Source organism: Eulemur rufifrons, chromosome 21 (assembly GCF_041146395.1).
Source record: "Eulemur rufifrons isolate Redbay chromosome 21, OSU_ERuf_1, whole genome shotgun sequence".
Lineage (NCBI taxonomy): Eukaryota > Metazoa > Chordata > Mammalia > Primates > Lemuridae > Eulemur > Eulemur rufifrons.
In genome coordinates, this window is record NC_091003.1 from 25,230,792 (window position 1) to 25,363,389 (window position 132,598).

Genomic DNA, 132,598 nt, shown 5'->3' on the forward strand with positions numbered 1-132,598 from the left:
TGGAGAGTAAGAGAGACCCTGAAGAGCTTGCATGCAGGGGTGGGCGCTCGGGGTTGGAGCTGACCACAAGGACCGGTTGCTGCAGCTGCGTGCAGACTGTAGGGGACAGACTGAGGACATCAGAGTGGCCTGGACTGTGACATGGAAGTAGGTGGCCCTGAGACAGTGAGGAGGGCGGTGGGGTCCGTGACCACGCCAGGGCTTGCCCTGACTGTGGAGGGAACCGCAGTAGAGGATGTGAGCTCAGCGCCCAACTCGGGTCTAGGGATGTTTGGCCTTTGGCAGCTGTTGCTCCACGTCCTGTCACTTCTGCGAAGCTGGCCCAAGCCCTTCCTGGGGACCCCTGGGACCTAGCCGCCCGCCTGAGCCCGGGCCCTGCAGGGGTTCCCCGGCCCAGCTCCCCAGATCCCCTGAGGCCTGGGTAGTTCCCACAGCCGTCCCCGGGGGCTCTCGCCGCCGCGCGTCGCCGGGCCCTCGCGGTTGCTAGGCTGTGGAGTGGGGCTCCCGGCCCGGCCGCGCGGGTGGTGGCGGCGGAGGCGGCAGCGCGGATGGCGGCGGAGCCCGGGCGCCCGTGGGTCCAGGCGCGCAGCGCGTACGGCGCGAGCGAGGCGCTGCGGCGCGGCGCGGGGCGCCGGCGGGACCCCGGGCCGCAGCCCAACGGGCCGGGCCCGGAAGACGGCCGCGCCCCGGGCCGCTTGGCTCGCCTGCGGGGCCAGCTCCGGGCCGCGGCGGCGGCGCGCGCGGAAGCGCCGCGGCTGCTGGGGCTGGTGGAGCGCGCGGGGGCCGCGGCGGCGGGGCCCGGGGCGGCCGGGGCCGGCGAGAGGACGGACGCGCACAGCCGCGGCTCCGTGTGCTCCGTGTGCGGGGAGCCGCGCGGCGGGGCCACCTACCCGGCGGGCGTCCTGGAGGTGAGCGAGCGGCGGCTGCAGGAGGGCCTGGCGGCCGTGCGCGCCGAGCTGGGCGCCGGGCTGGACGCGCTGCGCGCCGAGCTGCGGGCCGAGCTGGACGCCCTGCGCGCGCTACTGTCGCCGCCGCCGCCGCCGCCGCCGCCGCCCGCCCGCCGCGAGCCCCGCGCCGCGCCGCGCCAGGCCCTGCTGCGGACGCTCGGCGCCGTGAACGCCCTGGCCTCGGCCTCCAGGCCCGCCGCAGACGCCCTCGACGGCCCCGCCGAAGGCGGTGCTCCCCGGGCCCCGGCCCGCAAGAATCACAAGAAGACGCCGGTGCCGCCCGGGGCCCCGCAAGCTGGCGGGGACTGAGCTGGGCGCACCCAGGGCGGCCCGGGCAAAGTGCGGGGAGCGTCGCCGCTGACCAGAGGGGAAAATGGATGGATCCGCCCCCCTCGTGGAGCGTGGCTCGAAGGGAGAAGGGTCCCCGGGCGCCGCCAGCTACTGCGTGGATATTTGGGGAGCCGGCGGTGGCACGGACAGAGGCCGGAGACTGCCCAGGATGGCGTCTGGGGCTTGCAGGTGGCAGCCGGTGGCCACTGCTGGAGAAGGGGGTGGAGCCCCTTTTGGCTTCAGAGCTAGGGAAGGGTCTGGGCCGGGAGTGTGTCAGCTCCTGGAGGCAGCCGGAAGAGCCCAAGGGTCTGCAAGGGACCCCTCTGCCCCAGGGCAGGTGATTGCAGGGTCTTTAAAAGTCTGTAGAGGGTCTGTAAAGGTCTTAGGCAGGAGACAGGGCCACCATGCACTAGAGTGTCACCGACCTCAGGGACTTGTGGGCGTCTGAGACAGCGTCAGCTGGACACAGTGTCACTCAGGACAGTGTCACCCCAATGTATAGCCACATTCGGCATGGTGTCAACCGGACAGCAACCGACTATGGTCAGCCGCAGGCTACTGACAGTCGGGCCCACTCTCAGTGGACAGAGTCACCTGGATACAGGACCTAGTCAGTGTCCCCTGGACTCAGCTTCACTTTGGACAGTGACAGCAAGGACACCTACTCCTTTACTGAGCCACACCACAGGCAGGCACCTGGACACCGGGGTCTCTCCAGAAAGAGTTACCTGCACTCAGACTCCCCAGCCTCCAGGGAGTGGCCTGGACATGGTTTCACGACAGCCTGATGGCCCTTCAGTAGCCGCTGTCTGCTGTCCCCGGGGTCCCCCAACACCGGGAGCCTGCAGAAGAGCCTGGAACCAGCAGTCTCTCACCTCCTGGCCTCAGGAAATGTAGCTGGAGCCATCATTTCACAGGGGACAGTGTCCCTAGGACAGCCACCAGCTTATGTTTTCTTTTATCTTATTTATTTTTTTATTTTTTTGAGACAGAGTCTGGCTCTGTTGCCCGAGCTAGAGTGCCGTGGCGTCAGCCTAGCTCACAACAACCTCAAACTCCTGGGCTCAAGTGATCCTACTGCCTCAGCCTCCCGAGTAGCTGGGACTACAGGCATTCGCCACCATGCCCAGCTAATTTTTTCCTATTTTTAGTTGTTTGGCTAATTGCTTTATTTTTTTTTAGTAGAGATGGGGGGCGGGGGGGTCTCACTGTTGCTCAGGCCGGTCTCGAACTCCTGACCTCGAGCGATCCTCCCGCCTCGGCCTCCCAGAGTGCTAGGATTATAGGCGTGAGCCACCGCGCCTGGCCACCAGCTTATATTTTAAATAAAATATGTAACTCTTGGGCTAATGGTGGCGTTTTTAAGACCTGTCAGCTTTTGTCTGTTCATCTGACCAGGGGATGCCAACGTGATGTAGGATGGGGGTGGGGGCCCTTCTCCCTCCGAGTGGAATCTGGGGACGTCTGGGGTTCTGGATTGGTGAGGGAGCCTGGGACTGGCTGTGGTGGGGGAGGGGCCTCTCAGGCCTCCCAGTCATACCGACAGCCCCGCTGAGGCATCACCGGGGTTGGGGCGCAATCCCCCCACTTGGCAGAGGAGGCAGGCTGCCCCTAGGACCCCCTCCCAGCCACATAGGCCAGGGTCATTCTGGGCATCATTTATGTCCAGAGTGGGGTTGTGGCTGGATCACAGGGGCCCCGCCAGAGCCCCAGGCTGAGCCCCAGGCCCAGCAGAGCCCTGCGCACCCTGCCTGGGGCGGGGGCGGGGGCTGCCGCAGATGGAGGCTCCGGGATAGGCGAGACCCTCTGTCCCCCAAGAGGCTGCTGCAGATGGAGGTTACCCGTGAGCCGCCCGGGTGCAAGCTGGGGTTCAGCCTGGGGCATGGTCTGGAACTGGGCCACCGAGGGTGCAGGGCAGAGATGGGTCAAGACGGGGGTGCACAGAGGCGGGGGGCAAGGGCTGCAGCTGCAGAGGGGAGGGCAGTGCAGCCCAGGGTAGGGGCAGTGGCCCCAACTGCGCACCGGATGGGTACAGCATTCTCAAGGATGGTCCAGAGCACCGTGGGTGCACAGCTGGGCGTACTCGGCGACCCCGAATGGCGACAGTAGTGCAAGAGCTACGAGGTGCCTGGCAGCAGTGACACCAGCAGAAAGTGGACGTCAGGCTCACTGAGAGCCCTGGACGGGGGAGGGCACGGGGGATTGGAACCGCCTCCCCGTGTCCTGCTGCCCCAGGCCCCCGGCAGCCCCGGCCAGGATGCACCCGGTGGCTCTCACGCGTGCAGACGCTTTCAGGCCCCAGCCAGTGACCAGAAGTTGGCGTTGTCACGGTCCTGCTCCTGGGGGGTGTCTCCAAAGGGAGCAACTCTGGGGGTGGGACTCTAAGTGGGAGGTTCCCAGGGGTGGGAGACCTGCTGGAAGGAGGGTCACCGCCACTGACCCTGCATATCCACGACCTCCCACTGGCCCCATCCTCCGTCAGAACCCTTTAAATCCTATAAACCCCATTGACCCCTCCAACGGCCCCTCGTAGTGAGACCCCTCTGCAGACCCACATGGACCCCCTTTCTGGAAAAGCAGGTGGAGTCACAGCTCCCCCCTCACCAACAGCACGGCCGGCACTGCGAGTCTGCCGGGGTGGCATCACGCATCACGCACCTCCACAGGGTGGCGCTACCCATCCGGGCTGCCCGAGCCCGCTCCCCCTGGGCCTCCCAGTGGAACTGCAGCGGCAACGTGAGGTAGGCAGGTGACAGCAGCCCGGCCCCCCAACCTCCAGGCGGCTCTGAGGACCAGTGTCCACGCAGAGTAGCACTGAAGGTGAGGGAGCCCGTGACACCCTCAGCCCTGCCTCCTGCCCACCTCGTGGCAGCAGGGCACAGGGTGCGAGCAAAGGTGCCCCCCACCCCTGGGGCCAGGAGCTCCCCAGCTGGGCTCCACCGTCCCCTGGAACTGGATGCAGGTGTCCCCGCTCCCTGCTGGCCGGCAGGGCGGGCTCCCCAGGCTGCAGTGCAGAGCCCCACCCAGCAAGGCAGGGGAGAGGCGCAGGGGGAGGCCCTCGTGGGGTGGGCGTCCTGGCCCCAGCTAGGTGTGCGTGGGGTGTTGACCTCTCTCCAAGCATCTGGCCCTGTGGGGGATTGTGGCTCCTGGGTGTGTCCTGACTCCTTGTCCTCAGGGGCTATGGCTGGTGGCTATTTGTGGGCAGAGTCCTGACACCTCCGGGGGAGGGTGTGTCGCGCCTGCTGCCTGGGGAGGTTCCTTCCTAGTGGAGATTTTGATCCGGTGGGCGGTTCCCATTCTTGTGTAGAAGCTCTTAGCATATTTGTGGGGGTTGATGACTTTTATTTGTGGAGGCTTCTGACCCTTATGGGGGGGGTTCTGGACCCCTGCGTGATGGCTCAGCTTCTTTGGGGGATCCTGACCCCTGTGTACATGTGGGCGTTCCCGTCCCGCGTGGGCTTCCTGCCGCTGCTGCTGACCCGTATGGCCATCACTCTCCAGGGTCCACAGGCCTGGTGGGGCCCAGTCGTAGCCATGGAAGATGAAGGGCCCGAGGGGGTGTCCCACTGGACCAGGTGAAGGGTGACGTGGATGGGGGGCTGGGCCGGGCCCCCACAGGCAGGGGCTCCTTCCAGTGGGTGGGCCCCGAGGGAACAAGGTCTGGGCCCCAGGGAGGGGAGTCAGGAAGCAGCCTGGGGCGCACAGAGGAGGGCGGCCCCTGCACACCCAGAGAGTAGCTCAGCCTCAGAAAATTGCTCCCCGCTCCCCCTAAACACCTGGACAGGTCACAACGTCCCCCTTCCCTCCAGCCCTGCACCTGACCCAGCCACCTAGTCTGCAGACACACTGTCCCCAGCGAGATGGGGGTAGGAGGGTCTCCTAGCACATGGTCGAACATCCACACGGGGACCTCCACCATGTCATGCACGTGCTCACAGACGCTGGACACACAGACCCCAGCAGGCCCAGACACGCACACAGGGACAGTCACATGCATGCCGCCTGGTGCCCGGTCACTGGACTGCAGACGGGAACCTGCAGAAACCACAGAGCCTGGTGTGCAGGCTGCCTCTTGGCCACTATCACACCACCGGCACATGCTCTGGTGGCCCCGGACAGCCTGTACGACCCTCTGTCCTCACCACACTTTGGATCCTGGGACTCGTAGTGCCAGGCACCTGCAGACAGCCGGCAGGGGACGGAGCTGAGAGACCGGGCAGCTGGGCCCTCTCCAAGCCCCATCCCAGCCCGGGGCCAAGAATGGGGAGGAAGGCTTAGGTCAGGGGAGGCCAGCGCGGAGCCCGCTCTCCTGTCAACCCACCCCCAGGGTCTCCCTCCCTGGGGGCAGGAGCTAAGGGGTGGCACCAAGAGGCAAGAGAGGGTAGATTCAAGACCAGATGGGCAGAGACCCAGCGTTCACCCTCAGAGTCCCCGAGCACCAGCTGCTGCACCGTGAGGACAGGGAGCACGATGCCAGGGGCCCACCTGGCGCAGCAGCGGCCGCGGCTGGGAATGACTAGGAAGTGGCCCAAGGCCACAGAGCAGGCTGCCGGCCAGGCTGCTCCACATCCCCCGTAGGGTGGGCGGGGGCGTGGCTAAGTCCTGTGGGCTCTCCGGGGTCCAGGGGGCAGCGCCAGGCAGGGCCCCTAGGGAACGCCCGCTCTGAGCCAGGGCTGCGCTGCGCTGCCTGCGACAACCTCTGGCGTCAGTCCTGAGGAGAGGTTGTCCTGTTATCACTCCCACTTACAGTTGAGGAAACAGGCCGGGGACCAGGAGTGACATGCCAAAGCCACCAGCAAGGAAGCAAGTTCAAAGGGTGAGGGCACCTTGGATCCCAGCGCCCTTGACTTGGGTGGCGGAGATGGAGGGGGTGTAGGAGGGCGTCCCTCGCCTGCTGTGGGCCCAGGACCCCCACTCCCACCCAGGACCACAGCCTCCCTCCTACGGCGCCCCCTGCGCATCCAGGGCCCAGGAGGGTCCCTGCGGGAGGGGAGAGGAGGGGACACTTCTGCACCCTACGCCTCTTTCCAATCGCCAGAGGGTCAGGCTCTTCCCACTTTGGGGAAAGGGGGCGGCCGCTACCCAGAGGAAAGCGGTGAGAGGTGCTGTCCGCGGTGCTGCCGGTGACCCAGCGTCCAGAACTGCCCGCCCACCCCCGCCCCTGCTCCAGCAGACATGTTGGGGATGAGGGGCTGCCTCCTCGAAGCTCCCGTCCCTATCAAGGGACTTACCGGTTCCTTTCTTAACCCCCCCCCCCGCCCCCCACCCCCCGTCTCACCTGGAGCGTGGCGGCAGGGCGAGACCATACTTCCCCCGCCAGGAGGGAAAGGCTGGCTTAGGAGGGCAGCAGAGGACCCCCTTCCCACGGGGTTGGGTCGCCTGGGTGCCCTCTGGTCTGTTTTATGATGGGACATTTACTGAAAGGACCACTGTCAGGGAACAGAAGGGTGTAGGAGCCCCTGTGCTGGCCCCTGGCTTCCAGGGATGGCCCAACTCCCCCACCCACTCATCACCCACCACCCTGGCCTGCCGCAGCCCCAACTCCACTGAGCCTTCCCAACAGCTCAGGCCTTGCCCAGACCCTCAGGACGCACTGGGAATCGAGGTGTTGTCCCGCCCCGTCCTGCAGAAGGGGCCTGAGCCCCCTCCCCATCTCACACCCCCAGGAGGGCCAGGCTGTGCTGGGACACCAGGTGGCTGGGACTGCAAGGAGGAGCTGCTTACAGCCACCTGGGTGGGGGGGGCTTAGAGGAGGGGATGGGGGGGCCAAGTTCTAACTCTCCCCTCCCCCCCGCTGGCTCCCGGATGGTCAGGGCGGTGGCCTGGCAAAGCAGAGCACTGTGTGACCCCGTGCGGTCACAAAGCTGGCTGAGGCAGCGCCGGGCCTGCTGCTCTCCCCGCCGGGCGCTCGACCACGGGGGCTCAGGGGCCTGGGGTTGCCTGCAGGGCTGCAAACCCCAGGGGTCCTGCTGAGAGGCGGGTGCCCCGGCCACTCGCCCCTCCCCTGTGGCAGCTCTGGGGGGTGGGTCACACCAAAGACTGATCACATCTCTTCCAGAACACAAGTTTATTTGGCATTTGGATGAAATGGTTCTCACAGCATCTTAAGAAAAGAATTAGTGCCAACCCAACCAAAAATAAACCCAAACTAAAAACCCTTAGTGAAAGGAAAACATAAAAAACAGGCATTGAGACAATGTACAGTATCAAATTCCACCTCTCAGGGCAGGTCAGGGGGCACCTGGTCTCAGAACAGTGGCAAGGCAGCGCCAGGGTAGGTGGCCCTCCCAGGAGCGTGGCCTGTCCCTCCCCTGTCCCTCTGGGGCCCGGAGGGTAGGGCAACTCTCCCAGGAGCTCCAGCATTGACAAAGGCCACCTCAGGACTCTTCCCAGCCTGGCCTGGACTGGCAGGTCTTGCAAAGGGTGGCACTCTGGGTGACAGCATGTGACAGACGGGCAGACCCCAGCTCTGCACTCAGGCCTTCTGCCCAGCCCCAGGCCGCCACTGGGCTGAGCTCGTGGGGAGGCCCGACGAGGGGAGAGGCCCCCTGGTGACCTGAGCGACCCTTGGCCCAGCCCGACAGTCTGGAGCAAGCCCACGGTCGGCAGCCTCCGTGGTCCACTCCGGGCCCCGTCCTCACTGCCTGCTGGATGCCCGACTGGCCCCAACAGTCCTTGGGTCCCCAAAGGTCGCTTCCCAGCCCCACACATCTCGTGCCAGCCGCCCTCACTGCACACAGGTCCTGACGCCTCTCAGGACCCCTGACGGTCGCCCCGCACCAGCATCAGGGCGACTGCTGCTCTGGGACCTGGCACAGCGGGGGGCCCGGGGCCAGGACTCAACTCTCAAGGAAGCAGCAGCCCTTCGGCCAGGGCGGCAGGCCTCACCGCACGCGGCCTCCAGGGACAGGCAGTTCGGTGACGAAACTCACAGCTCCGGCACAAGGTCAAGTCTGTGGGCAGCGCTGGAGTCTCGTTCCTCGTGGGACGGACAAAGCGGGCCTGAGAACGGGCCTGGACTGTGCAGAGCCCGTCGCCACACAGCCGCGCCACGCCCGCCCGGCCTCTCCACGCTGTCCTCGCGGGCGGGAAAGACCGAGCGACACACGGAGCAGGGCAGGGCAGGGCGGACATGCGGCCCAGGAGAGCCGGGTTCCCGCACACCCCCATCGCCTGCACACACGCACGCACACGCACACGCACACACACACACGCACGGATCCAGACATTCGACGTAGAAAAGATATGGATGTGCTAAAAATCGCACAGAACCCGCTTCATCTCCAAACCTCAGAAATGCTGAAGGCCCCGTGTCAGGACACAAGACACGGCCCAGGAGCAGGCAACGGGGTCCCTCGGGCAAAAGGTCCCCAGGCAGGGCCCCCAGCACCCAGCGCTGCTGAGGGGGGCGGGGGCGCATGCGGCCACGGGGCGCAGCGGTGGCAATGGCGCAGGCAGGGGACTTGCGGGAGATGGACACAGCCCGGGATGTCGGTTCGCCAACCGGCCCCCCAGAAACAACCCTTTATGGCACCGATGGGGTGGGCAGGGGCAGGCCAGGCCCCGGGGCCATTCAACAGGGGCGGGGCCCAGAGCTCCAGAGTGTGGACAGGAGCTGGCTCGGTCCCCAGCACCCCCGGTGTCCAGGGCCTCAGCCGGACGCCAGGGGAGCCATGCACAGCAGTGCGGGGGACACTGGTGGGGGGCGTCGGGCCTCCTGCCACACAGCTGAGCTTCGCGGGGCCCAGCTGCAAATACAGAGCCAAGAGGTCAACCTCCTTCCACGCTCCCTTCTCAGGGCCTCTGGAGCCAGCCCCAGCCCAGGACAGGGTCACCTTGGTGCTCACAGCCGGGCCTGCGGGGGCGTCTCCCCTGAAGCAGACCCGCTGCCACCACACGGACAGTCGCGGTGCCGTCTGGTGGGGCCACGGAGGCAGCCCCGGCAGCCCCTGCCCCGCTCGCCCCGGGGCTCGGTGCGGCCGGCGGACTTCTCCGGACGCACACTGCACGAGCAAGCCCACCGAGGCCGTCCGGCCAGGCCCACCGTGCCTTCCTCCCTGCCTCTAGAGCACGTGGTCTGAACAAACCGAATCACTCTTCGGCCACTTGAAAAGGAAGAGGAGGCCCACAGCTCTGCGTGTCTCTGGAGCCCTCGGGGACTCGGTGCAGCGCCGCACCGCCCCAGGTCTGTGCGCGAGTGCGCCTGCTGCGAGCTGCCGGCGGGGTGCGCTGGGTGGGCTCCAGGCTGAGGCCGGGTCCTTCAAGTTTCCCACAGGGCTGGTGCTTTGACAGCAGACGGGTGCTCACGGCCCGCGGCACACGGCCGGGCCGTCTAGACCATGGTGTTGAGGGAGCTGCGGCTGTGGCGGCCGGCCCCTGGCGGGGCCTCTGCGGCCGGGGCACCCCCACTCTGGCCAGGGTCGGGGGGCACGAGCAGGGCGCTGCTGCTGTCGGCGGAGTCTTCCAGGTCTGCCAGAGAGGCCCCCGAAGTGGGCAGAGGCTGTTCCAGGTACCGGGGCAACGAAGCTTCGCTGCCACCGTCCCCCGGGGTCGGCAGGCTGGTCTCCGGGGGCTCGAAAGCATCGTCGTCTGCAGGGGGAGACAGAGGGGCGTCAGAGGCAGGTGCAGCCCGGCATTGGGGGGCAGGGCAGAACTGGAGGAAACCCTCCTGCTTGGACACCCCAAGGTGGCTCCCCCGGACCTCAGACGCTGAAGGGAGCCCCCGCGGCCCGGCACCTGGTGCGTGCGAGGCGCAGGGCGCAGCCTGCACGGCAGACACGCGTGAGGTGGGGGCGGTGCGCCGACAGACCCCCAGAACTGAAGGCGCCAGAGGGAAACCGCGGCAGACTCAGCGGGGTTGACCTGGGCGGCAGGTGGGGCATTTGGTGTCAGGGAGCTACCGGGTCGAAGCGGGGGAGGGACACTCGGTGCCGCAGCGGGAACTCGGCAGCCCGGCGGGGGCGGCAGTCAGAGCAGGAGCCCCGCGACCCACACGGCGTCTGCGGGAAGCTCTGGTCCGAGGCAGGCTCCGCCCGGCCCGCTCCTCGTCACCACGGGCTGCCCCACGCCCCACGCCCACAGTCCCCGGCCCTGACTTGCCAGCGTCTGGGCCTGGCTGCCACCCAGCAGCAGCCCTTGCAGGGAGCTTGCCCTGGCCTGGCCCCTTGAGGGACGACTGTGACAATCAGTGTCACAGGGCAGGGGTCACATCCACGTCTTTCCTGCACACGCAGACCACACGGGAGCTGCGTCACGGACCAGACGGACAAATGAGACTAAGACCTTTCAGCGCAGCAGCCCTGGCCTCCCAACGTCCGTCCTGCTGAGGCAGGTGACAAGTGAGCGGCCAGCGCCTCGGGGACACAGCCTCAACCGCACCACGGCTGCGCCAACGGGCGCGGCCCACAGGGAGACGGGATGGGACGCCCAAGTCCTTGCTCAGGGACAGGCCAGGCGATGGAGCGAGGGGCACCTGACCCTCCTTAGCTACGCAGCCCCGTGGGGACTGATTCCCGGTGCCAGATGGGTGACACGGACCCGGTGCTTTCTTCCCACCTCACAGAGCTGCCCCCAGACATGGCGGGGGACCGTCACCATGGTGTCTCTGTAGCACACGTGTCTACATAGCCAAGTGCTCGGCCCTGCAGCTCCCCTCGGACTGGCCGGAGGGCTGCCGGCCAGCAGGTGCTCACGGAGGGAGAGGAGGAAAGGGGGTCCCAGACCCTCCGCACAGCCAGCCCCGGGAAAAGCCTTATAGGGACAACCAAAGGCGTCCCCTCCCGGGGCAGGCACCTGCAGGGTCATAGAACACGCTGTCCGGGTCGACGGAGGCCTCGTAGGGCGGCGGGGGGTCATCGGGCTGGTCGATGTCTGGGTACTTGTACGCTGTGTAGGGGGGCGGAGGGTCGTGGAAGTGGAAGGTCCCGCCTTCTCCGTCGTCAGAAAGGTGCAGCGGGGTGAGGCCCGTGCCGAACCCGTCCGGGCCGTAATCAAAGCCGGGGATCCTGCGGCCGAGGTTGAAGTGGTGCACTGGGCCGCCAAAGGGGGGACACAACAGTGCCGTGTCACTGGGAGGCGGCCAGCTGGCTCCCGAGCCCCCCATTCTGAGGCCAGGCCTCTGTCCCTGAGGGCCACATGCTGTGCCCTGCGGCCCACCTCTCAGCCCGCAAGAGCCCCGACATGGCGGGAACCTTCCGCCCTCACCCACATGCAACCTGTTCCTCTGTCCTGACGCTTCCACCGCGGGGCCAGCCTCAGGGCGGCCCACACCCCCGGCTGCCAGAGGCCCGAGCTCTGCCCGCCCTACCGCTGGCTGAGAATAGGAGGTTCTCGGCAAGAACATTCCTGGCCCACGGGCGAGGAACCAGAGCCCCAGGGACATGTGGCCGCCAAACCTGGGAGGCACTGGGGGCCCCTACAGCCGCCGGCGGGCTTCCCCCACCCGTCTCCACTGCTCCTGCCCCGCCCGTGCTGGGGGGCCATGGGGGTGCGGGTCGTTGCGGAGGGACCTTCGGCCGGGCTTGGCGCACTCAGGAGGAACTCGGGTTGAGGAGGGCGGGCCCCATGCTCTGAGCTGCCTAGTGTCACTGCTCCTCCCCAGCAGGCGGCCCACAACCAGGGCCCAGGCCACCGCAGGTGACGTCCCATCTAAATGCTCCGTGCTGACCTGCCTGCTGCCAGGCACAGAGGGCGCGGGGGTGGGAGGGACGCCCCGGGCGCCTGCCGCTGCGGGGAGAGGGCCCCCCACTCCTAACCGGGCCAGCTCTACCGTGAGGGGCCACGGCTTAGGGCAGGGGAGACCTCGACCTGGGTGGGGCCGGGGCTGGTGCTGCGGCCCGCGGAGGGCACTCACAGTTGGCTCCGATCAGGGACTCGATGCGCTCGCGGCGCCTCTGGCGCAGCCGGTGGACCATGAAGAGCAGCAGCGACAGGATGAGGAAGGAGGAGATGCAGCTGACCACCAGTCGCATGCCGCTGGCCATGGAGTCGAACAGGCTGTTGCCATCTGTCGGGGGAGGAAGGAAACTGCTGCTCTGAAAAGGGGGCCGTGGCCCTTCTGCCCGGGCCCACCGTGGGGACGAGGCGCATTTGTTCCCGACTTCCCGCACCTGACAACCTCTTAGAATAGATGGTGAAACAAAGCCACCCCAAATCAAGAATGCTGTGAAAACACCAAAAGCAGAAGAGTGAATCCCAGGTCTCCAGGTGACAGCCCGTGGCTTGTGCTCTGCCCTCTGAGGAGCTCCAGGCCTCAGACCCGCCAACGCCTAGCAAGGAAGTGGTGTCTTCTGTCCTGGGACCGGCACTTCTAGGCCGTGCCCAAGCAGCTGTGTGCCCAGGTGCGGCCGGGCAGCGACCCTCCTGCGGAAGCCACACGGCCTGCTCCGGGGAGGACAGGCCACAGGGAAGGAGCGTGGGGCGTCAGGAAGCCAGCGAGGAGGCGCATGTGGCGTCAGAGGATGAAGTGGACGGGGCGGTGACGGACGGATGGGGAGAAGAGACAGCACAGGGTGTCTGTGGGCCGTGCATGCGCCACGACTCACTGAGGGACTGAGAGGGGGACAGCGAGGCCCTGCTGGTGGCTGCACAGGCGCTGGGAGCAGGCGCAGTGTCCAACACCCGCTGGGGACAAGGCTTGCAAAGGCCGGTCAACCCAGGGATCGTTTCACAAATCAGCGTCCACCTCAGCCAGGAGTGACACCATCACCTCGACCCTCAACAAGCTGCCCCAGAGAAAACGCCCCCGATCACACGCAGCCCCAGCACGCACGGCGACCAGCGCTCCGACACCCAAGGACAGCCGTCAACGCACAGGCACGCGGCGCTGGGCCCCAGGCCCCCTGCCACGCCGCAGCAGGCACACCGTGCACTGCACAGGAGGCTGGGCAGACTGGCGCCACCGCCTTGCGGGGGGAGCGCAGGGAGGCACCACGAGGCTGAGGTCCCGCTGGCTGGAGGCCAAAAAGCTGGAGGTCCCAGCTGTGGCACCTTCCTCAGCCCTCCTGAGACCCCCCGTCTTTCCACCCTTTTAGTGGTCACCACTGGGAGGGTAGGTGCTACTGGCGTTTAGCAGGCCGAGGCCAGGGGTGTGGCTCAACATCCTACTGCGCACGTGACAGCCGCCACACAAGGCATTGGGTCCAAGACGCCATCAGGGCCGAGGCGGAGACGCCCACCCTGGCGCGGCAGGCGCTGAGGCTGCCGGGTGCTCACAGTGATTGGCGGGCGGGGGCGGAGATGGCGCACGGTGCCACGGGGCCACGGGGCCACGGTGGAGGGAGCGCGCTGGCCCGGCCGAGCACCTGTAACGCAGCCGGCATTTCCACGTGCTCGTGACCTCGATGACACAGGCAACTCGCACAGAGTCACAGCGCGATGGAACCAGGAAGTGGTCCCAGGAGCGCCTGCCTCCACACACCAAGGTGGAGGCCAGGGAGGCTTCGGGGGATGGTGACCTGTCAGCTTCTAGAAGCGAGAGGACCCCACAAGGGCAGGGACCCTGCTGAGCTTCAGGAAGAGCCAGGACTGGCCACTCCCACCTCCACAACATCCTCCGCAGCCAGGACCCCGTGTGAGTGGCCAGACTTCTGGAGTCCTCACACCACTCCTGCTGGCTCGGGCCACCCCGTCCCCGCAGACGGCGGAGCTCACGCCTGCCCTCCTCCCACGAGGCCGGAAAGCAGCTGCCAAAGCTCCATTTGCTGCTGACGACACTTGGGCAGTTAACGTGTGAGAAGGACACATCCTCTCGCCAACCAGTCGCTTTCTTGATGTCTCCTTCAGCCCCAAGGGAACACTTCATCCCTGCCGGTGGGACCAAGTCCATTGCCCCCAGCTCTGGCCAGGTGTCTGTTAATTGCAGGCGAGCTCAGAGATCCCAGGAGAAGGAGCCCCTTTGCAACGACTAACCCTTAATCAGTTCTGAAATAAACCCAAGGATATGGTCACGGTTCCCAGCCATTCCTCCACGATAGGGACAAGAAGAAGCATCTCTCAGGACCAAGTCACCTGTTGTCAGGCACAAAGAAGAGAGCCTGTCCCAGGAGCCAGGGGCCCAGAGGTCCCAGGGGACTCACAACATGGCAGGGCCCTCCATGGGGCCCTGGGGATTGCAGATGGGGCCATCTTCTGTCTCCCAGCTACTGCTGGGTTCCCAGAAAGGGGGCACATCCTGCTGGGGTACACACTGCTGGAGCTGAAGGTGCCCTGAAGTCCACCTGGCCTGACCCTTGATCTGACGCCTGGACCACTCCACCTCCCAGGTAGCTGCCCAGCCTGTGCATGAAGAGCTCCAGTGACAAGGAACTCACCGTCTCACTGAGCATGGTTACACGGCAACAGTTTCAAAATCTCTATCAGAGATGGCAGGTGGAGCAGAAAGGGACCACGTCCTTGGGTTCGCAAGACCTTTGCCTGATTTGTGTTTTGCAGATACTCTTTTTGCTTCTGTCAGCGGCTTGCCTTTTCATTTCCTTAACAGTGTCTTCCAATTTTAATGAAGTCTAATTTATCAATTTTTTATTTTAAGGATCCATGCTAAAAATGTTGCCTATCCCATGGTCACAAAGATTTCTCTCCTATGTTTTCTTCTAGAAGTTTTACAGTTTAAGCTTCTACACTTAGGTCTATGACATTTAGAGTACATTTTAAATACAGTAGGAGGTGTAAGGTTATTACTCTTTGCATATGGACGTCGAACTGTCCCAGCACCATTTGTTGAAAGACGATCCTTTTCCTAGAACTGCCTCTGCACCTTTGTCAAAGATCATTTGACCATATGGTGCAGGGCTGTTTCCGGACTAGTCTGTTCCAGCGATCTATGCGTCTATTCTTCCATCAACACCAAACTGTTCTGGTTAACTATGGCTGTCCAGTAAGTCATAAGTCGGGTGGCATCAATCTTCCAACTTCTTTCTTTATAAAAACTGTTTTGGCTATTCTAACTCCTTTGCCTTTCCATATAATTTTATACTCAGCTTGTCAGCGCCTACAAAAAAGTCTGCTGAAATTTTGGTTGAGATTATACTGAATCTACAATTTGGGAAGAATTAACCTCCTAATGATACTGAGCCCCCTAATCCATGAACATGGTATATCTTTCCTTTTATTTTGACTTTTGACTTTTTTCACCACTTTTTTAGTTTGCAGCAAACAGAAAAAATGTACACATATTTTATAAGATTTATAACTAAATATTTCATGTTTTTGGTGCTATTATAAATGGTACTTTCTTGAAATTTCAATTTCTAACTATGACAGGTAGATTATATAAATACAGTAGATTTTTGTATACTGATCTTATATCTGGAGACACTACTAATCACATTTATTAATTCTACTAACTTTCCTGTAGATTCTTTGGGATATTCTATGCAATCATGTCATTTGCAAAGAGAGATGACTTCATTTCTTCCCCTCTGGTCTGGATGCCTTTTCATTTCTCCTTGCCTTCTGCCACTGGCTTTGACCTCGAGTATAACAATGAAGAGCATGGAAGAGTAGATACTCTTGCCTTGTTGGAAGGGATACTCTGAAGCTTAACACCTGAGATCCTGTTCCCAAAGTCTCAATGGCAGTATCTCCGTTCTTGATGCAAAACGGGTACTTCCCAGGAGAAGGGTTCTGGGAGACAGTCGGGAGCCTGCAGGACTATGGCCACAGTGTGGGGACAGTGCGCCAGGCTAAGCTACTCTGGCTGCGCAGGAGAGCGGACTGCAGCAGCTCTGGACCTGCCCAGACACGCTGAGGGCCCCGCTCTGCCGAGCAGTCCTCAGGGATGGGCAGGCTCCCTAGGCCACACGTGCCCACAGACAGGTCATCCTTGTATATGTCTGGTCATTCTTACAAAGCTTGGACAGAGTGGCAAGGCAGCACTGGTAGACTCCTGAGAAATGGAACCAGGAATCCAGGGGACAGGGCTTGTGAACAGTTTGGCTCCACAGACGGAAAATGAGCTGGAGGTTTGGGGTAATGCGGCTGGGGCATGGGAAATTCGGTGAGCAGCCCCTCAGTGCTCCCCACAGCCGCACACACACACCCTGCACACGCAGAACACTGTCTGCCTGTGGGGTGGGGTCCGAGTGCCACCTCTCCCACCTCTAGCTCTGTGTCCTCTGCTGGGCCAGGCTGCAAACGTGGCCTCTCTGCTCACTGCAGTTAATGGCACACGTCTGATGGTACATGTGCCTAAGTGCCTACTGCTGCCCAGCCTCAGACACAGCCTCAGGAGGATGACTCTGTTCTCCTACCCAGCAGCCTATCTGGTGCGGAGGGACGTGGACAACACTGCCTGAGGGGACAGCTCTTGTTGAATCCCTCACACCCCAGCTGCAATCCGGGCAGTCTCTCTTTCACAGGGCCCCGGGGCAAGAAGACGCCACCACACCCTGCCCAAGCTGCTCTTCTGCAGGGCCCAAGCGCCAAGGGGCTTCCACAAGTCCTTGCTGCGCTATTCTCACACTGTGGCACCCAAGAAAGAAACAATTCACACTTCTGATTTACATTTCTCTTGAGATCTGAGTTCACCAGAGCTGGCAGCTGCACTGGTGTGCAGGATGAAGCATGCCACATGGAGTTCGGTGGGCTGCTAACGGGCCCAGATAGCAAGATCCCACCAGGTCCTCTTTTATTGCATGTGGAAGGGAGAGGGCTAGTCCAAGACTAGATTCCTTGCAGTGTTCATCTTAAAGCACCACCTACTGAGACGTCTTACCTTGAAACTGAGGGTAATAGTTAATCGTTTTCTTGAAGAATCTAATAGTAAAAAAATCGATGACTATACGCAATGCCAATTGTCACTACCCTCCATATTATCATACTAAAAAACAGGAAGAGCTCAAACATGAACATAAATTCCAGCTCTGAGTCTTAAAGAGAGGCAACAACAGCTTTGAAACCATCAGTTCCAGCTGACTTGTGGACAGCCGGCCACACTCAAGTTCACGTTCCCTTGCGAACGTGTTACCTGAGAATGGGGTGAGGCACCTTGAAAGTGACAGGAGACACACCCATTCGAGCAGCAGCGTCAGAGCCCCCGAGACGGCGCTGTGAGCAAATGATGCCACTGCTGCTGCTCGGCATGCCACGAGCTCTCGAGAGTCCCACCACCAACGAAGTGAAGGACATCTAGCATCCAGTCCTCAGAGGGGAGCCTCCTTGTCACCCCCCAGCAAGAGTCTCACCTGGGTCCAGACACATGAACTTGCAGCACTCTTTGGGGTCCTTGCGGTACTGCTGGCAGCCCTGGGGCCGCTCGCAGAGGGCGGCCACGCACATCTCAGGCTCCCCGCCGTGGCAGGTGCAGCTCAGGCACGGGTCGTCCCCCTTGGGGGTGAAGTAGAACCCTTCATCCACCACATTGTCCTTGATGTCGACACATGTTTGACCTGTAACGAGCACACACGTGTACAGCTGTATGTGTAACCAGACCCTCCCTACTTGGGCCTGGAGGGCAAACAGGGAAACTGAGGAGTTGGCCAGATCGTGTCTGACAGTCCACCCACTGCTGGAACGATGCGAATCTGCCCCGAGACACAGAGAACGGTGGTCTGAGGGTGGTCACGACAACACAGTGTTACGACAAAGAACACCTGGCCAGGGCAGGTGTAGGCCCCAGAGCCCCAGAGAGCCAGGATGGAAGAGAATGCCAGACTCCTGGGTGAACGTCCCTGAAGAAGTGTTTGCTTTGAAGTTGCCTAAATAATTTACTTACGGGACTTCCTCAATTCTAAGATGCAGCTGCTGTGAATATTAACTGTTTTAAAATCGAAATGCGTCTCAAGTAAGTCTCCAAGGAAGCTGCCAGCTCTGCCTGGGACGAAGGTCCACTGTACCTGAACCACACACAGGAGACTCTGTACAGATCTGACCTAGGACCAGAGTAAGAGGAATGGCGCAGCCAGAGCCCTCAGCAGTCGGCAGGCGTGACAGATGCCTGGGGGTGGGGGTGAGGATGAGGGGGGCCTCAAAGGGACACAGGCTCAGTGACAGGCAAAGGGACATGAGAAGGAAGCTTGTTCCAGTCTCCAATAAATGGGGTGGAGATGTCTAGAATAAGAGTCTTCAGAAATTTTACAACCACGAGTCTGTGCCTCCCTTAAGATTGGGGTCAAATCTATGTTATTCATGTGGTCCAGAAGCCTCCAGGGCAAGAAAATTCACAAAAAAGTATTCCATGCTAAAACAGAAAAAACAGTGAAGAAAACGAACAGAGCTCTCAGGGAAATACGGGACACTAAAGCACATCAACACCTGTGAAATGGGAGCACCAGGAGAGCAGAGACAGAAAGGATCAGAAAAAATAGTGGAGGAAATAATAGCTGAAAACCACCCAAATTCATTGAAAAACAAAAAACTACACATCCAGAAGCTCAACAAACTTCCAGTAAGATAAATTAAAGGATCCACAAACTGGTGCATCATAGTAAAAATGCTGAAAGTCAAAGACAAGGAGGAAAACCTTAAAAACAGGAAAGAGAAGTTGACTTATTACTTGTAAGGGAACCCCAATAAGATTAACAATGGACTTCTCAGCAGAAAGAACAGAGGCCAGACACAGTGGAATGATATATTCAAAGTGCTCAGAGAAAACTGCAACCAAGAACCCACATCTTGGCCAGGCGCAGTGGCTCACGTCTATAATCCTAGCACTCTGGGAGGCCGAGGCAGGCGGATCGTTTGAGCTCAGGAGTTCGAGACCAGCCTGAGCAAGAGTGAGATCCCGTCTCTACTAAAAATAGAAAGAAATTATATGGACAGCTAAAAATATATATATGGAAAAAATTAACCTGGCATGGTGGCACATGCCTGTAGTCCCAGCTACTTGGGAGGCTGAGGCAGGAGGATTGCTTGAGCCCAGGAGTGTGAGGTTGCTGTGAGCTAGGCTGACGCCACGGCACTCACTCTAGCCTGGGCAACCAACAGAGTGAGACTCTGTCTCAAAAAAAAAAAAGAATCCACATCCAGCGAAGCTATCTTTCAAAAAGGAAAACAAAATACTTTCCCAGACAAGCAAAAACTAAGAATTTCTTGCTTGCAAGACACTTGCCTTACAAAAGATACCAAAGGAACTTTTTCAGGCTAAAAGCAAGTGACTCCCAGATAATTATTCAAATATATACAAAAAAACAAAAAGCACCAGTAAAGGTAATTATGTAATTATAAATCAAAGCGTATATGCCTATTTTTTCTCCTTTATTCTCTTAACTGATTTAAAAAACAACTGTATAAAATAATATACATATAATGTAGTGTTGGGTCTATGACATACAGAAATGGAACATATGTGTAATATGTTTGCTAATAAAAGCACAAAGTTGGCTGTGGGAGCAAAGCTATATCAGACTAAAGAACTCTGACCTAAATCTCATATCTTATTTTAAAAAAATTAATTCAAAATACATCATAGAATTAAAAATAAAATATAAAACTATAAAACTTTTAGGAAGAAAACCTAGGAGAAACTTTCTTCAGAACATAAGGCCAGGCAGAATACTTGGACTTGACACCAAAAGAACGACCCTAAAAGGAAAAACTGATAACTAAGACTTTATCGAAACTAAAAACTTTTGTTTGGTGAAAGCTCATGTGAAGAGGATGAAGACGAGCCACACACTAGGGAAAATACAGCAAACCGCATATACGACAAAGGACCGGTATCTAGAATTCATAAAGGACTCTCAAAACACAACAGTAAGGAAAATGATGCAAAGAAAAAATGGACAAATGACACGAACAGATATTTCTCCAAAGAGAATATACAGGTGGCAGATAAGCACATGAAAAGGTTTTAACAGCAACAGCCTCAGGGAAATGCAAATTAAAATCTCAAGGAGCTACTACTACATACCCAACAGAAGGACTCAATGGAAAACAGTGAAAACAGCAAGTGCTGGGAGGACGTGGGGACACTAGATCACTCATGCGTGGCTGGCGGGAGCGTGAAACAGCACAGCCACTCCGAACAGTCTGCTTGTGTACTGACAAACCCAGCAACTGCAATCCTGGGCATTTATCCCAGAAAAACGAAAACTTATGTTTGCACAAAAACCTGTAATGCAAATGTTCCCAGTAGCTTTCACTGTAATGGCCAAAAACTGGAATCAGCCCAGATGTCCTCCAAGAGGTGAATGGTTAAACTGTGAACAAAAACATGAAATGCTACTCAGCAACAAAAAGGAACAAATTATTGATGTAAGTGGTAATTTGGATGACTATGCAGGGAATTGAGTGGAAAAGGCAAACCTCCAAAGGTAACATGCCATGTGGTTCCATGTACAGAGCTTTTCTGCTTCATAATGACCCACGGCTGCAGCGACCAACCCAGCGCAGTCAGGATCTGGTCAGTGACCACCGGCTTCCCTATTTTGTGTTCATACTTTCAGCTAAAACCCACCAGAGAAAGCCAAATATGCTCCCCAAACCATTCCCCAAAACTGTCCTGTTTTGGCAACCCGCCTCCAATCAGAGCACAAGGAACCTTTAGGGCCCTGGTGAAAAACCCTTGTTCTGGACCCAACTCCACCTGGAGGAGGGGGAGACCCAGGGCAGTGGGCCTGCCTAAGGCTGGGGTGTCATCGGAACACCAGCCCCACCACCAGCAGGTTAACAACCCTCAAGTCACACGGTCGACTGCTGCTAGAAGGCTTACAAGCGACAAACTCTTGAGAGGTGGCCCAAAGGGATGACCTAAAGTAAAGGGTGGAGCAGACATTAAGGAAAACCCTCTGGCAAACCAGCCTCGCTCCAAATGCAAGGCATCTACTGAAGGTGAAGCCTGGGGTGCACTCAGGGCAACCACACGCCAACAGCCCCAAGCACAGCCCAACCCTCGCCCAGATTAACACCCTCTTACCGCGCTAAAGACCACCCCACACTAAAGGCCTAGTGGAAGGAAAGGTGTTGCAATTTGCAAGCACCAAAACTACTGAGCCCCGTCTTTATCATTCCACACAGGATGTCCAATTTTCAACGAAAAGATCAGAAAAAAAGTACCATGCTCTAGAGACAAAACCATCAACAAAACTAGACTCAGACATGACACAGATGAAGGAACTAACTACAAAGTATTTAAAATAACTATGATTAATATGTTAAAGGCTCCAATGGAAACAGTAGACAATACATAATATCAGATGGGAAATTCAGCAGAGAGATGGAAACTACAACAAAGAATCAAACAGAAATCCCAGAAATTGAAACACACAGGCAAAATGAACAAGACAGATGAAGAGTGTCTTCAAGGGGCTCATAAGTAGATGTGACACAGCCGAGGAAAGAATTAATAAATCTAAGGCCAGGTAAACAGAAATTACTCAAACTGACAGACAAAAATGAGGCTTGAGACATGACAACTAGATGCAATGCATGATTCTGGACTGGATCCTGGACCAGGAAAAAAACAGCTATAAAGAATATTATTGGGGCCGGGCACAGTGGCTCATACCTGTAATCCTAGCACTTTGGGAGGCCAAGGCAGAAGGATTGCTAGAGGCCAGAAGTTCGAGACCTGAGCAAGAGCAAGACCCCGTCTCTACTGAAAACAGAAAAAATCAGTTGGGCATGGTGACATGCACCTGTAGTCCCAGCTACTCAGAGGCTGAGGCAGGAGGATCACTTTAGGCCAGGAGTTTGAGGTTGCAGTGAGTTATGATGACACCACCGCACTCTAGCCAGGGTGACAGAGAGACACTGTCTCTAATATATATGTGTGTGTGTGTTATTGGAACAACTGACAAAACCGGAGGGAGAATGATGGATTGTGGGTGATTGGATGGTATTGTATCCAGTGAAGTGTTCGCATTTTGATCCAACTAACTGTGGGTACATAAGGGAGTGTCCTTATTCTTAGGAAATATACACTGAAGTATATAAGGCTCAAGGTCCACAATGTCTGCAGTTTACACTCAGATGATTCAAAACAAATATGCAGACAGAGTAAATGATAAAGCAAATGTGTCAAAACAGAAACAGGATAACTGGTGAGTCTGTATAAAGGGCATCTGAGAGGAAGTTCCTTGTACTATTCTTGTAAATTTTCCTTAAGTTCGGCATTGTAACTAAAATAACAATTTATGGGAGCCTCTGCCCCCCAGGCCCAAATGGTCTGATAAGGTGGGGTCTAGCAAACACTGCAGGATAAGATTATCTCCAACTTATATAAATGGATTTGGAGAACAGTAAAAGAGAATGTTTCCCAACTCACTTCATAAAACTAATATAAATGTGATACAAAAGAAGAGTCACTGTAGCCCCAGCTGTCGGGAGGCTGAGGCAGGACCGCCTGGGCCCTGGTGCTCCGGGCTGTGGTGCGCCATGGCGGAGCCTGTGAGCGGCCACTGCACTTGGCAGCGCAGTGAGACCCTGTCCCTAACAAACACGAGTCAAGGAGAGTACAGAAAAGGAAAGTAACAGGCCAAGCTCACTTGATAAAAGGGTTTCAAAAATTCTAACTAGAATATCAGCAAACCAAATCCAGCAATATGAGATGTATATATTAATATAAAACCCATGGAGATGGTTTAACATCATAAAATCTATTAATGTAAAATAAATGAACAGATTAAAGAAAAACCGTATCAACCCAATAAATGCCAAAAAGCATTTAATAAAAATCAATACATTTTTGTAACATAAATATTCCCAGCAAAGTAGGAACAGAAGGGTACTTCCTTAACCTCACAAAGGCGTGTTCTAAAACCCTGTAGAACGCATTAGGACACACAGAACACACTAAAAGCATTCTCATTAAGTTGAGAAGACAAGAATGCTCACTACCACCATTTCTAATCGACACTGGAGAACTTAGTGAGAAAAGTTAATACTGGGGAAAAAAAGGCAAAGAAGTAACAGTCAAAGACTTGAAAGAAGAAACAACCCCTTATAAACAGAAAATCTACCAAAAATCCACAAACTGAAACAATAAGGGAATTCAGAAAATTCATCCTAAAATTCATATAGACGAGAAAAGGGCCAAGAACAGGCAACAAGATAGTCATAGCCAAGGTGGGGGCGTGAGCACAGCTGGTGCCAGGGCCGCCGGAGCCCAGGGCCCGAACGGAGTCCGGCAGGCAACTGAGACGCACAGCAACAAGTGGTGCTGAGCCCAGGCTCCCGTGCCAGCACAGGTGGCCCTGCCCCAGTCCCCCAGCGCAGAGGACGGGGAGGTGGGGGGGGAACGCGCTCGGGCACAGCCACACCGTGAGCCCCAGAAGCTGAATAAGACTTTTTTTTTTTTTTTGAGACAGAGTCTCACTCTGTTGCCCAGGCTAGAGTGAGTGCCGTGGCGTCAGCCTAGCTCACAGCAACCTCAAACTCCTGGGCTCAAGCGATCCTCCTGTCTCAGCCTCCCGAGTAGCTGGGACTACAGGCATGCGCCACCATGCCCGGCTAAGTTTTTCTATATATATTTTTAGCTGTCCATATAATTTCTTTCTATTTTTAGTAGAGACGGGGTCTTGCTCTTGCTCAGGCTGGTCTCGAACTCCTGAGCTCAAACGATCCGCCCACCTCGGCCTCCCAGAGTGCTAGGATTACAGGCGTGAGCCACCGCGCCCGGCCTGAATAAGACCTTGACATGGAATCTGAGTGGGTTGGCAGAGGGACAGGGACAGAGCTGGGAAAGGAGGAGCAGACCAGACAAGGCAGACAGAGACGCGGAGAGAAGGGTCGCAGAAGGATCCGCAGAGAGTGGGCAGAGGTGACCAACGGACTCAGATGCTCCACAGATGCCATGGGATTGGCAGGTCCCTTGGTCACTGCTCCCATATGATCGCCTAATGGCACTGAAACAAGGAAGGTAGGACTTAGGGTCTCCATTCCGGGAAAGATCCGTGGGCTCTGAGATGCCGACCAGCCTCCCGGGCCACAGAGCTGCAGACAGCCCAGCTGGGCCTACGCCCTAGATCAAGGTGAGGGGCGTCTGCTGCAACACCACAAAAGCCACTCTGCCTCAGAGCTGCTCACGGCCAGAGTCCACGCGAGGTGACCCAGGGCCCAGCGCCTTCCAGGGGGCTTACTTCTTTTACACAGGAACGAAGACTTCTCGTAGCAGCTCTCGGCGTGCCAGCTGTGGAGGTCGTGGTGCCGCAGGGTGGGGAAGTGGAAGCACTGGAGCTGGGCACAGAACACGTTGTCGTTCTCAGACATGGCCGAGGCGAAGATGGGGTCTGGGGGCAGGAACACCTCCGAGGAGCCTGGGGTGGGGGGAGGCCAGACACACAGAACGTCAGCAGACGAGTCACATGCATTCCGCGTCACGTGCATTCCGCGAGGGGGCCGGGACGTCAGACGTGACCATCAACCAAAGAGCTTGCAGACCGCAAGACCCCAGCCTGGAGGCAGCCTGTCCCAGGCCCGCGGACACGGCACCATGATAGGAGCAGGAGGGGCTGCTCTCACAAAGCACCGAGGCCTGCAAGGCCTGTCCCTGGCTGGCAGCAGCCACCACGGCAGCTGTGCCCCCTCCCCCAGGGACACCCAGGCCCCAGCGTCCCGCCTGCCTCGACTGTGCGTCAGATGGCGGGAGGCGGGCAGGGAAGAGGCCGGCTCTCTGGAGACGTCTCATCTCCACCGCTGAGAGTGCTGCTGCCACCAGCACGCCGTGCACCGCCACCCGCCTTTCCCGCGGGCTCCCCGCTTCCCAGCCCGGCCCTGCACCCTCGGACACCCTCACTTCCCCAGGCGACCCTTCGCCTGGGTGGCCGCCCTCCCCTTTTAAAAACTATTTCACTACTTGGCTTCTTGTCTCACGGGCTGAGAAATGAACAGGTTCCTCCCAAACTTCAAAAACAGATAAATCCTCAGCGCTGAGGCTATCTGCCAGGCCAGACCTCACAAGCACAACCACAGCGCATGAGCGTGACGGCAAAGCTCAACCAAGGCCACAAGTGACCTCTCAGGGCACAGTTCTGGGACCCAGTGTCCACTCCCAAAAGCTGCCCAGACCGGGGAAGAGCCACATCAGAGGGTGGCTCAGACAACTGGTCAAATGAGGTTCACGCAGGACTGTGCCGTGGTCCCGCTGAGCCACGCGCAGTTGAGGAACTAATTAGTTGGAGGATTAGCTGGAGCTACCTGATCAACACCCGTGTGCACGTGAGGCAGTAAAACTCCACGGAAACCAAGCAGGTGGGAGGGGGTCGGGCAAATTCACACCTCAGGGGTACAATGCTCGCTACCTTGGTGATGGGCACACTTGGAACTTTGACTCAAACTGCACAAAAGCAAATCACGTAACCAAAACGTTTGTACCCCTGTAATATACTGGGGAGAAAAAAAAGACACTCTCCCATCCCGGCAGCCGGCTGCCTCAACAGACTGCAGGGCATCTGCCCGGAAGCTGCTGGACTCGCAGAGCGGGCAGAAAGGGCGGCAGCTGCAGGGCTGGTGACGAGACTGGGCGGGGGGGTGCGGGCAGTGAGGGAGCTGCTGGCCTCGGTGGGACTGTGGCCACCATGAGAAACGAGAGCTGGGAACTGCGGGAGCAGGGGAGGAAGGGACCCTCTGGCGATCGTGTGGGGAGACGGGACTGGAGCCAGGCAGGCAATCGGGTGAGTGACAATCAGGGCGTCAGGTTCCAGGTGGGGGCTGTGAGGTTGGTGACAAGGGACAAGATCCTGGACGAATCTGAAATGGTGTCAGGGGTAAGAGGAGCCAGGAGGCTGACTGTCCTTCACTGGCGATGACCCCTGAAGATTCTTCTCCTGGGCCCGCCAATGCCTCCTGGACAACCCCAGGGCCCCGCCCCAACATCCTGCTCTTCCTGGAGGACCCCGTCCTGGAGGAAGGCGTTGCAGGCTCCCCGGCTGGCCACCAGGAGCCACTGCATGCGTCGTTCCACCTCCTGTCTGCAGTGCCCTTCTCCACAACCCCGCAACTGCCACCACGGCAGTCAGTCCTCGGCTTGACAGGGTGGCAGCAAGTTTCCCGGCACCCCTGCCATCCGTCGACACAGGAGCTGCGTGGCACGGTGCCGCAGGGTGCCTCGGGCTGGGCTGTCGCCATCCGCAGGCCCCCAAGCCTGACACGCGAGGGCATCTGGATGCCGCCAACCGCCTCTGCCACAAGGTCTGCTCAGGCCTCAGCAGCCACCCGTGCCAGCCCCCTGCTCCCTCCGCGTGGGAGAAGCCTCCCCAGGCCAGACGTGTTCCTGTGGCAGGAACCCCCACTCACTGTTCTGAACCACAAAGACCTCCCTTCCTGTCCTGCCGCTTCAGCACCCACAGATGAAGCCTGCACGGGGCCCACCAGGGCTGTCCGCATCCTCCGACGGCCCGCGATGGGGGCAGCCGCCCCACTCTGGGGCTGTCTTCCCTCTGGGAACTGCGGCCTGGCCCCGCTAACCCCATTCCAACCTGAGGGTCGCCTCGGCCAGCGGGCAGCGTCCCTGCACTGTGCCTTCCAGCAGCTGCTGGGCCAGCCCGGCCCCTCCCTGCCTGCTGACCCAAAGGCCCCAGGGTCTGCAGCCCTGTCTGCCGACCTCACAGGCCAGGGCCCTACGACACGGTCACGTCCCCACTCGGGTCTGGCACCAGGGCAGGGAAGATGGAGACCACAGAGGACTGGCCACATCTGAAAAGAAGCCCAGGAGAAAAGAAGGCTCCCTCTAAGTCACGCACCTGCTGATCTCAGACAACCAGTGGCACGAGTGGGCCCAGCGGTGTGTGTGCAGAGACACGCGGACAAATGGGGCAAAGGCATCGAGTGAATCTTCAATGAGCAAGTTATGCAACACGCAGACACACTAAAACACACCGTGTGTTTCCACTTTTGTGTTTTAAAATAAATATCAAGTATAAATAACCAAAAATCAGAGTGATACTGTTGGCAGAAAGGATGGGAGGCCCGGGGATGGGTGGGGGGGGGGGTGGCATGTGGCAAATGTCAGTGATTCTCTCTAGACAATAAGGATCTGTAATTTTTTTTCAAATTTTCTGCACAAATGTTATAAAAACACTGGCCTTATATCCTTTGGCGGCAGCTCTGTCTCCAAGGCACACACCAGGGCCCGCAGGGTCTCAGCCCCCCAGGGTGGAGCTCACAGGCTTGTTATGGACCCAGGGGAAAGGCCAGAGAGCTCGACCCCCAAGCCTCACAGGACCCCTGTGGGGAATGAACTCCAAATTTAAAATGTGTATATGCATAATAAATATGTACACAATGTTATTCATGCACCATTGTGCCGACCCCATAACGCAATACGTTAAGAAAAAAAAGGCCAGCTGCAGTGGCTCACGCCTGTAATACCAGCACTCTGGGAGGCTGAGGCGGGAGGATCGCTGGAGCCCAGGAGGTTGAGGTTGCAGTGAGCTGGGATGACCCACGGCCCTCGAGCCCAGACAACAAAGTGACACTCTGTCTCAAAAAAATAAATAAACAGAAGAAAAAGTTGGACAAGATGCAGATGAAATAAACATTTTTAAACGTCTATTATCATTAGCTACTATTCTTAGGCACGGTATCTTCTTAGGGAAGCGTTCACCATTAGTCGCAGAAGATTTAAATCTGCTCCCTTCGCTTTTTGGTACCTTTGCCCCCGGCGACGTCTCAGGCCCGCTGCGCTCTGCTTGGCACCGCGCCCACAGCAGGGGGCCGGCTCGGCCGCTCTCTCCTTCACTTGCCTGCATTTTCACTATTTTCTTTACTCCGCAGTTTCTTAGCAGAAATCTTCTTAAATGCTTTTAGTATGGAAATTTTTAAAATACACCACAACAGAGAGGAGTACAGCGCACCCTCAACACTGACCTACACCCGGCTGTGAGGCTCCTCCGGCCCCTCCCACGGGGGACGCGGGGCACTCGCTCCTGCACACAGGCGTGAGTCTCCCAAAATCACACCACCACCATCGCTACACCTAAGAAAATGAATTACTAGAAGGCCACGTTCAGACCGCCTCCCCGTTCCCGGAAGGTTCTCTAGGAGCCCCCTGCCCAAACGCAGGGTGCCATCCAGATTCCTGTGCTACCTGTGCCTTTCTGCTTCTTTGACTCTAGAACCACTCGTGACGCTGCGCTGTGTCAAGAGCCAGTGACCTGCAGCAGCAGAAGGATCTCTTTTAGCCACATGTTGGTTCCGTGACCACTGCTCAAATCCAGGATCAGGATTCCCAAGTCCAGTTGCCGGTGTCTACGCACAACGTTCAGCCTTTTTCTAAATACAGCTTTGCTCTCCTGATGCCCCAGTGGCGCCCCGACACAAGGACAGCCATCAGAGCCCACCCAGGCCCCTTGCCATCCTCTCTCAGGGATGAGGCCCCGGGTCCCCTGTCCCGCCACACAGACTCGTCCTCTCTTCAACTACCAGTGTCCACGCTCTGCTGGGCGAGGCGATGGGCCCAGCCCACAACTGCACCGTTTCAAAGATTCACCTGCAACAGCTGTGCTGAGGGCAGAGGAAAAAGTATTAGAAGACTTATCTTCCACACGGCATGCTGCGACTCTGGGCCTAAAACCCAAAGCCATGTATCTGTCCGCTCTTCCTGTGGGAAACCTGAGCGATACCTTCACAAAGCTGGGGCATGCAAATGTGGCTGGGGCTCTCGGTGGCCTATCAGAGGGCACAGAACGGGATGACGTGTGTCAGGCAGGACTGGGGCCAGTGGTGTGGCCCTCTCTGCTGGGCTCTGCAGCCCACACCTCTGTTCCTGCTGCATCCCAGCCGCCGGACTGGCGCCGCCTCTGTGGGGCCCTAGTCGCTCTCAGCCCTGTCCCCAGGCCTAGCACTCCTCACTTGTCCTCTCGGAGACACTCAAGACAGCAACAGCAGCACTGGGATGTGTTTGGGGAAAACACTTCACCCTAAGCTCAAGCGGCCCTGTATACTTCTGTAAAAAAATAAATTAAAAAGAATGAAAAAAAAAAATCAGTTGTGTGCATGCTTTTGTAAAAAAATAAAAATTAAAAAAAAAGAGTAAGCTCAAGTGGCCCAAAGAGAGCCCGAGAGGCAGGCTGACGGGGGCTGAGGCCGTCGGCGCGGCTCCAGCGCGACTGGAGAGGGCACAGCCGGGGCGCCCGCAGAGCTGGCAGTGCCAGCGCAAGGGGACAGGAGGGGAGGGACACGCCGGGCCAGGAGCTCTGCTGCCCACAGCAGCCGCGTCTCCGTACGCTACCCTGGAATCTCCAAGCAGCTGAGCGTGGATCCCTGAACCACACCCACACACACTCTCTTTTAACCCTCTCTGCCTGACAGCTTCCTTCAGATTCTGGACTCTAACTCCGGCCTTCTCTGCCCTGGAAAGCTTGTCCTTCCCTCTCTGGCATACCGCCGGCACCCTCTGTATGCTCATTTTTATGCCCAAATGTCCTTAACTTTACAGGGAGGATGGACAGTGTAGAAAGCTGGCCAAGGTGAGAAGTGACAACGGAGACGGCCCCGGCCCCATCAGGGCCTGACCTGTGGGCCGTGCTGCCCTGCAGCGCCCTCCCAGGACCACAGCCCCCCACGAGGGGGCCCCGCTCTCCCCACGTTCCCTGTGCAGGCACCCCTGGGTGACAGTGAGACGGAGGAGGGGGACCCCAGCAATATCCCCCGAGTCAGGACGAGTCCCCCTGGTTTCAAACTCAGCAACACGTGTGACAGACCAAAAAGGCTCACCTTTGAATGCTACCTCCCAGCGACCTTCCAAGGAGCGGTTCCGGCCGGTGATGACATACTGATAGCCAACCCACAGCCTGCAGGGGACAGAAACAGAGACCTCAGTGGCGGGAGGGAGGTGGCCATCGATGGCTGTGCGTGCATGTTCTAACACTCTCACTGACCTCCAACACTGAACTTCTAAAACAGGAGAGACTGAAGGTTAACACTTAATTTTAATCAAATGCATTAAAATTCTAAGTATTAAGTCCACAGGTTAGAATAAGTTTTATCTCTGGTAACTCTCGCCAAGACTGTTCTTATTAGCAGATCCAATAAAGCTTTCTTGTTTTAAGCAAGGCCAACCTTATTCTTGGTAAAGCCCCACGAATACAACTCTGCGAATGCGCTGAAACCACAGAACACCGCACTCTGATGGGGTGTATGTGGTGGTATGTGAGTTACACTTCAGCAAGGAAACAAACCCCTGTGAATGTACACGACCACGGTGGTTAAAGACCTCAGGCCTGCAGTGTGCTCCTGAGCGCACACGGCCCAGCACTGGGGGGACCTGCACACGGTCCCGGCCGACAAGCACCTGCCGAGTCTGTGCCCCTCACCCCGGCTTTCTAGTCCCAAGCCCAGAGATGCCCGTCAGCAGGTCCGCCTGGCATGGCGCTGCTCCGCCCTCAGCCTGCGCTGTGCAACGCGGCCGTCCTGGGAGGTGGGGCGTCCCCACCCGCTGGGCTGTGCCCTCATGCTTCTCTGCTGGACTCATGGGCATGACCTCATGGGGTCAGGACAATAACCTGTGAGCTAAGACTTATTTCTCTCCCTTTGTCGCTGCAGAAGGAAAAACAGTCCCGTCTTGTGATTGGCCGAGTCACACAGGGCGTAACTGCGGAGCCAAACCCAGCTCAGGCTCAGGTCTTGAGACGAAGGCCCTCTGCCCACGTGCCGCAGGGCACTGTGCTCCCACGGCAGTGTGGCAGCCTGTGCCACTGTAGGGGGTGGCAGGCGACCAGCAGAGAGCACTGGCCGTTCCTGGGCCCTGCAGCTCACTGCCCCACAGGGCTACCGTCCCCTCCAGAAAAGGGGACAGCAACTGGCTGTCCCACGAGGCAACCTCCAGAGGTGGCACACCACAGGCCCCACACAGCCTGCCCCTAAATGGAAACCCCCACAACACTGGGTCTGGAGGCCGGGCGCGGTGGCTCACGCCTGCAATCCCAGTATTCCGGGAAGCCGAGGCAAGAGGATCGCTTGAGCTCAGGAGTTCGGGACCAGCCTGAGCAAGAACGAGACCCCGTCTCTACTAAAAATATAAAAAAAAATAGCTGGGCAACTAAAAATAGAAAAAATTAGCTGGGCGTGGTGGCGCATGTCTGTAGTCCCAGCTACTCGGGAGGCTGAGGCACGAGGATTGCTTGAGCCCAGGAGTTCGAGGTTGCAATGAACTGTGATGACACCTTGGCACTGTAGCCCAGGCGACAGAGCAAGATTCTGTTTCCAAAAAAACAAAAACAAAACATTGGGTCTGGCACGCAGCAGTCGGGTCCCCTTCCCACCCTCTCTTCTTGATAAGGCTGAGCCTGCAGGTCAAGGGCCGGGCTCTGGGGCCAGACTGCCCGGGCCTGAATCCTGGCACACACCCAACAAGTGCGTAGTCCAGAGTCACATGCGCCCACGCAGGAACCCTAGGCTTCCTGGGAGGACCGAATGAGCAGACGCACAGAAAGCACTGAGCACAGGGTCGGCGGGGCTCGCTGTCGCAGGAGGAGCCTCTGCCCTCCTGGGCACCCCCTGAGCCAGGCCCATGAAGCCCCACACTAAGCATGCCCCCCACCCAAGTGACGCAGGCGGGCACCCCTTGCCCGCACTCGACAAGTGCAGCTGTACTCACGGAGGGGGACCTTTGAAAGGGGCTGGTCCACAGCCCCATGAGGTGGCGGCAGAGCCCAGCCCACCGCGCCCACTCCGCAAGCCCCGCCCCCATCTCCTGGCACAGGCCAACCCCCGGATCTCCTCGGGCTCCCGGTGGGTGGGGCTGGCCGCCCCAGGAGTGCTACTGGGTGCTGGGCGGTCGGTCGGTCAGTCGGCAGACTCCGACCCAAGACTCACTTGCGCTGGTCCTTCCAGCCGAAGCTCCGCTCGGGCTGGTCCCATTCCTGGGCCAGGACAAAGCGCAGCTCCTGGTCGGTGGAGAAGGTGGCGAGGGAGCCGTTCAGGCGCTGGCAGGTCTGCGCGGCGTCCCAGTAGTTCTCCCCGCTCAGGTAGACCCTGTAGCAGCTGGCCGTGCCTTCGTAGTGGTGCCACCCTGTCGGGCACTTCCCTAGGAAACATGAAGCACAAAAGGGGCATTGTCCCCCAAATTAGGATCCGACTCCAAAACGAAATCACACGTGCCTCGTCAGGGCCAGGCAGCCTCGGAGAGCAGCCGAGGCCAGCCGGGGGCCCGAGGGTGGAGACAGGCTCCTGCGCGAGACCACGGACTCGGCAGAAATGCTTGAGTCTCTCTACAACGTACATTCCACCTGGGAGCCAGGTAAATTCAGCGATTCCTCCCATTTCTATAAGGTCTTTTAATCTACTCAATACTAAAGAACGGCCGCTGAATTAATCCCTGGGAAGCAGGCACCGTTCTCCGGCGAGGCGAGCGTGGTGGGCCAGGAGGCCAGCTCCGCCTGCGCTCGCTGACACCGGCCAGCTCTGCCCTCAACGGCAGCTCAGCAGACCGGAGCTGGGGGGCCCTGAGACTGTGTGGCGGGCCCCTGCCCTCCACGGGCAGAAAAGGAGGCCTGGGCGCTGCCCCCGCTGCAAAGCCCAGGACCAGCAGGAGCCCGAGCCTCCCTGCGCCCAGCCAGTGTCTCCTCCTTTCTCGACCTTTCGACCTGCCCCTCAGGCCTGGGAAGGCCTGGTAACTTACAGCTCACCTTAAGGAACATTAGTGACCTGTTTTATAGAATCTACAACCTTCAAATGCTGGCTATCTCCTATTAGTACACCGAAGAAAAGTAACAATTTTTAGCAAAGCCAGTCGTTTAAAAAAATGCATTTTTTAATGCATGCTATGGAACTAGTAAAATTTCTTGGAGACTTACGCTCATGTTTTTATTATTTAGGAGCGTGTGTGTGTGTGTGTGTGTGTGTGTGTGACTTCTGAACAAAGGCACATGGACTATGGGAAAGGAAGTGGCGGCTCTGGCCCCGAGCTGGGGGCAGGGCCACGGCACCACGTGCGCTGGACGGCGGTGCCTGGACGGCGCAGAGACCTGCACCCCTGCGTGCGCAGGGAAGCTCCTTGGTGTGGACAGGGAACCAGCTCTGGGGGAGAAGGCGCGGCACAGTCGCTGCGTGTTTCCTGAGTGCCCACATCGACGCGGTCACCCTGACCACGTGCCTAGCAGGTGGCTCTGTTCCGTCCCGTACAGAGGTGAGGAGGGACGGGCCCAGCAGCTGGTTGCCAGCACCAGGGCTGGGCTTCCCATCTCGGGCGGGCCCGGAGGAAGCCCTCTGGGGAGGGGACCCAGCTGGCTGGGGACACTAGAGGAAGAAAGCACTCCCTTTTATTGATGCATCTTTCTATGTTCTGAACTGTGTGGGATTGTTACCTGTTCGAAATTAAGCAGACAAGCAATGAGAAGAGAGAACATGGAGCGGCGGCCCCCACAGGGCTGTGCCCTGGAGCCACCCCATCCAGCTGGGTGACCTCTCAGCCTCAGCTTCCTCACTCGCCAAGTATGTGCACCACCCTGCGGCTGCGGGGATCCGTGGCAAAGCCGGGCGCGGATGACAGCTGGCCCACACCACCCGCAGCTCACGTGGGCCTCGGCAAAGAACTGAGGCTCCCCGAGGGGCAGGAGCTGTGAGCAGCGCTGGGGACTCCCCAGGAACTCGCTGCTGACAGTGCCGGGTGCGGGCGAGACCACCACAGCTCAGCTGCCAGCAGGGGGCACGGGCTGACGCGCTCCCTACTGCTGAGAGGGCAGCAGACCAGTCCTGCCTCCCTGGGGCCAGGCGCTCCCAGCGTACCTAAGGGCACCACACCTGTACAGGTGTGCCTGGGACGGGCAACTTCAGCTGTGGCTCTTCCTCCCCTCAACCTTCCTTGATCGTGTTATGTACCTATACAATTTTAACATCTTATCCTTAAAATTCTTGAATAGGAAAAAAAAAAAACAAAATAAAATTTTAATGTCATAGGTAATTCATTAAATAACCAATTGCCTTAAAAAATTAAAAAAAAACACGTAAGTAGAGCCTTCCCAACCCATCAGCTGTACCTAATCTCATCTTGCAGAGCCGGTTTCTCCGTCTATAAAGGGCACGATACAACTGCAGGATCGCCAAGGGCCCTGCAAGGCTGCCACTCGGTGAAGACAAGCTGAGTGACTTCCCCGGGGCTCAGGTCAGGAGCTGGGTGACCTTGGGCAGGTCACGTGCAGCCTCACTCATCCCCCCCCCCCCCACAGTGGCGCGAGAGCCAGGCCCCAGTCGGGCCGTGCACCCGGGCGCCACAGTCGGGGCAGGTCCGCAACTTACTGCTGAAGCGGACGGGCTGCGCCACGTTCACCGGGTGGAAGTGCGTGGGGTCACCTCCTCTGGCCCGCCCCTGCCGCGGATCCACGGCCTCCTTCCCATGGTAAGGACGCACCTCTCCGGTCACTTCTGAAAGCAAAGGAGACGTGTGCTGTGAGTCCCAAGCGTGCAGCCGAGGGTGGCGCTCCAGCCAGTGCCAAGCTCGGGGCAGCGTGGGTGAGGCTGCTCCGGCTGGAGGGGGAGGCCTGGCAGCACACGGTCCACTCAGGCTTTCTCTTAGAACTCTACACAGCATTGTCCTTCACGGCAAATGGGTCACGTGTGCTTGTTAAAATTATGCCTTGGCAGTCTTTCTATAATTACTATTGTGAAATGGGGTCTCTCTCTGATTGCATTTTCCAACAGGTTACTGCGAGCACAGCGAAGCGTCAGCATTCCAGCTGCAAATCCTTCGGCAGCTCAGTGACGCTGGGCGAGGGAGCTCTTTCCAGAGCCCAGGCTGCCCTTCCCCCACCCCTGCTGGCCTGGGAGCTCCCCTGTTGGTAAAAGGGGGACCCTCCTCTGCCGTGCTGTCTCGGGACCTGAGCCGCCTCATATCTGCTGTCTGCCCGTCCCCCAAGGCCGCGAGGGCCTCAGTGCGTGGTTGGAAGGTGTGAGCAGGAAGCTGAGGATGGGGGAAGAATCTAGTTTTATGTGTCTTGATCTATTATTAATCTGCAGGTCGGCTCCTCCACACTCTCTCTGGAGTCCTCTGCAGGTAAAGACTGACGCAGAGGAGGGAGGTGGTTTATCCGAGGCCACGGAGCAGGAGAGAGCCACAGGCAGCGCCCCTCGTGGGCCCACCCACCTGCCACTCCGCCTGCACAGGTGTACCCTGATGCATGGTGATGAGCACCTGGGGCAAGGTCAGGCCAGAGGGGGATAAACGGCCTGCAGGGCTGCACACAGACACCTGCCGCAGGCACACTCTGGCCGCAGATGGGGGGGGGGGGGCCTCAGCTCCCTCAGGCCAGCCTGAGGCAGAGACTCAGGCATGGGGGTGGCCTCTTAAAGAGCCTCCTTCCCTGACCCCGGGGCTGGCAGTCCGCCCCACCTGACAAGCTCCTCCTGCGGCTGGTTCTGCTAGCGTCTGGACTCTGACATGGCCTTTATTTAATAAACAGGCTGCATGTTTTTCTCATTATAAAATATCCAGTGTGAAACATCTGAGCAATACAGAAGTTTGAAAAGACAACCAACAATAAAGGCAAGAAACCCTTCCTATATGAGGGTCTGCCCCTCCCATCTCGTTTTCTACTTTGTGTAAAACATATTTATTCCTTAAAAATATTGGGATCACATCAAATACTCTATCTTATGACTTGCTCTGTAAGCTTAAGGCTATAAACAGCCTTTCATTTCTCAAATAGGCTTAAAACCTTACTTTCGATGGCTGTACAGTATTCTGGGAATCGAGTTCTTTCAATACCACAATCCCTGTGATTTGAAGTTTAGGTTGTTTGCATTTTTTTCCATTCTATGAAAGGCTGCAGTAAATAACTTGTGCAACAATTTGTATGTGTCCTTCATAATGTCTTTCTGAGACCCTGGGCAAGTCAAAACCCTAGATGCTTTGCTTCCTTCACCCACAAAATAGTCACTAACAGTATTTCCATAGCTTCTCTGGGGCACGCGACGGGGACCAGTTGCCGTAAGATTGAGAATCACTCTGAAATACAAAATATGCTACCAGCCTCTGAGATATCTTTAACATAAAGTGAGGCCCTCCAAGGGAGAAGCATTTTTAAGGCCTCACTGTGTGTTTTCAGTGCAGGTGCCTTTGGAGGTACCTCAACACCCCAAAATGCAATATAATGATCTCAGATGTTGCCGCCAGTCTGGGCCAGGAACCCGGCACCAAGACAGGCCTGATGCTGCAAACATGTAGCATTGGGGGACGATCAGCTCTCTAGGACTGGAGGGCCCCCACCCCGTGTCCTGGGCTGGGCCACCTGCAGCAGTCGCCGCTCCAGAGGACTCACCGGCCGCTCTGAAGCAGGGCAGCCCACAGCACAAAGACCCCTCCCAGGGAGGCAGGCAGGGGAGGGCTGCTGGGACAGGCAGCAGTGCTTGCTGCAGAAGGGAAGAGCCACCTGGACTTCTGAGGTGGCTGCACTTAAGCTGGGGGGGTGGGGGTGGGGAGAAGAGCTTTCCCAGAGGCAAAGGCAGACACATATGGGACAAGTTTGAGGTTGTTTGTATTTCTTTTCATTCTACGAAAGGGTGCATTGAATAACTTGCATAACCAAGCCTGGGTGTGGCTAGAGCACATGGCACTGACCCTGAATTCCGCATCTCCCTCTGCTCAACGGGCAAGACCTGCAGCTCCACTTTGTACCTTGGCCTCTTCCCCAAACCAAGCACAGCCCCTGGTGAAACTGCTCACAGAGAGACCAGATGAATCTAGGGCAGAGGGAGGGAGGGAGGGAAAAGGTAACAGAGAGCTGCCACTCGGTCACATGGGCACCAGAGGCCAGGTTGGGCGCACATTGACAGTTTGAGAGAAGCCATCTGCAGGCTGGGGCAGGGGACCAGGAGAAATATTTCAGGAAAGTAACTAGAAGGCCAAATGGTGGTAAAGGAAGTTAGTCTGTGCTGAGCAGGCTTCTCTGGCTCTGGTGGCGACTGTGAGCCCTTCTCCTGTCCATCACCTCTTCACACCCAAATGCCCACATTCACCCCTCACCGCTCATCTACTCAACGCCGTCTGTGCCCACCATGGAAACCTGGCAGCACAGACACAGGCCTTTGCCAGCAAGAAGGGGAAAGGCTTGGCCAACGGGGTGATGCTGATGGTGGACAGACAGGGACCCTGCGTGTCCTGGGGGAGTCCGGGCAGTGGGCAGCGCACAGGGCCATCATCCTCAGGATGTCTCAGGATCACCTCTGACAGCACAGAATCTTCCTCTTCTCCCTGAGGGCAGGCCCGGCTCTGCCCGCTGGGCCCACCCCTGTGCGGCCAGCCCCGGAGCGCTGTCCAGGACACAGACCCCCAAAGCAGCTTTGCCTCTTCCTCTGTGTGTGCCAGGCACTGTCCCAGGCATGGGGAACCGACCGGGAACAAAACAGCAAATGATCCTGTCCTCCTTAGCAGAGGCCACACCCTCCTCTTCCACCAGCAACTGGAGAGGGAAGCACTTGCTCCCCATGATTGGGATGGGGACCAGTTCAAGTGCATCACCCAACCCCGAAACCACCCCAGACTTTAGAAAAGCAGAAGAGAAATGGCCCCTGAGGCCCCAGAGTCAGGCTGTTCTTTGGTGCTTTAGAAAAACAGCTCTTCTCTCTTTAGATGTCCTCACCAAGACTTCACAGCAGCCCTGGCTACCAAAGACGGAGCGGGAGGGACCCCACTGAAGGAGACCTGAAGAAGGGAGGGGACAGAATGGCTGACTTGGTACTTAAACCTGAGGAGAAGGGACATGTTCTACAGGCGAGAGAAGCAGGCTCAGAAGTGCCAGCAGACTTGCTCCAGGTCAGACGTGGAGCATAAGGGCAGGGGCCGCCTCCCCCAGGGCCGCAGGACCTGAGGCCCCCCACCCCGGCTCGGAACTGCAGCACCCAAAGCCACCTCCGCTCTGTCCCAGGCCCCGCTGTCTGTGCGCCTCCCCTCCTGCTTCTGGTACCACTGGTGGCTCCAGGTACGCTGGGCTGCCTGCCTCCCCCGCAGAGGACCACAGTGAGAGCTGGGGGTGCTGGAGAGCCTCACACCCAGCAAGGAAACTGGCTGCTTCCTAACAGTGTTTGGCCAGAAAGGAGGATTAGTTGCAAATAAACGACAAAATGTGAGTGATTCCACCTTGTATTTCTAGAAATTTAAACCCTGCCCACAGAGGGCTTTAGGGTCCAGATGAGCTTGTAACTTCTCCAAATATAAGCCAGGGCGAGATGATCAAGCCTTCTTAGCCCTCTGAGTTGTCAGAACACACGTCACTTTCCTACTTTATAAAAAACAAGTCTGGAATTGCGGTCAAAAACCCACTGTTGTTAAGTCTAATAATACTTGTTTACCAAAACATAATTTCTAAAACCAGAAAACCATAACTATAAAATTCCTAATGGTATTGCCGTTGTTCTTTTTTTTTTTTTTTTTTGAGACAGAGTTTCACTCTGTCGCCCAGGCTAGAGTGCAGTGGCGTCATCATAGCTCACTGTAGCCTGTAACTCCTGGGCTGAAGCCATCCTCTTGCATCAGCCTCCTTAGTAGCTGGGACTACAGGTGCGCATCACCTGGCTAATTTTTTTTTTTTTTTAGGGACGGGGTCTCACTATGTTGCTCAGGCTGGTCTCAAATCCCTGGACTCAAGTGATCCTCCTGCCTCAGCCTCCAAAGTGCTGGGATTATAGGCGTGAGCCACCACGCCCAGCCTCGTGCAAGTTCTTCAAACTGCTCCTTCTCCCTCTGGGCCCGGGCCAGGGCCTTGCTTGCTGTGTCATGACTGAGGCTGGAGACTTGCCAAGGGCGTGCCCACAGTTTAAAACACCAGTACAAGCACTTTTGTTTTTCCGTTTTATACCCACACAGACAATATACGACCTAACACAGAATATGACTGCAAAACTATAGCCCTGAAAGTTCCAAGTCAAAAACCTGCCTCCCTCCTGTTGCTCCTGGGTCCAGGAATGTCTCTGGCAAAAGAGGGACATTCACAGAGGGAATGTCTTAAAACCCGCTATGGGCCAATGACAGGAGCTGAAGCCACCAGAGTCCTAAGGCACATTCAGGCTGCAGCCTTGGGTCTCAACCGCCAGCAGAGACAAGACAAAAGTGGGCTGACAAGCAGGACTCCTCACCCAAGATGAAACAGAAAACCCCGCCTCCCTCCCCAGCCTCCTGTCCCCAGTCCTGTTGCCCAGAGCCACCCTTTCACTTATTTCTTCTGGTATTCACATCCCTATTTCCTAGTTTTATCCATTGTAAATGTTGCCCACTGACGTAATGTTACGGCAGGTAACTCTGTACCCCACCTTCCAATCGAGGAGAATCCATTTCGTAATTAAAGCCAGTACACTAATGTAATAATGTAAGTGAGCCAAAGGGCACACTTAGGTTATTTCATTTCTCTAACAACTTTCTTTCTCCTGAAGTTAATATGTGCATCCATCTTTAAATTAGTTTTCTGTATTTCTACCACTAATTTTTCCAGATACTATAATAGATAAAGGCCAGGAATAAAACTTTTGAATTCTCAAACACCCTTTTGCACTCTGCTTCCTGCAGGACTCCCCCACCCCCTGCCCTCCTGCCCCCCAGCCCTGTGTCTCGTCCCAGTCAGAGCTGGCTGCTCCCCAGGCTGGGCAGAGCCGCGGTCCTGCCCTGAGCCGTCCCCTGTCCCGGGCCACCTTCTCTCTCGCTTTATCCTCTCCTTTCACAAGGTCAGGTCTCCCATTGTCTTCCTAAGAAAGGGCACAGGGACCTTTCTCAGTCTGTCCCTATCTGCACATTTCTTTTTTTTTTTTTTTTTCTTTTTTGAGACAGAGTCTCGCTCTGTTGCCCGGGCTAGAGTGCTGTGGCGTCAGCCTAGCTCACAGCAACCTCAAACTCCTGGGCTCAAGCGATCCTCCTGCCTCAGCCTCCCAAGTAGCTGGGACTACAGGCATGCGCCACCATGCCCGGCTAATTTTTTCTATACATATTTTTAGCTGTCCATATAATTTCTTTCTATTTTTAGTAGAGACGGGGTCTTGCTCTTGCTCAGGCTGGTCTCGAACTCCTGACCTCGAGCGATCCACCCGCCTCGGCCTCCCAGAGTGCTGGGATTACACGCGTGAGCCGCCGCGCCTGGCCTGCACATTTCTTTATTCTATCTTCATGCATGACTGGTTTCTTTAGGTATAAAAATTCCAGATTAGTAACATTTTTGAAGCGTCTGGTTAAAGATTTCCCATTGAACAAACACATTCATTCATCTCTAGTCTCTCCTAAAACCTAATGCGACAACAGTAACGATATTTTTTACGAGGCATGTGGTCACAAGAACAAACAGAGCAGGAAAGAGGATGACAACGTTCTAAAAACTGGAAAGCAGAGGACACAGGGTGATGTAGAGAGGGTGACCACACGCATCAGTCTGCCTGTTGTCCCAGTATCTCACAGTATCTTACCCAGTTTGGCTTCTGTCCATCTCAAAATTGTCTTATTTTAGAAGTAAATCACTGTAAACTCATTTGAGCCCAGAAAGCTAAATCCTAGGCCAACAGCTGGGAAAGTGGAAAAATTAGGAATCTGGCAATATTTAACAAATCTACATATACCTTCAACCTAGCAATCGTACATTTAGAATTTATACTGAATATGTATCTCCAACAATTTGGGGGTGGAGAGATATATGCACAAGGTTATTTACTGTGGTATTTTTAATAGCAAAATAATGGGAAAAATTGGAAGGCCCATACACAGGAGACTAATTAAAGTATAGTAGGTCCCTGGAGTGGGGCACAATACAGCTGTAAAACAGAATGAAAACGCTTTCCATGAACTGATACTGAGTAATAGCAAGGATATTTTTTAAATAAAAAAAAAAAAATCACAGTGTAAATAGTATACACAGTAGATAATTTTTTATATAAGGAGCAGGAAAAACAAAGAGGAAATAAAATATACATATATATTTGCTTATTTTTGTTAATGGGTGAAGGACAGAAAGGGAGTGTGTTTTTCCTATAATTATAACTTGAATCTTTCTTATATTTCATATATTTTACAAATAAAATTTGAAAAATCAGTTATACAACTTTGTAAATAAACTAAAAACCATGTAATTGCATACTTTAAAGCAGTGAATTCTATGGGAAATGAATTATATCTCAATAAAAAAATTAAAAGTAACTTAAGCAAGATGAGGAGGCAAAGTCCTAAAACTGAATACAAACAGAACCGAATGTTAACATCACACAAGAAAAGAAAGAATGGATCCCAGGGACTCTGCAGTAAAGAACTCTGACTATACACCCTCAAGAGGAAACCGTACAGCAATGCCTAGAACTGCGAAGAAACCACGACATTTACTTAGTAGGTCTGCTATGGGTCGGCAGGAGGAGTAATTCAAAGCTACCTCGTGTGTATTGTAGGACTGGCCAAATGCATAAACACAGACGAGGCTGGGACCAGGGTTCTATGAGGGTTAAGGGGGCTGCAAACAGGAAATGGGAGGAGGAGAGAACTCTAAGTGTAGATTAGAGTTACAAGTATCAATAAATATGAACTTCAGATTTTTTTTTAAAAAAGGTTTCTAGCTCTATCTAGGGACAGCGCAGTAGATCCCCCAGTGAGGAAGGGCAGAGCTAACGCCCACAGCTCTGCTCCCCAACACCGTCTTCCCCAGAGGGAGCAGGTCGCCTGGGAGAAGTGGCTGCCCCCAGGCCTGCGGCAGGGGAAGTACAAGATGAGCCTGGAGCGACTCGGAGTGCCAGAAAATAAAGAAGAGAAAATAGAACAGCTCTTTATAGAATAGTATCATTAATCTTTTATTTTTTTGTCTAATAGATAGGAAGTTCATATTTTATATCTCCAGTGACATATTTACGGTTGGATATAAGTGGGAGGCTGCTCGCACACAAAAGCTGGGTGGTGGTTCAAAGAGGGAAGGCCTCCAGCTGGCTCTCAGGAGAAGCACCCACTCCTTGGCCCAGATTTTGGAATTCTGGCAACCCTGAGCTCATCAATAATATCTTCAATATCCTTAGGTGTCAGATCCTCATAGTAGTTGTCATTTATTTGAACCACTGGTGCGTTTACACAGGCCCACACACATTCCACCTCTGTAAGAGTGAAAAACGTGTCAGGTGTCGTATCCCTAACCTGTATTCCACGCTCTTCCTGCACGGCCTCCATCCAGTACGCTGCTGTCAGAGTTTCAAGGCATGCAAGGTGTAGCAGCACAGACCTGAGCGTGATACTCCGCAATTGGCTTTTGATTACACGTTGTATAAAAAGTTGCTACTTCATATACTCTCACTGGAGGTACTTGTAAAATTTCTGAAACCTTATTCCCAGCAGAGATGGGCAACTGCACATTTTGCCTCTGGGCTAAATCCAGGACTGGAAGCACAGCTGCTGCTTCATGCCCTTCTGGATGGTTTTTCACAATTGCCTCTACCCTCGTATAGTTTTCTGGTATGAAATCAAATCTGGGTTATTCTCAGGAGTACCTCTGTACACAAATAAAACTGCCCCAGCTCCACCTCGCACAGTGTCTTATGCAATTCCCTTCTGTCTTCCCGCCGCCCAGGCCCCAAGCACCTCGGAGAAGCATATGGCTGGCCAGACCGTTCACCCTTCCCTGGCCACCTAGAATAGTGTCATGTATTAAATGTAGTGTGTATCACAAAATTATAAAAATTGCCACTTTTTAACCATCACTGTCGTAACTGATTCAGAATCATCAACAGAACCTGAAAGAATACAGTGCGAGGCTGTTGGGGAAAAACTAGATACCATTCCACACACTACTTATTCGCTACTTCTCCACAAGTTACTTTTCATTACAAAAGGGGAAAGAAATATTTACAACAGTGACATCTGGAAGACATTACCTTAAGTGATCAAACTGAACATCACCAATAATAGGACAAAGTGACCTCATGTGTCTTACGATATGACAATTTATGGCCAATGTAATATTCCTGATTTTTTAAAAAAGAGTATCACCCAAAGCTAATCATGAGGAAAGAGACAAGTTCAAGTTGAAGGACACTGTACAAAACAACTGGTCTGAACTCTTCAAATCAGTCAACGTCACGAAAGACACCCTCCACCACCCTGCCCCCCAAAAAGGGCTGGGGAATAATTCTAGATTAAAGAACAAAGCAAGAAGGCAAAAAAATACATACGTAATCCTTGAATAAATCCTGCATTTAAAAAAAACCTGTAAAAGACATTTTAGAAACAATGAAAAAATGAGAATATGGACTGCATATAATAGTACTATAGTAAATTTCTTGCACGTGAAAATTGTAGGGGATTATTCTTATTCTTCGATGACAGTATTTAGGGTAAAATGCCATGGTATCTGTAACCTCTCAAGCACACGTGGAGAGTAACAGTGGCCAAACACTACCGGCAAATCGGGGAAAGGCTACTTGAGTGTTTACTGTACTGTTCATGCACCTTTGCTGTGGATCTGAAATTGCTCTGATTGAAAATTGGAGGGAGGAAGTTGGACACATTCAGATTCCTCCCTACAACTCGAGCAGCAACCAAATCAACAGTAAACTGCTGATTTACTGGTGAGAAGGTGAAACAGGTGGTCTCTGGGTTGAGGGACACCAGTGCAGCTGGAAGTCAGGGTTCTTTACTGGGGTGGGGGTCGGGGACAGACGTCCCAGCCTCTCTTCCTCCACTAAGCTCTCAGAACTCAAGCCTGGGTCCGGGCAAATTGGGAACATTCTCTACGGAAAAATCTGAGCAGTCCAAGAAAAAAGTCCCAAAGGGTAGAAGATCCCCAATGAAACATTCCAGCTGGTTCCCCATCCAGGGAGGCCCACGGGTATAGAACTTCAAGTCCCTCTGCCACACAGCAGATAAGCAAGGACACCAAACCTCTGAGGAGAGTTCAAATGAAAGGCAGAGACCAAAACCCCAGAGGAAAACACCACAGAATAAACATTAAACAAAACCAAAAATATGCCATTAACATGCACAAAGTGAGATTCTACTGTATCCACAGAACAAGAAAGGGATGCTGTTAGGAAGGAACGTGGAGACAGCACTAACCTCTACACTCTTCTGACACGGCTCTTGTAGAAATGAACACGGCAGTAAAAATGGAAACTCATTAAAAGGTATGGCAGAAGGAGAAACCTACTAAAAGTGAAATAATAAAGAGATGGAAAACTGGAGACATCAAAAATTGAGGATAAGTCCAAGAACTCCAATTCCCATTAACAGTAGTTTCAGAAACAGAGAACAAAAAAGAAAGCAGAAGAGAACAGGAAGAGATGAAATCTAGTGATTCTTTTCCCTAAAATGAGAGGTATGAGTCTAAGATGAGTATCCAGGACAATGGCCCAAAAGGTATTCAAAATTCCCAGAAAGAAAACAGGTTATGTTCAGAGAGTCAGGAATTATTATGGCACCAGCAACTCTGAAAGCTTGTAAAAAAATGGAGTAAGACTTTTCAAATTATAGGAAAAAATTACTTCTAGCTTATCATTCTCAATCCAGCCGAACTTACCATGTATGAAGGTAAAATAAAGACATTTCAGACATGCAAAAAAAGGAAACAAAAACTTTTGTCTCCCATGTTCCTTTTCTGCAGAAGTTACAAAGGAGGCGGTACCCCACTAAAATGAGGGAATAAACCAAAACAAGAAAGATATGAAAGCCAGAAACCGAGGGTCCAACATAAGAGAGACACGAAGGCAAAATCAATTGATTCCCCCACCTTAACAGTACAGGCGGGCAGCTGGCACAACAGCGCTAACAGGCCGGGGTAGCTGGGGGCTCCAGGAGAGAAGAATCCAAAGAACTCCGCCTGGCAGAACACATGGTAGATCTACAACTGAGGGGACATCAGGAGAGAGGGACTGCTATGTTGTTTTTTAAAAAAATGTGAAGCAGGCTGGGTGCGGTGGCTCACACCTATAATCCTAGCACTTTGGGAGGCTGAGGTGGGAGGATTGTTTGAGCCCAGGAATTCAAGACCAGCCTGAGCAAGAACAAGACCCCATCTTTATAAAAAACAGAAAAAAAATTAGCCGGGCATGGTGGTACATGTCTGTAGTCCCAGCTCCTCGGGAGGCTGAGGCAGGAGGATGGCTTGAGTCCAGGAGTTTGAGGGTGCTGTGGGCTATGATGGCACCACCGCACTCCAGCCTCAGCAACAGAGTGAAACCTTGTCTCTAAAACAAAACAAAACAAAAGAAAAAAATGTGAATCTACAGCCCCAATGGAAAATAGTTTGGCAATTTCTTAAATTTACCCTATGACCCCAAAATTTCACTCCTATGTATTTGCCCAAGAGAAATGAAAGTGTATGTCCACGCAAAAACTGGTACACCAACGGTCACAGCAGTATTACTCATAATAGCCCAGAACTGGAAGCTCATCAAACACTGAATGGATTTAAAAAAATGTGGTATCCATACAATAGAGTATGTGGCGATGAAAAGTAATGAACTACCAACACAGGCTGCAACATGGATGAGCCTCAAAAACATTATGCTAAGTGAAAGAAGCCAGCCACAAAAGAACGCTTATTACATGACTCATTTATATGAAATGTCTAGAGAAAGCAAGCCTACAAGAGACAGAAAACAGACAGTGTTTGCCCGGGACTGGGGAAGGGAACGGGGGTAACTGCAAATGGCGCAAGGGTTCTTTCTGGGATGATGAAATTATTCTAAAATTGTGGCGATGGTTGCCACAAATTTACTAAAAATCATTGAATCGCACACTTCTAAAACCAGTGAATTTTATGGTATGCAAATTTCATATATATATATATATTTTTTTTTTTTTTTAAACAGAGTCTCACTCTGTTGCCCGGGCTAGAGTGAGTGCCGTGGCGTCAGCCTAGCTCACAGCAACCTCAAACTCCTGGGCTCAAGCGATCCTCCTGCCTTAGCCTCCTGAGTAGCTGGGACTACAGGCATGTGCCACCATGCTCGGCTAATTTTTTCTATATATATATTTTAGTTGGCCAGATAATTTCTTTCTATTTTTAGTAGAGACGGGGTCTTGCTCTTGCTCAGGCTGGTCTCGAACTCCTGACCTCGAGTGATCTACCCGCCTCGGCCTCCCAGAGTGCTAGGATTACAGGTGTGAGCCACTGCGCCTGGCCTATATTTCAATAAAGCTGTTAAAAAATTATTAAAGACCTATCATGGAGATACAGATATTAAAAAAAAGTAAACCAAAGAGAGAGCAATACGGATGAACACTGAAAACATCATGCTAAGTGAAAGAAGCCAGTCACAAAGACTGCACATTGTGTGGTTCCACTTCTGTGAAATGTGCACAAGACGCAAATCCACAGAGACAGAAAGCAGATCACGGTGGCCTGGGGCCAGGAGGCTTTAGGGGAAATGGAGAGTGTCTGTAATGGGTACCCGTTTCCTTCTGGTGTGACAAAACTAGTCTAAAACTGACTGTCATGATGGATGTACAACACTGTGAATATGCTAAAAATCCACTAAACGCCATTGTAATTGTACAGTCTGTGAATTACACCTCAAAGCTGCTACCCAAAAACCAAAATGATGATGATGACAACGATCAACTCCAGAGTGAAAACAAAAGGTTGTGCCAACAAAAACGAGACGGAGTCCTCCTGCCCCGCAACCTGTGTCTCCCTCCTTGAAGGTCCGGTGTCCTCCGTATTGCTGATGTCCTGCAGTCACACACAGCTATCTCGTACACGTCTTTTAGAAAAAAGTGCCGTGCCAGGCCCTTCCCATCCAAAGCCGCAGTCTGTCATTTCTGGGGAATTTCCTACGGGACTTCTTTGCTAATTCTCTCCACTCCCGTTTTCTCTATTTTCTTTAAAGGAACCCTTATCAGATTGAATTTTCAGGGCTCATTTCTAATTTATAAGGGCTCTTTCTGGCTCAATTGTTCCTTGTCACAGCTTTCTGCTCCTGTTTGGAAGACAAAATATATATAACACAAAATTTTCCATTTTAACCATTTAAAGCAAAAGTATACTTTCTATGAATGTGAGTACTAGGAACCTCATATCAGTACAGTCAACAGTACGTTATTTTTGGCTGGCTTATTTCACTGAGCGTAATGTCTTCAAGGTTCATCCATCTACACGGCATGTGTCAGAATGTCCTTCCTTCTTAAGGCTGAATAATATGCCATCGTATTCGTGGACCACATTTTGCTTATCCATTCATTAGCTGATGGACACTTGAGTTGCTCACATCTTTTGGCTACTGTTGAATAATGCTGCTGTGAACATGGGAATACAAATATCTCGAGTCCCTATTGTCAGTTCTTTTGAGTACATACCCAGAAGTGGAATTGCTACTGGTAATTCTATTTTTAATTTTGTGGGGAACTGCCATACCGTAATAGTGCCTGCACCATCTCACATTCTGAACAGCCCTGCACAAGGGTTCTCATTTCTCCACATCCTCACCGACACTTGCCACTGTCTATTTAATGAGTGTGAGCTATCTTATTGTCACTTCAATTTGCATTTCTCTAATGATTAGTGATGTTGAGCACCTTCTCATGTGCTTGTTGGCCATTTGTATATCTCCTCTGGAGAAATGTCTATTCAAGTCCTTTGCCCATTTTTCATAGAGTTGTTTGATTTTTGTTGTTGAGCTATAGGAATTCTTTTTATATTTTGAATGTTAGCCCCTTATCAGATAAACAATTTTCAAATTTTCCCATTCTGTAGGCTGCCTTTTCACTCTGTTGAATGTTTCTTTTAATGAACAGAAGTTTTCAATTTTGATGTATTTCAAGTAAACAGCAAATGCTGGTGCAATTCAACAACTACTTTTGAAGACTCTGTCTAAATTTTATAAAGTTAAATATACATCACAGGCATATATATTCTCAAAATACATCAAATCACACTTGGTATCTGTATATTTTGTTGCATGTATAGTACACTTGAACACAAAAAATTTTTCAAGTAATACTTGGCTAAATCGTTGTAACTGAAGAGGCCTGAGTTTAGAAAACTTAAGAGACATTGTTCTAAGCAGTCTGCTATCTAAAATTATACTTTTAATTTCTTTTTTGCCATAGGAATTATTTAAGAGAATGCTTTTTCAAATTCTCAAATGGCTGAATTTTTGTTATTTAAATGTAATTGTTAATTTCTAGTTTTAGCATATAGTGGTCAAGAATGTAATCTGAATAATTTCTGCTACTGATGTCTATAAAGATTTTTCCTTTCGAGCTAATAAATTTCTTTAAAGGTCTGATTAACAGTTAATGGAGGACAAAAGGGAGCCTAAAATATCCAGAGATAAAAGATATAGAGAACAGAAAGATATAAAAGAGTTGAAATGAAAATAGAAAAGACTTGTTAATATATTTTTTCAACAATCTGTTGACAATGTATTTTTCTTTATACTCCAAATAAATTTTGCACTATGTATCTCTTATTTGGTCTGCTTAAATATATTTTCATTTGGAATTATACCCTTATTAAAATAGAATGACTGGTTTTCATTTTTAAGAACTAAATTTTAATGTAGTCTAATTTATCTATTTTTTCTTCTAGTGCCTGTTTTTGGTGTCTTATGTAAGAAATCATTGCTAAACCCAACGTCACAAAGCTTTCCTTCTGTTTTTCTAGGAGTTTTATAGTTTCAGATCTCACATTTAAGTCTTTGGTCCATTCTGAATTAATTTTTGTATATCATCAGTCAAGGGTCCAACTTTATTCTATTGATGTGGATGTCCAGGTGTCCCGGCACCATTTACTAAAAGGTGCCCTTTCTCCCACTGAACGGTCGTGGCACCCTTATGAGAAATAATTTGACCACTATACACAAGGGTTTATTTCTGGGCTCTGTATTGTATTCCACTAGTCTATATTTGGCTTTATGCCAGTACCACACTGTTTTGATTATCGTAGCTTAATAGTAGGGTTTTTTTTTTTTTTTTTGGAGACAGTCTCTCACTCTGTTGCCCGGACTAGAGTGCCGTGGCGTCAGCCTAGCTCACAGCAACCTCAAACTCCTGGGCTCAAGTGATCCTCCTGCCTCAGCCTCCCAAGTAGCAGGACTACAGGCATGCGCCACCATGCCCAGATAATTTTATTTTATTTTATTTTTTTTTAGCTGTCCAGATAATTTCTTCCTATTTTTAGCAAACACGGCATCTCGCTCTTGTTCAGGCTGGTCTCGAACTCCTGATCGCGAGTGATCCTCCTGCCTCGGCCTCCCAGAGTGCTAGGATTACAGGCATGAGCCATCGCGTCCGGCCTTAATAGTAGGTTTTGAAATCAGTACGAGTGAGGCTTTCAACTGTGTTCTTTTTTAAGATTGTTTTGGCTATTAGGAGGCCATTAAGACTCCATATTAATTTTAGGATGGATTTTTGTATTTTGGCAAAATATCCTGTGGCATTTTGATAAGGACTACATTGAATCTGTAGATTGCTTTGGGTAGTATTGACATCTTAAGTCTTCTAGTCCACAAGCATGTCCACAAGCATGGACAATGAATGTGTCCATTCATTTGTGTCTTCCTTAACTTCTAACATTTTGTAGTTTTCAGCGTACAAGTCTTTCATCTCCTTTGTTGAGTTTATTCTTAGGTACAGACGCACCCAACTTAAAATGGTTCAACTTAACGATTTTTTGACTTTACCATGGGTTTATTGGGACATACCCCTGTCAAAAGTTAAGGAGTATCTGTATTTTATTCTTTTTAATATTGATGCAAATGAAATTGCTTCCTTAATTTCCTTTCTTGCCAAATTGTTGTGGGCAATTAACTACCAATACTATGGTAAATAAAAGTGGCAAAAGCAGGCATCCTTGTCTCGTCCCTGATCTTCAGGGAAAAGCTTTTGGTCTTTCACCATTGGGTCAGCTGTAGGTTTTTCATATATGGTCTTTATTATGTTGAAGTAGCAGCTTCCTTCCATTCCTAGTTTGTTGAGTGTTTTGTTCATGAAAGGGTGTTGAATTTTGCCAAATACTTTTTCTGCATAGAGATGATCATATGGTTTCCCTCCCCCCGCCACACCCCTCCCCCATATCTAGTCTAGTGTATTATAATGATTTTAGTTTGTTAAACCATTCTTGCATCCTAGGAATAAATTCCACTTGGTCCTGGTATATAAATCCTTTCCATATGCTACTATTTGGCTTGCTAGTATTTTCTTGAGGATTTTTGCATCATAAAGGATGCTGGTCTGTAGTTTTCTAGTAGTATTTTTGTCTGGCTTTGGTATCAGGATAATGCTGGACTCACAGAATTGATTATGAAGTGTTCCCTCCTCTTCAAGTTATTGGAAAAGTTTGGGAAGGATTAGTGTTTATTCTTCTTTAAATGTTTGGTGGGATTAAACAGTAAAGCCATCTGGTCCAGGGCTTTTCTTTTTTTGAGAAGTTTTTGATTACTGATTCAACCTAATCTCCTTACTAATTATAGGCCTATTCAGATTTCCTATTTCTTCACAATTCAGTCTTGGCAGGTTGTGTGTTTCTGGGAATTTGTCTACTTCATTCAGGTTACCCAATTTGTTAAGTATAAAATTCTTTACAGTACTCAATTCTTTTTATTTCTGTAAAGTTGGTAGAAATGTCCCAACTTTCATTTCTGATTTTAGTTATCTGAGTATTCTTTTTTTCCTCTTAGTCAATCTAGCTAAAGGTTTGTCAATTTCTTGATCTTCTCAAATAACTTATTGCTTCCACTGCATCCCTAAGTTTTGGTATATTGTGTTTTCATTTTTCACCCAGGCTTGAATGCAGCAGCACAATCACAGCTCATTGCAACCTTGAACTCCAGGCTCAGCCACACTGGTAGCTAAGTAGCTGGGACGACTGGCATGCACCACCATGACTGGCTAATTTTTTTTCCCCCATTTTTTTAGAGACAGGGTCTTGTTCTGCCTAGGGCTAATCTCAAACTCCTGGGCTCAAGAATCCTTCCACCTCAAGCCTACCAGGTTGCTGGGATTACAGGCATGAGCCACTGCACTTGGCTGCCATGTTTTCATTTGTCTCAGGACATTTTCTATTAATAATTTCCCAACATTTTTTCTTTGACCCATAATTAAGAGTATGATGTTCTTGTATTTGTGAATTTTCTCTTCTGTTATTTCTAATGTAATCAAAAAGAATCTTTCTATGAGTTTAGTCTTTTAAATTTATTAAGAACTTGTTTTGTGCCCTAAACACATGGTCTATCCTGGAGACTGTTCAATATGCACTCAAGAAAAAAAATGCGTATTCTGCTATTGGGTGATCCTATTAAGTCCCTTACACTTTGTTCACCTTTCTACTTTCAAATGTCCAGTTTTCAAGTTCACTTAGTCTTTCCTCTGCTTTTTCAAGTCTCCCGCTGAGCCCCTGCAGCGAATTTTCAGTTCAGTTATTGTATTTTTCAGGGCCACCGTTTCTGTTTGGTTCCTTGATTTCTCACTTTGTTCATATATCATTGTCCTGATATCCTTTAGTTTTATTTTTTTTTTTTAAGGCAAGGTCTCACTATATTGTCCAGGCTCAAGGGATCCTCCTGCCTCAGCCTCCTGAGTAGCTAGGACTATAGGGATGTACCACCGTGCCCAGCTAACTTTTTTTTTTTTTTGAGACAGAGTCTCACTCTGTTGCCCGGGCTACAGTGAGTGCCGTGGCATCAGCCTAGCTAACAGCAACCTCAAACTCCTGAGCTTGAGCGATCCTCCTGTCTCAGCCTCCCGAGTAGCTGGGACTACAGGCATGCACCACCATACCCGGCTAATTTTTTCTATATATATTTTTAGCTGTCCATATAATTTCTTTCTATTTTTAGTAGAGATGGGGTCTCGCTCTTGCTCAGGCTGGTCTCGAACTCCTGAGCTCAAACGATCCGCCCACCTCGGCCTCCCAGAGTGCTAGGATTACAGGCGTGAGCCACCGCGCCCGGCCCCAGGTTTCACTATGTTGCCCAGGCTGGTCTCAAACTCCAGGCCTCAAGTGATCCTCTCACCTCAGCCTGCTGAATAGCTGGGATTACAGGTGCAAACTACCACGTTGGCTCAAGCCACTGTACCCACCTTCCTTTAGTTCTTTGTCTGTGTTTTCCTTTAGCTCTTTGAGCACATTTAAGATGCTGTTCTAAAGTCTTTGTGTACTATGTCCAATGCCTGTGCTTCTTCAGAGATAGTTTCTGTCACTTTATTTTCTTCCTTTAAAGGAGCCACATTTTCCTGTTTCTTTGTATCCTTTAGTTTTTTCTGTTTTAAAAGATGAGCTCTCACTATGTCACCCAGGCTGGAGTACAGTGGCTATTCACACGGATGATCATAGCACACTGCAGCCTCAAACTTCTGGGCTCAAGCGATCCTCCCACCCACCCCAGCCTCCCAAGTAACTGGGACTACAGGCGCACGCCACCACACCCAGCGACTTTTTTTTTTTTCTTTTGATTAGAGATTTGAAAACTCAGTCACCTCTCCCAGTCTTTGCAGACTGCCTCTGTGCCAAGGAAGATCTCCTGAATTATCAGGGCTTGGTCTAAGCCCTGTGGTCAGCCCAGGAGGAAGATTTAAGGTCTTCTTGGGTCTTTTCTGTGCATGTATCTTACCTGAGCCCATGTGTGAGCTTTTCTTGATTCCCAAGTATACAAGGCTGGTTTAATTTTCCAAAGAATGCTTCCCAGGGTCTAGGGTGTTGTGCTGTATTTCTCCAGCCTTTGTCCTCTGCCCAAGGCATCTGTACAGCTGCAGTCCCCCTGCGGCTCTTCCCAGCAGGGCCTACCACTTTCCACTTTCCCCACAGTGAGATCCGAGCTCCACGTCAGGCAGAACAGCGAGCAGCCCCGCGGGCAGTGCCCAGACGGGCTGGAGTACTGCAAGGTGAGCTCCGCTCCCTCTGGCTGGGGGGAGGGGACTGGGGACTGGGCCGCTGCTTCCCTCAGACCTTGCTGCCACACGGGGAGGACGTGGGACAAGGGCAAGTACAAATGTCCCAGAATTTCCTATTACAAGAGCACTCCTAATCCGAAAATCCCAATTCTGAAATCCTCCAAAATCTGAATGCCAACATTATGCTCAAAGGAAGCGCTCACTGGAGCATTTAAGGATGCTTAACCGGTAGGTATAAGGGAAATATTCTAAAATCCAAAAAAATCCAAACTCCAAAACACTTCTGGTCCCAAGCATTTCAGATAAGGGATACTCCACCTATACTTTGAATGTGGCTGTTTCCTGATTAAGCATTTGCTCAGGTGGTGTAAACCTCTGACTATTTGCAGAGTTTCCACAGAGTTACTGTATCAATCCTCTCGTTGCTTTTTAACATTTCTGTGGCAGAATGAGGGCCTGGAGCTTCCCAGACCACCGTTTGCTTGATGTCAGAATATACTTTTAAGGTTTTCTTTTACTATCTGAATTAATAAAATAAATGCTAATATACATTGAAGGATCAATGTGTGCCATGTTCTTTCCTAAGCACTTTGTATGTATCATGTTATTGAATCCTCACAACAACCCCAAGTGGAGGGCACCATTATTAATATTTGGCAGACGCAACTCGGCCAAAGGACCACAGGCAGCCAACGGTGAGGGCAGGTACCAGCCCCTGGTTCTAAGGCCCCCATGTAACCACCATGTCACTACAGCAGAGTGGCCGCCTCAGGCCACTTTGTTCCGGCCCTCCTGGTCTAGGATGCTTTGTCCAGAGTGTGTGAGCGGCCATGGTGGATGTTTTCTTCCAGATCTGGGGAGCACTGGAGGGCCAGGGGCTGGTCAGGGTTCAGGGGAGCCCCGAGGTGAGGACCAGGCGGGGGCAGCAGGCCTCTCAGCTGGGAATCCTCGTTTTGCTGACACCTGTTCTACCTCTTCTAGGAAATGCCAGTGTCTCCAGGAAAGACCCCTGATCTCCTGCCTGGGCAAACAGACCTGGCTGCCGGCACGTGGGGGACAGGACAGAAGGTCGGACTGAGGGTCCTCCTTGTCACCACAGAGAATTTCTCTTAATTCCTCTTATTTGCAACCTCCACAACTCCCCTGGGTTGTGCCTGGGCATCTCCTATTTCACAGACTTTAAGTCCATGTGCTAACAGAAATGTAATGCAAACCACGTTTCAACAAGTAAAAAGAAATAGATGAAATTAATTTTAGTACTTTATTTAACCTAATATATTAAAAAGTACTATCGCTCCAACATGTAATCAATATAAAGAAATAGTCATAGCCTGGACAACATAGCAAGAACCCATCTCTACAAAAAAAATTTTTAAATTATCTGAGTATAGTGCTGCACCCCTGTAGTCCCAGCTCCTCAGGAGGCCGAGGCAGGAGGATCACTTGAGCCCAGGAGTTTGAGGCTGCAGTGAGCTATGGTGACACCAATGCACTCCAGCCTGGGAGAAAGAGCAAGACCCTGTCTCCAGAAAAGTAAGTATTCACAAGATGTTTTACACTCTTTCTTTGTACTAAGTCTTTGCTGTCTGGTGTGTCTCCAGCAGCAGATCTTCCTTTAGAACGGCCACATTTCGAGTGCTCAAAAGCCACGTGTGACTCATGGTCACCATGCTGGACAGTGCAGGCCTAGAAAATAAACCCCCCGTCTCCTGGTGGGAGAACAGTCAACCAGCTACGGAGAGAGAAGAAAGTGTGGGGGGCCAAGACAGAATCCCACCCCCACCCACTCCCACACCTGACGCCCACCAGTCTCAGCGCCCAGGCCTTCGAGCGCTGCGCCCCTTCGGGGTGCCGCGGGGCAGCTGCTCGTGTCTCCTCATTCTCTCTCCATTCTCTCAGGCCCGCGGCTGCGGCAGCCCGGCTGCGCTAAGTCAGTCCTCACTCTTCTTCTACTGGCTTTTCTTTAAAAAGAAAAAAAAGAAAACCACTACATAATATCTCAAAAATGCCAAAGAATACAAACATACACATAAGATAAATATAGTAGTGAACTAGCTCCCCACACCCTACTTAAGAACTCAAACATCACCTGCGGGGCTGAACGCATGCGTTTGCTTCTCCCAGTCTTATCCCTCCGTCTCCCCACCAGGGAGGAATCGGGAGCCAGAATGTTGTGCTTTTTGTTCCTTTTAGTTTCCCACATGTGTATGCATTAATATCTGCAGGTAATATAACGGTCTGTTTTGCATGTCTTCATTGTGCCATATGTGTTTTTTAGAAACTTGCTTTTGTCACCTGATACTCTGTTTTTAAGGTTCATCCAGGTTGCTGCATAAACCTAACATTCACATGTAGACGCTGGGGTACAATATTCCACCGTCACGTGAACACGGACAATTGCGTAGTTTCCAAGACGTGTGTCAGTACAATCAGTGCTGTGAGAATTTTCCCAGAGTGTTCCCAGATGGAAATCCTGGACCATAGAATACGAGAATGTTCAGCTGTGCAAGATAATGCCTGTCTTCCAAAGTGGGTACAAAGGAACAGATAAGATTTCCAAGCCATCTATATATCCTCCCCAATACTTGGTTTTGTCAGACATCTTAATTTTTCCCAATCTAAGAATTTGTAACAACAGTATCTCACTGTATGTATATTTTGAGTACTAATGAGGTTGAATATCTTTTTCTAAGTTTGTTTTTTTTTTTTTGAGACAGAGTCTCGTTCTGTCACCCTGGTTAGAGTGCAGTGGTATCATCATAGCTCACAGCAACCTCAAACTCCTGGGCTCAAGCGATCCTCCTGCCTCAGCCTCCCGAGTAGCTGGAACTACAGGCGCCACCAGGCCTGGCTCATTTTCCTATTTTCAGTAGAGACGGGGTCTCATTCTTGCTCAGGCTGGTCTTGAACTCCTGACCTCCAGTGATCCTCCTGCCTCAGCCTCCCAAAGCGACAGGATTACAGGCGTGAGCTGGCGCACCCAGCCTCCTCATCCATCCTTCCATGACATGCCTGTTTCTGTCTTTTGACCGCATGCAGCAGTTCTTTCTGTGCTTGTCGTCGTCCTTCCAAGCTGCAAGTGTTGCAAGTATCTTCTCCCCACCCTGCGGCTTCTCTTCTCACATTCATTATTGGGGTCTTTTAATAAAGGGAAGAGCTTAACTTTAATCTAGTAAAATTTGTCATTTTTGTCTTAGAGTGAACATTCTTTGTGATTTAAAAAAAAAAAAAAACCTTCCGTAACAAATTCATAAAGATATTCTCCTATATTGTCTTCCAAAAGTTTTTCTTGAATTTACCCCAAACTGATTTTTCTTTCTGTTGTAAGTCAGGGATCCAATTTCATCCTCTCACGATGGCCACGGCACTGTGTGTGAGGAGTCCATCCTGCACCCGGTGACGTGTAATCCCAGTAACTCTGCCACGTATCAAGTTTCTTGGGTCTGTTTCTGACAGCTTCTGTCTGGCTGGCCAGTGTGGCTTTCCTTGAGCCAATGTTAAAGTAGGCCTTGACACTGGTAAGCAAGTGCTCTCTCCTGACTCCCCTTCTTCCAAGTGAGCCAACAATATCAGGGCTTAGATCTTCTCAACATTTTAGAATCGACTTGTCACATTTCCCATAAAACTCTGTGGGGCTTTAGAGTAAAGCTGCCCTGAACCCACAGCCTTACCACATTGAGCCTTCCCGGCCAAGAACACCCTGTTCTATTTATTCAGGTCTTTAATGTCTCCTAATAAAATTGTAAACTTTTCTCCATTAAAAATTTTACATATCCTTTGCTAATTCCCATTTATATCAAAGATGGTTCCATTAGGAAAACAGAAACTGTGCTACCCATTTCAAGCTCAAAGGGTTTAATACAGAGAATTAAGTGTTTTCAAAACGACTGGTGAGGCCAGAAAAGTAAGGGGCCCCCTCTAGCCTCACCATGTCACCCTGAGGTTGTGGCCCAGGGTCAGGACGCTACTACTGCCATCCATAGTTAGGACACTGCAGAAAATCGCTGCCAGTGTCACAGCTGCTCTGCAGCCGATTTGGCTGACCAGTGGGAGAATGCAGAAGTCACCGCAAAGCTCGCCCTGGTCACCCACACCACTGCCCGAGGAAGAAAGGATTCTACTTCCCTCCCACTTTCCCCATTTCCTGAGATGCACTTCGTGGGGCAGATGACATCCAGAAGCCTGTGGACAGGGCTGTGTCAGTACTACAGCTCCAGACTTCCAGCCCCTGACATACAGGGAGGAGCCCGGATGGAGCGGAGGGTACCGAGTGCCCGGCTGTACCTGGCACACCACCCACTCTCTGTCTTCGAAAAACACGCAGAGATGACTCATCTACCATGACATCTTCTCCCATTTTCTTTGTCCCCGTGGTTTCATATCTCTTACACTCTTTTCTAGCAGGCTTTCGGCAGGGCAACGAAATAACCGCGTGTGGTCGCTCCAGAAATCCTGGAGTCTGTTCAAAGGCAGCCTGACTGCGAGGGACTGAGCGTCCCACGGGGCTGTGTGAACTCTCCCCACACGCAGGAAGGCCACGAATTGTGGAGCAGGGGTAGTTACATCAGCAACCCCTACTCAAAGTCCTCAAAGATTTTTCTCTTTCTTTTTTTATTTGGTGGGGGGAGAATGTTAATGAGGACTTGGCTCTATATCCATGATGGATTTTTAAAAATTTCTTTTGAAATAAACTAGAAAAAAAAAAAAGGACAAAATTTTAGCAGTTATTAATTCAGGGAAGTGAGATGATAAGTATATTATTCTTTATATATGTCTGTGATATATATATATATATATATATATATATTTTTTTTTTTTTTTTTTAAGAGGCAGGGTCTCACTGTGCTGCCCAGGGTAGAGTGAGATCAAAGCTCACTGTGACCTCAAACTCCTGGCCTCAAGTGATTCCCCTCCCCCCCCCCACCCGACAGCCTCCCAAAGTGCTGGGATTACAGGTGTGAGCCACCATGCCTGGCCCATTTGTGTATTTTTATAATTTAAATTTTTCAGAATCTCAACATTAAAAATATTCAGGAATCAATCTCCTCACCAGCCCCACCAACCCCCCTCCAATGTGATAAAGTTCTACCCCACAGGGCAGACACAGGATCACGAGTCAAGGGGACTGTCCTCCCCTCACTGCCCCGGTCCTAGAGCAGGCCACCTATTCATGACCCTGAGCTTCTGTAGGATCGATTTTATTTTTCTCTCTGGGGAAAAACTACGGCAACCTATGTAACTTCAAGCCAAAACACAAGCACAAAGCTGACCCTCCTCTGTGCTAGGCTGTGTGGTCCAAAAGAGAAATCAGATCTAGTCCTTGCCTTCAACAAGTCCACAGCAAGATGAACAAGACAGCAACCACGAGCACGGACGGCTACTGCTGTTTTCAGTATCTATAACACAACGGCTATTACACAGAACCTTAAAAGCAAAGCCAAGTGACACTCTGAGAACAGCGAATAAGCTATGCTTCCATTTGAAAGCAAGCCAAGAACCACCTGGTTCTCTCTGCAGGAAATTCTCCAGGAGGCTGGGCATACGGTCTCACCCTGGGAGTCAGGTCAGGCGAGGCTCCCACCCACGACCATGTGGCCCCCCAGGCTGACCGACACAGAGCATCTGCACCCCACAGCTGCGCTTTGACCAAGGAGCCCCCAGATGGGCTCCCGGACACAGGAACGCCCCAGGGCTCCTGACTGGGCCACCACCATTCAAACCCTCATGTGGAAAGGCAAACACCTCCCCCAAAGACATGCATGACCTGGAGGAGAAGGAATGAGCTCGGGAGAGGATTAGGAGGGGTCCCCTCTAGGGAGCATTCTAAACAGGCAAATAGAGCCTGGTCAGACCATCTCGGCTTCTGATTTTGGAACCTCCTCAAAGAGCTCAAATGTCATCCTCTATCTGATGCCCTACCTGATCCCTCTGGTTGGAACCAATCAGTTTTCCTTCAGCACTGGGCCTATCGGAATTACAGCACAGCTTTCCCGTGCTAGGCCAGGGCCCACTGAGGAAGGGGAAAGTTTCCTGCCCTTGGGGAACTCGTGGTCCGGAACGAGGGCTCAAGCACGAGCCCCAGCAATGGTGAGAATCACCAGCAGTTCTGGATGCTGGACGAGAGGGACAGGCTGGGTGGTGGAAGGGGTCAACATGCAGCCAGGGGAGCCAGAGATGTCACTGCGGTGACATCCAAGGCAGGCCTGGAGGGACAGGAGGATTTGTCCACGCAGAAACAGAGTAAGGGGATCCCAGGAAGACAGGAAGGCACAGAGGAGGCATGCAGCTAGGAAACCAGTAACGGGGTGCACGCGGGAAACAGCCCAGCTGAGCCACCGCAAGGGCAGTAGTGCTACATCAGGCTGGCAAGGTAGACCTCTGCCCGACTGTGAAGGAGTCTTAGTGCCAGGCTGAGTGAGCGCTTAGGCCTGTGTTTCTCAAGCTGGGGTAAGACATCTTCCGCTTAGGGGCTTCACAGAACCCCTAGAGTCTTAAATCTGCGTATGCACGTATGTGTGTCTCACACATCCACGCACAAGCATGTTCGAGAAGCTACACCTTCCACCCAACCCAAGCTGAGGACGACAGATGTAGGGAATACTGTTATTTGTATGGTATGTGATGTTCCTGGAGGGTGCTGGGGTGGAAACCAGGTGGAAAACCGACGACTCAGACCTTGTACGGCCTGGCCACCCATTTTCAGGAGGCCACACGTGGCCAGGAGAAAGCCCAGGAGTGCGAGGTCACCAGCGAATGGGCAGGAGGGGGAGGGAGCGCGGAGGCCAGTCGGAAACACACGCTCTCAGGACCCTGGCTAGCCACGATCCCAGCCACGTCTTGAGACACCCACATCCAGAGCCAGGACGAGGGTGAGGCCAGAGAAGCGCAAGGGCTCAGCCCCCCAGGAGGGGTTCATGCGAGGGGCTGTGCAGGTCCGGGGCCGGCAGCACCTCTGTTAAATGTGGTGTCCTGGGCACCCCGCTCGCCTCCCCACGCCCGGGCCCTGCCGTCTCACACGTGCTGGGATCTGCCTATGTTGTGCAGCTATTTTTTAAAAAGACAGCGTGAGAAAGAAAGAGGGAGGGAGGGTCAGCTCAAACTAACTTTCCAACGTGGAGACAGCACAGGTCACCAGGCCACGCTGTCTCCACTCTGCGGGAGAGGCACGGCTGCCCAGCTGCGACCAAGAGGCAGGGTCACGTGCACGCCTCCTGCCCGACACACTCACCTGGACAGTCGGCTTCGTCGCTCTCATCCTCACAAGTCACCCAGCCGTCACACTGCCAGGGGAGGGGGATGCACTGGATGGTGCCGCTGCGACAGGCAAACTGCCCGGGGTTGCACCGCAGCTCTGTGGAACCAAAGGGCAAGAGGCCGTTGAGGACGGGACAGCAGGAAGATCGACCGGAGGGGCAACGGCACTGCCGCCACCAGGTCCTGAGGAGACCAGGCAGCAGCCCACAGCCCACCTCCTCCGGCAGGCCGGGCGGGACACACGTTCCCAAAGGAGGAGCCAAGAACCAACAGAGCAAGACCCCCCCAGACAACGACTGTTATGAGTCACTTCATACGTGTACCCTGAGTCGGGCTCTGCACGGGGCTGTAGCAGACAGACGAGAGGGCACGCCTCTCACCTCCTGAGAGCCTAGGCTGACAGCGCGGGGACACACACAGGTTTCTGACAGAGCGAAGGGAGGCAGTGTCCGCTGGAGCGTGCACACGGCGTGCCCGACACCTGGCAGGAGAAAGCGCCTCCAGCTGCGGGGCTCTGCAGTGCTTCCTGGAGGACGCAGGATGCGAACGGGGCTTCTGCGGAAGGCGATGGTCTCACACGGGACATGAGTTAATAGAGTACCCCAGAAAAGGCAGGACTTACGGAAATATGGGGGGGGCATGCCAAGCAGACTGTGTGAGCTGACAGATGGGGAGTCACTGCAGATACGTCTGGGAATGTCAGAAGGACCCGCTCGTGGAGGCTCTGAGGGTAAGATCATCCAGACCGTTATTCAGTACGTTGTGGGGGGCCAGAGGTTACCCAGCCTGTAAGCAACGTGAGAGGACCTGTGTTTTAAGCAAGGTAAATCTGGCCATGGTTTCTGGGAGCAACTGTACATAACACGGGGACCAGCGGGAAGTATTAAATAACTCAGCAGAGTAACAGCTCGAACTGAGGTTGGGGTCAGCAAATCGTAGTCCACAGACCAAATCCTGCCCTTTCCACCTGTTTTTTAAATAAAGTTTTATTGGCACACAGCCACAAACACGTATCATCTATGGCTGCTCTTGAGCTACTGCAGCAGAGCTGAGAGACGCTATGGCCTGCAAGCCTGAAAGCATTTACTGTCTGACCCTTTAAGAACCTGCTACCTAGAGATGAAACTACAGCACCTGAGGTGAAAAACACACTGCAGAGGACCAACAGATTAGACTTTGTAGAAGAAAAGATCAGTGACTTGAAGACATAACAATAGAAACTCTCTGAACTAAAACGCAAAATGAAAAAGACCAGAAAGAACGTGCAGACATCAGCGAGCTGGGGAACAACTCCACACACCCAGAGTGGGGCACATACATGTCACCAGAGTGGGCAACGGTCAAAATATTTGACAAAACAATGGCAAAAAAATTCCCAATTTAACAAAAACTATAAACCCACAAATCCAAGGAGCTCAATGAACCCCAAGTACCAGAAACATAAAGAAAATGACTCCAAGTCAAATTGGAATGGAACTGCCCAAAACCAGTGATAGGGAAAAATCTTAAGAGCAGCCAAAGAGAAAATGTATTCTAAACACCCCAACTGAAAGGCAGAATTTGTCAGATAGGTAAAAAAACAAGATGCAACGACATATTGCCTAAAAGAAACTTTATAAAATGATGAAAATAGGTAAAAATAAAAGAATGGAAAAAGATATATCAAGTTAACACTGATGAAAAGGTAGCTGGAGTGGCTATATTAATATCACACAAAGTAGACTTCAAAGCAAGTAATATTACCAGGAATAAAGAAAGTCATTGAACAATGATAAAGGTGTTGATTCATCAAGAGGACATAATCCTAAATGTTTATGCATCTATTAAACAGAACTTCAAAATGCATGAAGACAAACTGCTATACCTGCTAGACAAATCCACAAATACAGTCAGATTTCAATACCCCTGTCAACAGAACAAGCAGACAGAAAATCAGCAAGGATACAACCTGAACACCACTGTCAACTGACATTTATAGAACACTCCATCCGGGACAGCAGAACAGACACTCTTTCCAAATGTGCTCGTAACATTGATCATAATATAAGGGATCATCAACAAGTTCATGGCAAATGCGTATTATGAAAAAACTGGGTTTCAAAATTTTTTGCACCAAAATAAAACTCATACTAATTTGTTATAACCTGTCTGAATAGGATCTAGTTTGAGGCACTGAAAAGGAAAAGACATCAGATTTAACAGAGCCCCTATCAGAGCAACATAAATTCTGATAAAAATGAAGCAAAAACACATTAAATTTATGAAGCTTCAATAGAAGAATGGTGAAATCAATGATGCTTTACAAAAAGTTTATGGGACAATGCCCCAAAGAAATCAGCAGTGTACAAGTGGCTAACTCGTTTTAAGAAGGGACAAGACAATGTAAAAGAGGAAGTCCGCCATGGCAGACCATCCACATCAATTTGTGAGGAAAAAAATTAAGCTTTTTCAGGCCCTCATTGAAGAGGACCAACACTTTACAGCAGAAACAGTCAATACTACAGACATCTCAATTGGTGCAGCTTACACTATTCTGACCAAAAAAATCAAACAAACTTTCCATTCAATGGATGCCAAAACCGTTATGCGCAGGTCAGCTGCAGACAAGAGAACTTTCTTTTTTTCTTTTTTTGAGGCAGGGTCTCCCTCTGTCACCCAGGCTGGAGTGCAGTGGTGTCATCACTACAACCACACACTGCTGGTCTCAACTGATCCTCCCACCTCGGCCTCCCAAAGTGCTGGGATTACAGGCATGAACCACACCCAGCCCAGAACTTTCAACAGAAATCTTAAATAAGTGGGATCAAAGTCCTGAAGCACTTCTTTGAAGAACTGTGACAGGAGATGAAACAGGCTTTACCAGCACGAGAAGACAAAGCACCATCAAAGCCATCGCTACCCAGAGGTGGGCGTGGTCCAGTCACAGCAAAAGCAGACTGGTCAAGAGTAAAGGTCATGGCAACAACCTTTGGGGATAGGCCGGGCGTGGTGGCCCCCGCCTGTAACCCCAGCACTCTGGGAGGCCGAGGCGGGAGGATCGCTTGAGATCAGGAGATCAGCCTGAGCAAGAGCGAGACCCCATCTCTACTAAAAATAGAAAAAATTAGCCGGGCATGGTGGCGCATGCCTGTGGTCCCAGCTACTCGGGAGGCTGAGGCAGGAGGATCGCTTGAGCCCAGGAGTTTGAGGTTGCTATGAGCTAGGCTGACACCACGGCACTCTAGCCCGGGCAACAGAGCCAGACTCTGTCTCAAAAAAAAAAGAAGAACAATGTTTGGAGATGTTCAAGGCATTTTGCTTACTGGTTTTCTAAAGGGCCAAAGAACGATAAAATCTGCTTGATAGGAGAGTGTTTTGAGAAAGTTAGCCAAAGCTTTAGCAGAAAAATGCCCAGGAAGGCTTCCCCGAGGGTCCTCCAGACCCAGGCTGCTCTCCTGCTCATTCCATTCACCAAACAAGGGCAAATCTGTGAGAGTTTCGACGGGAAGTCATTAGGCACCCACCTTATAGTCCTGATTTGGCTCCTTCTGACTTCTTTTTGTTTCCTAATCTTAAAAAATCCGTAAAGGGCACCCATCTTTCTTCAGTGAATGGAAAAGAGACTACAATGAGTGACATGGCTAAATTCCCGGGACCCTCAGTTCTTTTGGGATGGACTAAATGGCTGGTATCATCCCTTACAAAAGTGTCTTCACCTTAATGGAGCTTCTGTTGAGAAATAAAATTTATATTTTTTATCTTTCAATTCCATTTTTCCACAAGCTTTTTGAGTCTCCGCATAGATAATACTACAAGCCATAAAACAGGTCTCAATAAATTTAAAATGACTCAAATCATGACAAGTATGTTGTCTGACCACAATTAAATTAAATTTAAAAATCAACAACAGAAGATACCTGGAAAATCCCCAACTATACAAAAACTAACACATTTCTGAATAGCCCATGGATCAAAGAAGAAATCAAAAGGGAAATGAGAAAGTATTTTAAATTAATGAAAATTTCTGGAATGCAGTTTTCAGGCTAATTTATAGCAGTAGACTCCTTTTTTTGCCTACGCTGGAACAAAAGAAAGATCTCAAATCCATAACCTCAGTTGCCACTTTAAGGAATTAGAAAAGAGTGCTGGGAGCAGTGGCTTGCACCTGTAACCCCAGCAACTCGGGAGGCTAAAGTGGGAGGACTGCTTGAGGCCAGGAGTTCTACAGCAGCCTGGGCAACACACCAAGATCCCATCTCTAAAAATAATTTTAAAAATTAGCCGGGTATGGTGGCACATACCTGTAGTCCCAGCCACTAGGGAAGCTGAGGCAGAAAGATCCTTTGAGCCCAGGAAGCCAAGTCAACAGTGAGCTGTGATCAGGCCACTGCACGCCAGCCTGGGTGACAGAGTGAGAGCTTGTCTCTTTAAAAAAAAAACAAACAAAAAAGCCAGACATGGTGGCTTAGCCTGTAATCCCAGCACTTTGGGAGGCTGAGACTGGAAGACTGCTTGAGCTCAGGAGTTCAAGACCAGCCTAGGCAACACAGCAAGACCTTGTCTCAAAAATAAATAAATAAATAAACAAACATATTCACTGCTTCTCCGCTCCCCCAGCCCCGACTCCCAGCTAGTCTGTTAGTGTTGCAATCCCTCCCACTCCTCTAGCACCGCAGAGCCCACAAGTGCCCGTGAGGCGTGAGTGCATCTCCATCCACATTGACCAGGCTGGCAATGCCTGCTGGGAGCTCTGCTGTCTGAACACAGCATCCAGCTGGATGGCCAGATGCCAAGTGACAAGAACACTGGGGGAGGAGATGACTCCTTCAATACCTTCTTCAGTGAAACCGGTGCCGGCAAGCACGTGCCCAGGGTAGTGTTTGTAGGCTCGGAGCCCACCGTCACTGACAAAGTTTGCACTAGCACCTCCCACCAGCTCTTCCGCCCTGAGCAGCTCATCACAGGCAAGGAAGATGCTGCCAGGAACTGTGCACGCGGGCACTACACCACTGGCAAGGAGGTCACTGACCTCGACCTGGACCAAATTCGCAAGCTGGCCAGCCAGTGCACAGGGCTCCAGGGCTTCTCGCTTTTTCACAGCGCTGTGGGGGGAACTACTCTGGGTTCAGCCCCTGCTGACGGACCGTCTCTCTGTTGATTACGGCAGGAAGTCCAAGCTGGAGTTCTCCTTCTACCCACCCCCAGGTTTCCACAGCTGTCGCTGGGCCCTACAACCCCACCCTCGCCACCCACACCACCCTGGAGCACTCTGATTGTGCCTTCATGGTATAGACAATGAGACCATCTATGACATCTGTCATGACAATATCGATGTGGGGCGCTTGACCTCCATACTAACCGCCTTATTAGCCAAACTGTGTCCTCCAGCACCGTTTCCCTCAGATTTCACGGAGCCCTGAAAGTTGATCTGCTGGAATTCCAGACCAGCCTGGTGCCCAGTCACCACATCCACTTCCCTCTGGCCACATACGCACCTGTCATGCCTGCCACGCACAGCTTACCGAAGCAGACCACCAACACTCGCTGTGAGCCAGCCAACCGCACGGTGAAATGTGACTCTCACCATGGCAAGTATTAGTTTAGGTATGGAATGTCCAATTTCCTTAAGTACTAAATTTGACAGTTGATACCTCTGACATTTCACTTTGACACTTCTTGTTTTATTTTTATCGTGAAGGTACATCCTCATGCTTTCAAATGCACATTTTGGCTTGCGATTATCATTCAAATGTTTTTAGAGTAATTTTTGTGAAACCATGGGTAAGTCAGAAATTCACGTTATTTTTTTGTTTTGTTTTGTTTTGTTTTTGAGACAGAGTCTCGCTTTGCCGCCCAGGCTAGAGTGCCCTGGCGTCAGCCTAGCTCACAGCAACCTCAAACTTCTGGGCTTAAGCGATCCTACTGCCTTAGCCTCCCGAGTAGCTGGGACTACAGGCATGTGCCACCATGCCCGGCTAATTTTTATATATATATATATATATATATATTTTTTTTTTTAGTTGGCCAGATAATTTCTCTCTATTTTTTAGTAAAGACGGGGCTGGTCTCGAACTCCTGACCTTGAGCGATCCACCCACCTCGGCCTCCCAGAGTGCTAGGATTACAGGCGTGAGCCACCGCACCCGGTCCACGTTATTTTTTAAATGTGAGTTCCGTTGTGAAACCAATGCAGCCCAGACAGCACGAAGTATCAATGAAGTGTTTGGGAAGGATGTGGCTAATGAACACACAGCACTATGATGATTTGAGAAGTTCCATTCTGGTGATTTTAATCTTGAAAATGAGCCATGTGGGTGACCTGAGATCAAGGTGGATAATGAGCCGAAAGCTATAGTGGAAACGAATCCATCTCAACCTAAGCGTGAATTAGCAGCAAGGTTTGATGTTACTATTCCAACAATATTGGACCATTCGAAACAAACAGGCAAAGTAAAAAAGCTGGATAAATGGGTACCCCATGAATTAAACGAGCGTGGGAAGAGAAATCATCTTGAAGCTTGCCTTTCTTTGCTGTCATGACATAAAGGTGAACCATTTCTACACCATGTTGTTATGTGTGATGAAAAATGGATTCTTTTTGCCAATTGCAAGCATTCCGCACAATGGTTGGATAAAGACGAAGTGCTGAAACACAGTCCAAAATCGAATATTGATCCAAAAAAGCTAATGGTGTCTGTTTGGTCCAGCGCTGGTATTATCCATTACGGCCTCATGAAACCTGGTCAATCGATCACAGAGGATGTCTACTGCAACCAATTGGATGAAATGATGAGGATGCTTGCGATTAGGCAGCCGAGATTGGTCAATAAATACAGGCCAATCCTCTTGCAAGACCACATGTTGCAGAGGCCGAGGCGGGAGGATCGCTTGAGCTCAGGAGTTCGAGACCAGCCTGATCAAGGGGGAGACCTTGTCTCTACTAAAGATAGAAAGAAATTAGCCGGACAACTAAAAATATATAGAAAAAATCAGCCGGGCATGGTGGCGCATGCCTGTAGTCCCAGCTACCCGGGAGGCTGAGGCAGGAGGATTGCTTGAGCCCAGGAGTTTGAGGTTGCTGTGAGCTAGGCTGATGCCACAGCACTCTAGCCCGGGCAAGAGAGTGAGACTCTGTCTCAAAAAAAAAAAAAAAAAAAAAAAAAAAAGACTACATGTTGCAAAAAACAACATTGCTCAAACTAGAGAGGCTGGACTTGGAAACTGTCACATACCGTACTCACCAGACCTTGCACCAACTGACTATCATTTCTTCCAGGCTTTGGACCACTTCTTGCAAGGAAAAATATTCAGTTCTCAACAAGCTGTGGAAAATGCCTTTCACAATTTCCGTAACTGCCACTCACTCTCCAGGCTTCCTCACTGCTGACATCAACAAACTACCATTAAGATGGCAAAACTGTGTCAATAGTTTAGGCACATGCTTTGATTCATTGTACTGCTTCTTGTTTGAGATATAATGAGCTAGACTTTTGATTCAAAATTGAACATTTCATATTTAGTGACCTAATACACGGTTTACTGCCTGTTGTACCATGGGGATGTGGTTCCCAAAGATGTCAGTGCTGCCATCGCCAGCACCAAGACCAAGCGTACCATCCAGCTTGTGGATTGGTGCCCCTCTGGCTTCAGGGTTGGCATCAACTACCAGCCTCCACTGCAGAACCTGGTGGAGACCTGGCCAAGGCAGAGCGAGCTGTGTGCATGCTGAGCATGAGGCCGGGGCTCGCCGGGACCACAAGCCGGACCTGACAGATGCTACGTGTGGCTTTGTTCACTGCTATGTGGGTGAGGGGATGGAGGAAGGAGAATTTTCTGAGGCTCACGAGGACATGTCTGTCCTTGAAAAGGATTATGAGGTTGGCGTAGATAGCACTGAAGGAGAGGATGAGGGTGAAGAGTATTAAGCTGTCTGCTACAATTTTATACTCTGTTGTTTTGGGACTGTCTAATTTCTGTTCTGCAAAACTGCCTATTGTAGCCCTAAACTATCAATAACAGTGATGTCTCCATTTTTAAAAAAAGAGCAAATGAAACTCGGCAATAAAAAATAATAAAGATTAGAGTGGAAAGCGATGAAAATAAAAACAAAAGTAGAGCAAATAATGAAAACCAAAGCTGTTTTATTGAGATCAATGTAACATTAATAAATTTCTAGCTAGACTGATTAGAAAAAAATAAAAATCACAAAATATCACTATCAGTGTCATCACTACAGATTCCAGAGAAATTAAAAAAGATAATAAAGGAGAGGGTGAAGAATAAAGGAATAGTATGAATGACTTCATGTCAATAAATGTGACAATGTAGGTGAAATGTACAAACTCCCTGAAAGATGAAATGCACAAAGCTCACTCAAAAAGAAATCAATAACCTGAATAGCCCTATAGCTGTAAAAGGAATTGAGCTGTAATCCCAGCTACTCAGGAGGCTGAGGCAGGAGAATCACGTGGGCCCAGGAGTTCGAGACCAGCATGGGCAACACAGTGAGTGAAACCTCATCCCTGGAAAAAATAGACAAATAAATAGCTGGGTGTGGTGGTGTGCAGTCCCAGCCACTCCCGAAGCTGAAGTGAGAGGATGCCCTGAGCCCAGGAGTTTGAGGCTGCATGAGCGATACTGTACTCTAACCCGGGTGACAAAGCAAGACTGTGTCTTAAAAAAAAAAAAAAAAGCACGAGAGAAAAAAGAAATTGAATTTTCAGTTAAAAACCTTCACATAAAGAAAATTCCAGGCACAAAAGAAAATTCACTGGAAAATTCCACCAAATATTTAAGGAAGAAGTAATACCAATTCTATACAAATTCTACCAGAAATTCACATATTAAAAAAATTACCATTAATAAGAGCATGAAAAAATAAAAAAAAAAAAAGCAGGAATAAATCTAACAAAAGATGTGAAGTCCTATACATTGAAAATTTTAAATATTGTTCAGAGAAATTTTTAAAAGACCTAAACCTTTAGGGAGGATATACAGTGTTCATGGATCAGTAGATTCAAAACTGTTAAGATACCAATTTTACCCAAATTGATCTACAGATTCAATGTAACCCCAGTCAATATTTAAGTAGGACTTTTTACAGAAATTGACAAACTAACCCTAAAATTCATATGGAAATGCAAGGGACTTAGAATACCCGAAACAATTTTTTTTTTTTTTTTTCTTGAGACAAGAGTCTCACTCTGTTGCCCTGGCTAGAGTGCCATGGCGTCAGCCTAACTCACAGCAACCTCAAACTCCTGGGCTCAGGCAATCCTCCTGCCTCAGCCTCCCGAGTAGCTGGGACTACAGGCATGCACCACCATGCCCAGCTAATTTTTTCTGTATATATATATTTTTAGCTGTCCAAATCATTTCTTTCTATTTTTAGTAGAGACGGGGTCTCGCTCTTGCTTAGGCTGGTCTCGAACTCCTGACCTCAAGCGATCCTCCCGCCTCGGCCTCCCAGAGTGCTAGGATTACGGGCATGAGCCACCGCGCCCGGCCCCGAAACAATTTTGAAAAGAAAGAATAACATTGGGGGACTTACGTTAGTTGACTTCAGCACTCACGACAAAGGGACAGTAATCAGACAGTGTGGCATAACCATCAAACAGGCATCAAGACCAATGGAGGCCGGGCGCGGTGGCTCACGCCTGTAATCCCAGCACTCTGGAAGGCCGAGACCGGAGGATCACTTGAGGTCAGGAGTTCGCGAGTAGCCTGAGCAAGAGTGAGACCCCCGTCTCTATAAAAAACAGAAAAATTAGCCAGGCATGATGGCGCACCCCCGTAGTCCCAGCTACTCTGCGGGCTGAGACAGGAGGATCTCTTGAGGCCAGGAGCTTGAGGCTGCAGTGAGCTTTGATGACACCACTGCATTCTAGACGGGGCAACAGAGCAAGATTCTGTCTCCAAAAAAAAAAAAAAAAAAACACCCAGTGGAACCCATTACTGCAAATGAAGTATCTCAGGAATGGAAAAACAAACACCACATGTTCTCACTAATAAGTGGGAGCTAAACAATGGGCACACATGGGCACAAAGAGATATAAAGAGAGATATAAAGGACATTAGAAACCAAGAAGGGGGATGGTGGGAAGGAGGTGAGGGGCAAAAACTTACCTATCAGGTACAATGAACACTATTCTGGTGATGGGCACACTAAAACCCCTGACTTGAGCATTACACAATGTTTCTATGTAACAAAGACATTTGTATCCCATTAAAATTTTGAAATTTAAAAAATACACTAATTAAAAATAAATTAATTTAGGCCGGGCACGGTGGCTCACGCCTGTAATCCTAGCACTCTGAGAGGCCGAGGTGGGAGGATCACTTGAGGTCAGGAGTTCCAGACCAGCCTGAGCAAGAGCGAGACCCTGTCTCTACTAAAAATAGAAAAAAAATTAGCCAATCAACTAAAAATAGAAACAAAAAATTAGCCAGGCGTGGTGGCACATGCCTGTAGTCCCAGGTACTCCGGAGGCTGAGGCAGGAGGATCACTTGAGCCCAGGAGTTTGAGGTTGCTGTGAGCTAGACAGAAGCCATGGTATTCACTCTAGCCCGGGCAACAAAGCGAGACTCTGTCTTAAAAAATAAAATAAAATAAAATAAATTAATTAATTTAAAAATTAAAAAGAAATCAGTGGAACAGAAAAGAGTACGGAAACAGACCTACGCTGTACATGAGTAACCAATTATGTCAAAGGTGCGAAGGCAATTCACTGGGGAAAGAACTCTCTTCTCACAGTGGTACTGAGACACTGGCAGAGGAGGAGGGGGTGGGTGGAGGAGAAGGAGGACATAGTTTGATCCATTCCTTGCACTACAGACAAAAATTAACTCAAAATAAATCACAGGACTGACTGTAAAGCCTACAGCCATAAAACTCAAAGAGGAAAACACACAAAGTCTTTGTGACCTTAGTTTAGGCAAGATTTCTTAGATACATATACCACAAACGTGATCCATAAAAGAAAAAGGTGATAGACATCAAAATTAGAACTTTTGTTCTTCAAAAGACACTGTTGAGAGAATAAAAACACGAGCCACGTACAGAAAGAAAACCCCTGCAAATCACATATCTGATAAAGTCTTGCATCCACAGTATATAAAGTACTCTCAAATTTCAATAAAAAGAAAACAACCCAATTTTTAAAATAGGCAAAAGATTTTAATGCTCACTTACCCAAAGATAAACAGATGGCAAATAAGCACATAAAAAGATGCTCAACATCATTAGTCATTAAAGAAATGCAAATTGAAACCACAAAGAGATAGTATTACATACTTATTAGAATGGCTAAAATTTAAAGTGTTGGCAAGTAAGTAAAACAAGCGGAACTCATTGCCAGTGGGAATGTAAAATGGCACAACTACTTTGGAAAACAATTTGACAGTTTCTTTAAAAACACTGAATGAGAGCTGGGTACAGTGGTGCGCCTGTAGTCCCCGCTGCTTGGGAGGCTGAGGCAGGAGGATGGCTTGAGTCCAGGAGTTTGAGGTTGCAGTGAGCTATGATCATACCACTGCACTCCAGCCCTGGCAACAGAGACTCCAACTTAAAAAAAAAAAAGAAAGATCAACTCATGGCCTGCCCAACCCACTTCTTCCTCTGGACAAGAGAGGCTTGGCCTTCTGGATCCCACCCGCCCTGTGGGCAGGAGCCAGGTCTTCTCCACAGTTATAAACTCAGGGCTTACCCCATGACTGGCGCTGGAGAACTGCTTAGCGAGTGAATCAGCAACTGGGATGGCACCTTCCGGCCCACAGTCTGCACCCCCTACCTGCAACTGAGCTGAAACACCCCATTCCTCCCAAAGTACTCAAGGTCTCCCAGTTTTATGTTAAAGAGTTCTAATTTCCCAAACTATTCATATTGAGAAAGAGTTCATTCCCTAAATAAATATTTAGCAACAGAACTTTTCTTTTTTTGAGACTGGGTGTCTCTTTGTTGCCCAGGCTGGACTGCAGTGGCTGTTCACAGACGCAATCACAGCCTCCCACAGCCTTGAACTCCTCGGCTCAAGGGTTCTCCTGCCTCAGCCTCTGGAGTAGCTGAGGTTACCGGGGCGCACCATCACGCCCAGCAGAACATTTTTAACAGTGTCCATTCTATCAAAAAAGCTATGATACTGTTCAGTCAAAGCAAATTCATAGTTCATATCAGATTAGCCCTTCAAATCTCCTGAGGCAAATCATACACTAAGGCCTATAAAAATTTCAATGCACTACCTCGAATTCTTACAACCAGACAGATCTGGCTAAAACAGCCCCATATGAGCTTTCTGGCCTTTTCTTTATACTCCTCCCAAAGATTTTTTTAAAATAGCTATCAGAAGAGGGGGAAGGTCAGGCGCGGTGGCACACACCTGTAGTCCCAGCTACTCGGGAGGCTGAGGCAGAAGGATTACTTGGGCCCAGGAGTTTGAGGTTGCTGTGAGCTAGGCTGACGCCACGGCACTCTAGCCCGGGCAACAGAGTGAAACTCTGTCTCAAAAAAAAAAAAAGAAGAAGAGAGCGAAAAGCTATCAGCAGATGTTTGTCTTGCTACATCCTGAACACATCTGGGCTCCCCACTGCTGGGCCTTAGTCCATGGCATCCCTGCTCCCCAGGTTCCAAGACACCCCATCTTCCAGGAACCCTTTCCCAAACTCCCCTATCGGGGCCTGACTTGGCAGCCCAGCCCTGCTTTACCAGGCAGCTCTCCTCTGATCCTGTCTTCCATTTCCAGCAGGGTCAGCACACTTTTTCTTCAAGAGCCGAATGGTAAGTATTTCCATCTGTGCAGGCCACCACTGTCTCTGTCACACCTACTCAACCCTGCTGCTGCAGAGCCAGCGCACCCACAGATAATATATGAATCCCTGGGCACAATTGTGTCCCAATAAAGCTTTATGTCAAAGCAAAAAAAAAAAAAAAAGTGCCCAGCTGCAGGTGTGGTTCGCCAGACCCTGTTCTGGAGTATACGTATAGGGACATCATCTTTATCCCCACCCCACACCCCACACCCCCCACCAACACCCAGCACAGGGAGGCCCGTGCTGAACGCCTGGTGAGCTGCACTGCTCAAACATCTTCCCATTTCTGCCAGTAGACAACAAAGTGCCAACAACAGTTCTCCAACAGGGAAGCTTCTCTCCCTTCCTGATCCACCTGTAGTACAGGGGCTGTTCCGGAAACAGCTGAAGATGGAGGTCACTGGTTAACACCTGAGCCTACTTTGTGCCAGGCAATTCTCCAGATGACAGGGCTGTGGCAGTGAACAGAGCAGGCCAACCCCAGGACTTTACACAGCTTGCGTCACACACAGGGCGGGCGGTGACTCTGATGGGCTGAACCGGCATCGCCTGAGCTGTGTATCAACATTTCCTTCCTTCCTGTCTCAATATCCTCCCCAATTCCTCTGTAAGCAAGCAGCACGATTTCTGCCACACCTCTTCTCCCCACTGCCAGCCTTGCAAGGCCCTGTCCCAGGCCTTCCTGTGATGACTGTCTCTCTGTGGTAACACGGGAGAAGCAGGCCAGCTCTTCCCAGCCAACGGACGGCTGCTGCTTTAGGAAATGACCTGTGCCCTCATCACACCAACGCAAGGCCACAGTCCCAAAACAAGAAGGCCCAACACACCAGCAGTCCCTACACTTCTCTGTCCCCAGACTCCTTACACACTTAAAACTACTGGAGACCCCACAGAGCTATCGCTTATCTGGTTTTATTTACCAATGTTTACTGTATCAGAAATTAAAACGGGCAACTTTTTAGACACAAGAATCCCAAGTACATGCTCAGAGGTTAAACAGCAAATTATCACAGGACCCAGCAATTCCACTCACAGGCGTGTGACCCAGAGAACTGAAAGCAGGGACTCAAACAGATACCTGCACACGGATGTTCACAGCAGCAGTCTTCACAACGGCCAAGCAGCAGAAACAGCCCGAATGGCTGTAACAGGTGAACGGACAAACACAATGTGGTGCCTCTACGCAAGAGTATTACTCAGCTGTAAAAGGGAACAGGTGTGCGCTACCCACGGGCAGCCAAGTCGTGGAGTGCTGCGTTACTTCAAAAGGGCATGTGAGCAGCCATAAAAAGAAGAAAATCCCGACACGTTCTACAGCACGAACGAACCTTCTTTCGACTGCGCTCACTGAAAGAAGCCAGACACAAAGCCGCAAATGCTTTAGGATGCCACTTACGTGAGGTCCCTAGAGAAGTCAAAGTCATAAAGGCAGAAAGTAGAATGGTGGTTGCCAGGGGCTTGGGGTCAGGGGAATGGGGAGTTACTATCTAATGGGTATAAAATTTCTGTTTGGGACGGTGAAAAGGTTCTGGAAATGGGCAGTAGTAATGGTTACACATCCTGAATGTGCTTAATGCCACTTTACGCTTGTAAGAGAATGAAAGGGACAAATGACACCTTGACATTATGATGGAAATGTTTTGACCTCGTGGCACCCCTGAAAGGGTCAGGGACCCCCCCCCCCCCACCCCGAGACCCTTGGGCACACATGGAGAGCCACTGCTTTAGACCAGGCAATGTTTGGGAATTGGAGGATTCAAGCCCTGCAGAAATTCAGGAGATTCTGCAATACAGATTCTTTCTCTAAATTCAATTTCTTCTTTGTCAGCAAGCCTTGGCCTACTTTTAAATTATGTAAACTGAGCTGTCTCAAATTACTGCGTGAAATCTGGTATACTGCCTAAATTGTCTGGAATTGATTTCTGTTCAACATTTACCCATAAAGAATAGGAGGAGAATAGAGTACGAACAGAAGCATGTGCCCATAGTCACATCGCTCAGGAAACCAAAACATTTTCAGCAAAGTACAGATCACACAGCCAGTACTCATAAAAAAAAATAAAGAAGGAAAGAAATGCAGGAGAAAATTCTAGCCTACCTCCTCCCACAGCCCACTCGCATGGGTCTCCACCACCGTGGTCTGAGACCCCCTTAGACGCAGCCCTCTGCACCAGCAGTGGTCACCCACTCCGGCGCACCCAGGACAGGAGGTCCCAGTGTCTCTGGCTGAGCAGTGCAGCCTCCAACACTCAGACATTCCGCCTGGAAAGAGCTAGCAGCTGCTTCCAAGGGAGGCTTTTCTGCGGGTCTCATTCCGCCCACTACACATGGCGCTACTGGGAACGGGAGATTTGTCCAGCATCACATTTCAAATCTGCCGCACAGGAGAGGGGATCCGAAAGCAAGGGCTGGCTAGGCTGCTGGTCAAGTGACCAAGCGACTCTAGGAGAATGGTTCCTGTAGACACTGGGTTCTACCTAGACCAGCAGTCTCTTTTCTGGACGCCTTCAAGAGAGGACAGAGACCACTGTCGGATAACACAGATATATAAAATACAAAACCCAGGGCATCCTGCTAAGTGGCCTACTGAATGGAGGGTGACCTCTGTCCTGAGGTAAGAGCGTGAATAATAGGGGCCTTGAATGGGGCCTCAGAGGTGGGCAGCACCTGAACCAAGCCTCTGGCACGGGCCTGTCCTGAACAAGTGCCACCCAGCAGGGAAGGGAGAATGCGGCTTCCGGAGGAGCACTCTACTCAGTGGGCCTGGAGGGACTTCAGGACCAGACGGCTTCCCGGGATGCCCTGCGGTCCCTAGGGACGCGGTCCCAGGAAGGGACGCAACTGGTGACGGAGGAGCGCCTCATCAGAATGGCGATCCGCAGCTGACCTGGGGGCGGAGCTAGGAAGTCCGGGAAAGCACAAACAAGCATTCAAAACAGCGCGCAGAGGATTCTAGAATAAACTGTGATCGTATTACAAACTCCCGGCCTTCTCTACAGAGTGTTCTAAATGCCATCTGCCCTTTCATGGAGGCGAGGGGGCCCCCCAGCCTGCCAGTCCCCTGCAGCCCCTTCCCAGTAGCTGCCTCGTGCCCACAGCACCAGCAGGCCTGCCCGCACCGTCCCTGCCCGACGGCTTCCCGCACGATGTAGGGGGATCAGCTTGGAAAGAAGCCCCAGCTCCTGGACCGCAGGACAAGTACGCAGGACCGCTGGGCTTCATGCCTTCATCTGTAAAGCATGCAGGGGGTCGTCCGTGCCCTGTCCTGCCCGCCCGACTTCCCTAGTGGTCATGAGGCCCAAGGGAGAAAATCACTCCATGCGCACTCTGTCGCCAAGCTCTCACATCGCAGGAGCCCTCGGCAGAGGCGAACGCTCCGGCAGGGACCCACGTGGGCAAAGGGAGCACAGGGGACAGAAACTGGGCAGGGGCGTGGCCTGCCACTGTGCCTCGGCAGTGAAGCCCAGATAAGACGGCTGCTCCCAGGAGGCCTGGGCACCCTCCGCGCTGCCAATCACCAGGTGGCAGCACCACAAACGCCAGCATCTGCACCGCAAGCTGCAAGGAGTGCAGACACCAGCTGACCGGTGACTCTCACCCATGAGGGCCCAGAGTTCGAAAGGGAGCGAGGCGTGTGCAGCTCGTGGAAAATGAAAGGACGGGATGTTTCATGAGCAAAATGAAGGCAGGCAGGCAGGCCCGAGGCTGTTCTACCCACCGAACCCCCCGGCTAGTGCAGCCAGCTTCCTTCCCAGAAGGGCTGACCCACCTGCTCAGTGTCCCACATCCAGCTGGCAGCAGCAGAACAGGCACAGGACGCCAGGCTCTGGGCACCAGGCTCTGCTTTTTCACCCGAAGCCAGCACAGCCACCCTGGCCGGGACAGCCTGCATTCTGACTCAGAGGGCCAGGGCCAGACTTGCCAGTCCTGATCCATTCTCTTTGTTGAGACAAAAGCCAGAGGACTTAAGAAACGCAGAGTCTCCGTGGAGCCTGGCCGTAAAGGGCTCAGGGGGACCAGCAGGCACCAGTGCCTCATCTTCAGGTTGGCACACAGTGATATACCAAAACATTTTAAACACGCAAACACTCCCGTCATGGTTTTGAAATATGTCTGCAACTTTTTTTTTTTTTTTTTTTTGAGATAGGGTCTTGGTCTGTTGCCCAAGCTGGAGTGCAATGGCGTGATCATAGCTCACTACAGCCTTGAACTCCTGGGCTCAAGGGATCCTCCTGCCTCAGCTTCCTGGGTAGCTGGGACTACGGGTGTGTGCCACCACACTTGGCTAAGTTTCCTATTCTTTGTAAAGAGAGGGTCTCCCTCTTGCTCAGGCTGGTCTCGAACTCCTGACCTCAAGCAATTCTCCCACCTCGACCTCCCAGAGTGCTAGGATTACAGGCATGAGCCACCGTGCCTGGCCACCTCTTTGATTTTCTATGGTCACATCCTTTTTAGGGCCTTCCCCCGGCTTTTCTAGGGTAACTTGTTTTAAGCAGGACCCTCTTCCCCAAACATCTGCTTAAGGAGAAGCCACAGGGCAGTGCAGCCGCGCCAGTATCTGCAAATAAATGGTGGCTGGTAATGGTCCCTTCATCTCCTGGATGTAGAAAATGTTTGTTATTTATGAGAAGTAAATGTGACGTTTGGGTCTTGTCTCTTTATTCTGGTGTGGCATTCTCCAGGGTCAGCCTTGTGACCCCAAGACCTGCAGGAGAAAGTGGCTGGCATCCCCCATGCTCAGCAGCTATACTCCCTGTCCACAGTAACAGCAGAGCTGGCCAAAAACCTGTCCTTACTGGTGATGATGGGAGCTCTGTGGTCCACGCAGAGGAGTGAGGGGAGAACATTGCTCAGGACTCCACCACCCCTGGGGCTATTGAGAACAGTCACGTGTCTGAGGAGTTATGCCCTTTAGGGAGTCATATCAAAGAAGCTGCGGATAAAAGCTGTGGTGGAGTGCACCAATAGTCGAAAAGAAAAGAAAGAAGAGAAGAGAAGAGAGGAGAGGAGGGGCAGGTTTACCAAGCCTATCTATTTAGTGAATGACACTTTTAAGAAAAGATGGGCTGGCACGGTGGCTCACACCTGTAATCCTAGCACTCTGGGAGGCCGAGGCGGGTGGATCGCTCGAGGTCAGGAGTTCGAGACCAGCCTGAGTGAGAGCAAGACCCTGTCTCTACTGAAAAAAAAATGGAAAGAAATTATACGGACAACTAAAAATACATATAGAAAAAAAATTAGCTGGGCATGGTGGTGCATGCCTCTAGTCCCAGCTACTTGGGAGGCTGAGGCAGGAGGATCGCTTGAGCCCAGGAGCTTGAGGCTGCTGTGAGCTAGGCTGACGCCACGGCACTCTAGCCCAGGCAACAGAGTGAGACTCTGTCTCAAAAAAAAAAGAAAGAAAGAAAAAGAAAAGAATTGCAACCTGCAGTCAGTTTACATTTTATGGGGGTTTGGAGAGGGGAACCTACACTCAGGAATAAGACCTGGGCAGGAGGGTGGGGCAGAACTGGAGTGAGAGCTCTTTCAACGGATTTAGCATTGACCAGCAGTTTCATCCAACACTCACACCACATTTTGATCATAGCCACAGGAAAGCGCAGCCAATTCCTCTCCAGAGGAACAACAGCCGTGGCAAGATGACATTCTTGCATGCTCATTTTGCATGTGCCGGGCAGTGTATCAAGTGCTTGGAATCCATTACTATAAATCCTCAAGACAAACCCATTTGCTCCTTCCAGGAACACAGCTGTGTACCTCCTCAGGGCCAGGCACTGTGCTGGACACGAGTGAGAAAAGCAGGCCACAAAACACAAGGTGTGTGCCTTCACGGAGCTCAGATTCTACTAGGGAAGCAGGAGATCTTTGAAACCTTGGGGCAGGCAAAGAATTCTTAGAGAAAAACTGAAATCATAACCATAAAAGGAAAAATTGATAAACTGGACTTCAAAATTAAAAACTTTTTTGATCAAAAACTAAGTAAAGATACATAAATCAACAAAATACAGATCCCAAAAATAGACCCATACAGATGTGGTCACTGGATTTTAGACAAAAGTGCAAAGACAATTCAATGGAAAAAGGGTAATCTTTCAACAAATGGTGCTAGAGCAATGAGACTCCACATATCATAAAAGGGACCTCAATCATCAGGGAAATGCAAGTCAAAAACTACAATGAGACAGCACCTCACACCCATTAGGATGGCCAGTGTCAAAAAAAAAAAAAAAAAAAACAAAAACAGAAAATAACAAGTTTTGGCAAGGATGTGGAGAAACTGGAACTCTTGTGCACTGTTGGTAGGAATGTAAAATGGTGCAGTCACTATTCAAAACAGGGTGGAAGTTCCTCAAAAAATTAAAAATAGACTTACCATATGATTAAGCAATTGCATTTCTGGGTATACCCTAAAGAATTGAAAGCAAGGTCTAAAAGAGGTATCTGTACACTCATGTTCCTGGCAGCATTATTCACAATAGCCAAGAGGTGGAAGGGAAGCAACTCAACTGCCCACTGATGAGTGAATGGATAAACAAAATGTGGTACATACCTACAATGGAATATAATCCAGCCTTAATAAGTTTTTTTTTTTTTTTTTTAATTGAGACAGGGTGTCCCTCTGTTGCCCAGGTTAGAGTGCAATGGCATCATCATAGCTCACTGTAACCTCAAGCTCCTGGGCTCAAGTGATCCTCCCACCCCAGCCTCCCAAGTAGTTGGGATTACAGGCTTGAGCCACCACACCTAGCCAAAAAAGAAGTTCTTATACATGCTACAACATGAATAAAGCTTGAGGTTGTTATGCCAAGTGAAACAAGCCCGACATAAAAAGACAAGTACTGCATGAGTCCACTTACATGGTATCTAAAGCAATCAAGCTCTTAGAACCAGGAAGTAGAATGGTGGCTGGGGGGAGGGGAAAAGAGGGGAGTCATTGTTCCATAGGTATTTTCAGTTTTGCAAACTGAGAATGTTCTAGAGATCTGTTGCACAAGGTACATATGGTTAATACTACTGAACTACACACTTAAAAATAGTTAAGATGGCATATTTTATGTTTTTTATTAAATTTAAATATCTGGAGTGGCAGTGGGGGTCACCTAACACTCAAAAAAATATAGAGGGATTTTAAAGCCCTAAGAGTAATATTAAAACTGAACAAACGGCTCCTGCAAGAAAGTAAGACTGGAAATCGAAGGCAGCTAAAAGGAGACTGAGCCTCAGGCCCCGCTATGGCAGGTAGCTCTGCCCTGCCCCTCCCTCAGGCAAGCTCGGGGGTCCAAACTCTAGTGCACGCGCCAGTCACCGCAGGGAGCCAAGCTCACAAAAGCCACATCTTATCATTATGGGCTCCTCAAAGAATGTTCACAGAAAACATTTACAGCCTGAATGTTCCATTTCATACAATTACTTCAAAACCTAAATCAAGGCCGGGCGCGGTGGCTCACGCCTGTAATCCTAGCACTCTGGGAGGCTGAGGCGGGAGGATCGCTCAAGGTCAGGAGTTGGAGACCAGCTCTGAGCAAGAGCAAGACCCCGTCTCTACTAAAAAATAGGAAGAAATTAACAGGACAACTAAAAATATATAGAAAAAAAAAATTGGCCGGGCATGGTGGCACATGCCTGTAGTCCCAGCTACTCGGGAGGCTGAGGCAGTAGGATTGCTTGAGCCCAGGAGTTCAAGGTTGCTGTGAGCTAGGCTGATGCCACGGCACTCTAGCCAGGGCAACAGAGTGAGACTCTGTCTCAAAAAAAAAAAAAAAAAACCAAAAAGACAAAACCTAAAAAAAGAAACCAAACAAACAAACAAAAAAAAAACCTAAATCAAGAGCAAGGTTCAACACACCAAAAACTGTATCTAAAAACTAGGGTTAGGGTTAACTAATCTATTGCACACCGAGTGCTTAGCAGAGTGCCTGATGCTCAGAAATGGGGGTGGGATGGGGCGATGAGGACAATGACAGCAGTGGCTAAGGACAGAGGCTGAGACTACAGGACAGGCAAGGAGGGGAGGTGCTCAGCTCCGGGCAGTCTGAGTGCAAGGCTTCCTGTGGGCATTCAATTGGACACAGCAGCGAGAAGAGGGCAGGTGACACTGAGAAGCTGGCGCTGTGGCAGCCGTGGCTGAGGCTATGGGAAGAAGACAAGAAAAGCAGGGTGGGGAGGTTCAAGTTAAAAAGGGAGGAGGAGAATGACAGAGGGGCAGAGAGAAAGAATCGCGATAATGAATTATCTCTTAAAGCTGTGCAATGTCAGAGCGAGGTTTCAAATACCAGCTCCGCCACTTACAAGCTGTGTGGCTCTGGCCAAGGCACTTATTCTCCCAAGTTGTTTCCTCATCTGTAAAATAAGGTCAATCTGAGTACCTGCTTCCTTTACAAAGGCATCACGTCTCATTCTGCAATTACGAAGTAGGAACATGCAACAGTGTTTAGCTAGAATTTTACAAGGCTGTTTTTCTGTGTGTGTTCTAATCATTTTTAGGGTCACTATCTTTTTTTTTTCTGTTAAGTAGTATGAGTTTTACATCTAGTTATATGAAATTTTTCCTTCTAAAGTATCTTTTTCTGATGTTTTATATTCATGAATATATCTTAAGCAATAATACATTCATATGGTTCAAAATACACAAGGTCTATACAAAGGGAGATAACACTAAGGCAAAATTATTAATAAGCCTCCCAAGCTTCTGGAAACAGATTCATCGCTTTCATTGCCATCACAATATGGTGAGATCACAGAGAGGGGCCACTAGCTGGCCTGAACTGGTTGCCCAGGTCCAAAGTGCTCATAGGTACGGTGGCTCATGCCTCTAATCCCAGCACTTTGGGAGGCTGAAGTGGGAGGATTGCTTGAGCCCAGGAGTTCAAGACCAGCCCGGGCAACATATCGAGAAACCATCTCTACAAAAAGCTTTTCTAAATTAGCTGGCCTGGTGGTGCATGCCTGTAGTACCACCTACTTAGAGGCTGAATCAGGAAGATCATTTGAGCCCAGGAGTTCAAGGTTACAGTAAGCTCTCCAGCCTGTGTGACAGGGCAAGACTCTATCTCAAAAATAAATAAATAAAAATTTGAAAAATAGCCGTCAATTGTCAGTGCCCACACAAGATGCTAGTGGATCCAGAACCGTAAACACTAACGAGCCATGACCCAGTGAAAAGATGCCCGCGCCTTGGGCAGGAGTTATCAGATGGTGCTCACTTAGCTCCCCAGCCACAGATTTTCATCTTATTTTGGAGTCACGGTGCAAAGCATGTAGCTCAGGACGGCAGTCCCAGGTTTCCTGTTCCTGCCTTTACCTCAAAGCTAAGAGCTGTCACTAGGCAAGCTGATTGTTCTCTCTGGGCCTCAGGAGCCTAATCTCTAAAAGCAGACCTACCACCTGCCTCACTGACCACGCCCCACGGGCTGCTGCAGAAAGGGTGTGCACAGCGACACCCAGACTCCTGGGCTGAGCTCGGCCCCTGCTTCAGACAGCACCCCCACCACCACACACCCGAAGACCATCAGGGCACAAGCCCATGCAAACTACCACTGGTGATGGATGGTACAACTGAGAGCCTATGAAACAAACCAGCAAGCTCACAGAATGTCAGAACTTGGGCCCAAATGACCCCTGGACACCAAAGTCCTCTATTTTTAATCCCTAAGAAGAAATTAAAACCAAAAAAGAGTGATTTGGAAAGATTTTTGACAAAACTAGGTCAACCAGGTCTCAAGACTCTAAGAAATGAAAAATAATTCTTTTTGAATATTCAATTATCATCGCAAAATAATTTTTAAAGAAACTTTTTATTCTTGAATAATTTTAGATTTATAGAAAAGTTCTGGCCAGGTAAGGTGGCTCACACCTGTCAACCTAGCACGCTGGGAGACTGAGGCAGGAGGCTCGCTTGAACTCAAAAGTTCAAGACCAGCTCAAAAAAACAGAAAAATTTAGCTGGGCGTGGTGGAGCGAGCCTGTACTCCCAGCTACTCTGGAGGCTGAGGCAGGAGGATCACTTGAGCCCAAGAGTCTGAGGTCGCAGTGAGCTATGACGACACCACTGCACTCTAGCCGGGGCGATATGGCGAGACTCGTTCTCAAAAAAAGAAAAGTTCCCACACACCCTTTATCCAGCGCCTCCTACTGTTAACGTCCTGCACTACCACAACTAAGAACCCAACGTTGCTAATTTCATTTCTGTTAACTGAATTCCACTAGCTGTTCCACTGATGTCCTTCTGTTCCAGAATCCAATCCAGGATACTACACTGCAGTTGGTATTACGCTAAGGTTAACAAAATAAAAAAGTAATTAAAAGCATTGACTAATGCTAGAATTTAAAGAATGTGATTGTTTGTTATAAATTTTACTTGGCCTTTCTTTTTACTGATGCTGAGTGATCATTTACTCAGCATAATTCTTTTCAGACTACAGAATAGAAATAATGGGAAAAATATTTTAAGCAAATAGCAATATATACTAAAGTTGATGTTAAAACTACAGATATCTGGACGGAGTGGGGAGAAGGGGATAGATAAATCCACACCTGGCGGACGCTTGTCGGGCAGTGCAAAGGCAATTTACGTAACCAAAGCATTTGTACCCCCATAATACACTGAAATAAAAAGAAATAAAAAAAAACTTTAAAAAGTAAATAAATAAAACTATAGATATCTATTCCTAAAAGTGATTTTTTAAACATTTACTCAAGAAAATACAACTTACTTAAAACTGAGATGCTTCCTTACCAGTGTAATGAAATAGAAGCTTGTTATAATACGGAAAGTACAATGAATATCACTCTCAATATTAGTTATTTAATAAAGATAGTTTCAAATCAACACACTTTCGAAGCTAACCATGTAACAAACACATGGAAGAGAGAAGAGAATTAATCCAAGTAGCTTCTGAACCCAATACTCTTGAGTATATACCATCAATCTGAAGACAAGCTATTGTAGTTGCATAGGCGTAGCACTTCTGAAGCTAGTCTGTGTGTACTGTAGGATTAGGCAAATGAATGAATCTAGTGACAGTGACTGGGAGTGTTGCAGAAAAAGGGAGACGCAAACGTGGAACAGGGAAAGCAAGTGAGACCCTGTGATGCTGAGTTGGAACAGAAAAAAAAAAACAAAAAAAAACTCAAAATGAGGCTGGGTAGTGGCTCACACCTGTAATCCCAGCACTTTGGTAGGCTGAGGTGGTAGGATCACCTGAGGCCAGGAGTTCGAGACCACCCTGGGCAACATGGCAGGACCCTGTCTCTACAGAAAATAAAAAAAAAATTAGCCGGCCATGTCTGGTGCATGCCTGCAGTCCCAGCTGCTCAGGAGACCAAGTTGGGAGGATCACTTGAGACCCTGGAAGTTCAAGGTTGCAGTGAGCTACAATTGTGCCACTGCACTCCAGCTTGGGCAACAGAGTGAAACCCTGTCTCTAAAAAGAATAAAAATTTCTTGAAAATTAAAAAACAAAAGAGAATGAACTTACCCAGGCACAGATGCACACACACACACAGACGCAAGCATGCACGCACATGCAGGCACCCACCCTCCGCACCCCCCTGGCTAGACTGAAAGGACCTAGTGGCAGCACATCCTAATAGCCAGCAATGAATACACCTGCCACCAAGATCTTGGTTTCCATACACCATTTCCCACTAAAAGGAACCAGCGCTCTGTGGAAAAATGCCCCATTCCAGGATAGGGCAGGAAAGGTACCAGATAGACCTGGTAATAAGGAACGTTCAAAGGACACATGTTCCCATCCTGAGGGGCCAGTTGAAGGGGTTTCCACTTGCCAAATTAATCATAATAAAAGCATTAAAATGAACAAAGACAGTAACAGGTTAGGTAATTAAAGATGAAATGTCTGATTTCAAATCAAAAGTGTAGTTTAGTATATCTCAAGCAAGAAGCAGTACAGTTAATCAAAGTATGCACCCAAACTATTGACACAGTTTTGCCTTCTTAATGGTAGCTTCTTTATGCCAACACCAAAGAAGCCTGAAGAGTGAAAGGCATTTCTCATGGCTTGTTGAAAACAGTATTTTTCCTTGCAAGAAGTGGTCCAAGGCCTGGAAGAAGCGGGAGTCAGTTGGGGCAAGGTCTGGGGAATACGGTGGATGACAAGAGTCTTTCCAAGTCCAGTCTCTGTAGTTTGAGCAGCGTTGTCTGTGTGACATGCGGTGGAGCATTGTCTTGGGAGAAGATTGGCCTGTGTCTGTTAACCGATCTTGGCTGCTTAATTACAAGCATCCTCATCATTTCGTCCGGTTGGCTGCGGTAGACATCTGCTGTAATGGATTAACCAGGTTTCATGAAGCTGTACTGGATAATACCAGCACTGGACCAAACAGACACCATGAGCTTTTTTGAATGAATATTTGGTTTCGGACTGTGTTTCTGCACTTCATTTCTATTCAAACATTGTGCCGAATGCTTGCGATTGTCAAAAAGAATCCATTTTTCATCACATGTAACAATATGGTGTAGAAATAGTTCGCCTTTATGATGTGACAGCAAAGAAAGGCAAGCTTCAAGACAATTTCTCCTCCGATGCTCATTTAATTCATGCAGAACCCATCTATCCAGCTTCTTTACCTTGCCCATTTGTTTCAGATGGTCCCATATTGTTGGAATAGTAACATCAAACCTTGCTGCTAATGCACGTGTAGACTGATATGGATTCGCTTCCGCTACAGCTTTCAGCTCATCATTATCCACCTTGGTCTCAGGTCACCCGTGTGCCTCATTTTCAAGATTAAAATCACCAGAATGGAACTTCGCAAACCACTGGCATTCATTAGCCACATCTTTCCCAAACACTTCATTGATATTTCGTGCTGTCTGTGCTGCATTGGTTCAGTGACAGAACTCATATTTGAAAATAATATGAATTTTTGACTTATCTATGGTTTCACAAAAATTGCTCTAAAAAAAAAATTTTAAAGATAAACAAGCCAAAAAGTGCATTTGAAAGACTGAGGATGTACCTTCACAATAAAAATAAAACAAGAAATGTCAAAGTGAAATGTCAGAGATATCGACTGTCAAACTTATTACTTAAGGAAAACGGACATTCCATATTTAATAACCTAATAAAACACTGAATTAAAAAAAGAAGATTCCATGAGTTTCTACTGATGCTGAAAAAAAATGAAAAGGGAGAAAAAGCTCTATTTTATAGAATACCAATAAAAAGAAAGAATGAGAGAAAATCACCATTTAGCAACCATCACAGCAGTAACTGATTCAGGCAAGAATTATCTAGTAGTAGATGTTTAAAACCACTGGGCGAAGCTCTTTCTCTCCCCACAGAGTACCTGGCCAATCACAAAGGCAGAAAAGCACCTATACAGTAAAGAAATCCAGCAGACACCGCCTGACCAAATGGTCGAAGTTAATGTCACCATTACTGGGACAAGCCGACGGCAGGTGTCTCCTGACAGGATGCACTGAGGACTCTACTGCTCCTTCCAAAAAGGCATCGGCTGAATCTTATCACAAGAGAACAATCTGCTAAACCCAAAATGAAGAATATTCTATGAAAGGACTGGCCTGACTCTTTTAAAAAGTTCATGCCATGAAAGACAAAGAAAGCTAGGGAGCTGTTCCAGATTTTAAAAGATTAAACACATGTCACAATTAAATGCAACACATGATCCCAGCTGGAGTTTGATCTGGGGAAAAAAATGTTGTAAATGGGACAACTACCAAATGAGGATATGGATATTATTACATATATTAAAATAGTATTAAACTTCCTAAATTTAGGAGAATGGCCTTATTCTTAGGAAATATAAATTGAATGATACTTAGAAACAAAGGATCATAATGTCTGCAACTTAGTTTCAACTAGTTCTGCAAAAAATAGTGTGTTGTGCATATAAAGAGAGAGAGAGAAAGTACAAGTGCAAAGGTATCCTGGGTCAAATGTTAACAATTGGTGAACTTGGGTGAATGGTATGCAGGGGAAGTTCATGGTACTATTCTTACAACTGTTCTGTCCTGTCGGTTTGAAACGTTTCCAAAGTAGAAAGATTTTTTTAAAAAGAATGAAGTAAAGTTATATATACTGATCTACAAAGATATCCAAAATATGCTGTTAAATGAAATATTTTTTAATTTGTATAAAGAGAATAATTTCATTTATGTAAAATATTCTATGTACAAATGTTTATAAATGTGGAAAAAAAATTTCCCCAGTCGGGCTGTCTGTGCACCCCACAGGTCCCCACGCTGGGCTGCGCCGGCATCCTTCCCGTGGACAGGGCGGAGGGAGGCATCCTTCCCGTGGACAGGGCGGAGGGAGGCATCCTTCCCGTGGACAGGGCGGAGGGAGGCATCCTTCCCGTGGACAGGGCGGAGGGAGGGATCCTTCCCGTGGACAGGGCGGAGGGAGGCATCCTTCCCGTGGACAGGGCGGAGGGAGGCATCCTTCCCGTGGACAGGGCGGAGGGAGGGATCCTTCCCGTGGACAGGGCGGAGGGAGGCATCCTTCCCGTGGACAGGGCGGAGGGAGGGATCCTTCCCGTGGACAGGGCGGAGGGAGGCATCCTTCCCGTGGACAGGGCGGAGGGAGGCATCCTTCCCGTGGACAGGGCGGAGGGAGGGATCCTTCCCGTGGACAGGGCGGAGGGAGGCATCCTTCCCGTGGACAGGGCGGAGGGAGGCATCCTTCCCGTGGACAGGGCGGAGGGAGGCATCCTTCCCGTGGACAGGGCGGAGGGAGGCATCCTTCCCGTGGACAGGGCGGAGGGAGGGATCCTTCCCGTGGACAGGGCGGAGGGAGGCATCCTTCCCGTGGACAGGGCGGAGGGAGGCATCCTTCCCGTGGATAGGGCGGAGGGAGGCATCCTTCCCGTGGATAGGGCGGAGGGAGGGATCCTTCCCGTGGATAGGGCGGAGGGAGGGATCCTTCCCGTGGATAGGGCGGAGGGAGGGATCCTTCCCGTGGATAGGGCGGAGGGAGGCATCCTTCCCGTGGATAGGGCGGAGGGAGGGGTCCTTCCCGTGGATAGGGCGGAGGGAGGGATCCTAGAGCTTCTCCCACTGCCAGAAGTGGCCAAGGAACTACTGAGAGCTGCAGCAAAGGCCTGCCGTGGCCCCAAATGAGCCTCCAGCCCTTTCAAGTCCTCTTAATCTATCTTCTAAGACCACAAACAAGGGTCTGTAGCTAAACTAACCTATCTATGGACCCTAAGAGGCAGTCGATGGACCAGGCAGGAGACCTGGTTCCAATGGAAGCGTGTGGCCCAGTCCTAGCACCTCTAGTTTCCTGCTTACCAGCCCTGTGCCGACCTTCTGGGACACTCTCTGCTATGACTCCTGCCCCTTGTCCACTGCCCTGGCCAGCCCCAGGCTCTCCACAGCCATGAACTCCTAAAGAAGGTTTCCTAGAGAATGAGACTTCAGAGGCAGGGGGAGAGCAGGGTCTACCTGAGGACATTCTCAGTCCAGCATACCCGCCAGGGATCGGCCCTCAGCTCTCAGCTCCCGTCCAACAGCTGAACTGGAAGACATGCAATGCACCAAGCTGACCAAACTGACGGCTGGCTGCCAGAGAGCAGCTGGAAGTCAGCCTACGGGAGGGACCTGAAGGGGCCAGGGGCACTGACTTAGGACGGCAACCAGCCCAGGGAGACTGAAGCAACGGCTCTGCCAAGCAGAGCAGGGAGAGAAGGCCAAGAAGCGAGCATGTGCAGCCCGTGCACCCAGCCAGCTCTCAACCGAGACCTGCACTGTGCGATGACCTGGGACAGTCTGGCCACATCCTGCCACAGGGAGCAGTCCAGTTCTCAAGCCTATGTGCCATGCAAGTCCATCAGAGGAACAGCCCCCCAATGGCTTCCTGGGGCCCCTCACTCTGAGAGCCCCTCAACTCCCCCACCCCAGGCTGGGTGACTGGTGAACTTCAGTGCAGACCTATGTTGATGAGAAGCCTCACCTACTCTCACCTCGCAGCCCAGCTCACATCGCAGGAGCCAGCTCCTCCTGGGTGAGGCCCAGGCCAGCTGGCTCTGCAGCACGCCCCCACCCCAGCCCCCTCATCCTCCAAAGGCGTTCTTGCAAGATGGCCACAAGGCCCTCATCCTCCTCGCCACCCCCATCAGGAGCAGCTGCAGGGCCTGCTGGCTAAGGGAGCTGCTGCTCTTTATGTCAAAATATAAATAGCCATTTGTGCATTTGTTCAATAACTGATTTCTGAGTGCCCACTCTGTGCCTGACCAGGCCCAGGGGGCACAGCATGAATGTGACAAAGAGACAAGCGTATCAGTCTGAACAATCCTGGCCCTGTCCAAAGCACCATGGCTGTCTGGGGGGCCCTCTGCAAACACACATGCTCCCTCTGGTCCCACGGGAACAGCTGAGACGCCAAGCGCTCACCACGCAGCAGACACTCTGCAGAACCACTGCGCTCTGCCGCCTCCTGGAGGGAGCCCTCTCTGGACACACCACCTCGCCACACACACTCCTGCGGACAGATTCAGGGAGTTCCCTGGACTCCTTGATGCCCCTCTGTGGATAACACTAACAGTTGGCTTGATGAAGCATTTGCTTATATCAGACACTTTTTAGAACTTTGTACTTACCCATTTTTATCCTCACGACAACTCCGTGAAGTTCTATTATGATGCCCATGTGCCAGATGAGGAAATGGAGGCACAGAGAAGTCACAGAGTGAGCACTGGAGCAGACTGGACCCCAGACAGTGTGGCTCTAGGGTCCACGCTCTTAAGCCACCACCCTCAGCTGTCTGCCCCAACACGGATGAGCAGCGTCAGTCTAACCCCAGCCAGTCCTTTCACAGTCAGCTCGCTGGAGGCAAAGCCAGACCAGCGCGTTCCTGCCTCCCAAGCTGAGGCCCAGAACAGTGAGGTCCACAGCCCGCTGCACGCCAACCCCCTGCCAGCCGCCCTGCCGAGGCCCACCATGTCCACACTGACAGGACACACAGCCCCACTTGGACAAGATGGACTGGTTTTCACCAAACCTCTCAAGGCAACTGGTAAATCACACCAGAAATAAAAATACAGCCATCATGTAATAATCATACCCCAAGCCCACACGTCACTCTGTTCAGAGCACTGCTGATGCCCAACTGGTCTCTTAGGATCACCAACCTGCTCTGCAGCCTGGCAGGGAAAGAGGACGGTCACCAAATCCTCAGCCTCCAAAGATAAAAGCACATGTGATGAGGAACAGTCTAGCAGCACCCCAAGGAGAAGACATTTAATCAGTATGGGCTTTCTGCTACCTCCAAGATAGTGTCATTAACTTATTCCACTTAGAGCCAAGAAATTACAAAATGCAAATCAGGTCCTTCCCGATGTCACGGACCAAGGGAGGCCAAGGAACTTCCTGCCAGTCAAAGGCTCAGGTCCAGCAGGATAGGGCCAACAACTAGGTCACCTGCCATCACTACTGAGAGGACACACCCACTACCAGCTCACCTCTCACCAATGCTGAGAGGACACACACACAGCTAAGAGGACAAGGGCACAACCAGATCACCTGCCACCACTGCTAAGAGGGCATAATGTCAGTACTTCGGAAGCACCTGGGGGGCAGGAGTGAGGACAGTGCCTGTGAGCTGGGCCCGGGAGGCCTACCGGCAGCACAAATGTTCAATAGCAGCACACTATTCATTCCCGAGACCAGAACCACCAACCCAAATTACAACCCTGACATGCAGTGACACCAACTCGCCTCCACCTGGGCCAACCTGAGCTTTAACCACAGGGCTTCTTGTGCCTTCAAGACCTTCACAGTGACACAGGGCTTTTGCACGTAGCTGATGTTAGTGGGGACAATGGGCGGGGCTAGAGAGGAGCCACCTCCTTCCCTCTGCAATGGCTGATGTGTTCAAGGGTAAAGGGCTATGATGTATGCAACTTACTCTCAAGTAGTTCAGGAAAAAAAACACTGAATGTGAGTACATATCCATGCGCATACACAGGTGCGTACACACGGGGCAGGGGCGGTGGGTGAGGCATATAAGGCAATATGCCAGCAGTGGGAAGTCTGAGTAAAGGATATACAGGCTCTGTCCCTCAGATGCAAGTATTCAGATGGAAAAAGCTTCCATACCCCCACCTAGAGGAGCCCTGGGGTCCACAATTGGGGTTAAGAAAACTGTTCAAAGCATAATGTGAAGTTCTCCTGTGGCCAGGGTTAGACACACACAGGTAGAGTGGACAGGGCCCCAGCCAAGGGTGCATCATGGGGAGACAGGCCAGACTTCTAAGACTCGAATCTCATCTCAGCCACTTAGCTTTATGATCGCTGTGTATTTGTTTCTCACTCTGTAAAATGGGGCTAATAACAGCATCTACCAGGGACCTCCTGGGAGTTAATACATATGTTGGTGGTGCTTACAACAGCGCCTGACATGTCATCCTCAATCAACCAAGATCAAACATGCATTTAAAAAGAAACTTTGGTCAAAGGTCAAGTCCAGCACACACGTGCTGCCCCCACTCAGTGAAAGGCCTCACAGCCTTCCCTGCGCTACTAGAGAGGAGCCCAAACTGGCTTGTCCTCAGGGACCCTACCGAGCAGAAGTCAGAAGTCACCCTCCCTGCCTGCCTCATGCCCTGCTCACACCCAAACACGGTTTTAAAGCCAAGATCTCCACAGAAAGAACACCGACTAAGACCAGAGAAGCCCCTTTTCCTCATGGGCACCAGCCAGACAGAGCCATGCCTGGCACTCTCAGGAAGGACACAGGGTGGACATATGAAGAGGCACAAAGGAACATACTGGCAACACCCACCTTCACTACCCAACCAAAGCCACAGAGCCAGCCGCAGCCCCCCAGGTTTGTAGGGCAACTCAAGACCCCATCGGGGCAGCTGCAAAGTTCTCATGTGGAGAGTCATGTAATCAAAAGGATAACTTTGCTTCCTCCACCAAACCCAAACCAAACTCAAGACCTCACCGTGAGATCCCCTGTGAAGCCCTCCCCGACCTCAAAGGTGCAAACAGATGGCCACCTCCTCCACCAGCCTCTGGGCTCCCACACTAAGTAGTACTGAAAACACAGGAGCATAACGATTGAGCTGCACCTGGCGTCTTCTTCCACATCCGACACTTCTAAAGGAAGAGGGGGTTTGTTCTATTCATTTTAACACCCCTCGTGATGGGCAGGCAGTGAGCACTCACAGGCACTTTCTCCACTGCTGCTGGCCAGCTGGCAGAATATGCGAACAGACTGGCAAGGGAAAAGGAGTAGGGGACATCAGTCACCTCTACTATCCAGCCCAGAGATGCTGGACCTGGAACCAGAAGTGCTCCAAAGAAAACAAGCACAATATATGGCTTCACGTCTAAGCCCAGTGACCTCATCTGCAAAACTGGGACCCAGGAACCAGACCAGGATGACCTTTTACCTCTCTACAGGTGGACACGTTTTCTAAAGAATGTAATCACAAGAACCCACAAACCCAACGCTCTCTGACCTCCAAGACCCTATAGAGTACCCTCCTCCACAGGTGGCCCTTTTCCTGGTTTCTTTTCCTACCAAGGCCACCACCCCACAACAGTCACCCTGCTGCCAGAGAGCAGCCAAAAGTAGTGAGCAACCAGCTGTACTTGGGGAGCCCAGAGACGCATCACTAAGTCTGTCCAGGTTGAGCATGGGCCCGGGGCCTTGGCCACCAGGCAGACTCTGGGGAGGAGGCAGACATTCCACGCAGGTGAAAAAGGCACAGGTTTGAGGGGTGCAGTGTGTCTGGGTTCCTGGGGGCCTGGCTAGGGCACGGGGAAGGATGCACGCGCAGTGCTCCCACACGCAGGCTTGACAGTGCTCACAGGAGATGGCCTGGGCACTCCTGCCTTCATGGCACCCTTCCTCCATCAAGAAATACTTTCTTTGTGTTGGCACAAAGGTGACTGTATTTATACATATATATTAAAATATTTTTCTTGAAATTTCCTTAAAAGTTCACTTTTTTCTTTCTTAAAAGAAATAAAACACTTTCGCGGGGCCCCTAAAAGTAACCAGGGCCTGGGATTTCCACGCCTTATGTATAAATTGGCCCGGCACTGGGGGGCTTCTTTGATTTTCTTGATACAGCTCAGGGGAAGAGAGGTGTACCCGAAATAGGTAAAGGGGCTTTTCGTCGCCATGGTTCTTATTTGCACCACAGACATAAACACACAAGCTCCAAGAGGAGTTCCAAAAGCATTTAATCCTTCTTCACGTATCCGCAGCGCTCCTAAGCACCTGGCAAAGCAGCGGGATCTCCGGCCCCGGATCCCCCGCACACGACGATATGCATCCTCTAGGCTGGGGACCTCTCCAACGCAAGGCCGCATTGAATGCCACAAAGCCACGGCCACCGCCGTCCAGCCGAACTGCTTCCAGGGCCGAAAGGCTGGCATGAGGCCACTGCTGGGAGGACGCCTGTGAAACCAGGTGCCTCCGCGAGCTGCTCCCGGCCGTTAGCCCTGCAGTCCGACCCCGACAACGCCCGGGCCAAAGCACGCAGCGCTGCGCGGACGCGGGCCCGGGCAGCGACCGCGACCACAGGGCCACACGGCTTCCAAGGCACTCCGAGCCCACGTAAGTCCGGTCCGCGCCGGCGGGGGCCGCCGGCCGCCCGCGAGCCGTCTCAGGCGCGCACCCGCGGAGGTCCCGCAAGTCAAAGAGGTCGCGGGGCGACCTCCGCCCCGCTCGCCGCCCCGGCCCGCCCCCGGCCGCGCCCCCGCCCCGGCCCGCCCGCGCCGCCCCCACCGCGCCGCGCACCTGGCCGCAGCGGCTCGGTGACGGTGAGCACGAGCAGGAAGAGCAGCAGGAAGGCACCGCTGTCTGCCTTGGGCACCATTTATCCTCCGTTCATCGTCCCCGGGGCGGCCGCGTGACCCCGCGGGGAGGCCGGACCGGGCCGGGCTGAGGGTCGGGGGGCCGGGCCGGGCTGAGGGTCAAGGGGACCGGGCCGGGCTGGCCGCGGAGAGGCGGTGGGCGACGGCTCCGGCCGGGCCGCGGCAGGACTGGACCGCAGTGAGGCTGGGCTGCGGGCTCGCGCGCACGCTCGGCGGCAGGCTCCGGCTCCGGCTCCGGCTCCGGCTCCGCTCCGGCTCCGCGCAAGATGGCGGCCGTCCTGCTCGGCTCCGCGCCGCCCCGCCTCCCACCCGCGGCTCCGGCGCGGACCAATGAGCGCCGAGGCGGGGGGCGGGGCTAGGGCGGCCGGGCCCGAAAGGGGCGCGGCCTGAGGGCGGGACGGCGGGGGACGGGGACCGAGGGGCGGGCCCAAGGAGGAAGGCGGGACTGTAAGGAGTGAGGCGTGCCATTGGCTAGGCAGAGAGGTGGGGCTCGGGGACGGAGCCTGAGCGGCATGGCCTCCACAGGGCCTGGCGGGTGGGTGGGGTGGGGGTTCCAGGGCGGGGGCGTGGCGGTGGGGGAGGGGCCATGGGGCGGGGCCACAACCACGGACACTGACAGGGGGGATGGGAGTGGGGGCGGCGCGCAGCGAGGCCGAGGGAGTAGGGAGCGAAGAGGAAGCCGACCCTGGGACCCGAAGGGTTTTCGCACCTGCAGGCCCGGTGCGGTCAGCGGCTCAAGAGTGCGCCCCAAAGTGGTCTTTCAAAGAGCGACCACTGGAGGAGGGAGGAGGCAAACTAGAAGGCCTGGATGTGCTGAGGATGGAGAAAGAGGGTCAACCTGCAAGGGACAGCCAGGTGTGGCTCCCCTCACCCCACATACACACAACTGAAAGTGTTTCAAATGCATGAGGAAATGGCCTAAAGGCGTGTCACCCAAGAGAGCTGGCAGGAAAGGCCAGATCCTAGCGACACTGTGGAGCACAGCTGGCCTCCCACCCCTCACCCCCCCAACCCCCCCAACCCCGTCCCAGGAAGGACCTGCCTGCACAGTGGGGAGGCGGCGGAAGGCCACATCTGCAGGGAGCAGAGATGAGGCTAAGTGGCCCTGGGACCAATGCTTCAAGTACCCACCTGGCACCTGTCATCACAACAGGGTGCTGTGGGAGGGGAGACAGAGCGTCCTCAGCGGTGGGGAGAAGCAGGCTGTCCAGAGGAAGGACCATCAGCAGCACACACGGGCCTGGTGGTGGGCGGTCAGAGCTGGGGAAGAAGGTGAAGTCTGGGAGCAGAGAAACGGGGAGGGCCAGGGCTCATGGGACCTCCAGCCCCACCGACCCACTCCTGAGCAGGACAGCCTCCCTCCTGAGAGTCCAGGACCCCAGCCTGTGATGCCTGGGTCGTGTGAGGGAGGGGCGCTTACTCCCTCAAGGTGGATAAGGCCAAAGTGAAACCCAAGGATACGCCAGGCCTGTGACTCCTGCCGCCCCAGGGTGTGGCCAGGAGCAAGTGTTGGACCAAGAGCCTGTCGCAGCAGAGCAGCGCCACTGCCCATAGAAACTGGTCACTGTCCAGTGCTGCCCTTGCCACTTGTCCTGTCCTCACGGAGCATTCCCAGGAGCAGCTGCCAGTGCTCAGAGGGCCATCCGGGCCCAGCCCTCTGCCCTCCGGCCCCAGATCTGCCTTGGGAACCCAGCCAGAGCCATGAGGGAACTCACAGCAAGAGCAGAATTCCTGCGGGTGGTGCCCCCACAGAGCCACTATAAGGTAAGCAGGCCAGCCAAAGTTCAGACGAGGAAAGAAGTACAGGGAGGTGAACAGTCCAGCCAAACCACACACGGAGAGGGCAGAGTCCAGGCTCCCCAAACCACAGCGACTGCCGGGCCAGGAGTCTTTACCCTCCCAACGCACCTCCACCCTTGCTGGCCCTCCTCTGCACCCCTGCAGGCTGCCTCTGCGCACGGTGTCAGGGGCTGCAAGAAGGGAAAAGAGGTTAGGGATGTCCCCTCACTCCCTGCCAGCCCCCGGGGTCATTGTGGCCTGGCTTTCCCTCCACCAAAAGTCACAGCCTTTCTCAAGGTTCCAGTGACTATCACCTCCCTCTTCCGTGTGGGTCAGGGCTCTGTTACTTGCGGTACCTGCACTACCTTCGGGGTTCCCTGCACTCTGTGTTAATCCTGCCTTTATTAAACCCTTCTCAAATTATCCTAAATTGAGTGTGTCTTCTGTTTCCTGCTGGGACCACCGCCCTGGATTTCCTGAAATGCCCTGGTTTGTAAGAATTACCAACATATCCCCCACAGCCCCCTCCTACCTCAGGTCCCAGCCAAGCGCAAGGCCACTCTCCGTTGTCCTTAGTCTGCTCTAGCCCACCGGCCAGCCTTCCAGGGTTCCGAGTCCAAGCGGCTTAGGCCAGAGCCTCATTCCCCCAGGGCACTCCTCCTTTGTGACTTCACCCACTGAAGTCACCTGGGAGACAATGCTGAACGTTCCACCCCAGAGTCTTGGCCTCTAGGAGGCAGGGACAGCAGGCCCGGCCAGCCCAGAGGACACTCTGTCCACAGTGTCAATGAGGACGCCGCTGGCCCATGTCCCGCAGGGATGTAGAGGGCAGCCTCAGAGGCACTGGGCGCTCCCGGCACCATGGATGACGCTGCCGTCCTCAAGCGACGAGGCTACATCATGGGGATAAATTTGGGAGAGGGCTCATACGCAAAAGTCAAATCTGCCTACTCTGAGCGCCTGAAGTTCAACGTAGCGGTCAAGATCATCGACCGCAAGAAAGCCCCCACGGACTTCTTGGAGAAATTCCTTCCCCGGGAAATTGAAATTCTGGCCATGCTAAACCACCGCTCCATCGTCAAGACCTACGAGATCTTCGAGACATCAGATGGCAAGGTCTACATCATCATGGAGCTTGGGGTCCAGGGCGACCTCCTCGAGTTCATCAAAACCCGGGGAGCCCTGCAAGAGGACGATGCTCGAAAGAAGTTCCACCAGCTCTCCTCGGCCATCAAGTACTGCCACGACCTGGACGTCGTCCACCGCGACCTCAAGTGTGAGAACCTTCTCCTCGACAAGGACTTCAACATCAAGCTGTCCGACTTTGGCTTTTCCAAGCGCTGCCTGCGGGACGACAGTGGCCGACTGGTATTAAGCAAGACCTTCTGCGGGTCGGCGGCGTACGCGGCCCCCGAGGTGCTGCAGGGCATCCCCTACCAGCCCAAGGTGTACGACATCTGGAGCCTGGGCGTGATCCTCTACATAATGGTCTGTGGCTCCATGCCCTACGACGACTCCAACATCAAGAAGATGCTGCGCATCCAGAAGGAGCACCGCGTCAACTTCCCACGTTCCAAGCACCTGACGGGCGAGTGCAAGGACCTCATCTACCGCATGCTCCAGCCCGACGTCAACCGGCGGCTGCACATCGACGAGATCCTCAGCCACTGCTGGGTGCAGCCCAAGGCACGGGGCCTGTCCTCTGCAGCCATCAACAAAGAGGGGGAGAGCTCCCGGGTCACAGAGTCCTCAGGGACCCCGGAGCCCGACTCTGACAAGAAGTCCGCCACCAAACTGGAGCCTCAGGAAGAGGCACAGCCCGAGGCACAACCCGAGACGTCACCCGAGGAGGAGGCAGTGCCCAAGCCTAGGTATTCGGAGACCCAGGGCTTGACCGCTGAGCAGTCGGCCAGGGAGATGGAGGAAGAGCCCCCCCAACAGCCTCCAGAGACACAGACCTAGTGAGCCTCTCGCGGCCCAGGGGGCCAGCAGGAATGAGGCAGAGCTCTCGGCTTCAAGCCTGAGCTCGAGAGAAGTCAAGGGATGAACGAGCCAGAGAAGGAAGACAGTCCCGGATGAGCCGCTATTTTCGTCAGTTTCTTCTCCTTCCCTTTGAACTTGGTAACCCATATGGCTAAAGATGCAATAAATCACTATATTAGTGCAGACCCCAAGGTGAATGTCTTTGCCCTGGTTTCCCACTTGGATTGCACTTCAATTCCTCGCTCACTTGGGAAAACGGATCCCGGAGTGCCCAGCCCAGACTGACCTCAGGCAGCTGCACTAGTTAGAGGTCCCCAGTTAGAGGCTGGGGCTGGGAGACCGCGGGGACCAAAGCCAAGAGCTGAGTGAGGAACCCACTGCCTCAAAGGGGACGCCCCCGAGGGCAATGCTGGGGTGGGGAGGGCGGGGGAGGACAGGACTGAGAAGGGCGCTGAGGTGGCTGCCACCGAGAAGGGCTGGGAGAGGTCTGTCTGCGGCTGGGGTGGAGGGTCTTGGCAGACCCACCCTCTCCAGCCCCACAAGGCTGCCAGTGGGGGGCAGGGAGAGAGGCTGCTGAGGGGAGACACATGGCATATCAGCCCCAGCCCCACCCCCAAGCTCCCCAACCTGCTCGGTAGCTCATTTTTTCTGCTGTGTCCACCACAGTTTCCCCCCAGGTCTAGCCAGCACCCAGTTTTCAACAGTGCCGAGTCACCCCGCCCTGTGGCCATTCCCCAGTCTGGGAGAAGTGGATGGCCTGGGTGTGCCCCCACCGTCCTCTGTGGCCTTGACCACATCCCATTCCCCTTGAGTCCCAGCCTGTCCCCAGGAGTGACCCCCATGCCACAGCTGAGAAGCTCACACTGGCAAGTGCGACAAGACAGGGGCCCTCACGAAGCATGCCGCCAGGCTGTCTCAGGCAGTCCTCACCTCACCACGTGGCCTTTCTCTTCACCTCATCCTGGACGGCCTTGTGTGGACCTGAGGGTTCCACACACACAAAGGACAAGCGCTTTCAGACTCAGCACTCCCTGGCCTGGTTCTCTCTCGGGTGACCCCAACGCCCAGTTCCCAGGGAGAAGTGGGGCCCAGTGAGGGCCGGGGCCTGCCCTCCTGGGAGCCCTCCCCACACCCAGCCTACCTGTCTGCCAGCTTCTCCCTCCCCACCGTCCCTCCCACCACCTCCCACAGTGGCCAGAGCACCGCCGTCTGGCTCCCACTGCCCATGGGAAGGACCCCAGGCCTGACCCCCTCCTGTGGCCTCATCCTTCCCTGCTGGCCTCCCAGAGCCAGCCCTCCCCACCGCACCCCCTCACGCACACGGGCCGTAATCATACTGGGGACTCACCCCTGCACACTCTGGCCATCTCTCCAGGCTCAGCGAGGGGCCGTAGCCTCCACTCAACTTGCTGGGGTTCCCTGTGGTGCTCAATAGTTCTCCTGTGTGCTCTGCAGCTGGCCTGTGTGTGCGTGCCCGGCGTCTGCGCACAGAGCAGGCCCTGAGTAGCACTGGCAGGGCCACCCTGTTTCTCCTGGTCAAGTGGGATCCCAGAGCATGAGGCTGGCTGGGGGGCCCTCCCATCCCCGTGGGCCCACAGTGGTCTCCCGGGCAGGGGTGGGAGCCTGGGCCGGGGGACGGGGACTGCAGGAGGAGCGCCTGCTGTGTGCTCTGCCGGTGGGGGGGGAGGGAGCAGAGTGGGTAACCTGTCTTGAGTCGCTGTCCAGAGCAGCAGGCCCAGGTGGCCTCCTCCACAGGTGGCCTCATCATGCTGGGCAAATCCTGCGGTTGCTCAACCCACTGGGCTCAGCTCTGGCTCGGACCCCTTCAGTGACCCTCAGGCGTTAGGATCTCTCCGTAGCCTGCCCATGCTCCTGCCACGCTGCAACCCAGCAGGCCGTCACGTGCAGTAGGCACCCTCCTCCTCCTCTGCCTGGCTAGTTCCTCAGACACCTCGGCCTTCCCCGGCCTCCCCAAGTCCAATCCCCCGTTCTGTCCTCACAGTCCCATGAGCCCCTGCATCACAGCACAGCCACCATCATGCACACACCTGCTGGGCTCCAGGAAGGCGCAGGCTGTGTCTGGTGCATCAGCGCACCTCAGCACCTGGAGCAGACCCCCGTGCCGTGGGATGAATGGTGAGCAGGTGCCGCTTTATAGAGGAAAGTGCAGCTCACAGGGAGTGGATTTCCCAGGACATGCAGGTCCCAGCCCACAGGACCGCGGCACTGAGAGCAAGCCTGGACTCCACAGGTCCGACCCAACCCCCTCCCCTGAACACGCCAGGAGTCCCAGCCCCGCCGGCACACCCTGGATGAAGCCACCTGCTCCACACCCTGGCAGCTCTGCTTGCACAATGCTGACACCTGTCCCCCAGGAACCAGAGAGGCCATGCTGTCCTGGACCAGGACAGGGTGTGAGGAAGCAGAAAGCACAACAAAGGGAGAAGAGGTCAGCGGAGTCAGCCAAGAAAGCAGATGTGCAGAGACACCCCGGATAGAGCACCTGGGGGCACAAGAAAGGGGTGGGGTGGGGAGGGGTACCATGCTCCTGGGTCTGGGCCTGCTGGGACACAAAGGACAGTGCCCAAGGGAAAGGAATGCATCGAGCTAAAACTGTTAACCATGGATGCTGTAAAGAGCTCAGATGGGACTTGGGGAGGCTGTCGCCATGGGCCAGCCCTAAGCCTCTCGGCCAGGCACCCTGACTTTGGTTGCCTGCTCCTGCAATCTTCTCCAGAACCTTCCAGACACAGAGCGTGCCCTGTGTACTCCAGGGAAGATGTGTGCATCACACGTCCCGCCCCTCTTGTCAACCTGGGCAGCCTGCTGATCCTCTGTGCCTGGCTCCAACGTCACATGCTCTCTGAAACCTTCTATGACCACCCCCTCATCCACACAGATCTTCCCCCCACTCCCCCTGAACACGGAGCACACAGCTGCTTGTCCTGGCAGCTCCCTGTGGGGGACAACAAGTGAACATCAGGGCTTCCCAAGTCCCGAAGCAGACATGTATAGGACGCCGCCTTTTCCAAAGCAAAAATCCACACGGGCCCCGAAAAGGACGTTCATGCTGTTTCCAGATGCAAAAGGCAGAGTGAAGAGGCAAGGCACGTGCCATGCCAGGGTTCCAACAGGGCTGCTGCCTGCTCCTCACAGAGGTCCCATGTGCTGTGACTCGGGACTCCTCCCCACCCAGGCACTTGCTCTGATGGCCTGGGTGCTGCCCCTACCCGTCCCGGCACCAAGGCCTTGCCTCTCACTCGCCGGCTCACCAGACCCAGGCTCGCCCTTCACCACCTCCCTCTGCTCCCCGGAGGCTGCCCTGGCCCAGCCGCCTCTCACCTGCTCAAAGGCACCAGCCCCCCTCTCACCCCAAATCTGATTCTCTTCTCTGCCAGGGACCATCTTAAAACACAACTTGGATCCTATCTCCTCGTGTTCCATACCTTGCGATGGCTGCCCTGTCACAGAAAAAGCCGCAATGTTTTCCCCTTCCCTGCTGACTTGTACTCCTCGGCTATTCTCGGAACAGCCCCTCACCTCCCGGGCTCTCTCCTGCCTGAGTGCCTCACCTCGTCCTCCACCTGAGGGAAGCCCTGTCCCACCCCTGGGAACATGCACCTTCCTGTCCTGGACCCCAGGCACCCAGCCGGCATGCACTGCATCCCTGACCACGACCTGCCACTTACACGCATGCGCCTGTTCACTAGAGCAGCAGCGACTTACCTGCCCAGTTCTCTACCCCAAGGACCTGCCAGTTCCTGCTCCCGAACACTGAGCTGCTTTCGTCCACTTGCTTGACACCACTGCCAGCCTGGTCCAGGGCTGGCCCTCCCAGGCAGGCACGGCTGGTCCCCAGCACACGAGCCCTAGAGGGGCTTCTTTGCACACCCCAAAGAAGCTGCAGGAAACGGACCCAACACAGGGTCAGCCCCCAAGACCAGGGGAAGGAAACAGGCTTGGGGCTGGCACTTTGGCTGGACGTGGGCCACCTCCCCTTGGGCCTGACATGTGAGAGGGAAGCCACAGCCAGCAAGAGCAGGGAGGGTTACCACAGTCCCCGATGCCAGTTTCCTTCCAGTGGGCAGGGAGTGGGCACTCCTGCCAGGCCAGCCTGGCTTCCAGGGTTCCAGGGGCCCTGTTCCCCCCAGCCCAGTCCCCACTCCCAGCAGCCTGGCTTTATGACTTCACTCGCTGAAGTCACCCAGAGACAATGCTGAGCGTTCCACGCCCGCAAGTGCAGGCCCAGCCCCGCACACCCTGCCTGCAGTGTGAATGAGGACGATGCCTGCCGGCCCACGCTGGCGGGGGATGTAGAGGGCAGCGGCGCCGGCCGCTCCTGGCACCATGGACGATGCCACGGTCCTAAGGAAGAAGGGTTACATTGTGGGCATCAATCTTGGCAAAGGCTCCTACGCAAAAGTCAAATCTGCCTACTCTGAGCGCCTCAAGTTCAACGTGGCGGTCAAGATCATCGACCGCAAGAAAACGCCCACTGACTTTGTAGAGAGATTCCTTCCGCGGGAGATGGACATCCTGGCAACCGTCAACCACCGCTCGATCATCAAGACCTACGAGATCTTCGAGACGTCTGACGGGCGGATCTACATCGTCATGGAGCTTGGCGTCCAGGGCGACCTCCTCGAATTCATCAAGTGCCGGGGAGCCCTGCACGAGGACGTGGCGCGCAAGATGTTCCGCCAGCTCTCCTCGGCCGTCAAGTACTGCCACGACATGGACGTCGTCCACCGCGACCTCAAGTGTGAGAACCTTCTCCTCGACAAGGACTTCAACATCAAGCTGTCCGACTTCGGCTTCTCCAAGCGCTGCGTGCGGGACGGCAGCGGCCGCATCATCCTCAGCAAGACCTTCTGCGGGTCGGCGGCGTACGCAGCCCCCGAGGTGCTGCAGGGCATCCCCTACCAGCCCAAGGTGTACGACATCTGGAGCCTGGGCGTGATCCTCTACATAATGGTCTGTGGCTCCATGCCCTACGACGACTCCGACATCAAGAAGATGCTGCGCATCCAGAAGGAGCACCGCGTGGACTTCCCGCGCTCCAAGCACCTGACGGGCGAGTGCAAGGACCTCATCTACCGCATGCTCCAGCCCGACGTCAACCGGCGGCTGCACATCGACGAGATCCTCAGCCACTCGTGGCTGCAGCCCCCCAAGCCCAAAGCCATGTCTTCTGCCTCCTTCAAGAGGGAGGGGGAGGGCAAGTACCGGGCCGAGTACAAGCTGGACCCCCGGCCAGGCTCGAAGCCAGACCACCGGCCTGAGCACAAGCTGGGGGCCAAAACCCAGCACCGGCTGCTGGTGGTGCCGGAGAATGAGGACAGGATGGAGGACAGGCTGGCTGAGACCTCCAAGGCCAAAGACCATCACATCTCCGGAGCCGAGGTGGGGAAAGCGAGCACCCAGCCGTAACGAGGGCCGGGGGCAGAGGCGTGAGGTTTGCACCCCCGTAAACTAAGTAGGCAGGTAGGAGCTGAAGAAGGCACAGGGCAAGGAACAAGTAAAATTCGTCAATTAAACCACTATTTTGATTACGTTCTATTAGCTTTCTTCCACTTAGTAGCAGAGACATTACTTACTGACCACCGAATAAACCACAAAGTGTATACAAGCATCGAGAGTGCTCGGTGAGGAGTCTTTTTCTCTGGGACTCAGCCTACTGCCCTCCCTGCTGCGCGGGGGTCTCCAGCGTAGGGGTCCAGGGAGCGGCACTCAGGCACAGGCAGACTCACTCCTAGGCAGGAGAGGACCTCTGCCACGTCCGCCAGGCCCGAGGGGCCCCAGGGCCGGCCAGCTCCACGCCCTGCCCCCACGCAGCGCAGCCCTCTCTACCCTCATCCGCTCCCTCCGTTGGTGCCTGCTCAGTGGCCTCCTCTCCTATCCCCGGGGGCGTCTGCCCCCCCCCGCCCCTCCCGCCCCATCCCCCAGGGGCAACCCCAGCTGAGACCGTCCTCCTGCCACCCCCAACCTGCCCTGTGGCCCTGCAAGGCGCTCAGCAGCCCTGGCCAGTCTCTCCTGCCTCCTGTGTGGTCACACATCGCTCCCCACACACACCAGCCAAGCGCTCCAGGCGGCCACCCCTGGACAGCACCCCTCCCCGCTCCCTCACACCCCAGACCGCCCCCTCCCCACTTCCTGGGGGCTCCCTTCATAGCAAAGCTCACCCTTTCCTGTGGGGACAAGCACCAAGAGCCCCACCTTCCCCACCTCTGACAGTCCCAGCCTGGGGCCCAACCTCACCTGAGCCCCACCCCCGAGCCCCCAAGGGTGCCAGGGCATGCCTGGGCTTGCAGGAACTCACTGTGGAGGAGCACAGGTTAGCAGGCCCAGGTACGCGTCAGGCCCCGGACGGGCCTCCCGAGCACATCAGCACTTAGGCAGGGGGCAAGAGGACCACCTCGCGCAGGGCTGGTGCATTCAACGCAGGAAGGATTCTGATGTGAGCAAGGGCCAGATGTGCTCCCAAGCATCGCGAGGCCCCGGCACCCGGAAGGCACAATCTATGACCTCCACTCGAGGCCTGGAGCAACCAGCCTGCGAGCAGACCAAGGTTGTGGGCTGACAGGGAAGCGGATTCTGAGCCTAGCCAGCCACCAGCCTCCTGGGGGCGAGGCACCCACACCCACAGCCCGTGCTGAGCGGGTCTCCGAGGAGCCTGCCTATTTCTGTATGCTGCGGCCCGGGCCATGGTCACTCGTGGGCTCCTGCTGGTGGGATGACAACGAGGCTGTGCCTGCCGCAGCGGGGGGGGGGGGGGGGGGGGGGAAGGGGCGGGAAGATGCTCAGCCTTGCCCCGCCTGGGCTGGAAGCCAGGTGCTGGGACAAGGTCCTGCCCAGGCCCACCAGGAAGGTGCCCAGTGCCACGTCAGCCCCCACGCAGCCCTACAACTGGCCAACTATGCGAGGCAGGCCCGGCTGGGAGGCTGAGGACCTGGCCCCGGAGCCCCAGGAGGGCCAAGGGGCTCCACCCTCCCTCAGAGGAGCAGACAGTGCAGGGTGCGTGCGCTCAGCTCAGAAGGCAGGTTCCAGGTGCCACAGAAATACCGCCAGAGGCCCCAGCCCTCCCAGGGCTACCCCACCTGAAGCCTTCTCCCCTGGGGGCCCGCACGGAAGGCCTGAAGTCCTGAGACGCGACGCTGGCCTCAGGGCGACCCCGCAGCCTACGTGGGGAACTGGACGGAAAGGCTGCCCTGCCAGACAGTGCCAGGTGCCCTTTAATGACAGTTCGGGGGTCGGGGGGTTAAATAGAAAACAGTTTTGGCAAGGACCCAGGGTACGGGGTGGGCACGTGCCCCGTGCCAGCCTGGCTGCGGCACGGCACCTTTCCCCTGTGGTTCCTGCAATGGGCGACCACTTTTGGCCCGGGCCTGGGTCCCCAGAAGGCTAGAGTCCTCTGCTGGGTAGACAGCTGTCCTGCAGGCTCCACAAAGCGTCCACGGGCCCAGCCCGGGCCTGGCTCTAGAAGAAGTCCGAGGCTTTGCGCCGGGCGGGGAGCTGCAGCAGGTTGTCTGTGATGGAGGCCGGGTCCAGCGTGAGCGGGCTGCGCGCGGCAGAGACCGGGACGGGCGTGCTCGTGGGGGTCTGCAGCCCGCTGGCCGGGGTCTTGAGGTGGGTCGATCGTGCCGGGGACGGCGTGTAGCTGGCCCTCAGGGCCCGATCTGTGTACTTGCTGGCCGTCCTGCTCACAAGGCGCTGCAGGGCTGGAGACATGGCTGGGCTGAGGCCTTTGGGGGTGAGGCTGGGGTGGAGGGATGGGCGAGAGGCAGCGTTAGGTGGCCGGGTGCTGAGAGCAGCAGACCCTCCCCTTGGCCCTGGGAAAAGCCTGGGCAGACACGGGGTCACTCTGAGCTGAGGAGAACAGCACTGGATGGCACTGAGGCCAACCTTGAGGTGCTGCCCCTGGCTGTGGAGGCTGGGGTGGACCCTAGACCTCTGAGAGTTGGCGTCCTCACTCCTCTCCAAGGGGAATGATGACACTCTCGCCACAGGGCTGACAGGAGCTCACAGTGGGACCACAGACCTAAGCAGGCCTAAGGGTGCCTCTTAGGGATGGGCCCAGGAGGTGGAGGAAAGAGAAGCTGGAGGGGGACCCAGTGTCGCTGGTTCATGTCAGGCCACGCTATGGATCAGAGAAGCAGCAGACCTGCCCGGGACTCTGCCCTGCAGGCCATGTGTGTGCAATGCCAGGGACGGTGCCAAGCAGGAGTCGGGCAGAGACACTCTCCCCTCAGCCCAGGGCCAGGCCACCCCTCACCTGGCTAGGTTCTCCGTCACTCTCCGCAGGGCCTCCTGCTTCTTGGCCCGGTTCTTCGCAGCAGCCTCATTGGCCATCTTCAGCCCCAGCCGCTCCCTGCGGCCTGGCTCCAAGATCTACAAGGCAGCAGGTGTGTGGGTGGCCTGTGGCAGCCCTGCCACGAGCCAGGCAGTCCTTTACACAGAGTGCCACCGCTGTGGGCACCAGCCTCTCCTCGTGGCCTCCACAATCCACTGTCACTTCCTCCTAAGCCCTAGAAAGCCCCCCACCTCGCCAGCCCACCCCGCCTACCCAGGCCTGGCACTCCCCGCCTGTCCTCGAGCTCCTCCCAAAGGCAGGCCTGCCGAGTCACAGCCCCTGACATCCTTCAGGAAAAAAGAGCATCTTGGTGATTCCCCCGATTGCTAGAGTGAACACCTGTCTTTTTTCACCACCTGTATTTCTTTCAAGAACTTCCCACGCATATCTGTGGCCTAATTTTCTCTCAATGAGCTCTTCAGGGTTTTTTTGTTACTCACAGGAGCTTTACCTGTGTCAAGTAAATTAAGCTATGCCATGCAAATTTCTCTTCAGTTATTTGCTTTGCTTTTTTTTGACTTCCTGCCAAACTAGAAACTATTTGTTTTTTTTTTTTTTTTTTTTGGAGACAGAGTCTCGCTCTTTTGCCCTGGCTACTGTGCTGTGGCGTCAGCCCAGCTCACAACAACCTCAAACTCCTGGGCTCAAGTGATCCTCCTGTCTCAGCCTCCCGAGTAGCTGGGACTACAGGCATACGCCACCAATGCCCAGCTGATTTTTTCTATATATATTTTTAGTTGTCCAGATAATTTCTATTTTTTTTTTTTTTTTTTAGTAGAGACGGGGTCTTGCTCTTGCTCAGGCTGGTCTTGAACTCCTGACCTTGAGCGATCCTCCCGCCTCGGCCTCCCAGAGTGCTAGGATTACAAGTGTGAGCCACCGCACCTGGCCTAGAAGCTATTTTTCTTACCTCAAGTAATCTTCCCACCTCAGCCTCCCAGAGCACTAAGATTACAGGCAAAAGCCACTGTGCCTGGCCTGCTTTACCTTTATGACATTGTCTGCTGTACATAATTTTGTCATTTTTGTGGAGCTATAAATTTGTAATTTCTTCCTTACTTAAAATCAGACTAGGATGGGCACAGTGGCTCATGTCTATAATCCTAGCACTCTGGGAGGCTAAGGCAGGAGGATTGCTTGAGCCCAGGAGTTCCAGACCAGCCTGAGCAAGAGTGAGACCCCGTCTCTATGAAAAATACAAAAATTAGCCAGGTATGGTGGTGCGCACCTGTAGTTCCAGCCACTTGGGAGGCTGAGGCAGGAGGATTGTTTGAGCGTAGGAGTTTGAGGTTGCAGTCAGCTAGGCTGATGCCACTGCACTCTAGCCCGGGTGACAGAGTGAGACTCCGTCTCAGAAAAAAAAAAAGAAAGAAAATAAAAACAGACTAAATACTTGCCATTATTTTCTTCTAGTTGTTTTATGGTTATTCTTTTTGCCTGTAACCTTCTGCCTTCCTGGAATGTACTCTGCTATACACATTAAGGACCAAGCTTACTTTATTTCTAAATACTCTGCTTCTCAGCACAATTTGAGTCACGAACTTTCTCAGACCCTAAATTCTTTTATTTCTAAACGCCTCCCAGAGTGGTACCGCTGGTAGTTTGTAGAGGTAACGCACGTCTAGGCAGAACGTGGGCAGAAGTTTTGGGCACCTTGATTCTGAAACCTCGTCTGAGACTCAAGGATAACCAAGACAAACGGGAGAGCACAAAGAGGCGGCTCTGCTGTCAACTGGGAGCGCAGCACAAGGCCCCGATGCTTTGGCTGTGCCCCAGGCCTGGAACCCAGGCCAAAAGAAAAAGGGAAAAGTCCTGAAATAAACCGTAAGCCAGGTCAGAATTTAGGCTATGGAGACGAGACAGGGAGAAGGGACAGTGCCCTCCTCAGGTGTGTGAGAAAGCCTGTGGTTTGCTTTATGAAAGCTAAGTTATTTCTAGCTGTTGCAAATTTCTGCTGCTCCACGAGCACACTCTTTTCCACTGCAATTCCAACACCGATCTCGCCAGTGTTTAAAGGAACTGGCTGGACACGAGCTCCTGTCTGGCCACCTGCCCTGGCCTCCTGGTCATGCCACACACGCCACCTCTCCTGGCATTCTTTCTCAAAGCAGGTGACGCGCCCCACACCCCTGGTCTCTGCAAACACAAACCTCTGCCTTTTGGACCTCTCAGCATTCCAGAGTCAGCACAGGCAGGGCCCAGCTTCCCAACAGTGGGACATGCATGCTCCCAAGTTCTGGGGACCTCTCCTCCTTTCCAAACCACACCAGTGACTCAGTTTCCCCAAAAACTCCCTGCAGACAGAGCACCTCGTCATCTCAATACCTCTCCAGGGCCACACCACCCTGGGCCACCCAATTTCTTTATGCCATCTGCCACCCTGCTTCCCTTCGCTGCCTGGCACTTAGGGGCCACCTCGACGCACCCTTGCCTGGTCACATCTGACCTGGCCCGTGAAGAGTCCCCCTTGCCTGCTCCCAGGCCTTGAGTACCCCACTAGGACCACTCCTACAACACTGGGCTTAAGCCACCACACTCTGGTGCGTCCCTAATTGCGTTCTGTAACCAGAGGCCTTTGTCTGCAAGCACACAGCCACATCCCACACTCAGGGCTCCTGGCCTCTCTGTGACATCTCACCCCATCTACGAACAGCCTCCGCCTTCAGGCTCTAGGGGGGCCCAGGCTACTGCCTGCCTTGGTGCCTCAGCCCCCGCCCCCAAATCTGTCCATGGCACCCCCATCCAGCCATGTCTGTCTTCAGCACCCCAGCATCCAGAAGTGCCAGCGCTCTGCCCTGTCAGCTGGGGTCCCATCCGTAGCACTCAGTCCCGAGCCACGGGCACTCAGGGCCCAGTGGGCACCCACCCTGAGTCCCACCCTGCCTCTCCTCACCACAACTGACCTTGAAGGCTGGGCCCGGCGTCCTGTCCACGTAGGGGGTTTCTGATCCTTCCACTCGCAAGGGTGTGTTCTCAACCTCCCCCCAGGTCATCAGTGGGGACTCACTCACACCTGCAGACGGAGAGCCCACAGCCACCTCAGGCCAGAGCACCGGGACCCTGCCAGGCCCTCCCGCCAGCCACAGCCGGTTCACCCCATGTGCGTCCCAGCTAACAGCAAGGCCAGCAGCTGGCCCTCTCTCCTTCTCCGGCACGCTGGAACCTTGGCACCTCCCTCCTCTGAGAGGGAAATGCCAAGGTCACAGTGGGCCCGAGGCAGGTCGAGGCCCCTCCAGCCATGTGCTCAGCCTGAGCAGCCTCCTGGAGGCTCCAAACCTCCTAGAACTCCAGGCAAACATGGCACCTCCACACACCCTGGCCTATGTCACAGCAACAAGTACCCGAGAGCACAGAGACCAGGGTTATGGGGGACAGAGGACGCCCACACACACCACAGGACCAGCAAGTCTCGCTGGCCTGCTGGAGGAGACTCAGCCCTCCCCACCCCACAGAGCTCTCTGGACTTGGGTCTGTAAGCACTGTGCACACAGCACCCCACCTGCTGACACGGTGGTGAGCACCAGGAGAGAACATGCGAGCCAGGACGTCTCGGGTGGGTCTGCCTGAGAGAGCCCAGCGCTCCCGCAGCCCCAGCCAGCCTGGGTATCTGCCTCTCAGGGCCCCCGAGTCCAGCTCTGTCCTGGCACAGATAGGACACTAGGTCCCTGAGTCACATAAGGCATGGGAAGACCAGGTGGACAGCGTGGCCACCTGACAGCCCACCCCCCCAGGCAGTCCCAGCAGTGGGCCCGCTGGGCGGGAGCGCGTTTCTCACCAGGGGCAGGAGAAGGGGTGGCAACAAATCCAAATCCGCCCACTCGGGGGGACTCCTGAGGGATCAGCTCCTTCCCGTCGGGGCCCACCTTGCCCTGTTTGTGCTGGAACGAGCAGAGAGGCAAGCGTCAGGGGGGCCGGAGTTCTCTCTCCCCAGTTGGCAGATGCACAGGAACATGCTGGAAACACTTCCCCTCCTCAGGGCAAAGCTGGGGCTCTGGGGCTGGCAGCTGCCTTGGGGAAAGAGGGAGGACCCTGTCACCCCCACCCCCCAAAGACCTTGAGGCTGACAGAATGGGCACCGAGCAGGGGACGCCCCCCTCCTCCCATCCAGGGCGGTGCCGGGCCCTCAGCTCAGCACCCTACCCTGGCTACTTCCAGAGGGTACTGACTCCAGGCCCCTGCAGGGGCAACACTGACGAAAGGGCCTGTGCTCCAGTCCCTCCCTGCCTCCCACCCCTCGACCCCACAGCCACACAGTCACCATCAGAGCCCCCATTCATCTTGCGTCCAGGCTCGGAAAACCTCTGCCTTCTGCCACCCGGACACTGTCTCACCCCAGCTCACCCTCGGGGGCTTGCTGGCTTCCCTGCCTGCCCACCCACTGCCTACTCCACAGCCCTGCCTGGTGTGTGGGCATGGGCACGGCTGGACTGGGTTGGCCCCCGCCATCAAGGGAGCTGGCACAGATCTGGACCCACAGACCGTGTCTGGCCAAGACAGGGCCCAGTGGAAGCCTACATGGGCCAAGAAAATACCCTGCCACACGGGCCCCAAATACTTCTACCCACTGAGCTCCACCAAGCCCAAGGAAGTCAAAGAGGCTGTGCCTGCCCCAGCCAGCATTGCCACACCGAGCCCCACGTGGCCCTGCTGGCCCGCTGCTCACCTGGGCATTGAGGGCAGCCGCCTGCTGGAGCTGGCACCTGCTCAGAGCCTGGCTGAAGGGGTCCCGAAGGAAGCGTGTATTCTTATGCACCACCTGCCGGGGCTTCTTGAACAGCTGCTCTTCCTCAGGAACACCTGGCAGACAAAGCAGAGATGTAGCAGGTGTCAGGAGGGTGGGCAGGCCCCACCTCAGCCCAGCAGCCCAGTGGCCTGAGGGGCAGGAGCAGGCTCACTCTCCCGGCCAAATCACTCCCGCTCAACAGAAGCATCGGGCTGAGCTCAGACTCTGACTGCAGCTGGCGAGAGCCTCACTCCCCCGTCGACCTTGAACAGACTAGGAGCTCTCCGAGGCCCAGACTGCAAGCGGGCATGTACGGATGCCCTGAAGGCTGACCCGAACTCAGAGCCAGACATACATGGGCTCCATCCTGTGCCTCCCTACCGAGCTGCCGAGCCCTGCCCACTCACCCTCGGGGTAGTACATGAGGGAGTTCTTGGCCTTGTACTTCCAGGTCTCCACGCCCGCCTGGCTGCTCTCGACAGCTTGATGCTCTGCTGATGGGAGCTCGAGATTATCTTTCTGCCTCTGCAATCGCGTGGGGAAAACTGATGGTCAGAGATAGCCCCAGGCACTGTGCCTGTGGCTGCCCCCTCGCCAACTAAGAGGGCCTATGCCCCGGTACCCCAGGGATACCTTCTCAAACTCCTCCTCAGCCTGGTAGAGCCAAGCGTGGCGTGCCCGGCTCTTCTCCTTGGCCACCTCCATGATCTCCTGGAAGGAGGCATTGTCCTCGCTTGTGTAGCGGCTCAGGAAGACATCCAGGCTCGGCAGTGGCTCCTTCTCCTCCTCCTCGCCAGCCTCTCCTGCTCAGGGGTTTGCAGGTAGGGAAATCACAGACCACAAATGGCATAAACACCACTCTGCAGTCAGGGGAGACCAGCATGCCCAGCCCCAGGAATCACACCGCCCTCAAGGCATGGCTGGAATCCCGACCCCTGGGCCTGGCTTCTGTCCACGAAAGCCCACACTACCAAAGGACTCCTCGTAGGGGCGGGATCAGCCCACCCTGACTGCCCAGGGAGCCCTCAGCTTGCACCCTGCAGTCCTGGCCAGCTCCGCTCCCCTGCTGGACACCGAGGGAAATGTGTAATCTGATTCAGACGCGGGGGGCTGGAGCAATCCAGGCATTAGAGCAAGAGTCATGACCACAGGTAGGCTCCTCCCCGACCACAGGCACGCCTAGCCCATGGGATCTACCGCCAAAGCCCCCAGGGCTCTCCCCCTCTCCGGGATTTCCTTACCCTAACCACTCTTCCCTCACGGCACTTGTACTACAGGGGGTGGTTGTCACCTGAGTGTCTGGACCTGCCAGCCAGCCCTGATGACAGGGACGCCGTATGACCCAGTGCTCCAGATGGGGCCTCACAACCCCAACTGCCCCCTGCCACCATGGGAAGTGGCACCCTGCTGAGGTGGCATCCTGGTGCTGTGTGCGGCGAACCTCAGTGAGGACATCTGGACGATGGCTTTTTTTCCCACTCTAGGGACAGTCTTAACCGACCACCTGACACTCCAGACTGTGCACAAAGCACAGTGGCTACAAGTTCAAGACCCGGGGTCAGAAAGATGAGGATCCAAACCCCATTCCACCACTGACCTTCTAGACCTACAGAAGTTACTGCCTTCCTGAGTCTCAGGTTCCCGGCCTGTAAATGTGAGTGACAGTGGTACCCACCACTCAGATTACGAAAACGATTCCTATATTTACTGACATGTAAGGTGTGAAAGTATAAAAAACCCTCCAAATTGCCCTGTGACTCACAAGCCACATTTCAATAAAGAATCAAGACCCAAGGATGACGACTAGGACTGCGTTAATGGTAGAAAGAATTAGATTGTAAAGCAGGAAACATCACATTGTGTGAACACACAGCACATCCATGCTACTATATCATACTGTAGACTAGAATCCAGTACAAAATACCATCTTGTCCATCCCATCCGCTGACAAATCAATTGACCACAGCGCGCAATACACTTGTATTCAACAGGACTCAGATGCCCTTTCCTAAAAAGGTCCCCTCATAAAGTCGGAGTGTTATCACGTACACCTGTGTGTTGTACACCCCAGTAAACATATCGAAAAAGACAACAAGTTCATCTGTTCTATGTATATTTGTCAAAGGCCCACAACACCTATGCGCTATTCTAGGTGCAAAGCATGCAGACGGAGGCAAGACAAAATCTCTGCTCTTGTGGAAGTGATACTAATTAGAGAGAGAGAGAAAGACAATACACAAACAGAAATGCTTTTGATGAAATGTCACATTCTGCAGTAAAAAAACAAAGCCAGGCTGGAAGCCAGAGGGCACAGGGGTGCTGTGACTTTGCACTGGAGATCAGGGAAGATTTCCCTGAACAAGCAAGATCTGAGCAGAGACCTGAAAGAAGAGAAGTAGCTGTGTCCTTATCTGGGGAAAGTGACCAACATGGAAGAAACAAAGGTAGAGGCCCTGAGCGTCTTCAGGAGACTGAGGAATGGAGCCTTCCAACGCCCATGAAGGCCACAGGGCAGGGACTGGCGCAGAGCGAGCAGGCCAGCGAGAGAGGCGGTGAGATTCCCAGTCCACAGAGGCCAACCACATTTGGGTGCTGGACCCCGATCTTCTGCCTCCTAGATCAGTGCTCTTTGACTTCACAGATTGCTGTTTAGGCAAGGAGACCCCTCGGGGACAAGATGTGACCTGCAGCCCTCCAGACCACCCCCTCAGGCCCTCACAGGATAAGATTCCCAGGCAATCCCGACCCTGCAACCAAGAGGGAGCTCTCACTCACCCTCCTCCAAGCCTTGGCCTCGGGCCCTGGGCTTGCTGCCCACCACTCCAGTGCCTGTGTGTACTTCAGGGGTTTCAAATGTGGCTGGAGTCACATCTGGGAGATAAAAAAGGGGTACATTTTAGAGCAAGCCTGAGGCATCACTTCAGCAGGCTTTCCCCTCTCTGCCACACACAGGGTCCTCTTACAGGGTGGCGGGGGCTCTCGGGACATCTTGCCCAGGGCAGAACCAAACTTGATGGCAATCTGGCGCATCCGTTCCAAGTCTCCATTCTCCTCGGCCTCCAGGTACTCCTTCTGGGCCTGCAGCTTCTCCACATCAGGAAAGAAATCCCTCTGGATGACTGTCTGGAGGCCCTGCCAGGAGAGATCAGAACAAAAGTCAGAGCTGCCATCTGGGCACCCCTGCCTCCCAGTCTGCCACTGTATATGCTACAGCCCTCGCTGAACCTCCCTCAACATCTGCCTTCCACAGTAATTGGAGCTTGCTTGAGGGAACTTGGGGGCACTTTCTAGTGAGGTTCAACACTCCATGTGGCGGCCACGCTGCAACCTCTAACATTACTAAATCCCCCTGTGATGTCCACGACACCCTTCCCTTTCCCCTCGCTAACTGGTCTTTCTTCCTCTCCTTTACTGGCTCCACTTTCACACCAGCCAAACCAATAAGAGTGTTGCCACCTTCATGCCACCTGTGACCTTCTACTTCCAATCTAAACCCATGTCCTGGCCGGGCGCGGTGGCTCACGCCTGTAATCCTAGCACTCTGGGAGGCCGAGGCGGGTGGATCGCTCAAGGTCAGGAGTTCGAGACCAGCCTGAGCAAGAGCGAGACCCCGTCTCTACTAAAAATAGAAAGAAATTATATGGACAACTAAAAATATATATATATATAGAAAAATTAGCCGGGCATGGTGGCGCATGCCTGTAGTCCCAGCTACTCGGGAGGCTGAGGCAGGAGGATCGCTTGAGCCCAGGAGTTTGAGGTTGCTGTGAGCTAGGCTGACGCCACGGCACTCACTCTAGCCTGGGCAACAAAATGAGACTCTGTCTCAAAAAAAAAAAAAAAAAAAAAAAAACCCATGTCCTGAGTGACTTCAGCCAGTCACCGCCACCACCAGTTGAGATTCCCCAGTATGTACCTCCGCCCAGACCTTGCTCCTGAGCTGCAAATCCGTGCACCCAGCTGTCTACTACACCCACCGTTTGTATATCCCAAAGGCGTCCCAAAGTTAACCAGTGGAAAACCAAAGTGACTTCCCCAACCCTCGCGCCAGCTCCTGCGCACGTGCGGTAGGACCAACACCTGCTTCCAGCGGCGTCGGGGGCCACTCCCTCAAGATGCCGCCGCTACGGCCCTCCTTCCAGGACCTGTTACCGCTCTCTGGAAATCTTTGCCACCATCCCTTCAGTCTGTCAAACTCCTACGCACACTTTAACAGAAAACCTTACTTCCCTGACTCCCACCGCATACAAACTGAGCCGCTGCCCATCCCCCTACCACCCTGCTAGAACCTCCCCCATCCAGGACACTCCCTCGCACTGTTTACTTGGCTCCTAGGACCGTCCACACCCCAAGGGCAGGGACTCGGGCTGTCCCACTTCCACGACGAGAAGGCAGTGCCAAGACTCGAGAGAAGGGACCCGAGAGGAGCGCGAGGCGGGGGAGAGACCAGAATATCGCCGGCGTCCACACCGAGGTCGTACCTCGATATACTCTTCCTCATCTAGGACCCGCTGCTTGCTCGTTACAGCCCCAGCCTCCCCAGTCGCGCGCTTCCTACGGGGCCCGGACCCGGCAGGGAGCAGCCGGGCCGGGGCGGATGCGTCCGGCATCTCCATCGCTATCCCAGGACCGCTCGGGCAGCGCAGGCGCGTCACAGGGGCGGGCTGCGGTACTGCACCATTTGCGCAGGCGCCTCCAACAATTGGCCAATAAGAAAGCTGCATAGTTCTAACGAAAGCGCGCACGCCGTACTGACGACACTAGCAGCACTAGGCCTTGTGGGAATTGTAGTCCTCGTCCCGCTCCGCGCTATTCGTGCATGTCTGGGTTGTGGACACGAGGGGGCGCTGTGGTGGAGCGTGTGGATCGCGCTAATAGTGAGAAATTCAGCACTATGGAATCCAAATGCCTTGGAATTCCAATTTCTGTCAAATAAATAATCACTGTGTATGTGTCGATATTATTTGTTAAAAAGTCCCGAAAATTTGATTATATGTGCGTTTCAAACTTTATGGAAGAAAACCCTAAGACAATTCTTTCTTGGTACTTATCTAACAAAAGATTGGGAAAAAAAAAAAAAAAAAAAGAACAATACAGTGGTTCAACAAAGAAACGTCTGCTTAACGATTATTAGGCCCCTGAAAGCCAAAGTGGGCTTCCTAGAAGAGGGCTGATTCTCACTGAAGTGGACCAGAAAATTGCCTAAGCATTTTTCAGGAATTCTTCCCAAAAGGAGGATATGAATTATGTCAAACAAATAAGTTCTGCCACAGAACAATTTAGTACAATTTTGCTTTTACAATATGCAATCATCCCTTCATTCCCTGGGGACTCCATGGTGTTGTTTCTGCCCTTGTAGAGCAGACAGTCCAATGAGGACGACAAAGACACACGTTAGATCATCCCACACACAGGCGTAAAATTGCAGCTGTGTCAGCACAAGAAAAGAGTTTGAACTTAGTGGGGGAAGTCAGGGGATGCTTCCCCAGGCAGATCCAAAAGATGAACAGACAGGCCCCCGTGTGAGGGAAGAGTATGTGCAAAGGCCCAGTGGCAGGAGGGAGCAAGGTGAGTTCCTTTGAATACACACAGGGGTGAGTGGTGAGATGAGGGGCAGAGCCAGGCTGCACAGGTGGGTCATGGCAAGTTTTTGTCTTTATTCTGAATGAAAGAGGACCCAGGCTGGGTGCAGGTGGGTGAGGCTGTACTGGTCAAGGTGCGAGGAGATGGTTTACACCATGTTGGTGCAGTTGGAGCTGGAGAGAAGAGATTCTGGGATTTATCGATGTGTTGGTTTCAAGGTAAAATTAGCTTGTGGTTGGCCTGGGTATAGTGGGTGAGGGATGCGGAGGGGTCCGGTGCTCGCTAGCTCTCTGTCTCATGTGCCTGGCCGGCACAGGGGAAGGGCTCTCTGTGGACAAGATAACCTTGAGCAGTCTGTGGTCTCCCCGGTGTAGTCAAGGGGACAGTTGGAGATAAATAGCTCAGGGGAGAGGGCTGGGCTGGGGGTGTCAACGTGGCAGAGAGATTGTAATGGGGGCCTGAGAGTGGAAAAGAAACCAGGGGGAAGATGGAGATGAGAGGGGAGTGCCTGCGCCCAAGCATGCCTGTGTCATGGCCGCCACAGCGTCAGCGGGGAGCGCCAAGAGGAAACTCAGGAGAGCAGCACCGCTGCGGGGCCCACGAAGGCGGCGCTCAGGCGAGCTCTGGCCGCAGCTGTCCTACACAACGGCAGATGGCCATTCAGCCAAGGAGGGCGAGGGGCCTGGCGCCCAGTGAGATGGGGGTGTCCCGGCCCACAGGGGAGCTGAGCAGGACACTGTCATTTCCACAAGTAGACAGTACAGTCTCCAAGGGCAAGGCCAGGACTCAGGAAGAGTTTTGTGACAGCCAGAAGGTGCACCTGGCAGTATTAGGGCAGCTCTGGCCAGGGGACACCATGCCTGCTTGGTGTCCCCCAAGCTGTCCAGCCTCACAGAGTTCCAGGAGCTGCAGCCTGGGATTCTGCAGTCCTGCTTTTATGGACGGTCCCTTGTGAGGACCCCCCAGCCCAAGACCTGTAAGGAGACAGAGCAAGGCGGTTAAGCCAGCTGAGGGGGCGTGAGGTGCCTTGGACCCACTGTAGGGCCCACGCTGGGAATGGAAGCCTGGTTTTCGCGTTGTCCCTCACCCTGGGACCAAGGTGATGGAGAAGGGGGCAGGCATTTTCCAAGGCAGTGGGGGTGGGCGCTCCCTAATCCAACTTCCTCTTGCCCCACCCCGGGATGGCGGAGACCGACTCCTGTGAGGAGGCAGAACCACAGCATGGAAATCCCCAGAGCGAGGAAGCAAGGACCCTCACCCGTGAGGCAGGTCAGCAGCGACTACAGGCCAGGGCAGGCCCCCAGGGTCCCCGGCCACAATCTGTGGGCCATCCTCTCTGCTGGGGGCACCCTGGCACAGGGTCTGGGGACTCACTGGGCTGCGCTCCCACAGACACGCTGCCCTCCCCGCCAGCTCCCTGCAAGGAGGGGTGAGTGGTAGCTCCCTGCCAGGTGTGGGACGGGAGTCACGTGGACTTGGGACTCTGGACACCTTCTGTGGTATCTGTAGTTGCTTGTTTATTTCTCGATATCAGCAGGAGGCTCAAAGATTACAGGGCTGGGGAGGGGACTCCTGGACATGACCTCGTCTGACCTTCTTATTCTACAGGCCCAAATGCCGAGGCCCAGCACAGGACCCTGGAGGTGGCAGCAACCCCAGGATTGCACAGACACCACCCTGGGAGGGCAGCAGACCAGGTCACCTGGGGCCCAGGTCCACAGTGAGGGGAGGAGGGAGGCCCAGCCTTCCCCGGGGGCGGGGAGGGAGGAGGATTCTGGGCTCCCCAGGCGGATAGGGCTGGTTCCTGTCCCGGGGTGGAGTTAGTCCCTCTCCAGTGGGGGTGGGCGTTGAGGAAGCTGACCTGCTCCGCAACCAGCCTGGCCCCAAGGAATCTCCACCACCCTCCTGTCCCATTGCCTGGAGGAGGAGAGGGCACCAGGTGCTTTGTGTCCCCTCCTTTCATGGGAAGTGTTGGCACAGGGACACCCCCCCCACCCCCCCCACCCCCCCCCCCCGTCCCCAGCACCAACTGCAGGGACAAGGAGCTGTGTTGTGGGGATCGCTGGCAGAAGCTGGTGTCCCCTCCCGGCTCCTTTTGCGGCGGGCCTGTCCTCTCTCGCGCAGGCTCCGACGGTCACGGCCAAGCCCAGGCGCGGTCCCCACGCCTTCAGCAGCTCGCCTTGGGGGCCTTCTTGGCTCCATGCAGGAGCCTGGCGGACGCAGACGCGGACGCCCGCTTCTGGTGCCGCCACTTGGCGCGGCGGTTCTTGAACCAGACCTGAGCGGGGAGGGACTGTCAGACCCAGCCGCGGACCCGCGCCCTGCCAGAGTCCCCGGGAGCCCACAGTGGACTCGGAGGGGCATCAGCACAGGGGTGCGGGCACACGCGGACTGCGCGCCACCTTCTTTCCCACCCGCCCCAGCCCTCGCCCAGCGGCGACCAGGACGCCCTTCTTCAGTTTTTGCTCTTCTCCACTTCCCGAGTCTTTCATCATCAGGAAAAGGCGGGGGAAGAGTTTAAAACAAAAGAAGAGAAAACTGGCCTCACCGCGCCCAGTCCGCACGTGCCCGCCCCCGCCGGTCCTCGCGCGGGGACTGTCCCGAGCGCGCTGCCGCCCGGGCTCGGGCCGCGTCTTGCGAAGAGCAGGGCCAGCCCGCCGGACCCCGTCGCCGCCCGGGGCGGCACCCACCTCCACGCGCTCCTCGCGCAGGCGGATGCGGCCGGCCAGGCGCTCGCGCGTGCCCACGTCGGGGTACTGGTTCTGCACGAAGAGCGCCTCGAGCGCCTGCAGCTGCTCCTCGCTGAAGATGGTGCGGTGGCGCCGCGTGCGCCGCTGCGGGCCCGGGCCCACCGCGCCGGGCGGCGCCCCCGAGCCTCCCGCCGGCGCGGCCAAGGACAGGGGCGCCGCGGGCCCCAGCCTCAGCGGCCACGGCAGCCGCGCGCCTGCGGGGCGAGGGCGCGGTGAGACGCGGGCGGGCGCCGAGCTCCGCGCCCACCGCGCCCACCGCGCCGCGTCCTGGGGCCTCCCGCCCGGCCCGCGCCCACTCACCCAGCCCGGCGGCCGCCTCCGGGGGCCCGCGGGGACCGCGGCAGCAGCAGCAGGCGCAGGGCGCGGCCTCGGGCGCCCCGGGCTCCCCCTGCTCCGCGGGGCTCTGGCGGCCGGCGGGCTGCGGCGGGCGGGCGGCCCGGGCCGGGGGGCTCCGCTCGGGCGGGCCGGAGAGGATGTGCTCGATGGAGAAGGGGCAGGGCCGCCCCGGGCCCCCGCGGCTCGCCGCGCCCCCAGCCGCCGCCATGCCCGCCCGGCCCGGCCGCCGCGGCCGCGGGGATATATACGTCGGGGGAGCGCGGTAATCCCCGGGCGGGGCGCCGAGTCCACGCGGGCTAATCCCGCAGCGCCGGCCCGAGAGCGCTAATCCCCGACTGCGGCGGCGGGAAAGCAGCTCCGCCTCGGCGCCCTGTGCCCCCGCGTGCGTCCCCCCGTCCGACCGGGGCTCGCGGGAAGGGGCGGAGGGCCTGGCGGTGCCCCCCTCCCGCTGCGGCAGCTAATCGAGGACGCAGGACCCTGGCAGCGCCCCCAGAGCGCAGTGGCACCTCCCGGCCCAGCCCCTGATCCCCCGCTGGCTCCTAGTGACGGCGAGCGCGTCTAGAGAAACCACCAAGGCGCGCACCCAAAACTCCCGGGCTCCAGCCTCACGTGGGGCCAAACGGCACCGGCGACCCGGCGACCCGGCGACCGCACCTCCCTTTGCCCGCAAACCTGCCAGACACTTTGCAGCCGGCCGCCGGCCTCCCGAGGACAGGAGCGCGAGGGCGAAAGCAGCGGCTGCCGGTCGCCTCCAATTCTCTGCCTTCCCTCCTGAGCCTGGGGAATCTTCCCGACTCCCTGCGAGGCCCCCGACGCCCCTCCTCCTGCTTTCCCACGGGCCCCAGAACCCGCCCCCCACAGAGAAACGTCCAACACCCCCGCCCCCTCCCCCGCACCCCACTGCCCCCTAACAGGTGTCTCGGGAGGGCTCTCCCCACTCTCCCCTCAGGCCCGTCCTGCTCTGACCACTCCATGCCCTGCTCATTCTGCCCAGGCTCGGGTGACCTGTGCTTGGCTACTGGACGGCGGGAACAGGCCCTGCAGCTTGAGACCGTCTTCTCTTGACCTCGGAAAACACATTGTGTGGCTCAAGGGAAGGAGCAACAGACTGCCTGGTTCGTACCCAGCTGGCACTTCCTGGCTGTGTGACCTTCTGTAGGTTCCTTCACCTCTCTGTGCCTCGGTTTCCCAATCTATAAACTGGCATAATGATAATGACCTAACGCAAGAGCTGCTCTTAGGGCTCAACCACTTACTAGGCCAGACGTTGAGAGCCTGGCTGCAGGGTCGGGGCAAATGAACCTTAGCTGCCGTGCGGGGCAACACACGTTCCCGCCCTTCTCCCACCTTGCAGCCTCCTCTGCCACCTCCACTCTGGTGTCTGTGAAGACGCTTTGGACTTCAAGTGACAAACTTGCTGACTCCACTTCTGTCACAAGAGTTCCCGTACTGGGTGCCCCGGGTGTGTTGATCTGGAGGCTCAGTGATGGAACCGCCGCCTCCGTGAGTGGCTCTGCCTCTGCAGCCCGCCTCACGGTTGCAGAATGGCTGCCATGCCCAGCACCTCCGTCTCTTCCCACGTGTCCCTTTGGAGGACCGTGGATACCTGTCTCAGCAGACCTCCCTCGCAGAGCTGCATCGTGCCCGGTCACCTAAGCCAACCGCAGTGCCCAGGGACAGGGAGATCACGTGGCGCGACCACCCCCACAGTCGGAGCTCTGCTAGGAGGGGGCCGGCAGGGTCAGTGGTCAGGAGCCACCACCACACTGCTGTGCCCTCCTTCTGGCCCTGGCCATTCCTTCATCCGTCCCCATTCTTACCCTTGGTGACCTCCTCCAGCCCTGGAGCCTCACGCCCTGTCTCTGTGACGATGACTCCGAGTGTGTCTGGCGGCCGCGCCACGTCTCCATAGCCGTCACCAATGAACGTCTTCCTGCCGCCACGCCGGGCGCACACCGGAGCTCTCACAACCCCTCCTTGCCTGGCGTCCTCCGACTTGATAACCCGGCCACCTCCGACGGTCCCCCTCAGTGAACACGAGTTCTCTCCGCCTACCGTCCTCGGCACGTGCCCCGCCTCTTCCCCAGCCCACCTCCGTGAAGGGGCCACTGTGGCACTTTTGAAACGTGTCCAGTTCCTTGACGCTCCGCCCTTTGAAAGGTGGACTTTAATTGTCTAATTTCCTCCTTGGACATGAGCTGGCTTAGGTGACTTGCTTCTACCCAACAGAATGCAGCAGAAGTGACATTGTGTGATTACTGAGACCAAGTCACACAGATAGGTGACACAGCTGTCCCCCTCGCCCTTCTTGGGATGCCTACGCTTAGCACCCAGCCACGAAGCTGTGGGGAGGCGCAGCAGCCCCGGGAACGGACATCATGGGTGTCCCAGTCAGCAGCTCCAGCTAAGTGCCCGACAAGGACCAGCAGTGACACCCCCCAGCGGGGGGCGGGGGGGACTGCCCGAGCCCCAGCCACCACCGGACCACAGCCACATGAGACACCAAAAGTGACAGTCACCTCACTGTGCCCGGTCAGGCTCCAGGACTATGAGAGGCAATAATAGCACATGATTGTGGATGTTTTTACAGCAGCAAGTTTGAGGGGGTTTATGTCGCTGTAGGTACCAGAATGAGTTCTGGTACTGGAAGTGAGGTGCCACCAATACAAGACCTACATCGTGCAGCACTGGCTTTGGGACCAGGCAGTGGGTAGGAGCCGGAGGGACCCTTGCCAAGGCTGACCGTGGGGACTTGCAGGAAAGTGAGGCAGAGGCTGCTGGAAGATGGAGGAAGGGAGACTGCTGCTGGGTAGTGGCAGGAAGTTTAGCAACACTGTCACCTGTCGTTGGGCAGGACACAGAAACTGGAGAATGTGCCTAAATGAATAAGACGACCTAGCTGAGGAGGCCCCCAGAGAGAAAGGCGAGGTGCTGCCCGGCTTGCTCTGGGTCTCTGCGATGAAAGGAGAGAGGAGAGCGCACTCGGGCGTAAGCCGTGCGCTAGAAAGAGCCCGGCTTTCGAAGTCGCACGCACACTTGCCACAGGGACCGGCGGTTCCGTTCCCGGCAAATGCAAACTTCCGCCCCACAAAGTGCTGCGTGTCAACGTTTAGAGCGGCTGGATTCTAATCACCTGGGGCCAATAAACAGTGTGGCACAGTCAGGCCCTGGAATACGACACAGCTGTAAAAAGGAGGGGGCTCTCCAAGAGCCACAGTGACAGGGAGACGTGCAAGGGCGTGGGTGAACTTCAGAGACATCGCTGAGGGAAGGAAGCCAGTCTCAAAAGGTTACACACTGGGGACACTGTGGACACTATATGACGCTTGGAGCAGGCCACGTTTTACCGGGGAGAGCAGCGCAGCGGCTGGGGGGAGGGGGGAACACGAGGGAGCTTTTTGGGTGAGGGAACAGTTCTGTGTCCTGACTGTGACCAGGGTTTCATGAATCTATACCTGTGTTAAAACACACGGGATCATACACCAAAACAAAATCAAGTTGCTGTATGTTCGTTTACAATTAAAATAAAAAAATTAAATTAAAAAGAGCCTGGACTTCTTAGGTTTGAAAGAAAATTCATTTTTTACTTTCACCCTCTCCAGGAAACAAATGACTCCTAAGCTAAGAAGTGGAGCCGGGTGTGGTGGCTCATGCCTGTAATCCCAATGGGTTTTTTTTTTGGCGGGGGAGGCCAAGGTGGGAGGATCACTTGAGGCCAAGAGTTGGAGACCAACCTGGGCAACATAGTGAGATCCCCTTTCTACAAAAGTAAGAATTAAAACATTAGCCAGGTGTGGTGGTGTGCACCTGTAGTCCCAGCTACTCGGGAGGCTGAGGCGGGAGGATCCCTTGAGCCCAGGAGTTTGAGGCTGCAGCAAGCTGTGACCGCACCACGGCACTCTAGCCCGGATGACAGAATGAGACTCTGTCGCTATTAAAAAAAAAAAAGACAAAGCCAAGCATGGGGCTATAAGACCCTTTGTGAAGATCCCAGAAGGACTAGAAAGGGCTGCTTCACAGGCCCCGCCCAGCAGCCCCCCAGGCCCCGGGGGGGCTCGGAGCCGCTGCCTCTGCGAGCAGGAAGGAGCCGCCAGTCCAGCCCCGCCACACACACACCTGCCCTCCTGTTCTCACCGGACTCCCACTCGGGCGCTGCCAGGGGAGAGGGGGAGGGAGCGGACAGGGAAGCTGCAGGAGCCCCGCTCTGGCGTGCGGGTTCGGGGACACCTTAAGCAAGGTGGGGTACACAGTCTCCCCACCAAGGTGGCCCCTGTTTGCCCAACGCTCCAGACAAGGGTCCAGGCGTTCACCACCCAGTTCCACTCACTTTGTCCCTTCGGTCCAGTCCATCCAGGTGCCCGGGGGGCAGGGTCACAATTTCTGGGCAAACATGCAGGAGGAAGGTTAGCGGCAGCCTGAGGCTGTCATCGAGAATCCCTCCCTCCCTCCTCCTCCCCTTGCGCCCCAACCCTCCTCTCCTAGGAGGTCTGGGTGGTCTCCTGGTGGGTTGGCCCAGGTCCTCCTCCCGGAGGCGCCTGAGCCCCTGGGTGCTGTGCCCTTTGCAGGCTGTGGTGTCCCTAGTGGCCCAGAGCTGGGCGTGGGAGCATCAGAGGACATCCAGTGGTCACCGGAATATGGAACGATCCTCCGAGCCCCCGACGTGCTGCGGCCCCCTGGCTCCCAGCAGGAGCTGGGCCAGGTAGCCCCGCCAGCGTGGGGACTCCTCTGCTTGCTGGCACGAGGAGCCCAGAGGGACCGGCAACTGCCACGGTTTATGTTTCATGCGACTCTTACTGTGTCCCTGGTGACAGGGCTCCTCCCCTCTCCAACCCAGGACCCCGAACCTGAAGTTGTGGGGATGGGAACCCCACCTCCCCAGGGGGTCACTAGGAGCCCTGGGGAGCCGGGCACCCCGGGGGCCCAGACCTTGCATTCGGCTGTGGAAGCCCCCATCACCCCGGGGCTCCGGGCGCCTCTTCCCGGGATGTCCCCGTGTCCATACTTCTCATCTTGCTCTGCCCGGTCCCTGGACCAGCCGGCTCTGTGGAGCCTCGTCAGCACGTCTCTCCTCACACTACGTGGTGACACGGTGCTCTGTAGAAGCTGTGCCCATGTCACATGGCCATGCAGGGCCACCTCAGTGAGCTGCGGGGCAAGTGTCAATGAGTGACGCTGTGTGCACGTGGTGGTCACTTGCTTGTGCAGTCACCTGTGTCCTCTGGGTTTGCTTGGAGCTGATCTTGGTAATGCCACTTCCATTGTGTGCTGGCAACCCAAGACACACCCAGCCCTGATGCGCCCTCCTGGTCACTTCGTAGCCCGCAGTCAGATGCCCAGTTCCTGCCAGGGCCCAGGAGTGTGCCCCGTGCTGGGAATGGCGTGTGGCATGTGTGCCTGCAGAGGCCGGGGCTGCTGGTGCCACAGCATGGGCCTACAGCCCCCCTTCCTGCCCTGGGCCAAACCTGGCATCGTCCCTGTCACCCCCAACTGCCCTGTGGCAGCGTTCCCAAGGTTTCTGCTGCCTGCAAAACACAGAGGAGCCACATTGCGTTGTGTTCTTTCCCAGTGGTGGGAGGGGCCAGGCCCTTGCCCTTGACTTTGGAGGGGATGTTCCAGCACGCCCAGGACCACTGGACTCCAGAAACCTGCTTCGGTTGTCTCTTCATTATTGGGTTGTAAGAGTTCTCTACATACTCAAGAAACAAGTCCCTTATCAGATACATAATTTGCAAACTGTGGGCTATTTATCTTTTTTTTTTTTTCAAGAGATGGATGGTCTCACTTGCCCAGGCTGGTCTCCAACTCCTGGGCTCAAGCGATCCTCCCACCTCAGCTTCGTGAATAGCTGGGACTACAGGCGCACGCCACTGCACCCAGCTCTGGTTTTCACTTTATTGATGGTGTCTTTTGAAGAAGAAAATGTTAACATTTTCAATAAGTTCAATTTATTTTTTCTTTGGTTGCTTGTGTCTTCGGCACTAAGTGCGATGACAGCTGTGGGTTTGTGTGGCTGCCCATATCAAGTTGAGGAAGTTCCCTTCCAGTCCTGGGTTATGGTGTGTTTGATCATGAAGGGGTGTTGTACGATTCACTGGTCTTTGCAGGAACCAGATAATGAATTAAATGAAGATTTGTGGCCGGTGCTGTGGCTCACGTCTGTAATCCTAGCATTCCAGGAGGCCGAGGCAGGAGGATCGTTTGAGTTCAGGAGTTTGAGACCAGCCTGAGCAAGAGCGAGACCCCGTCTCTATTAAAAATAGAAAAATTAGCCGGGTGTGGTGGTGCATGCCTGTAGTCCCAGCTACTCAGGAGGCTGAGGCAGGAGGATCGCTTGAGCCCAGGAGTTTGAGGTTGCTGTGAGTGAGGCTGACGCCACAGCACTCTAGCCTGGGTGACAGAGCGAGACTCTGTCACACACACACAAAAAGGATTTGCCAGGAACCACATCCCTGCATCCTTTCAGCATTTCCCCGTTGACACATCTCTGCTGTTCTTCCTGGGACACGGCTTTGTTTTCTATCTCGGCAGGAGGGCAGTTTGGAACTTTAGCCTGTCTTACAAAAGCGGTCTTATTCTAAAGGTTAGAAACCGTTGTGAATGTTCTGCCAAATGCTAAATATGCCTGTCCCGATTACACGCCCAGGAACCAGAGACCCCACAGACCCCCGTGCCACGGAATTGTCCCTTCATTCCCGACGCTCCTGTGCTCCTGCGTAACAGGGACGCCGTGATGGCACTTTGAGTCCCAGCTGTCGGTGTTAGCCTGAAGCCCGTATCCAGCAGCTCTAAGGATGTCTGGGCTTCGCTTTCCCCAGGACACCATGACGCGAGTGAGTGGACACAGGTCTTCTGTGGACGCATTGGGGGAATCTCCGTGAAGCCCACCTTCCCTGGTGTTCCTGGTCCTTCCTCCTGGGAAGGAGACCTCGGGAGGTAAGGTCTGGGCCTGAGAACTGGCTGGAAACCAGGCAAAAGCGCTGTGGTTTTCCACGAGGGCAGGTGACCTCGGCCTTTTGCCTTTCTACTGTTTTTATTTATTTATATATTTTAATGTGGTAGAATATACATAGCATAGAATTTACCATTTTACCGATTTTTAAGTGTATGATACAAGTGTGCTTTGAGTATACTCACGATGTTGTGTATCCAGCACCGTGTCATTTCCAGAACTTTTCCATCACGCTAATCAGAAAGTCTGTAACCATTAACAGTAACTCTATTTGCATAACTCCCGGTAACCAGGGGTTATGGCTGAATATTCCTCTGTGCGTGCACCACACTCTGTTTATCCAGGAATCCCCGGATGGACACTTGGGATGTTGCCACCCTTTGATTATTGTGACTAACACGGCTATGAACACGGGTGTACAGTAGCTACTTGAGTTTCTTCTTTCAATTCTTTTTATCTTTTTTTTTTGAGACACAGTCTTGCTCTGTAGCCCCGGCTAGAGTGCAGTGGGGTCATCATAGCTCACGGCAGCCTCGAATTCCTGGGTTCCAGCGATCCTCCTGCCTCAGCCTCCAGAGCAGTTGCGACTACAGGCATGTGCCACAATGCCCAGCTAATTTTGTTCTGTTTTTTTGTAAAGATGGGGCCTCACTCTTGCTCAGGCTGCTCTTGAATTCCTGGGCTCAAACGATCCTCCCACCTTGTCACATTTCATTGGCACTTTGTGTAGGCGTAAATGACCGTGTAAATTTGGGTCTGTGTCTCGGCTCTCTGCTCTGTTCCATCAATCTATTTATTGATCCTTATACAAGTAGCACGCTGTCTTGATCACTGTGGCTTCACAGAAAGTTTTAAGTAAAAAAGCGGGAGTCCTCCACCTTTGTTATTCCTTTTCAAGATTGTTTGGATGTTCTAGGTCCTTTGTATTTTCATAAAATATTAGACTCATCTCTTTAATTTCTTCAAGAAAAGCCTACTGGAATTGGGTTTAGGGTTGGGTTGGGTTGAATTCATAGATCAATTTTGGGAGAACTGACATCTTATTGAGTCTCCAAATCCATGAACTTAGTATGTTCTTTAATTTTTCTCAGCAATGTTTGCAGGTTTCAGCATATAGGTCTCAGAGGTTTTTTTTTTTGTTTGTTTGTTTTTTTTTTCCTTGAGACAGAGTCTCATTCTGTTGCCCGGGCTAGAGTGCCGTGGCGTCAGCCTAGCTCGCAGCAACCTCAGACTCCTGGGCTCAAGCGATCCTTCTGCCTCAGCCTCCTGAGTAGCTGAGACTACAGGCATGCGGCACCATGCCCGGCTAATTTTTTCTATATGTATTTTTAGCTTTCCATATAATTTCTTTCTATTTTTAATAGAGACGGGGGTGTCTCACTCTTGCTCAGGCTGGTCTCGAACTCCTGAGCTCAAACAATCCGCCTGCCTCGGCCTCCTAGAGAGCTAGGATTACAGGCGTGAGCCACCGCGCCCGGCCTCAGAGGTCTTTTTTAAGATTTATTCCTAAGTCCTGTATTTTTCTGATGCTAATGTAAATGAAATTTTAAAAACTTTAAGTTTCCAGTTGTTTGTTGCTAGTATATACAAATAGAAGTCTAAAATCAAGGTGTCAGAACGGCCATACTCCCCTCTGAAGCCTGAAGGGGACTCCGTCCCTGCCTCTCCCTAGCTTCTGCTGGTCTGCTGGCACCTTTGGCCGTCCTTGGCTTGTCGCCACATCACTCTGATTTCTGCCTGGGTTGTCACATTGGCATTCTCCCTATGTGTCTGTCTCAGATGGTCATGTTCTGATAAGGACACCAGTCGTATTGGGTCAGCGGCCTGCCGTACTCCAGCTGACCTCATCTTAACTAATTCCATCTGCAACGATCCTATTTCCAAATAGGTCACGTTCTCAGGTACTGGGGGTTAAGAATTCAATGTATCTTTTTGGGGGGTGGGCAGGACACAATTTACTCTTGCTATTTTCATGAATTAACTTATAGATCTCTATAATTTGTTTTTGTAGATACAGTGGAGTTTTCTATAATCATCTCATCTCAAAATATTGTAAATAATCATATTATCTGAACATGCCATCTTTCCAGTTTTACTTCTTCCTTTACCCTTTATGACTTTTATTTTTTTCTTGAATTATTGAGATACCTTAACTTCCAGTGTAATATTGAAGAAAAATGGTGAAATCAGACATTGTAACAACTCAGGCTTTGAGCATTAAGTATGATGCTAGATGTAAGTGTTTCATAGATGCAGCAGACAGAGATTTGACGGCAACTATTATAACTCTGGTCAAAGACATAAAGGAAAAGATGCTCATGATAAATGAAAAAATAGGATAGCTCAGCAGAGAAAAAGAAACTTATTTTTTAAACTTTTTATTTATTTTTATGGCCCCCTGATTCTGTACAAAGAGAAAAAGAAACTTTATCTTATTTATTTATTTATTTATTTTTGAGATAAAGTCTCAACTCTGTTGTCTGGGCTAGAGTGCCATGGTGTCAGCCTAGCTCACAGCAACCTCAAACTCCTGGGCTCAAGCGATCCTTCTGCCTCAGCTTCCTGAGTTGCTGGGACTACAGACATGCACCACCATGCCTGGCTAATTTTTTCTATATATTTGTTTTTTCTATATATATTTCTATATATCTAGTTGTTTGGTTAATTTCTTTCTATTTTTTAGTAGAGACAGGGTCTTGCTCTCGCTCAGGCTGGTGTCAAACTCCTGACCTCAAGCAATCCTCCCACCTCAGCCTCCTGGGGTGCTACCATTATGGGCGTGAGCCACCGCTCCCAGCCTTAAAATCTCCTTTTCTCTACAATGATAGCCATGTAAATAATAAATAAATAAATAAATAGGCCAGGTGCGGTGACTCACGGCTGTAATCCTAGCACTCTGGGAGGCTGAGGTGGGAGGATTGCTTGAGTTCAGGAGTTTGACACCAGCCTGAGCGAGAGCAAGACCCTGTCTCTACTAAAAATAGAAAAAAATTAGCTGGGCAACTAAATATAGAAACAAAAAATTAGCCGGGCTTGGTGGTGCATGCCTGTAGGACCAGCTACTTAGGAGGCTGCAGTGAGCGACGATAATGCCACTGCACTCTAGCTCAGGCAAGAGTGAGTCCCTGTCTCAAAATAAATTAAAAAAAATCTTATCCAGAGTTTATCATTCTTACCCATAGGAGGATTGATCCAATACAAGTGACTCCACCACTACCAGAAGCAGAACTCTTCTAACCCACTAAAATATTTCTTGAGACTTACCTAAGTTGCTTTTATTTATTTATTTATTTATTTTTGAGAGCTCACAGCAACCTCAAACTCCTGGGCTTAACCGATCCTCCCACATCAGCCTCCCAAGTGCTAGGATTACAGGTGTGCACTACTGCACCCGGCCAAGAGCACCAGATTCTTTAAGCCATCTCCATAAACGCTGTGGCCAGGTCTCTTCGGCTGCTACTCTGTTTTGCGATCGGTGTACCGTTGACTCCCACCTCACTCCTGACTGTAAGTGCTGCCACCTGGCATCTGCACCGCTGGGACCCTGGCATCCCCTTCCCGACTAGGGAGCCAGCTCCGTAACAGTATTTCCCGCCTGGCCTACAGAGGACAGCCACCACTGGTGTACTTTTTGTCACCTTGATAAATGAGTGTCTAGGCTGTCCTGAGGCTTTTCTAGTAGTAAACCCAACATCTGCTCTGCCATCTTCTCTTAGTATTCCGATCTCTTCCTTCACATATTTCTCCATTTTGTTGGCTGCAGGCCATGACTTTGTCCAAGGTTCCAATGACCTCCTGAGTCATGGGGAGAGCACCCTACCTGACCAGTGTGTCCTCATCCACCGTTGCAGCCCACTCCCTTGCTCCACTGCCCTCAAGGGCCGCAGAGGGCGTGTTGTCCTGGTTCCTGCACCCCCAGTCTTCCTGCTCGGCGCTGCAGGGGCTGTGCTGAGATGCCATCCCACGGTGGGGTGTGGAGGCCAGCAGGGAGGTGGGGCTGATCATCTTGCAGGCGCCTGCCTCACTGAAGGTCTGGGCAGTTTTCACGTGAGGCAGGGCCAGTGTCCCTCTCCATGGGGGAGTGAGTGGCCACTTCTGCAGGCCTAGAGTGTCTGGGGGAGTCTGGGGGGTGTCAGAGTGCTCAAGGGCATGTGCCCAGATACCCCCACCCTATGTGTCAGGGTCTCACTCCTTCACCATCAGGGCCCTGACGCTGCAGGCCGGGTCTCTGCGTGGCCGGGCGGGCTCTGACACTCACAGCTGCTTCACACTGTTGGTGAAAATGATCTGAACCTGTCACGTTCTCTCCTCACGGAATCAACAGTGCTGAGCAGCAGCCTCTTGGTCCCAGGGCTTTGGAGTCCCTGTGTCCTCCCTCCCTCTCCGGTGCCTGTGTCACAGTACCAGCCACTGCCTCGTCCCACCTGTCTCCCACCACAGGTCTCCCAGGTGACACACTTTGCTGTCACACTGCAACCCAGGCTGGGAGCTATGGATTCTCTACCTGCCACCTTGGCACTACAGGCCAAGAACACCACGGATTGCCAGAAGCCCTGGAAGAGGGGTGGTTCCTCACTGCCACCTGCCAGCTAGGGTGGCATCCTTAGAGTCAGCTTCCTGGGACCAACCACTCCTGGGACCAACTGTTCAGGCCAACTTCCCTAGAAGGAAAGCTGGTCGCGAAGATTCTTGTTTGAATGATCTGTTTTTAAGTATGTGCTCTTAGGAGAAGAGTGAAGGAATTTGTATTAAGTTCCCGTGGCTGCTGTAACACAGGACCACACGCCGGATGGCTTCAAATGACAGAACTGTATTCTCTCGCAGTGCCGGAGGCCAGGAGTCCAAGATCAAGAGGTCACCAGGGCTGTGTTCTCTCTGAAGGTGCAAGGAGAGACTCTGTCCCATGCCTGTCTCTCAGCTTCTCGCGTTTCTGGCCATCCTTGGCTCTCTGGCTTAGAGACCTGTCTGTCCCCCTGGCTTCCCGTGGCGGTTTCCTCTCTCTGTCATCTCTGTGTCCTTCTCTTCTTATAAGGACATCAGGCATATTAGATTAAGGACCTACCCTACTCCAGTAAGATCTCATCTTAATTTACCTCTTAATGACATTGGCAAAGACCCTATTTCCAAATAAGTTCATATTCACAGGTACTGGGGTTAGGACTCCAACATCCCTCTTCAGGGGACACAACAGAAACATAGGGGACTCACCACCCTGGTTTGCCTGGGACTCTCCTGGTTTTAGCACTGAAAGTTCTGCTGCCCGGGAAATTCCTTGAGCCTGGGGAAACCGAGATGGCTGGTGGCCCTGGGGAGGGCAGGGTGCCACCTCGGTTAGAGGCCAGTGTCCGTGTCACTCCACGTGGACACACTGGGGCAGGCACAGAGCCCTTCATGGGTCTGAACCACCTTGCGGCAAAGCAGGCACGGGCCCATGGCAGTCAGTCATTGTCATAGTTCTGCCCCTGGGTTTGGGAGGCTGCTGTGTGGGTGGCTCCCACCACCCAGGACAATTCCCCAAGACCTGGGGGTGCCATGAGCCACCAGGAGCCAACACTCAGCTGGGGCAGCAGTGCGCCAACCACTCAAGAGGATCTGGAGGAGCCACCTGTGCACACCCATCCACTGGCCCCTGTGTACATGGCCCCCCTTCCCACCTACCTGCCTGGGTAAACACACACCTAGGCTCCTGTTCACATAGGTGAATACTCACCTGTCCACCCAGGTGAACACCCACTCACCCACCTGCATGTCCTGGCAAATGCTTGATGCCACGCTTGACCCCCCCCCCCACTGCCATGCTCGAATCTCATGGGTCATTGCCCACGCGCGTCCTGCTGCACTGGCCCCATCTTAGCCCCAGTCAAGGGTGCCTGCCACCTGCACCCCCACGGTGGCTTCTGAACGCACTCGCAGCCACTTCTCTCTCCTAGCCCCTCCCCAGAGTGAGTCTCCCCGGAGAGGCTGCAGGCTCTTGACAAACACCAATCCATCTCTCTAGACACTCCCTCGCTGCCAATGCCCGGGTGAGTGGTCCGCGGCCCCTGGAGGCCCTGGACTCCGCCACCTCCTCCACCTGCCCCACCTGGCCTGTCCCTCCTCACACCCAGATGCCCAGGCCCCGGGGTCAGCTGCTCTGACGGAGGGGGCTGGCAGCCAGCCTGGCTCCTGCAGTCCCACCTTGAGGGCTCCCCAGGCCCCTGCAAAGGGGCCTTCCCTGTTGCGCCCACCGGCTCCCCACAGCTCCCTTGCAGATCCCTGGTCAATCCCAGCCACTCCTGGCGCCATCACTTCTTCCAGCTGGTGCGTGCCAAAAGGGAGGGGCCGGATGGGGGAGCCAAGGCCTCCCGGGGTTCCTTTGGGGCTGGGGGGCGGGGCCAG

General features: G+C 53.4%; 6 protein-coding genes and 2 pseudogenes across 10 annotated transcripts; 4 read left to right on the plus strand and 4 right to left on the minus strand.

Annotated features, from left to right (window-relative positions):
- Positions 1–548: 548 nt before the first annotated feature.
- LOC138401661 (protein FAM246B-like) lies at positions 549–1,256 on the plus strand. Its single transcript, XM_069497156.1, has one exon. The coding sequence runs from the start codon at positions 549–551 to the stop codon at positions 1,254–1,256; it is 708 nt and encodes a 235-aa protein (XP_069353257.1).
- A 6,079-nt stretch (positions 1,257–7,335) lies between these two features.
- On the minus strand, positions 7,336–94,032 carry DGCR2 (DiGeorge syndrome critical region gene 2). Of its 5 annotated transcripts, none has more exons than XM_069496701.1 (10): positions 93,691–94,032; positions 60,143–60,265; positions 34,389–34,514; positions 31,968–32,178; positions 29,868–29,944; positions 24,293–24,469; positions 17,459–17,662; positions 12,130–12,282; positions 11,070–11,306; positions 7,336–9,866 (listed from the first exon to the last, which is right to left on the minus strand). In XM_069496701.1, exons 1-10 carry the CDS (start codon positions 93,767–93,769, stop codon positions 9,610–9,612), a joined length of 1,644 nt encoding a protein of 547 aa, XP_069352802.1. In that variant the 5' UTR covers positions 93,770–94,032; the 3' UTR covers positions 7,336–9,609. The 5 variants fall into 5 exon arrangements, with proteins under 5 accessions (XP_069352802.1, XP_069352803.1, XP_069352804.1 ...); XM_069496702.1 differs by having other exon boundaries at positions 31,968–32,187; XM_069496703.1 differs by lacking the exon at positions 60,143–60,265.
- Positions 41,946–56,895, minus strand: LOC138401858 (NADH dehydrogenase [ubiquinone] flavoprotein 2, mitochondrial pseudogene; annotated as a pseudogene).
- Positions 64,844–68,072, plus strand: LOC138401532 (tubulin alpha-1C chain-like; annotated as a pseudogene).
- A 2,375-nt stretch (positions 94,033–96,407) lies between the features above and the next one.
- On the plus strand, positions 96,408–97,508 carry TSSK1B (testis specific serine kinase 1B). The gene has a single exon (XM_069497317.1). It carries the CDS (start codon positions 96,408–96,410, stop codon positions 97,506–97,508), a length of 1,101 nt encoding a protein of 366 aa, XP_069353418.1.
- Positions 97,509–101,821: 4,313 nt separating this feature from the next.
- Positions 101,822–102,959, plus strand: TSSK2 (testis specific serine kinase 2). Its single transcript, XM_069497157.1, has one exon. It carries the CDS (start codon positions 101,877–101,879, stop codon positions 102,957–102,959), a length of 1,083 nt encoding a protein of 360 aa, XP_069353258.1. The 5' UTR covers positions 101,822–101,876.
- Positions 102,960–104,744: 1,785 nt separating this feature from the next.
- On the minus strand, positions 104,745–115,218 carry ESS2 (ess-2 splicing factor homolog). The gene is made up of 10 exons (XM_069496981.1): positions 115,084–115,218; positions 113,566–113,734; positions 113,378–113,473; positions 111,236–111,405; positions 111,010–111,127; positions 110,543–110,676; positions 109,655–109,757; positions 108,783–108,892; positions 105,802–105,917; positions 104,745–105,285 (listed from the first exon to the last, which is right to left on the minus strand). Exons 1-10 carry the CDS (start codon positions 115,216–115,218, stop codon positions 105,006–105,008), a joined length of 1,431 nt encoding a protein of 476 aa, XP_069353082.1. The 3' UTR covers positions 104,745–105,005.
- Positions 115,219–118,352: 3,134 nt separating this feature from the next.
- Positions 118,353–123,621, minus strand: GSC2 (goosecoid homeobox 2). Its single transcript, XM_069497159.1, has 7 exons — positions 123,599–123,621; positions 123,406–123,498; positions 121,092–121,204; positions 120,934–120,992; positions 119,236–119,728; positions 118,876–119,129; positions 118,353–118,463 (listed from the first exon to the last, which is right to left on the minus strand). Exons 1-7 carry the CDS (start codon positions 123,619–123,621, stop codon positions 118,353–118,355), a joined length of 1,146 nt encoding a protein of 381 aa, XP_069353260.1.
- Positions 123,622–132,598: the final 8,977 nt, after the last annotated feature.

Bases quoted from the DNA above. Each gene is read 5' to 3' on its own strand.
- GSC2 (XM_069497159.1), bottom strand. From the start codon at position 123,621: ATGGACTGGACCGAAGGGACAAA. The intron at 120,993-121,091 runs GTAAGAATGGGG...GCCCCCTCCTAG, and splicing joins GCTGGAGGAGGTCACCAAGG to CAGAGCTCCGACTGTGGGGG. The intron at 119,130-119,235 runs GTGAGTGGGCGC...CTCGCCCCGCAG, and splicing joins GGAGGCGGCCGCCGGGCTGG to GCGCGCGGCTGCCGTGGCCG.
- DGCR2 (XM_069496702.1), bottom strand. From the start codon at position 93,769: ATGGTGCCCAAGGCAGACAGCGGTGCCTTCCTGCTGCTCTTCCTGCTC. The intron at 32,188-34,388 runs GTAAGTTGCGGA...TTTGTGCTTCAT, and splicing joins GCAGCCCGTCCGCTTCAGCA to GTTTCCTAGGGAAGTGCCCG. The intron at 12,283-17,458 runs GTGAGACTCTTG...CTCCCCCGACAG, and splicing joins GTTCATGTGTCTGGACCCAG to ATGGCAACAGCCTGTTCGAC.
- LOC138401661 (XM_069497156.1), top strand. From the start codon at position 549: ATGGCGGCGGAGCCCGGGCGCCCGTGGGTCCAGGCGCGCAGCGCGTAC.
- TSSK2 (XM_069497157.1), top strand. From the start codon at position 101,877: ATGGACGATGCCACGGTCCTAAGGAAGAAGGGTTACATTGTGGGCATC.
- TSSK1B (XM_069497317.1), top strand. From the start codon at position 96,408: ATGGATGACGCTGCCGTCCTCAAGCGACGAGGCTACATCATGGGGATA.
- ESS2 (XM_069496981.1), bottom strand. From the start codon at position 115,218: ATGGAGATGCCGGACGCATCCGCCCCGGCCCGGCTGCTCCCTGCCGGG. The intron at 113,474-113,565 runs GTAAGAGGACCC...TTTATCTCCCAG, and splicing joins CCGAGAGCCCCCGCCACCCT to ATGTGACTCCAGCCACATTT. The intron at 108,893-109,654 runs GTGAGAAACGCG...CTCCGTCTGCAG, and splicing joins CACCCCTTCTCCTGCCCCTG to GTGTGAGTGAGTCCCCACTG.